This window comes from Neomonachus schauinslandi, chromosome 9, assembly GCF_002201575.2.
Source record: "Neomonachus schauinslandi chromosome 9, ASM220157v2, whole genome shotgun sequence".
Taxonomy (NCBI): domain Eukaryota; kingdom Metazoa; phylum Chordata; class Mammalia; order Carnivora; family Phocidae; genus Neomonachus; species Neomonachus schauinslandi.
Window position 1 is genome coordinate 139,835,826 of NC_058411.1, and position 133,835 is coordinate 139,969,660.

At 44.8% G+C, this 133,835-nt stretch overlaps 4 protein-coding genes and 1 long non-coding RNA gene across 9 annotated transcripts in view; 2 read left to right on the forward strand and 3 right to left on the reverse strand.

The window, feature by feature from the left end:
* Positions 1 to 11,420: 11,420 nt before the first annotated feature.
* Positions 11,421 to 12,111, reverse strand: LOC110572321. Its single transcript, XR_002479845.1, has 3 exons — positions 12,021 to 12,111; positions 11,769 to 11,930; positions 11,421 to 11,463 (listed from the first exon to the last, which is right to left on the reverse strand). It is a non-coding gene; the product is annotated as an uncharacterized LOC110572321 (long non-coding RNA).
* A 17,275-nt stretch (positions 12,112 to 29,386) lies between these two features.
* On the forward strand, positions 29,387 to 34,552 carry RAMAC (RNA guanine-7 methyltransferase activating subunit). 3 transcript variants are annotated; one of them, XM_021680687.1, is made up of 4 exons: positions 29,387 to 29,472; positions 30,017 to 30,065; positions 32,441 to 32,619; positions 33,345 to 34,552. In XM_021680687.1, exons 3-4 carry the CDS (start codon positions 32,450 to 32,452, stop codon positions 33,529 to 33,531), a joined length of 357 nt encoding a protein of 118 aa, XP_021536362.1. In that variant the 5' UTR covers positions 29,387 to 29,472; positions 30,017 to 30,065; positions 32,441 to 32,449; the 3' UTR covers positions 33,532 to 34,552. The 3 variants fall into 3 exon arrangements, with proteins under 3 accessions (XP_021536362.1, XP_021536364.1, XP_021536363.1); XM_021680689.1 differs by having other exon boundaries at positions 29,393 to 29,472; positions 32,419 to 32,619; XM_021680688.1 differs by having other exon boundaries at positions 29,393 to 29,472; positions 32,449 to 32,619.
* A 6,595-nt stretch (positions 34,553 to 41,147) lies between these two features.
* On the reverse strand, positions 41,148 to 46,535 carry C9H15orf40 (chromosome 9 C15orf40 homolog). Its single transcript, XM_021680686.1, has 4 exons — positions 46,411 to 46,535; positions 45,574 to 45,700; positions 43,564 to 43,691; positions 41,148 to 42,040 (listed from the first exon to the last, which is right to left on the reverse strand). The coding sequence occupies exons 1-4, from the start codon at positions 46,522 to 46,524 to the stop codon at positions 41,945 to 41,947; spliced, it is 465 nt and encodes a 154-aa protein (XP_021536361.1). The 5' UTR covers positions 46,525 to 46,535; the 3' UTR covers positions 41,148 to 41,944.
* Positions 46,536 to 47,690: 1,155 nt separating this feature from the next.
* Positions 47,691 to 90,450, reverse strand: BTBD1 (BTB domain containing 1). 2 transcript variants are annotated; one of them, XM_021680585.1, is made up of 8 exons: positions 89,939 to 90,450; positions 77,632 to 77,788; positions 70,798 to 70,903; positions 65,512 to 65,709; positions 59,425 to 59,617; positions 53,451 to 53,538; positions 50,013 to 50,159; positions 47,691 to 49,538 (listed from the first exon to the last, which is right to left on the reverse strand). In XM_021680585.1, the coding sequence occupies exons 1-8, from the start codon at positions 90,352 to 90,354 to the stop codon at positions 49,380 to 49,382; spliced, it is 1,464 nt and encodes a 487-aa protein (XP_021536260.1). In that variant the 5' UTR covers positions 90,355 to 90,450; the 3' UTR covers positions 47,691 to 49,379. The 2 variants fall into 2 exon arrangements, with proteins under 2 accessions (XP_021536260.1, XP_021536261.1); XM_021680586.1 differs by lacking the exon at positions 65,512 to 65,709.
* Positions 90,451 to 130,483: 40,033 nt separating this feature from the next.
* TM6SF1 (transmembrane 6 superfamily member 1) overlaps positions 130,484 to 133,835 on the forward strand; it is a 26,613-nt gene continuing 23,261 nt past the window's right edge. For both annotated transcript variants that reach the window (XM_021680587.2, XM_021680588.2), the window contains exon 1: positions 130,484 to 130,606. In XM_021680587.2, coding sequence (XP_021536262.1) covers positions 130,515 to 130,606 — 92 coding nt within the window. In that variant the 5' untranslated portion in view covers positions 130,484 to 130,514. The remainder of the gene's footprint in view (positions 130,607 to 133,835) is intronic.

Sequence of the window (133,835 nt, forward strand, 5' to 3'; positions counted from 1 at the left end):
GCTGGACCGAGAGTCGCGCTCGCAGCTGGAGGGACTTTGGGGCCACCCTACGATTGCGGAGGAGGGAACTGAGGCCCCCGCGGGGGAAGTGAGTTGCCCAAGGTCACATTTTCAGCCCGGAGCTCAGGTCTCCAGACTCTGAGATGGGCACGGTCATGCCCCTCCTTGAAGCCCACCTTCAGTTCTTGCCCATTGCCGGGCTTGGTGGCTCAGGGTAGCCGCCGCCATGAAATTCCGGGAAGCCAATGTGGCAGGAAGGATCCTGCACCTGCAGCAGGTGTTCTGGGCTCTTCCCCCGGTAAAGATGGGGCTGGGCTCCCAATTAGCGTAATAGCTTTTAAGGAGGCTTAATTAAGCTTGCTTTTATTCTTAGAGCAAGGGAAATTGAGATGGCAAAAAGAGGAACTTAAAGAAGAGCAGTCCCTGAATCCCCTGTCCACACATCATGTTGATTCCCTACCAAAGGCTGGCACTAAGACTAAGCTAACCTTCTGCCCCTGAGGGCCTCCCACCAGATCATCTTCTGCTGAGAACACACTGCCCACATAAACCTGCCATTTCAGGACAGTTAAAAAAAAAAAAAAAGTAAAGGAACAAGCGTATGAAGTAGGGCCACCATCTCAAACCTACCCTCATCTCTTCTGGGACCACAAGTTTACCGGCTAACCACCAAGGTCTTCTCAGGGGGCACCCATCCCCTGTACTTCACACTGTGGTCAGTAATTTTCTCAGTTACAAATCTGATCATGTCAGTCTTCTTAAAATCCTTCAGTGGCTTCCTTCTCACTGTCCTTAGGATAAAGACCAAGATACTAAACATGCCTCAAGCCCCTACCCCATGGCGCCTCCACTGCCCTCTCCAGCTTTTTCTTTCTCCTTCTCCTCTTCCTGCCCTTAGCTAACTGACCATCCCCCTTTCAGCCCCAGGACCTTTGCACATGCTACTCTCCCCCTCTGGGAAGATTTTCTCCTCTCCTGTCTCTGTCACCCCTAGTCAATTCCTACTCATTCTTCATATCTCAGTTAAACTGTCACTTCCTTGTGGAACCTTTATTAATGCCCTAGACAAACTGCGAACTCCCATACTCCCATATTGCACTTATTATTTGCAGTATAAATTTGTGAAATTACTAGTTTAATATCTGTCTCCCAGGCACATTTGGAAACTCCGTGAAGCCATGTCTTTTTGTTCATCATTGTATCTCCAGTGCCTAAAGCTGTGCCTGAAAGTCCTCCATAAATACCTGTTGAATGAATGAATTAGCATAGGCCAGGCCACACACACACAAAATTCGCCAGGGTCTGTAAGCACAAGTGAGTCTGTTCAGAGCCAGGACTGGTATTTGGTCCTGGAGGAGACATAACTATCACCAGCTGGGTTCCAAAGACCAGGGGTGGGGGTGAGGGCTCTCCTCAGCAGTGTCGAAGGCAGAAGTCAGCGTTGGGGAATAATGACAGAGGCCAGCTCAGCTGGAGTGGGGGTATCAGAACACAGATTTCATGATGCAGCAGGCTGAGCCGTCTCCCAAATTGTGAACAAGAATATCTTTTTGTTCCACTGATGGGAAGGGCACACCCACTTACCTTGGGAGGATGCAGTGAGGGGAAACAGGAGGAGCTCGTGAATCACCGAATGTGGGAAGCAGGGCGGTGCTGGAGGTGTGAGCCCACGGAAGGCTCGACGTTCCAGGGGTAAAGTGGCTGTCCCCCTGGACAAAGGCCCTCCCTACAGGGTGAGGGTAAAAAGGAAAAGCATGGACCAGACAAGGTTTGGAAACAGATGCCCCTCGTTTGCACCAACTTTGGAGGACCTGTGGGGAGTGGCTTCCCTCCTCTCCTTCAACCCCAACTCCAGGCCCAGATGGGGTGCTGCGTCTCGGGAGCCTTCCCAGACAAGCCAGAGCCTGCGGCAGCCTTCATCACAATGGGATCTGCCTGCGAGTGGGGCCACTCAACGTCCCTCTCCGTGCCTCCCACTGCATCAAAACCAGTCGTCACCTCTTTTGTGTGAAAGATCTCCCAGCGACTTGCTCTGTGGCCCAGTTGTCAAGGAAAAGGATGGGCCGAGTGTCCTCTTTCAAGAGGCCTGAGGGAAGGGGAGAGAGATGCTGTGCTGGCCGGAGGCTGGCGCAGGGACAGGAGACTCGAGGATCCTTGTAGGCTGAGCAACAGGGGCCAGTGGGGGGCACCAGACCAAAGACGGGGGTGGGGAGAGCACAGGGTTCAGCCCCAGGCAGAGGCGTGAGCCTCGGGGAGGAGAAACCTGACAGAGAGGGTGGGGTTACATCCTTCTCCAGGAAGCAAGGGCACCTACTGGACGTGCTCCAGCGAGAGCAGGTGCGGGGAAAGCCAACTCTGAAACATCAGCCTTGGGAAGATCAAAGGGGATGTTTGGCTAGATCCAGAGTTGGAAGCGGGTGGGGCAGAGATACCCCCAGAATTCTGGGAAGTCAGACCTTGACTGGCACAAACTCAGGCACTTGGAATTCCTGCCATTCTGTGTGGGTAGGAGAGCCTTCCAGAATTGGATCGCCAGGAACGGACAATCAGCCGAGGAACGTTTTGCACTCTGACCAGGGCAGATCAGTCAACGGTGGGGGGCTCACCAGAGAGCTGCAGGTGCAGAGAGCTGAGGAACCGAGGAAACAGGGAGCAGCTTCCCGTGAACCCCCTCCACTGCATGGCCTGCGAACCCCGCACCCCCGCAGCTGCCTTGGCTAAGGAAAGTGCTAGAAAAAAACACAAGGATGGGGACACAGGAGCCACTGAAAGAGCTCCCAATGGCCAAAGCTGGAACACTTTGAGCATTAAGAGAAATGACACTGATTAGTAGGATTATGATGCAAAATAAGAAACAAATATACATCAGCCCATACTTAAATAAATTATTAAGGGGGCACCAGGGTGGCTCAGTCAGGTAAGCGTCTGCCTTCAGCTCAGGTCATGATTCCGGGGTCCTGGGATCGAGCCCCAAGTCAGGCTCCCTGCTCAGCGAGGAGTCTGCTTCTCCCTCTCCCTCTCCTTCTGTGCTCTCTCTCTTTCAAATAAATAAATAAAATCTTTTAAAAAATAAGTAAGTGGAGAAGAGGCAAATCTTCCCTACAGAAGATTTCCAAATGAGATGTGTAGATACTCTGCACTCCAGGAGGTAGAGTGTGACATGCCCCACCCCCCCCTCTCTTGAGAGTAGGTCTTAGTGTCTTAGTGATTTGCCTCGAAAGAACAGAGTACAGACAGGGAAAAATGGTAACTTCACAGAGGAGGAACCCAGCAGACCCTATCTTGACCAAGTGATCAAGTTTGACATCACCAGTGATGAGCCATGTTGGTATCTCGTGCCCTCTGATGGGGTGTGACAAGACGTGCACTTCACCTGCGTGACGTTTTTTTCCCCCTAAACCCATAACCCCCGTCGAATCATGAGAAACACACGAGACAAATCCACATTCAGGAACATTCTACAAAATACCTAACTAGGACTCCTCCGTCAAGGTCACGAAAAAGAAGGAAAGACCAAGAAACCGTCACAGACCGGAGGAGACCCAGGAGACGTGATGACTGAATGCATCCAAGATCCTGGACTCGGTCCTGGAAGAGAAAGAAGGAAACCTGGTGAGATCCGAAGAAAGTCTGGAGTTCAGTGACTAGCAACGCACTAGCGAGGGTTCCCTGGGCCGCACGTCCTGTGATGGTGGGGGGAGCCCGGCGAGGGGTGTGCAAGAGCTCTAGGTGTTATCTTTACCACTTCTCTGTAAATTGAAAATTGGTCCGAAATAAAAAGTTAATTGAAAAAGAAAGCAGCCCTGGGGGTCTCCTGTATGCCAAATCCTGCACGCCCTCTCGCCATTGGCCACGGCGGGAAGGTGAGTGTGCGGGGCTCTGAGCTGGTACTCCATCTGGTGATACCGGGGGCTTGACGTGGGCGCAAGACTTCCAAAGCCAGCCACCTGTCTCCATGCTTTTCCATGCAACTCGCAGTGAGAAATACATCTGACACCGCAACCCAGGCCCGCTTCAACATTCTCCACAGATACCCATCTTATAAAATGGAAACAAAAGTTTTATATATATATATATATGAAAGTTATACAGAACAATTCTTGTGCTCTCACCCGCAAAGCATTTAACATTGCCCCTTCTGTTCTATTTTTAAAAGCAGTACTGCCCAAAACCCACTCCATTGATTTTGAAACCTGTAATCTATATATATTTTTCTCTCAACAGCAAGATTAGGCTTACCGTGTACATGGATGATGTTATTATTAGTGTGTTCAGATTTCTGATACTGCTGATCCAGGGACTTTAAACATTTTTTCTTCTGACCCTACAAGGTCAGTTCTTGACAAAGGCAACAAATGTTTCATGAAAGCCCTTAATTAAATGGAGAACTACCAGGTGCTATGCAGCTACTAGATGATATCTGTGAAGACCATATAGTAACATAGAAGAATACTTATTCTTTCAGCAAATACTGATCACCTACTGGGTGTCTGATGCTATGCTGGCCATGAGGGATAAAGTGCTCAGCCGAAGAGACACAATCCTTCCATCCCAGAATTATAAAATTGGGTGAAAAATATGAGTCAAATAATCATACAATATATAAACTGTGATCTGTGTGAATAGAAGAGTTCTCATTTGAGAAGGGTGGGCAGGAACGGCTTCTGAAGAGGGGCCGGCTGGGGATGGTGTGGAGCCAGAGGTCCCTCCCGGGCGGAGGGGACGACGAGGCCTGAGCTGGGGCAGAGGTGGGAAGTTCGGAGGAGATGGAAAGTCAGGGTGGTTCGAATGTGGTTAAGTTTCATGAGGCACAAAACGAGGTGGGAGAGGGATCCAGGGGCCTGAGGCCTGGCTCAGGATCTGGGATTTGTCCAATGCACTGGTGGGGTGGGGTGGGGGGGAGATCATTTACCTTTTTCAAAGATCAGTCTGGTTACCGGGAAGAGAGGTTAAGAAGGGGGCAGGAGTAAAGACATGGAGACTGGTTAAGAAGCTCCGCTGAAGCCCAGACAAAAGATAAGGGCGGAGCTGAAGGAAGGTGGATTACTGATCAGACATGTATCTGGGGGTAGACTCCACAGGACCAGGTAAGGGACCGAGGGTGTGTTTTGATATGAAGTTTAGTCCGGACAGCAATCTAGGTTTCCATTCTCACTGTGTCGGGACTCTGGTTAGGTAAGAACTATTAGTGTGTGTGGCCAAGGCCTGGACGTACAGAACATGAAAAGTCTGGCTCACGGGACAGCAGAAGGAATATGGGGGAAAAGCACCAACACCAGAGTCAGACAGAGCTGGGCCTCGCGCTGGCTGTGCCGTGGACCATCTCGGTGACAGTGAGCAAGTTTCCAACCTCTCTGTTCACTCACCTGCAAGGCAGGAAGACCTCACTGGACCATTAGCTTGCTCCCTGTGGTCTTCCCAAGAAAGTCTTTCGAAAGCTTAAATGAGATAATACATGGAAAATGCTTAGCTCAGTCCCTGGAGCAGTACCTTCTTAATACATTATAAGTACCGTTATTATTACTGGCTTTCATGGTGGAACCAGGGTGAAATTTTCATTCTTTATTGTAACTGAATGAATACTGACCTAATGCTATTTATATAGCCAACATATTACAATTTAGTAGAGTCGGCTTGAGGATTCTGAGAATGTACGAAACAGCTCACACACTTCCCGCCTGGGAACGCTTTGCAAACTCTCCGTGGTGTCAAGATTCCTCTGCAGGACACCCGAGGGTCCGAGAAGATGAGGGACCGGCTCCTTAAGATGACACCAGAGGGCTACAGGACCGCCAGCACCAGTTCCTTCTGTTTCCAATCTAGCCGAGGACCTGCTCTTAGGAAGGCCCTCTGTCACACCCAGGGTTCTCCTAAGTCTGTCTGTCCTCTGCTCCTGCGGCAATTCTGAAAGCATTCATTAATTCATTTAACCTTAACTGAGCACCTTTTCCAAACAACCTAATACGCAAAGTGTAACTGCGGTACGAACAAAGTTCCATGAGATACTGACTTTGCCTGGCTGAGGCTTCAAAAGGGGGACATCCCAGCTGGATCGTGAAGGATGTATGGGCGAGAAAGCTGATTCCTGCAAATAGACCGGCACCAGGGCGTGACTCACACGGGGAACGATAGCAACGTGCACGTGGTTGGCTCAGTAATGTGTGGTAGGAAGTGGCCAGGCATGAGAGGTAAGGTGGGGCTGCACCGAACCATCTCGGGGACACATGAAGGAGTTTGGGCTTGATTCTGAGGGCCACAGGGAGTGAGTACAAGTTTTGAAGCATGATCAGATTCGCATCTTAGATCCTCTGGCAGCCAGAGGGAGAATGGCCTAGAGAGGGCAGAATTTTGTTAGGACAGGTTTCAGCCAAGGCTGGGAAGGGAGAAGAGGCGTCTTGATCAGCCTCCAGTAAGGGATGGGAGCCTGAAATAAGAGGGGGGACCAGGGAGTTCTGTGGCACTGGAAAGCTACAGCTTCTGAGCGGAGGAGTCAGTCATCCAGCAGTCCAACAAGCTTGAGGAGAGGCCAGACCTCCCTGGCTGTCTCCCAGCAGAGGTCAGCTATGACAGGCAAAACTGGAAATGAGCAGATGAGCAGCCCAGCCAACTGCGGGCACCCCGGGGCTGTCTGGGTTCTGCTGTTGAGCTGCCCTGAGCTAGCACCCTATCACCTTTACTGTGCCTTTGGGATGATTCAGCAGGTGAGTCTCCCCGTAAGACAGTGATCTTTGAGGGCAGGGTCCCTCCCTTGGTCTTCCTTGCTGGGCTCTGTTCTTAGATAGGCTTTCTTCCCAGGACTGGTCCCACATTCACATGTAGCAAGAAAAGAGTAAATTCCCTAATGATTCAAACCGTAGTCCTACAATTGAGCTGCACAGTGTCTGACTGGCGTGCCTGGGGGCTTGGGCCCATCCCTGAGCCCATCCCTGATGGGCTTAGTCGGGGTCACAGGCAGCCCCGAGTGAGGTGCGGAGGCAGCTTCTCACAGAGGACCGTGGAGTGGGATCAGGACTGGAGCAGACACCCAGAGGAAAATCAAGGGTTGGGACAATCAAAGTAAACAGATGTGGGGGATCAGCCAAAGATAATAGATGCCCCCCATGAACACACAGCTATATTTGTTTCCCAGTGCCACGCACAGAGTAGATGGATGAATTGATAGATGAAAGTCAAAGATATGATAGAATCATTCCAAGTTAAGCTATTCCTGGAGAAGAACTTGAAAGACCCAGTCTGGGGAGCTGGAGAATGCACAATTCTGAGACCCCCCCAAGACAGAAAGAGTGGAAAGACATGCTGTAAACCAGTGGTTCTCAACCTTGGCTGAAGATTGAAATCACCTAGAGAGCCTTGACAAAATGCCAACGCCGGCGCCCTACCTCCAGAGAGGATGACTTAATTGGCCTAGGTGGTGCCCAGGCCTCCGTCATCCCATAAACTCCCCAAGCAATCCCACTGTGCAGCCAGGGGTGTGAACCACTGTCTAAGCCTCGTGATGCCCAAAGAGCGGTACACGCAGAGACCCAGGAGTTCTGGAACTGGGAAGGAGGAAAAGGACATATCCTAGCTCATTGGCTCGGCTTTCCTGAGACTTAGGGCTCCGGAGGGGAACTAAGAAACCCAAGAAAAACTGTGGGGCCAAGGAAGTGCAGGGCCTCCTCTGAGCACAGGGCAGAAGGAATTAATCCTAAAGCCTGCTCGCTGTCTCTGAGGGCAGCAGTCCCGGAACAGAGAGGCGCCTGTTTGTGCATCTAGAACAGCTCGGATGGGGCAGATTCACACAGGTTGAGGTGGGACTCCAGAGCCATGTCTGAGGCGGGCTCAACAGGACTGAGGATGAGTTAAGAAGGTTTCTAGCTGGAGACACCCTGTAGATGGTGATGCCTCTCCGGGGTACAGGGAAGCCCGGAGGGAGGCGGGCAGCCACAGAACAGAGAGGAGAGGTGGTGGGTGCAATTTTGGACCTGCTGAGATGCAGGATACCGAGGGACGAGCAAGAGGAGATGTTCAGTGGGCAGTCAGAGACGGCAGGTATGAAGTGTGGAAGGGGGACTCAGGGCCATCCCCAAGACAGGACTCTAAGAGGAGCACACATAGGCTGATGGAGCAGAGGTGGGGCTGGGGAAGGCATAGGCTGAATCACCAAGGGAGGGAGGGGAGCCTGGAGGATGGAAGAGTGGCCCTCAGCACCCAGGGGGCCCCTGTTCTAGATGCGAATCAACCCCCTTCAGCTTAATTTAGCTGCATCAAATCCCTTAAATTTAAAAAAACCAGAAGCAACTCTTTACTAGAAAAAGGAAGAACTAAACGAAAACAAACAAAAAGCAAATCCTACAAAATAGAAACGAGTGGGTCTTCAATTCATTTCAATGTAGCAAACAGTCACCGAACACCTACTACGTGCCAGACCAGCCACAGATGGCTCGGCTGGCCTGGGGAGCCTGTCAGACACACAGCCCCGCTGCTCGTCCCTTCCCCAGCGCCATCTGCGAGGCCACAGTGACTCTAGTTCCTAGCGTCTCCGCGTCCCATAAAGCTTAGCTCATCCACCAGTCGTCCTCAGTGAGGCCCCCCCTGCAAATCTGGGGTCCTCGTGGTAAGTAACACCTTTCCTGAAAGCCTCCTGTTTCCCATGGCTGCCCAGTGGGTTTGGGCTCTGAGTTCCACAAAGCCCTTGCCTGTGCTGGGCTCCAGTACGAGTTGGCTTCCGCTCCGAGACCCACCTCCAGCTCTTTCCCACGCTGCGCAGGGCAGAGATGCACGATCCCGCAGTTGGTCCAGAAAGGAGTACTGCTTTTCTGGAAATCTCTAACCATCTCTCCAACAGCTGGCCCCCAGATATAAGAAAATCCCTTCAAATCAAGACAGTACCTCTCTACTCCGTTGAAGCAAGAGGCCACCCGGCCAAGGAGACTTCCCCATCATCGTTCCCTTTCATTGCCCAGCAAACACTTCCCGGACCCAGGCTGGTGGGTGGTATGCGGGCTGCCTCCACGACAGAGCCTCCCCTTTAGAAATTCCATTTCTATTCTGCGCGAACTCTTTCACTTGCAACTGTTTCCCAGTCTCCTTCAAAACCAACACAAAAGCTGCCTGAGTGGTTTTCTTTACTGAAGTATCCCTTTAAATTCACGTGCTTCTTTGCTGGTTTATCACTTTGGAAACGTCCTCTCCGGTTGTTTCTTGGGTATATCGTCTCCTGAGCAAGTTGGTTTTTTTTTTTTTCCTAATTGTGGCAAAATATATGTCACATAAAATTTACCATTTTAATCATTTCTAAGTGTACAGTTTCAGTGAAATTAAGCACATTCACAGTGTCACGAGAAACTATCACCACTATCCGTCTCCAGAACTTTTTCATTATTCGAAATCCAAACAGTTTTTCAATGCCCAGAGGGTAGGGACATGCTTAATTTAATTTTTATTCCCTGTTCTACACATAATATGTGCTCTATAAATACTCTTGGCTAACTAACGCAGACAAGAGGTTTAATATAAAAGACAGCAAACAGGCACCAAGAGCTCATCAAACCACATCTTCCAAAATTACTTCTTACTAAAGCAAGCGGGGGAAGACTGACCCCCAGAGAGGGAGAAAATCTAGAAACTTATTCTAGATGGGGCCTGACATCAGGCTATGCGCTGGCCCTGGCCGGAGGGGCTGGGTGTCCAAGACCCCCGAAGAAGATGAGGATGAGGAGGACGAGGAGGCCCTTGTTCTCTCTTCTGAGAGAATGTGAGACCCTTGTGGCCAAAGATAAACCGACGGCAAACAAAATCACTTGGAGTCATGGACCAAGCCCATTACTCCTGAGTAGGATCCGTTGAACAACTAGAGAAATATTTCCCCAAACTTGCCTCATCACACAGATCTCTCAGAACATTCATTAAACAGATCGAATCAGTACATCCTGGGGGTGGGGTATGGGAATCTGCATATTTAATAAGTACCTGCAGTGATTCTTATGAAAGACAAATTTGGGAAATAATGAACTAGAATGTTCCACCAGCAAGGTGGGGCCAACCTAGCCACCTGGGGCTGTGAAGATAAAGGCTCCCAGCCAGACTCACTTTATGCTCCCAAGAGCTACTCAGACCAGTGAGCTGCTTTCCCAAGTCCTCCCCGGCCTCCTGGGCCCCAAGACTCCCTTGGGCCTGCTGCCTCTGCACACTTGGCCCTTCCTCTTCCAACACCCTGAATGCAGGGCCCATATATTGCCTCTCATTTCTTCCTCTGTGCCGAAGGCCTTGGATGATCCCAAGTTCTGGCAGCCCATCCCCCTGGCTTGGTTCCCCATAGTTGAGGGATGACAATGAGATATAGTCCTAATTTAGAACAAAAGAGCCAGGTAGTCATGGCCAGGTATTAATTAGGGAATGACTACAGATAACGGGTGACATCATGCTCTACCTTTAGAGCCAGCTGGGTCATTACATGGAAATAAGTCTGGAAGCTTATATCTACCAAATCCTGAGGTCAGTGTTTACAGAGAGAGACACTGGACACCAACCATATCATCACAGCTGAAATTTCACCTGGGGGCCCTTCTGATGCAAGCCAGCCGAAGGAAGCCCGAAGCCCGGGAGGGGGGCTGACTCACGTTCAGGTTGCTCTAGCAGGGGCCCCCGGGGCCTACGAGCGCTGCAGAGACGGGACCCCCCCTCCCCAACAAGCACTCCAGGGTACAATGGGTCAGAGTGGGTTATGGCAAAACAGGTTAGAAATTCAGAAGTGTCTTCCTTTTAATAAAGCCACGAAGGGCTTTGTTTTCATGAAAACACATTAGAGAAAGGACAACAAAACTTCTGAAACAGCTCCGTGTTGATCTTCACTCCAGAGAGTTTACATAAAGCAGTGTTTCCGTGGGATGTCAGTAGGTGTTATGCAGCTGGGAAAGTTTCCATCCTCCATAGGTCTGGACGAAACTGAAATAGGTTTCTTTATTGGTCTCTCTCTCTCTCTTTAGAACCTGTGTCTGTATAGAAAGAAAACTCCAAGAAGTGAAAGCAATATACTATCTTTTCTAAATTAAATCAACTTATTGACAACAAAACCTTAAGTTTTCCAGAGGGGACATGTTTTGGGAAATGCTGAAACAAAGGATACTATCACCCAGAGCCAACCTGACTTATAAGAAATAAGCAGTTGCTACTGTGTTTGCTCTCGGGTGAAAACCAACTCCCTCTCATGTGCCCTCCTCTGTAACCACAAAAATCACTCCTTAGGGTTAAGCAACAGAGCACGGTAGTTAGGTGAGCAGGCTGTCTGGATTCTGACCTGGCCCCCCCCCCGCCCCCCCCCCCCCCATTATTAGGCTCAGGTGTGTTCTCTAACCTCCGTAGGCCTCAAGTTTGTCATCTGTAGAATGGGCAGCATTGGCATCTGAGCTAGTTCTGTCCCGCCACAGAGGCATGGTCTCCTGAAGGAGGGGGTCCTCTCACCCACTTCTGGGCTTGACGATCCTGCAGATAAGCCAGTGGTCACTCTGCAAGGCACAGCACATTGGGAGGAGAGTACAATTGAGGGGTGAAGGAAGGGGATAAGAATTAACCGGAGACGGCCGTCATGCTAAAACTCAGAGCATCTGGGCGGCAATGCGGAGGTGTGGGATGAACGGAAATGTCACTAAAACGTGCAGAAAGAGGAACAGAAAAGAATCAAGTCAGATGAGTCACACAGAAATATGTACTTACGTGGGCCCACCAATGCGTTATAAACACAAAAAAGAAGGAGGGAGAGTAGAGGTGAGAAGAGGAAAGAGTCAAACCTCCAAATTTCTTTTTAGACGGCCTCAGCTGTAACTTGCGATGCCTCGAGTGCCCATCGCCCCTGTCTTAGGTGGCTGACGACCGATGAGGGCAGTCTGGGCGATGTGGGGAGGTGAGTGCTGCAGAGGAGTCCCCAGAGGGAGGAAGACGGTCATCCAGAACTGCATTCAGCAAAGATGGGGAGAAGTTAAGATACAGTAGCCCCCCCCACACACACACACCCACTATTCACTTTCTGGGGGTTTGCTTACCTGCAGTCAAGCCGAGGTCTGCAAGCAGATGATCCTGGTCCTGACGCATCCCCAGGTCACCAGCAGCCGAATGCGACGTCGCAGACACATGCCCTCGTCCCCCACCTCATGTCCTCTCCTCCTGTAGGCGCTTTCTCATCATCTCACATCCTCACGGGAAGAAGAAGAAATATCACAATAAGGTATTTTGACAGAGAGGCCACATTGACATAACTTTTGTTACAGTGCATTGTTATAATTGTTCTATTTTAGGACGAGTTATCATGTTTTCACCTCCTGCTGTGTTTAACTTATACATAGGTGTGCATGATCCTAGGTGTGCATGTGCAGGAAAACACATCGTCTGCATGGGGTGGGTACTCTCTGTGGATCCAGGCAACCGCTGGGGGGCTTGGAACGCGCCCCCCTCGGACAAGGAAGCATGGCTGCTATTCCAATAACCAAGAGGGAGAACGGAGACGCTCTTGTTGGTGAGTTCCAGCGCTGAAGTGGAGCCTCTCAAATTAGGATTTCAGTCAGCTCACTGGCATTTCAGGCCTGACATTCATCACCACACAGCGACGGGGGTCACAGAAGGCAAGGGGGTTCCTCAGAAACCCTCCAGAAAATATCTGAGCAGGAATGGAACTTTAAGAGCAATCTGCCCGATTTCAGTCATTCTCAGATGAAGAAACTTTAACTTCTTTAAGATCTCATTGTAGCTGAGAATGAACTTACCAGGTCAGTTCTGGGGAAGGCCGTTTGGTCTCTTTAAAACCACAAAGCAATGAATCAACTCTAAAAAGGATATTTGCGAGGCAAATTTAATTTTGAAATTTAAACACTGCCCTTTGATGATATTAAGGAACAACCTAGTTTTTTAGAGATGATAATGCATTGTAAATAAATTTTTTAAAAAGAGTCCTTATCAGAGATCCACACTGCAATAGCTATAATTTGCTTCAAAATAATCTAGGAGGTGTAGAGAAGACGACGGTCAGTGTATCAATGGAGTTGGATTGGCCACAAATTGCTAATTGTTGAAACTGGGGAGGCGGGTAAGTAAGTGGGGCCCACTATACTGTCCTACTTTTGTGTGTGCTTGGAATCTCCCATTAAAACCTCTACAAAGCAGGGGCGCCTGGCTGGCTCAGTTGGTAGAGCTTGAGACTCCTGATCTTGGGGTCATAAGTTTGAGCCCTACAATGGGTGATTAGTTAAAAAAAAATTTTTAATAAAAAAAAAAAACAAACTACAAAGCAGGGACATCTCATTACATAAAGAGGCCATCTAATGTAAGTCTGTAATTTTATTCATTCATTCACTCATTCAAAAATATAATTACATATAATATGTAAAATTATATATGTATAATTATGGCAGAATTCACATAACATGAAATTCACCGTCTTAACCATTTTCAAGTGAGCATTATGTCAATTACACCTCAATAAAAGACAAAGTGCACAACTCAGTGGCATTTTGTACATTCACAATGTCGTGCGACCATCACCACCATCTGGCTTCAGGATATTTCTCTCATCCCAAAAGGACACCCCGTACCCCGTTAAGCAGTCACTCCCCATTCCCTCTTACTCTTAGCCCCTGGCTACCACTAATCTGCTTTCTGTTTCTACAGATTTACCTATTCTGCATATTTTAAATAAATTTGGTGTGTATTTTTAAATTTAAATTTTATTTCTTTTTTATTACTAAAACATTCAACAGGGTTTAAAATTGAAAAAGTAGTGAAGGGTTTGCAGTGCAAAGCTTCCCTCCGACCTCTCTGCCCCCAGCACACAGTTCCCTTTCCAGAGGCATCCTGTTTCTTAACCACCCTTCCAGAGATTAAAACTTCCCTTCCCCCTGGCTTGCGCGAATGGTACCATCCTATACACACTGCTTTGCAGTTGGCCTTTTCCCCCTTAACTTACCCTGGGGTTCATTCAATGACAGAACAAAAAGAACTGCTTTTCCCACCTGCCTAGTATTCCGTGATGCCAGGCTGGAATTCATACCCTGTGATAAGTGTTTTCGGTTACGGAAATTAATAAAATGAGGTCCTTTCCCGAGCAGCTCCAAGTCTAAAAAGTACTTTCTTTTGAGAAAAGGGAAATAGAGACAAACTAGAGGCTCTTGCTTCAAGGCCACTCATCATCTCATCTATCTTCACAGCCAGGCACTTGGAAGGGAGAAGACAGCTAATCTGGAGGGTTCTGGAGAATCTCCAGGGACCTGCCAGGGGTTGCACCTTCCACCTTCTCCTCTACAACATAAGCGATCATGTCACCTGTGTCCTCCCTTCTTTCCTGATTAGGAAAGAAAGGAATTCTCGGGGAAATTTACAAGGGCATAGAGAGGATTTACCCAAAGTTGTTTGTAAGCATTTTTAATAGCTGCTTAAAACTACATTGCATTGAGGGGCGCCTGGGTGGCTCAGTCAATTAAGTGGTCGACTCTTGATTTCGGCTCAGGTCATGATCTCAGGGTCATGGGATCGAGCCCGTCAGGCATGGAGGCTGCTTGAGATTCTCCCTCTCCATCCCCCCCAGCCTGCTCTCATGCACACACACTCTCTCTCTCTCAAATAATAAATGACTTAAGTCTTTTTAAAAAACTGCATTACATGGATACACTGTAACCTACTAAATTATCTCTGTGTTCACTCCTGCATCTTAGAGATCCAGGAACCGAAGCCACAACAGATGTTTATTTTAAGGAGATAGAGAAACATCTAAATTCATACACCAAATAAGACAGGTAAGACAGTTGGAACCAAATATGTATCTATGAACATTATCTCTGTGAAACAGAAACCGTATTAATGAATAATCTCAGGGAGGATGCAGGGCTAGGAAGAGGAGAAGAGTAGCAGATGGCTAAGACTTCAGGGATTCCAACAATTACTGGATAGTAAAATTATAAGAAAAGTCCTGCAAATTAAACAGAGGAGCATTTATTTCAATAGACTAGGACCCTGCGACACGTGTTTGTCGGGCTGGAAGGAGCAGGCCGCGGGACGGAGGGAAGAGCATTCGTGGACAGCACATGGGTCGGCCCAACACCGTGGCTGAACCGCAGAAGCTCCAGCATCTGGGGGTGGTGGAAGCCACAGGAACAGACGCAGTTCCTGTGAAGCGCGTGGAGGATGAGAAGAGGTCAGGGGTAGAGCCCCGGGCATGGAGACCCCAGGGAGAGTAAGTGTCGAAGCTGCCGAGAGCTCTGAGCAAGACCTCCTCAACAACCCCACCCCAGAAACCCTTCCTGCCTGACCTTGGGGGTGGCCAGAGTTTGTCAGGGGGGTTTGGGCACCTTTACAGGTGTCTGGGTCAGCAGGGGATTGGAGAGGGAAGAAGAGGGTAGAAGGGGAAGACTGTTTGAGGGCCTGAAAAAGAGCTCCCTACCACCAGGGACTTCATCACCAGGGCTCTGACAAAGGGACAGGACTCTTCCTTCCCTAACAATACAGTTTTTCCTGAAACTGGACCTAATAATAGGCCTCACACTACTACCAAGGCTAAATTGGACTCCACTGACTCATAAGTCTTTTTATGTCTTCAGTTCCGATCCCTGCTTGCCATACAACTAATCTAGTTCAGGGATGGGCAGCGGACGGCCCATAGCTGTGTGTGCTATTATTACCTGTATCTTTTACAGCATTCATTTCAAACATAAAGGATGAGAGAGAACACAGAGTGAAGTAGACTTCTCTCTTGCTAGGTAAATCCTCTGGGAGGAGTTTGCTTTATAATGAAGTCAGCCGTGTCGGGGGAGAAAACCCAGACCAATGGCCAACTTGGTAAATCTTGCCATACAGTGTTTGCATGGATCCTTGTGGGTTAGAAACAGCGTTTAACTCAGAAAACACATTGAGTAAAACATCTCTAGCTCCTGTTTGACCAAAAATGGCGAAAGATAAACAACTCTTATCTCTGGCAAAATTTCAGCTCAGTTTGGCCAATATTTACCAAGCACCGTCTGTGTTCCAAGGACGCAGAGGTGGAAAGCCATGGTCCGTGGCCCCTAGCAGCTGCCAGATGCTCGGACGCCAGGAAAGAGGCACTCTAAGTCATCGACGGGAAGGCAGTAGTCCATCAGAAAGAAGGTGTATTTCTCATTGTAAATTAATAAACTGACATCTGGTTTACGGAGACACCGATATGCTAGCGTGGTTACACAAGCCAAGAGCAAGCAACTCTGATTTCTGGATGTTTTCAGTGGAGGCCTGGGCTCTGGATCGCACCACAGGTGCGGGTAATTAAGATCATCTGGGGGGGTTAGAGGAGGTTCACGTGCCCCTTCCTGCCGCCCAGCTCCCCGGCGTGCGCTAGTGCACGGTGCTTCTTCCTAACCCTGGGGACTCTGGTTCTTCTCTCAGATGGGCACCAGGTGGGGGAACAGGTGGTGGTCAAAAGCAGGGGATGGAGGGGTGGGTGGACGTGGAGAGAGACAGACACACACACACATACAGGGAGATGGACAGATGCTGATGCGGAGGAAGAGCCACTAAGGGTATAATTTTTTTTTTTTTTTTTTTTTTTTTGCTTTGACACCCTTTTCAAATTTTAGTGATTGTGGCACTGAGAATGTCTCACCCTGACATTTCTCTTCAGATGCAACAACTCTTACCATGGAGAATTCATTTAAAAACTCAAACGGATTTTAAAGGATTCCTGGAAGCAAGAAACTATGCCTTCTGTCAGAGGCATTATTAATACTATGATGGTTGGGGCGCCTGGGCGGCTCAGTCAGTTAAGCCTCCGACTCTTGTCTTGGCTCAGGTCATGATCTCAGGGTTGTGGGATTGAGCCCCAAGGTGGGCTCTGCGCCCAGCGGGGAGCCTGCTTGAGACTCTCCCTCTTCCTTTCCCTCCCCTACTCGCACACTCTCCCGCTCTCTCTCTAAAATAAATAAATCTTTTTTAAAAAAGATTTTATTTAGGAGCGCCTGGGTGGCTCAGTCATTAAGCATCTGCCTTCAGCTCAGGTCATGATCCCGGGGTCCTGGGATCGAGCCCCGCATCAGGCTCCCTGCTCTGTGGGGAGCTTGCTTCTCCCTCTCCCACTCCCCCTGCTTGTGTTCCCTCTCTCGCTGTGTCTCTCTCTGTCAAATAAATAAATAAAATCTTTAAAAAAATAAAATAAATAAAATATTTTATTTATTCGACAGAGAGAGAGAGAGAACACACAAGCAGGGGGAGCGGCAGGCAGAGGGAGAAGCAGGCTCCCCGCTGAGCAGGGAGCCCGATGTGGGACTCGATCCCAGGACCCCGGGATCATGACCTGAGCCGAAGACAGATGCTCAACCCACTGAGCCACCCAGGCGTCCCCCTAAAATAAATAAATCTTTAAAAAAATACATTACAAGTGTCATCTTTCCAAGGAGGCAGACTACTCAAGGTTGGATGCTGGACACTAAGATTCTAATGATTTGCTCCTGCTCTTAACACTTAACCAAAGTGCTTCCATCTATTCAAGCAGATCCAGTGCTGCTCTTCTCTCTCCCTCCCTCCCTCCCTCTCTCTCTCTCTCTCTCGTATAATTTACACAGCACAAAATGCACCGTTGTCCACGTACGGTTCGAGATTTATAGCAAAGTTACGGAGTCGTGCAGCCATCACCACCACTATCCGGCTTCGGGACGTTTCCGCGACCCCCGGCCCCCAAAAGGTCCCGCACTGTCATTTGTAGTCTGTCCTTCTCTCCCACCCAAACCCGGGCAATCACTGATTAGTTCTCTGTCTCTGTCAGAGCCTCTTTTTTGGACACAATTTTGGCTGCAGCCGTCCATAAACTCTTGCCCCTCTGCCTGAGGATGGGGTGGCCCTCTGGGTAAGGATACAAACTGCATTCTTCAGTTTCTAGAGCAGAACGCGACTCCATGCTTGGGCGTCTGCAGCAGGCCGTGGCCAGGCCCGCCCACGGAAAGCACCCCGGTGGACACAAGTGGACACAAATGGAAAATTGTTAGGCCTGGCCGTGTACGTGCAGGGAAAGGGAGGCTGCTGCGCCTTCTAGCACACACGACAGGAAGGTCAAGGCCTAGGATGTGGCTCTCAGGCCCAGGTGACGTGGCCTTCTGAGCGGCCGACTGATGGCTCTCCGTGGAGGTCCACGTCGTTACGCGTGACAAGCGGCACACACGGTTCCATACACTTCGGACCTGGCGGGCATCTCACTTCGCGTGGGCTCGCTAGACACGCTAGAGTGTGCGCACACCTGCCTGAGATCCAGAAGCAGCAGGCGTCAGAGAGACCCCCCGCGCTCCTTGTCCCATTCACGTCCCTGGTGTCGCTTTTCCCCTGCTTCAGAGACAACCAAAGTCAAAGTAACCATGAACTGAGTCGCAGCTGCCTTGAAACCTGACAGACTCCACGTCCCGGCTCGTCTACCTCACCGACGCCACGAACATCCGGGTTCTCACTTCTCAGCCACAGAGGGCAACCCTGACTAGCCTAGTTCTCAAACCTCCAGCTCAGATGTGTTGTTCTTTAGGTTCTCTGGTGAGAGTAGATTCAGATCTCACTTCTGCTTGCCTGTGTAACCCTGGGCAAGTTACCCCTCATCTGCAAGCCCTGTTTGTCCAAGACAGACACGTACCGAGGTGGTTGTTACGAGCGCAAAGGAGAGAATGCGGCTGTAAAGCATTGCCCAGCCTGGCGTACAGTCAGCGCTCAGCAGACAGCGCTGGTGGTGTTTGGACGTGACTGTTTTCACAGGGCTACTGCAAAAGGTTTGCATCAGAACCTCCCCCTGCTCAGACCAGCCAAGTCAGAGTGTTGTGCGTTGGTTTGGAAAACGGTGAGCAAGGAGACAGGGGTGACCAACCAACATTTCGTAAGCCTTATAATCCTTATCTCGGCAGTGGAAAATAGTAATCATGATCATCTCATTTTAGAAATAAGGAAACCGAGCCTCATTCTTGGCTAAAGTTGCCCAGGCTGGCCTGCACCACCTAAAAATGCTAAGGATCCCTTGGCAGCAAAAGCTCTCCACCCACCTGTGGGAGGGGGCAGGCTCTCACCTGCCCGGAGGGAGGCAGAGTCAACCCTCGACAACGTCTAACCGGAACATGCCAAAGTCAAGGAGAGACATGCACTGCCCCGTGTCAGCGGAGGTCACAGCTCACATTCCAAAGATGACAGGGGGCATGTTACGCAGCAGGTCGGGGTGGGGGGTGTCTGGGGAGAGAGAGCAGTAGGGAGCTCGCTGAGTCGGCCTGAAGCGCAGCAGTCTTGGAATCTTTCTCTGAAGAGTATTCCACAAAGAGTGGCCAGTGTCCGTCCGCCACACCCCAAACCCAGATCCCTCACAGGGGCTTACTTCTGGCAATCTGTACTTGGGGTGTGCACACGCGTGTATGTGTGTGAATGCACCACCTGCCCTAAATTCCTTCTGCTTAAGCTCACTTTGCTCTGAGTTTTTCCTCAGCCTCGAGTCTGTCTACATTTAGGTACCTCGCTGGAATCACCTTTCCCTGCACTCAATGGGGTCACCTTGTGCCGTTCTATGTAATGCATGCGCTACATCATGACGATCATCTGCTTGACTCTTCGCTTAGATCCTAAGATTTGTGTTCCACATTTTCTCACTCCTGTCCATTCCCCCCAACATTCAGCCTAGAAATATGCTGGATATGGATACATGCTTATGGAGGGGGAAAAAATAAGCAAGGTCACAAGCCCCCAAAAGTCTTTAGATTAGGGTTTTCTCTGAGTTCTATCTGAACAGAAATGAAATATTAAATAAATTACTAAACTTTGTGTTGGAGTTTACAAAAATGAGCAAATTAAAGCAAAATGCTAAAGGAAAAGAAAAAGTAATTTCTGCTGCAGAGAAATAATGTGCTTTCAGCTCATTCCTAGCCAGTGGGGTTTAGTCAGAGGGAAGCTGTCAAACACCTTTCTGAGAAGCTCTCGAGGCCCACGGATCACCGGAGGGAACATATGGAACCCACCACCAGGTGCAAAGGGCCGCCTGTGACCACGTGGAGACATGTTTTGCCAGTGCTCTCCATCCCGTTGGAGGATTCACCTTCGTTCTGACTCACTGTCTTCACTGTTTACCTTTGTAGCTGCCAACTGTTTGGATCGGTGTTTCAACTGTTTTGACCATCTGCTGGGAGAAAACTTGCAGATTATGACACAGTTTTCAGAACCTTGAATCATAGTTTTGGAGTTGGAGGACTCAGAAATCAGCAAGCCTAACTCCTTCATCTGTAGGCTCACAAACGCTTCCCTGCCTGGAGTGTTGGCCCCGGTGCTCAGGTGCCTAGGGGGGCACAGTCAGCACACGGGGTCCCGGGGCTCCAGCAGGGACCACAGAGAGAGAGCTGCCACAAGGCGACGTGGGTGCCCAGGTAAAGGGGCGTCCAGGGGACACATATGCTGTGCACAGGAGGGGGGCAGAGTCTTTCTACATGGTTGGGGAGAAAGTACATGGGGAAAGATTACTCAAATATAAAATAGGAGAGGAAGGTAGGTGCCGGATCAGTGAACATTTCCTGAGCACCAGCTATGTATCAGGTCACCAGACTCTATGCTAACTGCCAAAGATGTGAGAGATACAGCTTTGCCCTCAAGGAATCTGTAATTTAGGCAGATGTGGCTATATATGTTAAAGATATAAAGGAAGGAATCATCGGTTCTCCTTGGAGAGGAGGACAGAGGACAGAGAGGGGCTATCACTGAAGGCCACCCGAAGGTGACATAATAGGCTAAGGTTTACCAAGTAGACCAGAGTGGGAAGGGCATCGCAAACAGAAGGAACAGCATGTATACAACACAACACACAGTCTTCTTTTTTTTTTTTTTTAAGATTTTATTTATTTGACAGAAAGAGATACCGCGAGAGAGGGAACACAAGCAGGGGGAGTGGGAGAGGGAGAAGCAGGCTTCCCACCGAGCAGGGAGCCCGATGCGGGGCTCGATCCCAGGATCCTGGGACCATGACCTGAGCCGAAGGCAGACGCTTAACGACTGAGCCACGCAGGCGCCCCCACAACACAGAGTCTTGCAGGAACTTGGAATAGTTTGCGATGGCTGTGCATTTAGTTCACTTGGGGAGAGTGACAGATGAAGCTGGATAGGACAGGGGCACCTATTAGCAGGGTGGAGAAGTGTCTGGAGGGGAGCAAAGTGAGGTACAGGGACCAGTTAGAGGCCGTCACCTGGTCTGCATGAGAAGGGATGAGGGTCAGAACTGTGGCAGCAGGAAAGAGTAGGCTCTCTGTTTGAAGAGATGGTCAGGAGTTGAGGTCCACAGGACACGGGGAGGGACCGGGTGTGTGGGATAAGAGAGGGGGAGAGGTCCAGGATGAGTGCCAGCTTCTGGTGTGGGTAACTGGGAGGACACATTCCCTGAAAACGAAGACAGAACGGGTCCAGAAAGGAAGATGAACTCACCTGTGGACATGTGCTGGAGATGTCGGCCAGACCTGCAGAGAGAAATTTCTAGTGGGCAGTATTTATGAGTCTAGAGCTCAGATATGAAGGCTGCTAGAGATATCCACTGCTGAGTCGTCAGCACAGGGCTGGAAGCTGGAGCCACAGGAGAAACTGAGAGCACAGAGGTAACATTAGGAGAGTACAGATGGGGTCATGGGACACCAACACTTAGGGACGAGCAGGGGACTGAGGAGTCGGCCAAGGCGATCGAGGTAGAGACGTGACAGTGACCTGGGGCCAAGGAGGATCACGAGAAACTTGGAAACTGGGGGACAGCAAGGTGTAAGGGAGCAAGGAGAGGACAGTGTCAAATGCTGCACAGATAAAAAAGAAGCTGAAGGCCTTAGACACCCAGTCATTGCATCCGGCCCCAGGTCAACGCTGTCCTGGCGAAGTCTGCTGGAGTGATTTCGGCGGCCTGTCTGGGGGCAGAAGAGGGGTCAGTGCAGTGCTGCAGGTGTGCATGGCTCTTTGTGAGGGGCTCACTGTGTGGGGAAAGCAGACCCGAGGTGTTCAGAGGAGGACACAGGACTGAGGGCAGGGTATCAGTCTTGTCTGAGACTGAGAAACTTGAGCCAGTTTGCGTGGTGGGGGTGTGGGGGTGGGAGGAGCTGAAAACAGAGGAGACAGAAGGAATGACTGCAGGAGCACAGACCAGAAGAGCAGGGTGCGCACTGACCCAAGACACAGCGGCCCCAAGACCCTGGAAGACAAATGGGGGGAAGGGGCGGGACGCGGGCACACTGTAGGTCTGGGATTGGGAAGTCAAGGGAATTGAACCCGAAGCCTCAACTCTATCTGTGAAACAGGGAGCAAGGTGAGGAAGGTAAGGCCCAGGGATGCGGTGACTTGCAGGACGACTGCTGGTTCGCAAACTGCCCCCCGACACTGAAGACAGGGAGAGATGTACGAAAGGGGCGGGCCACTCCAGATCGGTGGGTGGCGGCCTTAATAAACAAGGGAACTTACATTTGAGGCTTGTCTTGGGCAGCCACAAGACAAGTAGATTTCCACACTGCCTGCCAGACTCTTAGACGTTTACTAGAGGCCTCCACTGGGTTAGGTCTCAACACCTTCTCTCTCAAGGCTGCATCCTTGAAAACAACTCTGGCTGTGGGAATGGTGGGCAGGACGAACACTACAAGGCTGAGGGAGAGGTGAGGAGCCTGATTGCTCCGGTCCACCTCAAGCGTCAACTGGTGGTCTCCCCTCTCTATGACCTCCTGCAACAATAAGGCACAGGGAGCAAGATTTTAACTCAAGGGTCTTGACTCCTCACCTGGTCCTCTATTTCCTATGTTACACTCACTTAGGTTGAAGACACTTGATCACATAAAGCCCCCCTGTTAAGAGGGGGCTTTCCGTACCTTTCTTTTGAAAGATCGGTAGATAAGGCACTTCACACAAGGGCAGAACAGACCACTTTGTCATCAAAGACAGGAAGCTTGCCAAGAGCCTGGATTGAGACCTTCTTAAAATGGGGCAGTTAGCAGAAGTTCACCCTCAGATAAGGATCCTGACTTACTCATGCCACTTCCAAGTGCTTATAAAATGCTTATAACACTTAAACTGTGATGATGACCTCAGTGAAAGAGATTCTGGAAAATTACCTGGAGGACAGAATATGGTGGCATGGAGGAAGGAGTGGTTGAGAGTAAATTCTGGACAAGTCTCTTGGCCTCTCTGCACGTTTCCAAGGTCCCCTCTAAGAGAAACAGGCATATTTAATGAAGAGGGGGATGGGAGCAAGAGATTGGAAGTAGATTACGAGAGCTGGCCATCGGAGCATGCAGAGAAAGCAGCCACGAAAAGCGAAGGAAGGACACTAAAGACAAGAGCCATCACGGTGCCTTGAGTGGGCCCTGCCAAATGGAGCAGAATCAGGCAGATACGGCACAACTTGAATCCAAATCACCTCCACTTAGAAAACATAGACTTGGGCGCCTGGGTGGCTCAGTTGGTTGAGCCTCTCACTTTGGCTCAGGTCACGATCTCAGGGTCTAGAGATCAAGCCCCACACTGGGCTCCCTGCTCAGCAGGGAGTATGCTTGAGATTCTCTCTCCCTTTGCCCCTCCCCTCAGTGGTGCATGCACACGCATGCTCTCTCTTTCTCCAAAATAAATACATAAATAAATCTTTAAAAAAGAAAATTCTCTAAACCGATGCCTCATATAACCTGACGTGTTTTCACGCCACTTAAATATTTAACATATAATAACTAATTATCATTAGCATCTGCATAACATCTTTCCTCACTTGAGCATAAAGCACTTTATATACGCAATAATTAATTCTCACAATAACCTTATGAGGCAGAGAAGTAGCGAGGATTATTATTCCCATTTTGCAGAAGATAAAATTAGGGCAGGGAAACATGTTGACATTTGCCCAGGTCAGAAAAAGTGAGTGGAAGGCTGCTGTATTTTTTTAATTGTTATGTTAATCACCATATATTACACCATACATTACATCATTAGGTTTAGATGTAGTGTTCCATGATTCATTGTTTGTGCATAACACCCAGTGCTCCATGCAGAACGTGCCCTCCTCAATACCCATCACCAGGCTAACCCATCCTCCCACCCCCCCTCCCCTCCAGAACCCTCAGTTTGTTTTTCAGAGTCCATTGTCTCTCATGGTTCGTCTACCCCTCCAATTTCCCCCCCTTCATTCTTCCCCTTCTGCTATCTTCTTTTTTTTCTTAACATATATTGCATTATTTGTTTCAGAGGTACAGATCTGAGATTCAACAGTCTTGCACAATTCACAGCGCTTACCAGAGCACATACCCTCCCCAGTGTCTATCACCCAGTCACCCCATCCCTCCCACCCACCCCCTACCCAGCAACCCTCAGTTTGTTTCCTGAGATTAAGAATTCCTCATATCAGTGAGGTCATATGATACATGTCTTTCTCTGTTTGACTTATTTTGCTCAGCATAATACCCTCCAGTTCCATCCACGTCGTTGCAAATGGCAAGATCTCATTCCTTTTGATGGCTGCATACTATTCCATTGTATATATATACCACCTCTTCTTTATCCATTCATCTGTCGATGGATATTTTGGCTCTTTCCACAGTTTGGCTATTGTGGACATTGCTGCTATAAACATCGGGGTGCACATACCCTTTCGGATCCCTACATTTGTATCTTTGGGGTAAATACCCAGTACTGCAATTGCTGGATCGTATGATAGCTCTATTTTCAACTTTTTGAGGAACCTCCATACTGTTTTCCAGAGTGGCTGCACCAGCTTGCATTCCCACCAACAGTGTAGGAGGGTTCCCCTTTCTCTGCATCCCCGCCAACATCTGTCGTTTCCTGGCTTGTTAATTTTAGGCTGCTGTATTTTAATTCTTGTCTGGGCTCTGTGGAAAATGGTCAGTATGTTATGGAAGGGGCGGGGAGATGGGGGTGGGGGATGTGGTTTAAATAACACAATATAAAGACAGAAAAACAATTTGTGAGCCCGTAATTCCAACTGAAGCTACAGGCACAGAAGTTCAATCTTGCCACGGCGCACAGTCTAAGACCAACAAAGTAAGCCACGTCTGCTTGTCCCAGAAATGGAAGAGCTATTCCTCTACTCACTTTGAAGGGGACGGATGTTAAAGATACACACGGTATTCCATTTTTATATTCCTGATAGAGGAAAGTGTGAGGAACTCCGCCTTACGAGGAAAAGGGCTGAGATGAAAACCACGCACTCCCACACTCCCTGAGGATAAACTCCAAAGTGGCAGCGCATTACCCTGGGTCCCCTTGCCCTGCGGAATCATTCTTCATAGTCACTTTTTCAACCGACCATCTTCCCCACTAGAATGGAAGCTCCTCGAGGGCAGGGCTTTTTATCCTTATTCACGGATGTTTTTGGGGCCTAGAACAGTACCTGGCATCTAACAGGTATTCAAGACATCTGTTAAATCGTGAAGTGTGCCTGAAGGTTCCGGTTCCAGGGTGCCACTGACCAATTCTGTGACCTTGGAAAAGTCACTTCATCTCCTGCGGCATTAGTTTAAAAAAAAAGTAGGGACTCCTGGGTGGCTCAGTTGGTTAAGCATCTGCCTCGGGCTCAGGTCCTGATCCCGGGGTCCTGGGATCAGCCCCTGCATGGGGCTCCCTGCTCAGCAGAGAGCCTGCTTCTCCCTCTCCCTCCGTCCCTCCCTCCGCCCTGCTTGTGCGTTCTCTCTCTCTCTCTTGCAAATAAATAAATAAAATCTTTAAAAAACAATAAAAATAAATGAAAAATAAAGTGTTCAATCAGATAATCCTTTTCAGTGCTTCAATATTGTGATTTTATGTATGCTAGGAACCATAACCCTAACACAAGGCAAAATGGGGTAAGTCATAAACCAGAGCGCAGTGGGTAACTCACATTTCCTGTCTGCCAGCATCTTTGAATATCCTTCTTCTGTTTAGAAGATTTGCCACCTTATGAGTCCTGCCTCTCCCAAGAGGAAACTAAAAGCTCACTTGCCCAGCCTTCCTTCAGTTGCAGATCAGCCCTCTGACTTGGGTCCTGCCTATGAGATACACCTTCGAGAAATTCTTTCAAAGGTGGGGAATGTGAGGCAACAGGTAGACTGTCCTGGCTGCACATTTTGGTGGGGAGACTGAAGGGGAGGAGTTCCTGCCTTCTGGGTTCCACATCAGCCCCGGGTCGGGGGAGTCTGGGCTGTGTGGCTCGCTCAGGATGTGTGGAGTATGGAAGGAAAAGGAGGAAACACTGTTTCACTGTGGAAAGAGCAAGGCTTTGTGGAAGTATCACAGACTTGATCCAAATCCTGCTGCCACTTACCAGCTGGGCCCTTGAAACAACTGCATAACCTCTTGAACCTCAGTTTCACCATCTTTAAAGTGGTCATTGTCCAAGGTCACTCACAGCCTCTCAAAGTAGGAGTCTTTAGCTGCCAGGATTCCCCAGGGATGTCTGCTGGTATGTTTTGCCTCTAGATCACTGGGTTGACGTGAGGCTTGAAATTATGGGTAAAATTAGGTTAATTTACAGAGTTGCTTGAAGATAAACACTGAGATATAATATTAGTAACAGAGACAAGAAAGTCAACTAACGTAAGGCAATCTTTTCCATATGTATCCACAGGCCCAAGGACATGACTATCTAGCCGACTCTTGGTTTCAGCACAGGTCATGATGTGCTGGTGGTGGGATCTAGCCCTGTATTGGGCTCTGCGCTCAGTGGGGAGTCTGCTTGAGATTCTCTCCCTCTGTCCTCCTTCCCCAACCTCCCTCATCACCACCCCTCAACCTGCTCTCTCTCTCTTTCTCTAGGATGGGTAAATAAATACTTTATTTTTTTAAAGACTATTTATTTATTTGAGAGAGAGAGAGATAGCAAGAGAAAGCATGACTGGGGGGTAGTGAGAGGGAAAAGCAGGCTCCCCGCTGAGCAGGGAGCCCGAAACGGGGCTTGATCCCAGGACCCGGGGATCATGACCTGAGCCAAAGGCAGACGCTTAACTGACTGAGCCACCCAGGTGCCCCAATAAATCTTTACTAAAAAAAACTAATGGGCAGAAACAGTTTCATTTGAAAATTGGTTTGAATACCTAGAGTTCTTCACAGAAAACTCTCAGAAGCCTACGAGCTCCTAAATACTTATGAAATTAAAGAAATATGCCCTTTACTGTGCACGTCCTCATCTCCTGGAAATAATGCCACAATGAAGTCACAAGGAAGCCAGCAAACTGGTCTTCAACCACTCTCCTCTTTCCAACTATCCTCCCGGACTCCTGACACCAGGGAGGGAAGCATTTTTCTGAGTTTTTCAACTGTTACACTGCTGCCATGTATTTATTCTAATCTCTTCAAGTTTGTATTTCCTATTCCTGCCTCCTAAATATGGGTATTTCCTGAGGCGTAGGCCTTGGCCTTCTGCTCTTCTCTATAAATACGTTCTCCTTTGGAAAGATCATATACGCTGATGATTTCAACTGTTGTTTCTTCACAGATGACTCACACATTTACATATTTAGGCATAACCTTTCTTCAGCTTTAGTCCTGTATTCCTAACATGCCATCTAAGATTCTACAAATCTTTTTGAGCGCTGAGCTCATTTCCGCTTTAAATTAACTCACCCTAGGGGGTGCCTGGGTGCCTGCCTGGGTGGCTCAGTCGGTTAAGCCTCCAACTCTTGGTTTCAACTCAGGTCATGATCTCAGGGTTGTAGGATCGAGCCCCGTGTCGGGCTCTGTGCTTGCATAGAGTTGGCTTGGGTTGGAATTCTCTCTCCCTCCCTCCCTCTGCCCCTCCCCTGCTCTCTCTCTCTCTCAAATAAATCTTAAATAAAAAATAAAGCCAACTCACCCTATGGCTATCCCCTCTCAGTCCCAATTTCCCAGGCTTACGGGGGTGGAGTCTTCCCTGATTCCTCCTAATCCTTTCCTCCCACCATCCACTCTGTTACTAAGGAGTTACTCAAATTATTGTAACCTTGCTCTTTCCCCGCTTACCTCTACTATCCAACCCGGAGACTACCAGAGCTCCTCATTCATACTGTCCTGTTCACTTTTGCTGGCTTGGTGTTTCTAAACATGGCTTGGAATGTTCACAGTTCCACATTTATTCCACATTTATTGAGTGCAAAGCCCAACACTACACATTCCAGGATGCAGAAATGACAAAGGTCTACTTACAGTCTAGTAAGGGAAAGAGTTGTACACAATTTTAGTTCAAAATTAGAAAGTGGTACTACCTGAATGAATGCATGAAGAATGGTCCAGAAAGTAGGATGGACATTCAGTAGGAAAGAAAATTTATTTCTAGATGGAGAAGTCACTCTACCTGGCTTTAAAGAATGGACAGAATCTCAACATCCTAAGAAGATGGGGAGGGAAGGGTATTCCAAAGAGAAAGAGACAGGAGCAGTCTTTAGAAAGGTAAGGGGTAATTCATGCAGGAGGTGCTTCACACGGTCTGGTTTGCCACGGGCAAGGGAGAACAAAAAGGGAACAGCAGAAAATAAAGTTAGGGTTTTGAATTCAAGTTAATAAATTTGGCCTTTAAGCTACTGGCAACAGGGAGCCAGTGAAGGTTTTTGATCACAGCCGCGTTTAAAGATGACTGTAGCAGCTCTGTCAGCTGGGCTGGCAGGCGAGTGCTGCTAAAGGAAGGGTATCTAAGAGAAAAGCAGTGCATTTACCCTGTTCAGGGGATGGTAATGAGAACTTCGAGTGGACGCAGTGCGTAAGGAGGGTGGATGGATGCCGGAATTTCTGCAGAGGTAGAATCGACAGAACTTGTCAATTGACGGAAGTCAGTGAAGGGAGAAAAAAAAAATGGCATCAATTGTGGACATCCAAGTTTCTAAGTGGAAACCGGTGGTCATGCTAACAAAAGGGGGTGCACCGTCTGGAAAGCCGTTTGGGAGGGCGGGGGCCGAGTTACGTTTGGAAACCCCGCGCTGGTACAACCGCAGAACCCCCGAGAAGGACCGGGCAAGACGCTTGGAGGCAGCAGGGCGCTGACGACTTCGGCGGGTGCAGAGGGGGGTGTTTCGGCAAAAGCGGGTAAGGAACGGACTACGGACACCCAGCTACCGCGGCCCGCCCGGGCAGGGGTGAGAGGTGTGGCACCGCTGAGGCCCTCCGCTCGTGCCCACTGCCCACGGCAGCCCTCGCCTCGCCGGAAGTGGCCTTCCACGGCCCCCGCCCCGCCCCGCACATTTCCTGAACGCCCGTTCCCACCCGTCACCGGCGCGCAGCCAGGGGGGCACTTCACACACACAGCGACATTGTGTCCTGCCCGGGGAGCGCGGGCTGAGAGCGCAAGCAGGGCATCGCCCCCTCCGGCGCGCCGCTCGCCCCGGTCCGGGGGTCGCCCCGCCGCTCGAGCGACCCGCAAGAACCCGCACGGCGGGCCCGCGATCTCGCGATCCCTGGCAGGCCCGCCCCCGCGCCTGCCCGCCGGAAGCGGAAGTCAGGGAACGTCCGCTTGCCGCTCCAGTGGCTCGGTTACCTTGGAGAGCTGGGTAGTGGGAGATCCTTTAGCCGCGGTGTGGGCCGGAGGTGGGTGTTCCTGCGTGTGCGGCGGGCGGGGTGCGGCCCGAGCCGGGTGGCCGCAGCCCTCGGCGGGCCTGTCGCCCTGTGGGGGGGCCACGCGGAGCAGGGAGCCGGGCGGGCGGAGCGAGGGGCCGCACGGAGCGGGCACCCCACTCGGCCTCCACCGGCAGTCGCGTCTGGGGCGTTGAGGTGCCCCGGCAGGGAGCCGACCTGTCAGAGCCGTGGTGGGCAAGCCCCGCCGGGCCCTGGTGGCGGCCTCGGTCCGTCTCCCGGGCAGCGAAGGCCCGGTGCGGGCAGTCGTGTCCGGCGCCAGTCGCCTGCACCGGGGTCGCGTGTGATGTTACTTATAAAGAAACTAGTGGTGCTGGAGGACGAGTCGGAAGGGCTGACCCCTTCCTTCCACGAAGAGAACGTGGCTTGTTCTCATTCGTGCTCGGACTAGCGTCCTGGTTCCGGAGGCCCAGCGGGGCGCTTGTGACCAGCCCCTCCCCCCAACCCCTTTTGAGGGTTTCCTTCGAGGGAATCAAGCGGTTGTTTTTCCCTCCCACAGATCGAAACAACATAAACATTAAACATTGCAGCTGCCTCAGACTGCTGGGGTAAGTGAAGCTCGGATCCATCAGAATGCTATTTAAATCCCATTCTCATGAGTGCGGATAAAGATACTTGTTCACTTGTGGGAGGGGGTCGTGGGAGTAGCATTTTTACCTTGCCTTATGACTTTTACTTCCCGTCTGGTGGGATATGGGTCGTTCTTCTGGAGATTTCTGTGATTCCTCTAGAAATCCAGGCACGATTTTCCTTAGCTGAACTTACTACAAATCATCCCTTGGATTTGAGAGTCTGACATCAGTTTGCCAATCCCAGACACATTGAAAGTCTATGAGAGCAGCAGCCTGACAGAGAAAACGTCTGGGTATTGCTTCTCGCATCCACACAATAGTCTTGGTTTCATTTTGTTGGGATAAGGGCAGTAGTATAAAATACGGGCGGAAGTTTTGAGGGATTTGGAGGAAAAGCAAACTAATGAAGAAGCTCTCTTCCACCATGACGTGTCTTTGTCAAAGGCTTTTATTGCAAGGTGAAGTAATACAGGAAGAAAAATAATTTTAGGATGTCAGGCAAGAGGGAGAGACTCGGTTTTAAAGTTTTAGCATGATGTCACATACATCCCAAATCACAGAACAGGTTTTAGGAGTCTTGAGGCAAAGAGTAGAAAGATGAAGTTTGGGTTAGGGAAGGCAAGAGACGGTAGTACTGACCACTGCTTGGCCAAGGAAGACTGGGAAGTGGGGGCTGCCTACAGAATACTGATTGGGCTTCCAGGTCTTGGATAAAGATTAAAGGAAGTGAACTCTTGGTCCCCTGGCTTCCAAAGATGAGGCCTCTTGTAGCCTAAGCCAAATCTTTTCCCAGAGGTAGAGGGCTCTCTGAAAATGTGGGTGCAGAAATATTACTTGAATTAATCCATACTTGGCCCGGGGAACCCAGCTGATAAAAAGTTTCAGGTTTTTTTTTTAGCTGTTAGATAGTACCTATCGTATTTTTCATTTTGTCACAGAATACGCCTTTATAAAGTACCCTAGACTTGAGTAGCTGTTCATTTAAATGCTTATTTGCCTTTCCATTTTCATGTCTCTCCTGTATTTTCAATTTCTCTTTTTTATTGGTTTTCTTTTCCTATAAACAGCCTCAGGGACACTGTCCTGGGAAAAACTGGAGGTAATCTTCCAGTAACCCCTTCGCTACTGCCCTTTTTTCTCTTGTGTTCAGTGAAGTTTCTTGAAAGCTTGGTCTGTAATCCGTGTTGATTTCTAGTTCCTTAGCTTCCAATTCTCAATATATTAACAGCAGTCCTGCTTCAATCCCTCGTACTCTAACATAATCACCTCCTAATGGCTAAATCCAATTAATTTTCTCTACTTGGTTCTGTCATTGTGCCATTCAACACTGAGAACCATTCACTCTATTCTTGCCTTCTGTGAGAAGCTGTTCTGGTTCTTATCTGTGTGTGTCCCCCTCTGATCCCTTCTTTATCTCCAACTTCCTTATAGGTCAGTGTTCTCCAGGATTCTGTTCCTTGATACTCTTCTTATTCCACAGTCTTCCTGAGGAATCTCATCCACTCTCACAGCATTAACCACCAACAAAATTGCTGATGTCTCCCGTATTTATCATCACCCTAGTTCTCAGTCCCACGTAGATAACTGGGAGCTGACTCTCCATGTGGATGTACATACCATAACTAACTTCAAACTCTGTATCCTCACCCACCCTTTTTCCTGTAGTTCCTGTGGCACCACAGCCCATCCAGTCATTTGGCTAGAAGCCTGGAAGTTATCCTTTATTCCCCTCTCTTCTCCCAACATCTAGTTAGTGGTTAATTTCTCCTGGAATTCTTAACAAACTGCGCTCACAGTTGCTGCCTCAGATTGAGCCCTCCAGGCTTGCAGTAATCTGCCTTTGGTCTGTCCTCACTAATCTCTTCTCTACCCTGTTAGCAAAGTGGTCCTTCTAAATAGTCAGTTTGCCCCAGAGGCTTCCCTGCTTAAACCACTTAGGTTCCTAAGACTCCCCCTTTCCTACCAGAATGAGTGCAAAGTTGTTTGTCTTGAACACAGTTTTTCACAGTTTGGTCCCTGCCCATTTTTCCAGCTTTGTTTCTTGACATTCACTGTTCCTCTCTTTGTATTTACACCATGTCTGTCTCTTACACTAGACTGAGAGCTCTTTCAGGGTAGAGACCATGATATATTATTCATCTTTGTATCCCAGGCGCCAGTTAACACAATGCCTATGGTACAGAAATCAAGAAATACTGAATTGAATGTCTAAAACCATCTTAAGTTTAAAAGTATACAAAGACTTTTACAAGTACCTTGCCTAAAATTGTTCATTTCTTGGGTTTTCACTGTCTGGTGAGACAGTATTTTTTTTTTAAAATTCTCATAGAAACCTATTAAAAACTGTACAGAATTTCAGGATGACAGACACTTCTGAAGCTGTTCCCAATTTTGAAGAGATGTTTGCCAGTAGATTCACAGAAGATGACAAGGAGTACCAGGAATACCTGAAACGCCCTCCTGAGTCCCCTCCAATCGTTGAGGAATGGAATAGCAGAGCCGGTGGGAACCAGAGAAATAGAGGCAGTCGGTATGTATTGCTTCAGGAGACATGCATGTGGCTGATGTGGGAGAGGACAGCTTTACTCCGTGCGCCCATAAGGCCAGAGAGGGCAGGGACCAGTGTCCCTGTTCAGTATGGCATACCTCGTGCCTGGTCACTGCCTGCACACAGTGAGTGGCTGGTAAATATTTGCTTTAATATTTTGTCAGCACCATGTATTTTTTTCCTTGCTGTTCAATTGTGTATGTGTTTTAATGTTCTTTTTAAAAATGTTTTTCCTGTGGACTAACATTTTATTTTCTCTGCAAATATACTTTACAAACCTAGAGTCTTCTATAAAACTTTGTGCTAGATTCCATAAAGAAGGCATTGTCTTTGGTTTTACTTTAGAAAGTTATACAATGGAAATTTCATCTATTTAATAATTCAAAATAGATAAAAGGAGTAAATGACCATACTGCTCTTGTACAATCGAATAGATTTCAGTTTGATTCAGAACTATCCCATCGTGGGTTTTGTGTCGTGGTCTGCCTATTTCTCTGCAAAGTGTATCCAGTATAATACTGGAAGAATGATTTAAATCTTAGGAGAGTTTTGAATAACTGGTACTATATATAACATTCTGCAGAGAAAAATGTTTTTTACTCTCGTTTACGGAGTATTAGATTGAGAAATAAAATGCACCAGGATAGATTTGTCATTTGTGTTTTTTAAAAGGGAAGTATAAAAATCTTTTTGTTTTGTTGTTGTAGGTTGCAAGATAACAGACAGTTTAGAGGTAGGGATAGCAGACGGGGGTGGCCAAGTGACAATCGATCCAATCAGTGGCATGGACGATCCTGGGGTAACAATTACCCGCAGCACAGACAAGAACCTTACTACCCCCATCAGTACGGACACTATGGTTACAACCAGCGGCCTCCCTATGGTTACTACTGATGGAAACGTCAGCAGCTTTTAGTAAAACCATTTCCTCTGTTAACATGATAAAAGTTTGTGTGTATCTTCTGTTGGTCATAGTTTTACATCTGATTTCAGAGAGTGGATTATTAACTTTTTGGAACTTGTGACTTTTTTAAAAAAATGAGCTCTTACTAGAGATGTGATGGTTCAGTGTGCCCCTAAAAAGGTTGTGGATTATATTGCCTGACTTCTACCTCAGATTCTTCTTTGTTTCATGACTTAATAGTGCTTTGAACTTGGCGTCTGTTTTCCTTGTTTGACCTACATGGGGTTCTGTCTTTGTTTTACACAGAAATAAAAATTTTACAGTAGAAAATGCTTGATTTGACTTTGTAAGGTAAGGAAGTATCCATATACTCAGATGTGCTCATTCCTAAATTTTTACAGAGGTTAGTACAGCCAACTCCTGAATGCACAACTATGCTTACTTGTAACGTATTGTACATGACATCAGCAGTTAAAGGTAAAACAATTGTAGATGCTTCTTTTGGCTTTTGTTGTCATGTCTGTGGTACCTTATCATTAGTCCAGGTATGAGTCAGTTCCACAATCGCTTTGGTCTCTTTTTAGAGGGATGTCAAGAATAAAGCCATAAACTGGGGAAGGGACCTTCTCAGTTTCAGTGGTGGTCAGATTGGGGCACACAGTCGTTTCATTACAAACTGTGAGGCTTTTTGCTAACTTAAACAAAGCTGATCAAAATTCACGTTATAAAAATGTTTAACTGTGTAAATGTTCCCCTTTCCTTTTCAATAGTTATGTATATAATGCTGCATTCCGACTACTTACTTTTATGGTATTTAATGTGAATTGATTGTACAATGTTACATTCACTTCTGAATGTGCACCTTTGCTGCTTCCTCTTGTAAATACAGTGATGCTGTAACTTCCTGATTAGTTTATTCCAGATCATTTTAATGGCCATTTCAGTGGTTTTATTCAAATAAACTCCTTACAAGATTAAGCAATTTCTCTCTCAAGTTTTGGCAGTTAGTCCATTCTTTAATGTGATGAACCTTTTGGTTTTTTTATTGTTCTTTCCTTTATATCTGTTGAAAAGGCTTATTTGGCTTAAGAGTAGAAGTTTCATCATAGGGAAAAGGAATATAAAGGCAACTCCCTAAATGTGCCTTCTGCTGCCTTCTCTCTTAGCACTCCACTCTAGGCCCTTGAGGTTGACTTCTCCAGGCACTGCTTCTCCATGCTCTGGATCCAACTCTCCCTTCCACTCCCCTTCCTGAAGAGCCATCCTTTCAGGTAACTTTTTGACTGGAAAGGATCTAATAAATTGGGTCTTCACACTCAGATGTAAATCAGATTTTAACAATAAGATAAGGGTTTTCCCTGTACCCCTCTAATTGCATCAACAGGCACAGTGCTGTTACATCTTTATCTTGGTACTACAGATATGTAGCCTAGAGAATGCAGAACGGCCTCACTGCACCCAGGATGTTCTCTAAAGGCAGATGGGTTATGAAAAACATCTGTCAACTGACAAAGCACAGGCACTGACTCACTGGGTCACTAAAGCCACAGCTTTAGAACAGGATCCTGAAGGCCCTCTGCTGTGCCCGCCACTGGCACTAATTAGGGAGGCCTATGGGTCCATGGCGCAGGGTCGGAATGAGGGATGGGGTTCAGGAACCTCAAAGGAGAGGTTATTTTCCAGTAGTACTTAAATATTCACAGATGGCCTGAGTATCAGCCCTGCTTGAAAATATGGTAAGAGTCCTTTTAACATGAATTATTTCTGCATTCTGCATGAGGAGCCTATGTGGCGGTGGTTTTTCTTTTCTTTTTTTAAACAGCAGTCACCACTAGACTCCCCTATATGCTTAAAACAGGAAATAAAAGTCACGGTTTCTGCTTCATGTGGGAGAGACAGAAAATAACATGAAAAAAATTAAGGATAATTCAGAGAATTATCTGAAGAAAATTAAAATAGTGTCAAATGGAATTAATCTCAAATAGTCTGTTGCAATAGCCAAAGCATTAAGCGTAAGGAGTCCTGGCTTCCAGTCCTGTCCTTACAAGGTGTATGATCTTGAGAAAAATCAGTTAAACCTGGAGCTTATGTGCTCACCTGTAAAAATGAGGATAATACCCTGCCACTCTTCACAGGGTCATCATAAAATAAGTGACCAAACATACAAGAGCTTGAGATAGAAACTAGAGCTTATGACCATTAAACCCCCCACTGGCACATAACTGATGCTGTGTAAACGTTTGCTGAATCAATGGGAGGGAAGTATTTGGTAAATGGTAAAGCACAGTGTTGACCTAAAGGATATAGAGTAACTGATAGAAGATAAGGTAGAGCAGGAGACTTATTGAGAGTAAAGATTTGTGATTCTTACGTGAATTAGTATATGAATTAGCAAAAGAAGAAATTCTGTCCTTCAGAATATAACAAATTTCAAATATCAAAGAAAATTTATGTAAATATTGAGCTAAAAATTAGTAGCATTTGCTGTTTGAAATTGACGCTGATTTTAAAATGTCAAATGCTGATTATGGAAACATACCAGATTAATATCCTTTTGAGACCAGCTTGCTGGAGACTTGAGATAGAGGGTTTTTTGGTTTTTTTTTTTCCTTTCTTGAGTGCCAGAAGGATTTGAGGTTATCCAGAGTCATAACCATGGGTCACAGCTCTGAGAATAGTTTGAACTCTTGAAACCAGATAGGAAAAAGACATCTGGTGAGATTTCTAGCATGGTTTTGGTTTTCAAAGTTGCATTACTTATAATGCTCAACAGACAGGATGTACTTTTCCCTTTGTAATTTATTCGCCTAAAGGAAAATCTAGAATTTTATGATAGAATTAAGAGTAATGAAATGTCAGTTTTAAGTTTAAAATACTAAAAAGGAAGGAAATGATCTCTTGCCCTGAAGATTACTGATAACACTAATTCTGAACTCTAATAAAAGCACCACACCTTGTTTCTAAAGACATTTTAACACCTTAAAATTTTTCCTAGACCTATTCCCTTTGATTCATTCAACCCAAACACAGATTTGGCTGTGTATGGAAACCTATGCCCCTGGCCTTTGACTTCTTTTATTTAGTGCTATTGCTTACAGTGAAAGGCAATTTTTTTTTTCATTAGAAAATGTAGGAAATATACTCCCCACTCATGGCAACTTGTAATACCATTTAATAACTTCAGTTAGCTTGAAAGATGACTTGTGAAAGTGCTTACTTTGGTAATGTTAGACAAATTGAGGTATTACAAACCATTCACTGAGAAGTTTATTTGGGATTTGTCTTTCAGTATCTTGTATTTTGACCACAGGAGCATATTTGAGATATAAATGAGGATTTTGAAGTACTAAATAGACTTTAGCTAATTCTGTGTGAAAAACCCAATTATATAGTTCACTCTGTGTCATTCCTGTGTTTATAAATTTAGAAATATGTGCTTTTACAATCCTCTGGCTTTTAATTTAGAATGAATTAAAGCCAACAGGAGTAAATACTCTTGACATCAGTAGGAGTTATGTTAATTTTTAGATTTCTGCTTCAGAATTCAGATATATTCTTTGTGCTAGGTTCTGTACTATCTGAACAAAGATTTCGCTTGGCTTCTGGTAAATTATTATGGAGCCAAATCAATAACTAGATTCAAATAGATTATACCATTGGACTCCAAGGTAGCCTTGAGCAAGTATCTCCTCCTTTCCAGAAGTCTAGACCTCTACTAGGACCAGCTTTTGAGGAAGATAGGGACAGTAGCAGAGATCCCGTAACCCATGGGCATTCTGGGAGAGAACAGCATGGAACAAGCCGGCTGCATGGGGCTCATCAGTAGGGCTACACGCTATCAGGACGTGCCACAGTTGAAGTAGCTTCAGCTCCTTGCCACTGCCGAGGCTGCTAGGTGCCCAAGAAACGCTCTTATCTGAGGAGTTGGTTACCAATGCCCTCAGGCTGGGAAAGTAGAGATAAGCTGTGGATAATAACCCCCAGATTTTAAGATTTACAGGATGGTATGGGAGAAGCAAGTTAAGAGGACAGGCCTTCCATCAAAACTGCTAACATGTACTCTGACTGCCCCCTTGTAGGATTAAGTGAAAGCATTTACACAAAGTATGCATCACGGGGCTGGGCACACAATAGGTTGCAGGTCCGTGTCAGCTGTGTGCATCCAGAGGTAGAGTGGGATGTGGGGTACCTCTGGGCTGACCTGGGTGCAAGGAAGGCAGCTTACAAGTCTTTACCAAAGTCTCCACGGGCTGATGGGCTAATTCAGTTGGTGTTTTCATTCCTGTCCCTAAGGGACACACAGAGCCCATGTATTAATTACCAGTTAGATTTTCCCTGGGTTTCAGTGACTTGTCCTGAGACAGCTGTAGGGGAGGATGTGATGATGATCTCATGGTTTTTTTCCACTGCCAGTGCCTTTAACTCCCTAACGGATCTCCAGCCTTTGTCTGAATTACATAAATAAAGCTTCTCTAATTGCTAAAGGCCAGAGCTTTTTCATTTGAGTGTTTTCTCATTTTAAAATTTCCTTCACTATATATGTTTGGTGTGTATACAAAATAATAAAACATTATAAAAAAGTGAACCACCACCAATCGCTGCACTCATCCAGCGATTATGGCCTGTTGTGTATGTTCTCTTTTACCAAGCCCACACAAATAATGTGTAAATTTGATATACGTATATATTTTTTTGTTTACTAAAGTGAGATTGTACATATAAATATACACACACACACGTATTACTCTTTGTTCATGCAACATAATAGACATGACTCCAGTAACTAGAGATTAAAAATTAACAGTCTAATACTCTATAGTATGGATTTTCTGTTGATATGATTATTCTCCTATAGGTAGACACTTAGATTGTTTCCTCTTTTTTGCCTATATTCTCTGGCATTTTTATGTCTTCTATGAGGTATTCTCCAAAGTGGGATTATTAGGTTAAAACACCTGTATTTTTAGTAAGCGCCACATTTTCTAAAACACTGTAGCACTTCACATTCCCATTAGCAACTTATGAATGTACATATATATGTCTCCCCTCTCCCTTCCTAGGACTTCAACTTTTTGTCTAGATGGCCACCAGCATTTTTGTTTTTGAAATCAGAGAACTTTACTAGGTTTTATCTCCCTGTCAACCATTCTTCGTCAGTGTTTCCCCTGGGATGCTGCACCTTTTATTCCTTAAAATCATTTTTTTTTTCAATATTTTCTTGATTATATCTTGAAATCTTTGTCTGTTCCACTTTTTGGCTTCTTTTTCAGGACCCCAGTTATGTCTGTGTTGACTTCCCTTTGCCGGACTTCTAGATCTGTCATTTTCCTTTCTTTGCTCACCTTTCTCTATCCTGCCTTCCAAACTCTGTGCCCTATTCTCTGTTGCCTCTTCTCTGTTGTTTCCAACATGGCCTTTTCTTTCATGATGCTTTTATTTTTTTAAAAAAATCTGATTAGCCACCTTTCAAGTGCTCAGTAACCACATGCGCATAGCAGCTACCATACTGACAGCATAGTTTTGGAAGAGGACTAAAGGCTTAGAGTTCTGTTGACTTGACTCACTCCCTTAAGTCTCCAGTTCTCCAACCCCCCAAGGAATCCCTAGGGAAACATAAGGCTCTGACACAATTTGAAAGCCAATGTGATAATAAAACCATCTTATGGAGGAGCTTCATGTAGAAATGACCACGGAGTCTCTTAAGTTTGGGGGTACCCCCTGCCCAGACTCTAGTATCAAGGGGACTAGATGGACCCAGTGGCACACAGCCAGAAAAGGATTACAAAATGCTGAGAACCTTATCAACTGAATTATAAGGACTGTCATAGGAAAGCCTATCTGGGCAGAAGTAGGTGGTCTTCTCAGAGCCTAGAAAAGGGGAGCTCCTATGCCAGGAAGCTTCAGTGTGCAGTGTTGTCCCAGGAGACGGGCTAAGATATAATGGGTCTCTCTCAGATGGTCAGAGCTCCCCTGCCCATCCCCTAATTCCCTTGGTTCTGATCCCAAGCTCTCCAAGCAGTCTTCAAATGATGACTGGCTTCTTGAAGGGATTTCCCAAAGTAATAGAATATACTCACTAGAGGATCCCACTATCCCATCTATTTGGCAGGTGTGTTCTTCACTCAAATTAATAAACTGGCATCGTGTTTAGAAATGAATTCCTTGCCAATTTCCCAGCCCAGTTCCATTTTCAAAAACACCAACTAAATTGGGATTTCTGAAAGCTGCAGAATGAACGGAGACACTCGGGGCCATGCTGACTCCACTGAGGTACTGAGCTAGGACTTCTGAGTACCCAGCCAAGGAAGTTAACACCACACTCTGACCCGAACTGATCTCAAGGAATGTGGGGATAAGCCTAAGAAATGTCTCCAAGACCAGACAAGATCAGTGTGTGACACTGGTAGGCACTACAGAAGACATTTCCTACTAGTACTGCTCACTTCAAGGAATTACCAGTCCCTTCAAATTCTGTGTGGCTTTCTGCTGTTGAATTATGGTGCCACCTCTTGGATGTAAATTGAAAATCTAGCTTCTTAAAATTTTTAGTTTCTAGTCACATGCATTTTAGAAAATTTATGGGGGGGGTCACAGTGTGTTTTTAAATTTATATTTTGCATTACAGTTAAGGAACTACTTAACCAAATCCCTTACTACAAATCCCTGGCTGGGGCGGGGGGGAGCAGGGATACTTGGCAGCCCATAGCCCAGAGAAAACCTGCCTCCCGAAGTCTGAGTTTTTAGTTGTTTGGAACTTTAAACATTACAAAGGTGCCACCTACATCCTCTGGTTCTCTCCCCCCATTCCCTAGACACAAAAGAGTGGGGAGAAGCTAACAGAGCTTTTGGAAAATACCAGAGCTCTTCTGAGTGGCCTCTTTTCCTGCTGCAGGGAGTGGTTATGGGGATGTGAAGCCTAGAGCTGTTGCCTTTTTGCCTCCATGAAGGAAGTGGGCCTAAGGATGAAGCTGACACTGCTAGCTAGCGTGAGGCAGGGGAAGGAAAGAAAGTGGGTCCTTTATGACATCGCTGAGCTGCTGCATCAGACTAACCCCTAAGTAAACCCTGCCTCTGGACTTTCCAGGTATTGGACTAACAAATCCCTTTATTGTGTAAGCCAGATAGAGTTCGGTTTCTGTTACTTGTCAAGGAAGGCATCCTAACAGTGATCCATGTAAAAAACCGTAAGTAAAATGCCTTCAGAGCACACACTGAAATGTATGGGAAAAGAGTAGGAAAAGTTCTGAAGCCAAGACCAGGTACAGCAGAAGCACTTCTGGAGGCAGTATGGCTTCAAGAAGAAGGCAGCTGAGCGTAACTCGTGTTCTGCCGTTAGTATTAGCTGTGATCTTGGGTAATCAAGTGACTCTTCTTGTCCTTGGTTCCTATCAACAGAATAGGAGTTGTACTAGATGGCAATTTCTCAGCTCTTTCATCATCAGTAATTTTTATTATTGGTCCTTCTTGGGGATTTTGTATTTTTAAACATTTCGTCTACCAATATATTTTCTCAGGTACTTAGACAAAAGCACACAACTGCTTTGATTCTGATCAGCAAAGGTAATGAACTTATTTACCTGACCAAATCACTATAACTTGCATTGGATATTTAAAAACAAGATATTTATTATTAGCTTTTGAAGCTTTAATGTAGATATGATTTCTGATAGGCTTTCACAAATACTGAAAGTAGCTTCCAGGCCTTCTTCTTTTAAGGATCTTTGGAGATTCATAGAACTACCACATTTGAAGACTGCACCATCCAATGAGGACAAAAATTCAGTGACTTCCCCAAAATAATTAACAGTAAATTACAAGTCCTGATTACTCTTACTTTTTCACAAAATGCTCCACAGAGTTTTCAAAAGACACAAAAAGCATTTTTGTATTTAGATAAGCCTTTTAAAATATAAAGTAAGACCACAAAGCAGTGTGACAGGTTTTCTTCTGTCACTTGTAAACTCTAGAGAAGGCAATTCTCAGAACCCTAGAGTGCTGTGGAAACATCTTCATTTACAATCAGGATAAACTGCATCCAACCAGGAGCCCTGGGTTCTAGCTGCCATCCCGCATGGTGTGATCCTGAACAAGACTCTCAACTTCTGGATAGCAGAAGCCCCGTCACAGGATGAAAGGGGCCGACTGAGGTCGTCTTGAAGATCTCTTCCAGTTCTGTTATTTTGTAATGCAATGAAATCGGACTAACATGTTCCAAACTGTTTGGATGTCAGAACCTACATCGAACATACAATACTTTTAAAATTCCTACTTCTCTTTTGAGTCCTGTTCTTAAATTTTTTTTTCATGTTCTTCAGTGCACTGAAATACATTTTCCTACTTAACAGCCTCTTCATGAATAGCAATTAAAAAGCTTCTCAAGGATGTACTTCTCATAACTTGCTTTTATTTTTTTTCAACTTGCTGCTTTAATTTCTCCAAGATCTCTTCTGCAGTTGTGGACACTAATAGCTTCACCACTTTTTCACGAGATTTACCACCCTGGACCAAAAGGAAAAAATGGTGTGAGGATGACTCACTGAGCATTCTAGTGCTATTAGAGAGAGCAGAGCTCAGCTGCGGCCATCAAAGCTGAGTCCTCGGGGCTGCCGCTGGTGGGCTGCAGCTTTCCCGACAGCCGAGCTAGCGCTTTCTCCCGCTCATCTCTGGGTTTCTGGTCTAACCAGCAGCTGTATCCCTAGATTCCGCCATACTACAAATGTTTACAACTCTCCGGGGTTTTTACCTTCATACATCAATTTCTGTAATAATAAAAACTGGCATTAAAATTTCAAAATGAATGGAGTCCAGACGTAGAATATCGTGTTTTTAAGTAACTTCCTTGTTTAAATTAAAAGTGAAAATTATTTTTTAAATTACCAAATTTGCAATTTTATATAAACTTTGTATAAAAATAATTCCAAATATAGAACTGCTGTTCTGTTACACATTTCTGAAAATTCAAAAAAAAAAAAAAAAAAAAAAAGCAAATGCTCTAATTCCACAACCAACTGAGCCAAGGGTTTCATTTTGAAACATCCTTTAAAGAAGGTAAAATCTGCGCCATGGTCATCTATCGGGGTAGAAGAGCAGGAAGTGCCTTTCACGCCAATATCAGAGCGTGCACACCGACAGAATCCGAAATGACCTGCCACAGGTGGAAGATACATCAAGGGAAGTGGTCTGATGGGAGAGATTTTTAGATGCAGCCTATTAACCAAAGACTCTGAATGCCAGCTAGAACCTGGATCTAGAGAGTATATCATTAGAAGCATGGTTGGGTCTCACTCCTGCAAATTCCATTTCAATAAGTCTTGAGGGACGCCTGGGTGGCTCAGTCGTCAAGCATCTGCCTTCAGCTCAGGTCATGATCCCAGGGTCCTGGGATCGAGCCCCGCATCGGGCTCCCTGCTCCACGGGAAGCCTGCTTCTCCCTCTCCCACTCCCCCTGCTTGTGTTCCCTCTCTCGCTGTGTCTCTCTCTGTCAAATAAATAAATAAAATCTTAAAAAAAAAAGTCTTGAGTGATGCCCAGGAATGTGTATTTTAGACATCATTCCCAGGTGATTTTGATACCCACCTCCAGAGCAAACCCATGATATTAATGACTTCACCTGGCCCTCTCTCTTCTTAATGAGCTTCTCCCGGGAATCAGGATAACGTGGGGGACCAGAAACACGTTGATGGACTCACTAAGGGACCCCTTTCAGATTTGTTAGTATGGTGACAATTTGAAGGAAAAGACAGATAAAATCAGTCTGACAGCAGGTACAAGAATACATGTAGAAAGGAGAAAATGCTCGAAATGGTGGCAACTAAGGAATACATGTACAGAGCACGGTCAGAGTAAGGATCAAGGCAGTAGGAATGAAGGAGACTACATAGAATTCACATATTTTAGTGAATAAATGGATGAGAGTTTAAAAAGAAAACCTAGCTTTTCAATTACTTGGAAAAGAAAGAACCCATATTTATAAAATAATGACTGTGTAATCATCAAAGCTGTTTCCAGGGAGAGAGACCTACCTTATCCAAAACCACGTCACTCTTCCTGAGCTCCAAGACCTTGGAGAGGTACCGACAGAGCTCGGCATTAGCCTCTCCTTCCGACGGGGGGGCTGCTATGGCCACGCTCACAGCTTCCACTGTCACGTCTGCAATGAAATCAGCGCGGACTATATCCTTAGGAGCGAGGATACTCTGTAAAAGGGTTTGCATTTCCCTGGCACAGAGTGGGTTTTCCATCAATAACTACTGCATGAAGAAATGAGCGAGTAAACTACTCACACTTGAGGGAACATAAACATGATAAATACGCCTCTGCCATTTCAGGAAAGAAATCCAGAGAAAACTGACATTTCCCCCATCCTGTGGACCAAGATGGGCCCAGAGTCCTGGGCAGTGTCCTGGGCCTCAAGCAACTGGAAACTGGATCAGGAGCTGGGTGTCAACGAGCCAGCTCACGGTTCCGTCATTGGGAAAATGAGATTCAGCTCGTGTGAAATGCCTCTTTTGGTTTTTAAAATGCAGCATTTAAACATTTACACAGCACTTGTATACACTAATTCGATGGCACACAAACATGTTTCAGGGACTTCACAAATATTAATGTGTTCAATCCTCACTACAGCTTTATGAAGAAGATATTAATGCCATTATGATCTCCAGTTGACAAATCCAGATGTGCCCAAGGGCACATGGCTATAAAGCTATGTTGTAAGTCAAAGTTAATTTGAATGCATGCTTTGACATCCTGGGACAAAGAACATTGCTTTTGAAGAGTGCTCCTGCCTCCCTGGTCAATACAGCCTTTATAAAGTGCACCTGCCCCTAGTCCTCCACAGTTATTCGGAGTGAGAAATACTTACTTAAAGGAGTTTGCAAGTGAGCTTAAGCTGGTCCCCACCTGGGGTTACGCAGGCATTTTCACACACTTACACCTTGCCCATGTGAACGACGTGGCCACAGAATCCACAAGCACAAAGTAGCACAACAACCCACCTCCTGTCCTGTCACCGACTGGGATTCTAAGGTGTGCCTTTGTCCTTTCAAATCCAGAGGCATCTCACAATAGGGGGCAAAGAAAGTATTCACATGGATTTTGTCTTGCTGGTACACAGAATACTTGTGTACCTTCTAGTGGATGGCATCTCAGATTTGATGACACGTGGTGTGCCGAGAGCGGGCTGTCCACAGCGACTACTCAGAAAATGCTGGCCATGGTGGGTGCGGCCCACACACAGCCAAGCTAACTCGGCCACTAGCACAAACCACGTCCAGCACCCCAGTTCTGAGGTCTTGTTTTCAAAGTGTAAAAAGAAAAGGAATAAACAGCTTTGGAGGTGAAAAAGACCTTCACAGTATTTCAGATGAATGGTTCTCAAACTTTTTTCCCCACCAAGAATACCACCCCCCCCACCTGCCCCCATACAAGTTCCCCTGGACTCCCAACATTCACAATAAATGAAAACAGTTACTCAGGAGCCCTGCCTGCTGCCCCCCACCCCGCCGTGTCCACCTAAGGGATCCCTGAGGCACCTTTTGGGCTCCAGGGAACCGCCTGAAAGCCTTAGTCCAATATTCCATCCCACAGAGAAAAAGAACTGGGCCCAGAAAAGTTTTGTATTGTTTTAACTTAAAACAAGTTTGCACAGGAGCTGAAGACCAGAGCTCTCAGATTCCAGGTTTTCTCTTCCTCCTTGGGTCATTAAACTCAACCAAAATGTCTCCTTTCTTTCTCTGACCAACGTCTCCACTTCTGAAATAAGGACAAACTAGTAATTCTAGGCTACATACACGTGTCCTTTCTAAAATACCGTATTTTTAAGGGAGAAAATATACAATGGCTTCTTCATCGAACTTGGTATGCTTTAAATATCGTATATTCACTTCGACACTGGATTTACACCTTTACATTATTAGAATCTAGTAAACGGGGAAGGCTCTCATGGCAGATTCGAGAACTACACCGACTGTACAGGATCAACTGTCAGCTAACCCCCGCCCCATGACTCCCAGCTCAGTGTCCACATATACCTGTCACAGCGTTTTGTTTGGACCCGGGTTTGGCACGGATGGCTATGGTGACGCAACCCTTAGGATCAACCGCCACAGGACCTGGGGGAGGAAGTGGTCTCTCTGGCTCCTTGCTCTGGTTCTTACCCTAAAACGACAACAACACCCACACGACAACTTTACAGGCTGTAAGGCACGTCCCCACACGTCTGAGCCTTCCACTACTCCCTTTCACCTTTAACTAAGACGAGCTCGTCGCGCTCAGGAATCTCTGGCCACCCGGAAAGGTTTTCCAAGTATTCCGCATCAATTCTTGCACGAGGCCCTCCGATCAGCCCAACCGAGTGTTAGTCTCCTGCGCCGGGAATTCGGGACCAGCCACCTGAGTGCCGGGCCCTAGCCCAGGCGCAGGGGCCACCTCTTACTCATCCCTGCACCTCCGGCAGCACGAGCTGACAAACGTGTGCGCGCAACCAGGCTGGAAGTGTGTGTACTGGGGGAGAGGAAGGCACGGCGGCGGCACTCAAGGCCTGCTCCCGTGACGGAAGCTGCCGCCCAGCTCCGCGTCCAGGACCCGGGCAGCGCGGCGGCAGGTGCGCAGAGGTTGCGCACAGAGCGGCGAGGACGCGCGGCGCGCACCGGCGGCCCAGCGCGGGAGGGCGCCGCCCCGAGCCTCCGACGCCGGGGGGCGCTGGCCCTACGGGAACCCTGCCGTCCGGACGGAGGCGGGGGCGGCAGAAGGCCGCGGGAGCCCCGGGTCTCGGGGGCCGCCAGCCGCCGGCTGCGCTTCCCCGCCTGCGGGCCCCGCCTCTCCCGCGCGCCGCCCACCCTCCCCCTGCCACGGGGCTTGCCACTGGCCTTGTTCGTCGCACCAGCTTTCCTGGGCATCTCGGCGCCTGAGGAGAGCCGGGCAGAGGCTCCGGCCCCGCGTCTCGACAGGAGCCGCCTCAGCCTGCCGCTCAGCCGCAGCATCCCCGCTGGGGAGCGGGGCGGAGGCGAACCGGCGCCGGAAGAGCGCTCCGCGCCTGCGCACGCGGGCGGGCGCGGCCCCGCTGGCCCGCGTATCCGCTGCGGCCCCAGGGCGACCCCTCCCGGCCGGCGGGAGCACGACCCCCCCATCCTGGAAAGTAGCCCGGGAGACTGGGATGGAGAGCTGGGCTTGAATCCTGTAGTGACGGCCCCCAACCACAGCCCCCCACACCCCAGGGAGGAAGGCTGTGTTACGCTGGTCTTCTTTCCTCCTGGGAACAAAGGACTGCAGCGAGCGGCAAGGCGGGCACAGGGCCAGGTGTCGGCCGGCTTCTGCTGCCCACCAGCGGGTGCGGACGCTGCTCCCCATGGCCCATAGGTGGATGTGGAGCGTCGTGCAGCCTCAGCCCTCGGGCACATTCCACCTGTTGTGCCAGGCGCTGAGGATTCCACAATGTAAAAGGAGAGGAGATGGTATTCTGATGTGCGATGTGGCAAGAGGTGAAACTGGAGGTGGGCAGAAGCAAGGGACTGGCGCTTGGAGAAGAGATCACTGGCTGCAGCGTGGCCAGCAGAGCAGAGGCGGGGAGACCTGCCGCTCAGATGGAAGATGGTGGCCTGAGCCAGGATGATGGCAGTGGGGCAGAGAGCGGAGAGTGCATCATCTCAGGGATATTCAGGAGCTGCAGCTTGGGAGGCAGACCTGGGTTTACATTCCGCCTCCCCCTGACGGACCTTTAGAAACATGAAATCTCTGCGTGTGAAGTGGGTTTTAGAACAGTACTTAACTCACACTGATGTGAGGCACAGATGAGAATGTGTCAGCTACTTAGTGCAGAGCCCGCAACACAGCGATCGTTCTGGTAGCGATTATTAACACCAAACAACCCTAACAGAGTAAATAACGAGAAGAGTCTTCATTCTCCCACCTCCTGAGATTAGAACAAGGGAGAAAAACCGGAGGCCACAAAAAAGGACGAAGCAGCAGATAGACAGCAGGAGTGATTACTGCTAAGGCAGCAGCGAGGCACTCTTATTTTGTGTTGCATTACTTCCATAAATTAAAAATAAGGTTAAACCTCAATTAACTAGAATCCTTGTCCCAAAACAGTGTCTTATACTCAACTTCCAGGGGGGAAAAAAAAGACAAATAACAAAAAAATAAAAGGATAATATTTATTTTTTTAAAAATTCCAGGGGATGTCCCGGATCAGTGAACAGTTCCGTTTCTTAGCCCTTCTATAGCTACCTTCAGTTACAATCATTGTTCAGTGCAACATACTTGAAAAGCATTTGAAATGCCTCAAATGTCAAAAAAACATTAACTTACTTACCCAGGGCATACTATACTTTGCAAGGTAGAAGTACTTTCCATAACAGTTACTACAGGGTATTTGCTGGTTAATCTTTAGTTAACCAGAACCACACACATTTCATAGATATTCCAGTTAACTGAGGTTTACATCCATAAGATACCAGAGATAGAAAAATGTCCCTTCTTCAGCAATTTTGAGACCTCCGCCACCAACACACCTCACTACCTTCTTAAAAATATAAAATGAAGTGCTATTTTAGATGAAAAATGTTTGTCCTAATTACTATTATTTAGAAAACCTCAATTCTTTTAAGTTGTTACTTAAAAGAATTGTGATTTTTAACCATCTTCCAAAACTATTTGATATATCTTAAACTTAATTACACATAGGTTTTCTTTAACAAGATAATCACTTTTGAGGGAAAGAGAATTTATATAAAAATTTTGCTTTATAAAAAAGTATACAAATGTTACTCTACCAGGTATACTTCCTATTCCCTCCTAATACAGCTGTACCTGTGACATGAGTGAGGTCATAAATATGAAACATATCTTACTTCTTGGGTAGAACTGTGTCGGTGACAGAAAGTATACTTTTCAGGAGTGATTCTGTTGGTTCTCTTTAAAATTTCAAAGTAGTTGTTAGAAAGGTCAGTATTTTATTCAGTTTCTAGTTATGTAAGATTATCGCCCCAATGTGGAACCGACGCTGGTTGGCCGGTCGCCACCAGCAGCGCCATCTCAATCTCGGGCATTCTCAGGAGCATCCCCCACACAGACACACGAGGACAATGGTGCAGTTCAGTGATAAAGAATCCAGTCTTAGACTCTACCTTTAGATCCTCTGTTTATGTCACATTATTGTGAATCTGTACAAACTCCATTTATAGTTTAAAACTGTACTACGTAACATGACTATATGCTATTATAAAATATCCTTTTTTGTAAATACAATGAGAATGTTCTTGGGCATTTATTAGGCCTACTTCTAGCACTATTCTGAATGCTAACAACCAGATACTTCAAAACTCCAAATATAAGGTCAGTTTTCTTAATTTTCTGAAATTAGTTATGTGAATTAATGGGAATTCTTTAGGAATACTGACCCATCTCATCTCATGTAACCTTCAGAATAGATAAGCCTGTAAGTCCAACTCATCTAACCTTCACAACAGTTAAAACAACATCAACAACAAAACCAGCTGTCTGAAACAAGAATCTTTCTATAAAACTGTGGAAAGACCATGAGTCAGCTGATCTATGAAATTATACAAGATAAAGCTGAAAGACCTGAGCTTTGTTTTGTTTTTTTAAATAGTTACGCCCAGTTCTCTTTTCCCCTAAGGTTATAAGAAAATGGAAAATCTGCTTTTAAACCATGCAGAGATTTAAATGAACATTCTTCATCTCCTCTAAGAAACTAAAATGTTTCTTAAAATTTTAAATATTCATGACACTCAAACTATTTTTTGTGGCCAGTTTTTTATGCCTTTGAGACTAGATGGTATGGTACTATTTAGCCAAGATGTATCAGAATGTTGAATTATGTATAAAATATTATTTCTGGTATTTGTCCATCTTCTATTGAAGTGCCATTATTATTGCCAGGGGAACTGAAAAAGAAAAAAACAGTCTTGCTAGCAGTAGGTGTCTCATGCACGACTTTCTTCAATCCTTTTGTGCCATAGTGGGAATCTGGACCCTAAATGAGAACAAAAGGTTCATTAGTAATTCTCATTTAATAAGCACTCAATTTAATGTGGTGTTTTAATTAGATTAACAATCTGTTATATTTCATTATAGTTCTTATATGAAACTTTATGTTAAACCATTTCATGAAAAATGAAGTTTTTGCTACAAAGCCAGTTAATGATTAAAAATACTGAAAGTAGAAGTCCGCTTTTAGACAACAGTGAAATGGTTTTAAGAAAATAATTATTTTATCTTCTGTCAAACATTCAAACTCCTACTCAAGCAAAGGGCTACTTCTTGCGAGCTGTGCTGAGAAGCACTTCTTTGTCAAACCAGTGGAGAGTACTTTAACTCCCAGCTTCCTTCTTTCCCCTCTTCCTAAAGGCTTTATCGTCAGGGACTCTCAGCTTCTATGGAAAACCACTCTGTAACATGCAAGAGGAAACCCCCCAGTTCACCCTGTGGAACATTCTGGAAGACTTACTTTGAGTGTCGCACATGCTGTGTAGCACACGTTGGGCAGGATCTCTATAGGCTCTTTGAACATGACCCTGAATGTGTTAGCAGTCCCATCACAACTGAATCCAGTATCATTTTGTCCCAGGGTTTGCTTTTTTTCGTATTCAATGATCTGTAATTTTTCAAAGAGAAGTTACACTTGAGTTACATCAACTGAAGCCAGGTTCACAGAAAGGAGTAGGGAGCCCTGAGGAATAGCGACTGCGTCTCTTGTGTAATTCTTCTGTACTTACCTCTAACCCCCAGAGATGTCTCTAACAGGCCGTCAGGGGCAGGGAGGATGGCAGCTAACTGGGGCGCGCAGCAGGACAGAGGGGCTTCCACAGAAGACACACGGCTCGGGTTACTGGTTTTTAGAGCCCCTGGATTTTAGATGCTGAGGAAAATGGGCCTTTACTCCTTGCTAGCCTGTGTCTTGCCACGAGAAAATTCTCAAAGCATTTCCTACGTCGAAATGTTATTTACTGAAATTAAAACGACCTGAAATGCAATATTCAGGTACACAGATATGGAAAATGTGAAAATCCTGGGTTTTCAATTTAGTTCCATAATCTGTGCCAGGCACAGAAGGACACACTCTCAAGGAGCTTCTAGTCACTAGACCTGTGTGCAGTGACAATTCAGTATGGCGCTTGCAGTAAGAGCGACACGTAAGGTGAAGCTGCTCAGTGGAGGAGAATTTTATTTTGTCAGCAAGGGGTGAGGCTGCACAGAGGAGAATTTTAAAAGCTCCAGAGCTTACCAGGTTACAAAGGTCCATGCGAGGGAACAGCACGTGCAGAGGCTGAGGCTCAAAGACCTGCCTTTTCATTTACATCTGATAAAAACAGGAGAGTGGTCATCTCTGCAGGGATAGTGACTGGAAAGATCACAAGGGGACTCCCGGGGCACTCTAATGCCCTGTTTCTTGATCTGGCCACTGGCTGCACAAGTGTGTTCAGTGTATGAAAAGCGAGCCACATGTACCATTAGAAAATATGTGTACTTTTCTAAATGTTTATCACAGTTCCATAAAAAACTTAAAACCGGGGCGCCTGGGTGGCTCAGTCGTTAAGTGTCTGCCTTCGGCTCAGGTCACAATCCCAGGGTCCTGGGATCGAGCCCCGCATCGGGCTCCCTGCTCAGCAGGAAGCCTGCTTTTCCCTCTGCCTCTCTCCCTGCTTGTGCTCTCTCTGTCAAGTAAATAAATGAAATCTTTAAAACAAAACAAAACAAAACAACAACACTTAAAACTGTGGCATGCTGGTGTCCCGGGGCCAAGCAGTGAGCCCCAGGATCCGGTGGTAGCAGTAGAATCCACAACAGACCGCGGCACTTCTCTGAGCCCGTTTTATTGTTTCACTTGAGGGAAAACTTGCTTTGCCTTCTTCCTAAGGCTGCTGTGCGAATCCCATTAACAATTCCAGCAACACCCGCGACAGAGCACGTGGCAAATACTTCACACGCATCCCCTCTCACAAAGCTGTATGGTGGGCGCCACGGCTGACACCGCAGACAAGGAAACTGAGGCCGGGGGACACTATATAACTTGCCCACCATCACACCTCGAGGGGGTGGAGCTGAGACTCAGACCCAGGACGGTCTATCTGGCGGTGGATCTGGAGGGTGTGTGACGCTAGCCACTGGGGGAAGAAAGTAAAGACAAGTCCTATTTCTCATTTTACTCAGAGTTTTTATATTTTTCCATTTCAATGTAATACCTACATCCCTGATGCCCTCTCTCAGGCCTGAAGATTATACAGCCTGTTTAAGTGGGTTCACGGATCCTACTGGGATAGGATCTTAATACTCCTTATAAAGTGAAATGGGGAGTTATCATGAAAAGCTTTTATACCCCTCAGAGGTTTGCTGTGGTTTTACTGCATTTAACACAATAAAAATAAAATTTTCTAACCTTTAAAATCTTTCAAACAATTTCAATGCATTTGGAACCTATTTGTTAAAAATATTAAAAATATCACTTTCTGGGGCTCCTGGGTGGCAAAGTCGGTTAAGTGCCTGCCTTCAGCTCAGGTCATAGTCCCAGGGTCCTGGGATCGAGCCCCATGTCAGGCTCCCTGTTCAACAGAGTCTGCTTCTCCCTCTGCCCCTCCCCCTGCTCATGCTCTCTCTCTCTCAAATAAATAAAATCTTAAAAAAAAAAAAAAGTCACTTTCTAATTGGTTTGTAAGAGTGACAAATTGACATGACTGATGTAAATTCATCAGCTGATTTCGTTTTTTTAAGTATTTATTTATTCTCTACACCTGAGGGGCTCAAACACATAGCTCCAAGATCAAGAGGTGCATACTCTTCTGAGTGAGCCAGCCAGGGGTCCATCAGCTAAATTATTTTTAATACTTATTTGTTTATTCGAGAGAGAGAGAATGAGCGGGAAGGACAGAGAGAGAGGGAGAATCCCTAGCAGACTCCACACTGAGCGCAGAGCCCAACACGGGGCTCCATCTCACGACCCAAGCCAAAACCAAGAGTCGGGGGCCTAACTGACTGCACCACCCAGGCGCCCCAGCTGAATTACAATGTAACTTTAGCAGACAGGATTAGACAATGAGCATAATGTCATGAGCAGAGACAATAAAGCAATTCTTCCATTTGAAGCAAGGGATCTTTGTGAGGTAGTGAGGAATCTCTTTCAACGGTCATCAAATCAGACCTTTGAATTGCTCCGTATTTTGAAAACTCATGATGTATTTTGAACATAAAGTTCACCAAGGTTTTTACTATTAACACTAATATATTAATAACATTTTAGAGAAAGTTATTTTCTACAGATAAAAGTTTTCACTCTTTACTTCCTTTTCTCAATTCTGTATTTTGTGTTTTAACTTATGCATAATATCAAAGTACAGTATCACATGTGCATAGTTTGTAAATACAAATCCAGCGTAGATGTGTTTCGAAAACAATTTTACTAACTGGGGTGTGTAATCACAATAGTGGGAGAACACTGGTTTACTGGAAGGGAATGTGAGAGGTATTTAACTTTCTTCCGGATTAAGAACTGAGGTGGAGCAGATCTAAAGCATGAGGCAGGGTCTAGTCAGACAATCAGGAATCAGAAGGTGTTCATAGTTTTGAGAAATTGAACAGTTTCAAGCCCTGGAGTTCGAAGTGCCATGGAAAAAACGGGTGGATGTTTTAAGACAGCCAATGCACAGCAGGAATGACCGATAGAAGTGTTCCCTGGAGAAAGGAGAGCTCCTTCTATGCTAATGCTTCTGTGAAGGACCCCAGGACCCCAATTCTCTGAAACCACTCTTGATTGGTTGTAAAACAGAACTCTCTAGGCTTTCTGATACCTTTGATAATTATATTGAAATCTGGATTTTGTCAAAATGAGATCTTATTGTAAAATTACGTTTGTTATATTTCAAGATTACATACAGTGAGGAAGAAAGTGTACCTGTATATTCACTTGATAATCCGTGGGACCATGAATAGATCCATATAAACCAAATCCGACTATAGAGATTCTTCTATTAACTGTGAACCTGAGAATGAAATCAAATACAAAATAATACACATAATTAAATAAGTATTCATATTCTGAAGGCTTATAAAACTTTTAAGTGTTACCTGGAATAACTAATTTTGCTCATAAAAAGGAAAACTGTCATAAATTTGATATCCTTGGAGGTGTTATCTGTTTACCAAAAAACTCCTTCTAGAGTAAATTTTAACTTAATGCTAACTTAAGTAGAATTTGTTTTCTGTACTATACATTTTTGAGAGTCAAAGGAAATTATTTAACCTAAACACCCACTTTTGTTGTAATGATAATTTTAATGATGTATTAGTCCAAATATGTTTGCCCATCTCCTTCATGAACACAAATTTGTCAGCCATTAGGACCGAAACCCAGCAGCCCAAACTAGAACAATTTCTCAGCCTGATGAATACTTACAGCCTGTCAGATTTAGATCTTGGGCCCGGCACCAGGGAAATAATGGTCAACAAGCTAGTCTACCCACACTGCACCTGTAGCCAAATGGAGGTCGCTAGTAACAGGCAAGTAAGCAAAGGAATCAATCAGTAATTCCAGGCTGTGATCAGAGCTGTGAAGGAAGCGGCTGCCATAACAGAACACAGTGTGCAGCGCAGGGTCAGGACCTGATTTACGCAGGTGGATCAGAATGAGATCTCATACGGCAACAATTAGCAAGTCCAGTTTGGTCGTAACAGTTAAGAAACAGACCCACCTTACTCCATTTTATGAATGTACAAAAACTGACAGTAAGCACAAGTAGCACTGAGAGACCGTATGATCAGCGAGCACCTGTGACATAAAGCAGGGGCCCTCAGCCTCCTCAGTAGCAACGTCAATGCTCACTACTCCAGCACAGAGCACCACTACGCCGAGTCCTTCCTGGGCCGGGTGCTGGGCTTCAAGATTTTACATCAATTATTTCCTTTAATCATCGTAACAGCTCTATAAACTCAACAACGCAGTACTGTTTTTATTATCCTCCGTGTTGACAGTTGAAGAAACTGAGGTTTAGAGAAATTAACTTGCCTGGGTCACAAAGTGTGGCATGGCTGGGACACGACTGCAGGTCTGCTTGGGCCAAAACGCCCATGCTCTTACCCACTACAGTCCAGTGCCAGGACTGCCTTAAGACTTTTAAATATATCGTTCATAATACGGGTTTTTTCTTATTTTAAAAAAGTAATACATTCTCTGTAAAAAAAAAAAATTAGAAAATGCAGCTAAACAAACAAGGACAATTTTAAAGCATCTCTAAATCTACTATCCAGAGATAGCCCCCATTTATCCTTTGGTGCATTCTCTTTTCAGACTTTAAGTTCTATTTTTTAACAATGGGAAAATAAGACTTGTTTTCTATGAACACATTACTTTAAAAATCATCTCAGAATACATACACACACACACACACACACACATATTTTTTGCAACTTCTTTCTCATTTAAAAAGGTAAATGATTCCTACTGGTCCACTATATTTAACTAATTTCTCATTGTTGGATAATCTAGGTTACTTGTGATTTTGTTATCATACAACAGTGCCGTGATGAATAATCTTGTAGGGCCTTAATTATGTCCTTAGAATAAATTCCTAGAAGTAGAACTGCTGAGGAAAATGAAAGGCATGTTCTTAAGGCTTTAGATAAACATTATCAAATTACTTTCTGGGAAGACTAGCACACTTTCCACCCCACAGGGAACAAAAATTGATTCTATCTCATGCTCAGCAATCCTGAGTATTTTCATGTCTTTGTGCCACTGAGAAACTGATGACTGACAAATTCTATTTATATTTCTTTGATTACTAATGAGTTAAAACATTTGCTCATATGCTTACCATCTACTGGATTGTCTCTTTAATGAAATACTCATGTTCTTTTCCCATTTTTCTCTGCTGATGAATGTCTTTTTCATGTGGATTTGAAAGGCCATGTTATATAGCTGTGCTTTGTCAGTAAATATCCATTACGGAAAGTATCCTGTTTGTCATTTACTTATTAACTTTATGTTGGCTTTGGAAGTAAAAATGTTGGATTATCTGTAGTCAAATTATGATCTCTGCCAAGCTTAAAGAGGCCTCTCTCACCCCATCATAACATTCACCTCCTCTAGCACTCTCATGATTTCATTTTTTTAATGTTAAAATTTAACTTTATACCAATAGTTGTAGATGGGATCAGAAAGGATCTAACTTTATTTTCCCAGTGGTTAATCCTTTCTTCCCCTTCTAAATGCTCATCTATGTTAGGTTCCATATAACACTTACTTTAACTTTACAATACTTTTCACTTTCGATCCATGCTGCTCTTTTAAAAAGAGAAACATCTAGTCTTCCAGATTAAATTCAGAATAACTTTGCCAAGCCACTCCTCCGTACCAAACACATGTGACTTCTGAAAGGAACTGCGTAACATACAGGGCTTAGTTTGGAAAGACACTGACTCCAGTCGAAGCTCTCTAGTTCTTCATAAAGGTACTAGACCGTGTGTTTCTTAATGGATTTATTCCTGCTCCTTTATGTTGTCACTATGATAAGTGGGATATTTCTTAATATTTTAACTGAAAATCTAAATATTTTTAAATTTCATCTTTTTATTGTGCCAGAATATACAACAAAATGTACCATCTTAGCCATTTTTAAGTGTGCAGTTCAGTGGCACTGAGCACATTCAACCCTTGCCACCATCCATCTCTGTAACTGAATTCTGATGACACACAGGAACACCACTGGTTTTTGCATATACATTTCACAAGTGGCCACTATTCTCTTCCATTGGTTCTAACAGATTTTTACTGATCCTGAGGTTATCCAGATGGATCCATTGTTCTCAAAAGGAGTTCTGTCCTCAAGAAGGCCAAGCTCTGTTTTCACAAAGGATTAGGGGCACTACTGGAAGGAGCCAGCAATGATTAGGACAGTCTCCCAAAACAAAGAATCCCAATCAACTTTCAAGTGTCCTATCAGAATTCATGTAGGTGACAAATTCATTTATAACTACAAGAGTTCAACCTAATTCTACTTGATGTACAAACCAAAGATTTTTGCTTGTTGTTGTTATAAAGCAAGACCACTTCTGCAGAGAGGATGTGTCTTATGTCTGTGCAAAGGAAGGAATTAGGGGATTATATCCAACCCTCTGTTCTCTTTGCAGAGTGGGGTCTCCAAGTCCCCAGCATCACACAGTGTTTCAAAGATTTTTTTTATGACAATTTTAATATTCACTGACCTTTACAAGAGATGATTTATAGTGGAAATATTATATAGTCAATTCTTGTTATTTGCACTAATCATATTCTATAAAGTTGCCACAAATACTAAACCACTGCTCCTGGGGGGAACATGTGTACACACACACACACACACACACACACACACACAAACACTGACACACCTCACATGGGTTATAATCCTAAAAACCGCTCATCCTAATAGATTCCATTTTCTTTATTTTACAAAAGAGAAAACAAAGGTTCAGAAGTGTTAAGTGACTTGCCAGAGGCCACCCACCAACAGGTGCAGAGTTAGGATTCACATGCCCACAGGGCCCAGCGCCTGCCCTGCACTGCCCTCTACTGTCTCCATTCCCACAGGAGAGCAGAAATAAGAAGGCAAAGAGCATCTCCTCATGTGACCTCAAATAGGAACACACTTCCCTGGCAACGAAAATCTTTCCTATGACTTAAGAAAGCATTGCGAGTATTGATTTTGGGAGTACGAATAAATTTTAGTGAGTAAGAGAGCTGCAAATCTGGAAACTAAATAAATAGGATTGACTGTTCTTTGTTTTATTTAAAACCTTTAAGAAAATGACATGATTGGCAGCAACACTGCTCCTGGTTTTTGACACCTTAGTATGCTACACCCGTCCCCTGCAAGCGTAGCTGTCTCAGCACGCTGGTGTGCATGGACAGACTGCTTCCGTCTGTCTTCTAGTGTGTCCTGCTCCAGAGCCTACATACTGAAGTACGTATTTTATTTGATCTCAGTTACATTTACTGCTCCATTACAACTAGGTCATTATGGTAATTAAAAACAATGTGTGAAGTATACAGTCTATGAACTTCTTCAGGTTATTAAAGAGGGAATATAAAATATTTTATTATAAAAAAGGGAGAACTGGTACTAATGTAGATAATGTCATTTGCAAATAATGAAAAAGACTTCTTCCTTTCCGGTACTCAAGGCTCTAATTTCCTTACCCTTTATGATAATCATAAATAAATCACATCACCCAGAATTAGAAGAATACTGCTGAAACACAGCAAGGCTGGCCAGCATTGCTATCTTGAGGTTTTGATAGTCTATCACGTTAAAGAATTTTTCTAGACCAAGTCTATTAACAGTTATATCTGGAATGAAGGTGAAATTTTATCAAGTCTTTCTGACACCTACTGAAACAATCAAATTCCTTTTCTTCTTTGATCTGCTACTGTGGGGAATGGATGTTTAATATATTTCCTAATACTGAGCCATTTTTTCAGTCTTCAAACAAACCCTGTTTGCTCATACAGTACTATCTTTCTGAGGTATTGCTAGATTCAAGACACTGATATCGTACGTAGAAGTTCTTCTGTATCAATGAGACTGATCTAGAAATGTTTTTGTCTCATCAGACTACTGTATAAGGGTTATGCTTCTTTCAATAATTAACCAAGAAGTATTTTCTTCTTTTAATGCTCAAGGAAATGACCTGTTCCTTGAAGGTTTGATAAAACTCACCTGTAAAAACCACCTTGTGAAGGGACAGTTCTTTGATAACTTTTAATTCCTTCCACTGGTAATTGGTCTATTCAGGCTTTCTTCTTCAGTCAATTTTGATAATTTATATTTGCCTATAAAATGATCCATTCCATCAAGATGTTCAATTTATTAGCACAGAGTAAACTCAGAATTAAAATAAAAATTGCCTTAGTATATGATTATATCCCCATTATTATTTCTAAACGTATGTTTTCTTCTTTTACTATTTTTGAGGCTTATTTATTTTGTTGATTTTTTTTAAGGAACCAGCTTACGGATTTCTTAATTCTAGTTTTAAATTCATTAATTTCTACATTTATCTATTTCCCTTCTCTTTTCTATTGTTCTTTTGCTATTCACTTTCTCGCTACTTGAGTTGAATGCTTAAATCATTGATTTCTACTCTATTTATTAAAAGTAGATTATTACTGTCCTTTTGTGTGACACTTTGGCCTCATCTCATAAATTTTCATATATAATATCCTCACTGTGAATGATTATTAAATAGTCCACCAATGCATTTATTTCCATTTTCACCCAATATTTATGAGTCCTCCCCCTCAGAATTCTGTTTTTTAACAAACGTATTATTAGTTCCTAGTTTGATACTAAAGTGCCATTAAAGAAGTAAAAATCCGAAAGGTCTGTTTTATGAAAACTGGTACTTAGTCTATTTTGATATTTAACCTAAAGAAAACAGAATACAGCAAGATCAATTCCAACAGGATTATATCCGTGCGTCTTTCAAGACTCTTGACCGTTCTCCCCATTCAAGCTTTTGTAACTGGACACGGAGCTGTGTCCCGTGCAAAGAGGAAGCGCACACGGAACGCTGAAGAGCAAGTGTTTGCTGAGTTAAGGTGCAGAGCCTGCCGGCCCGCCACGCCAGTCCCAACAGAACCCGGGCCGCAGGAAGCCCCTCAAGCCTTTCTACCTTCTCTCGGTTCCCGAGAGGTCCTCTCACTCACGGTCCCGCGAGGAGATGGCTGTACCTCCCTGACTCCCGGCTGCTGTCCTAACTCTGAAATGCATCAGACAAAGACGGAAAGAAAACCCGGTCAGTGCTCTCCCGCGACGCGAGGAGAGGCGAGGCGAGGCGAGGCGAGGCAAGGCGAGGAGAGGGGAGCCCGCGCTGGCGGCGAGGCAGCCCACCTGATGCGGTCACTCGTGCCGCTGTAGCCCCAGCGGCTCTCCACCTGCTGGAACCTGTTGATGCAGCACTCCTTCCCCCGCAGGCAACACCGGGGCCGGTCCACGTAGTCCACTCGGGGCTTAGGATTGACCGTAAAATGAAGAAACAGATTGACCACTTCACGGTCGGACAAAATTCCAGACTGAGCAGGACCTGCAGAAATAAACACACACCCTCAGGAAAAGCACCTGGACTTCAATTCCTAACTTTGTAATACTTCACATAATAATGTGAATTCAAATCCAGAAGATGTAAAATAACAGTGAGGTAGAAAAATTTTAGTATGCATTTAATTTTACAGATTTCTAAATCCATTTGAGTTTAACAGAACGTAAGTGTTAATAGTGCTCTCAAATAAATAAATAAATCTTTAAAACAACAACAAACAAGCAAAATCTTCCACAAAGAAAACTCTAGATCCAGATAACCTCACTGGTGAATTTTCCTAAACATTTAAGGAAAAAACAACACCAATCTTACACAAACTCCTGACCACTGAAAAAAGAAACATTAACTTTTGTATGCGACCAGCATAAACCTGGTAATCAAAATCTCACAATTTCATTCCAAGAAAGGAAAATTATAGACTAATTCCTCTCATGAAGTGGTCATAAAAATATTTTTAAAAGTTTAGCAAACTGGATTTGGTAACATAGGATAAAGAATGACAACTAAGTCTGCCTTATATAAGGAATCCAAAGTAGGTGGGGTTTTTTTTTTTCTTTGTTTTAGATTTATTTACTTATTTGAGAGAGAAAGAGAATGAGAGAGAGAGAGTGCATGAAAGGGGAGAGGTCAGAGGGAGAAGAAGACTCCCCACTGAGCAGGGAGCCTGACGCAGGGCTCGATCCCGGGACTCCAGGATCATGACCTGAGCCGAAGGCAGATACTTAACCAACTGAGCCACCCAGGTGCCCCCCAAAGTAGGTTTAATTTGGAAAATCAGTGTAGTTCACCATATTAAGAAAATATAGCAAAGAGCATCTCTCTACTTGCTAGATGGGATGCTGCCCAATTCATGCATTGCTTAATAAAGTCAATTACATATTTGAAAAAATAAAGGGGAAAACTACTGTATCACTATCTGAAAAGAGAAGCAGTTGATAAAGTTAATGATAAAACTCTCAGCAGACTAGTAATATTATAAAAATATTATAAATATTAGTGACTAGTAATACTATAAAAATGTCAATTATCTCCACACCAATCTACAGATTCAATGCAATTCCAATCAAAATCCCATGATTTTTGGGGGGTAGAAATTGACAAGCTGAGTAAAAAAATTTATTTATGTGAAAATGCAAAAAAGACCAAAAATAGCCAACATAATCTTGAAGAAGAACAAAGCTGGAGAATTTTCACTACCAGGTTTCAAGATGTGGAGTAAAACTATGCAGAACTGGTGCAAGAATAAACAAATGTAACAGTGGGACAGAACACACACTCCAGAAACAGATTTAATTAAAACAAAATACCTGATTTACAACAAAGTTGGCCCTGCAATGTATGGGGCAAGGATAATTTTTTAATATGTAGCTACACGGGGAAAAAAATGAACCCTAACTTCTACCTCACACCATATACATGTGTGAGAAAACAATAGAAAAAAACAAAAATCCAATTGGTTTAAAGATCTAAATGTTAAATGTAAAATATTGAAACTCCTTGAAGAGAACTTCAGAGAATATCTTAATAACCTTGAGACTGGCAAATTCCTTAAAGAACACACAGAAAGACTTCACCTTACTAAAGAAAAAGATGGATAAATTAACTTCATTAAAATTAAGATTTTCTAGGGCGCCTGGGTGGCTCAGATGGTTAAGCATCTGCCTTCAGCTCAGGTCATGATCCCAGGGTCCTGGGATCGAGCCCCACATCAGGCTCCTGGCTCAGCGGGGAGCCTGCTTCTCCTTCTCTGTCTGCCTCTGCTCATGCTCTCTCTTTCTTTCTGTATCTCTGTGTCTCAAATGAATAAATAAAATTAAAAAAAAAAATTAAGATTTTCTATTTATCAAAAGCCAAGATACAGAAGCAACCCAAGTATCCACTGATAGACAAAAAGATAAGAAGATGTGGTATATATTATGATCAGAGAATATTACTCAGCCATTAAAAAAAAAAAAGAATGAGATCTTGCCATTTGCAACAACATGGATGGACCTAAAGGGTATTCTGCTAAGTAAAATAAGTCAAACAAAGACAAATACCATATGATTTCACTTATGTGGACTCTAAAAAACTCATGAACAGACACAAAAGTAAACAGGCTCTTTTTTCTTTTTTCAAAGATTTTATTTATTTATTTGAGAGAAAGAGAATGAGCAAGACAGAGAGCACAAGCCAGGGGAAGAGGAAGAGGGAGAAGCAGACTCCCCGCTGAGCAGGGAGCCCAATGCAGGGCTCGATCCCAGACCTCGAGATCCTGACCTGAGCCGAAGGCAGACGCTTAACTGACTGAGCCACCCAGGCACCCCTAAAAAGGCTCTTAAATACAGAAAACAAACCTGTTGTTGCCAGAGGGGAGATGGTCGGCGGAGGGGGGGGGGATGAGCAAAACAGGTGGAGAAGATTAAGATGTACAAACTTCCAGTTATAAAATAAGTCACAGTGACGAGAAGAACAGCATAGAGAATATAGTCAATAATATTATAACAACATTGCATGGTGACAGATGGTGACTATAGTTATCAGGATGAGCACTCAGTAATGTAGAGAATTGTTGAATCACTATGTTGTACACCTGAAACTAATATAGCACTGTACGTCTACTATACTTCAAATAATAAATTTTTAAAAAGACAGCATTAATGAAAAGGCAATCCACATGAGCAATACAAATATCTGACAGAAAACTTGTATCCAGAATATATAAAACTCTTAAAAATCAACAAAGAAACTAAGGACCTGAATAAGGATATCCAGTTATTGGCACATTCAACATTAACTGTCAGAGACACAAAATTAAAACCACAATAAAGTATGTCCTCATCCCACCAAATGACTAAAACTACAAAAACAGACAATACCAAATTCTGGAGAGGATGTGGGGCAACTAGAATAACTCTCTTAACTCGGCAGTTGAGCATGAACCTTTACAATCACTTTGGGCAACATCTGGCCAGATCTACTAATGCTGAACATATGCACACTCTATGACATAACAATTCCACTTGTTTAATACTCAACAGAAATGTTTACATGTGTACCCTAAGTGACATGTACAAGAATGTTCTTAATGGACTCCAAAAAGAAACAACCCAGATGTTCAATAGTAAAATGCATAAATAAATCATGACACATTCATACAATAGATTATACAGCAATGAAAAAGAATGAGCAACTACCACACACAACCACAGGGATGAATTTACATGTTAAGAGAAAAAGCCATACACCAAAGAACACATACTGTATGTATCATTTCCTTTATGTTAAGTTCAAAAACAGAAGACATGAACAGACATTTCTCCAAAGACAACATACAGATGCCCAACAGACACGTGAAAAGATGCTCAACATCACTCTTCATCAGGGAAATGCAAATCAAACCTACAGTGAGACTCCTACCTGTCAGAATGGGGCTAAAATCAACAACACAAGAAATAACAGGTGTTTGTGAGTATGTGGAGAAAGGGGAACCCTCCTGCATTGTTGGTGGGAACACAAACTGGTGCAGCCACTCTGGAAAACAGTGTGGAGGTTCCTCAAAAAGTTAAAAATACAACTACGCTACAATCCAGCAAATCACACTACTGGGTATTTACCCAAAGAATACAAAAACACTAATGCAAAGGGAAAGATGCACTCCTATGTATATAGGAGCGTCATCTACAATAGCCAAGATATGGAAACAGCCCAAGTGTCTGTTAACTGATGAACGGATAAAGACCACGTGCTACACACACACACACAATGAATATTACTTAGCCATAAAAAAGAATGAAATCTTACCATTTGCAATGACCTCGATGGAACTAGAGAGTATGAGGCTAAGTGATGTAAGTCAGTCAGAGAAAGACAATTACCATATGATTTCACTCATATGTGGAATTTAAGAAACAAAATAAATGATCATGGGGGAAAAAAAGGAGAGAGGCAAACCAAGAAACAGACTCTTAACTATAGAGAACTGATGGTTACCAGAGGGGAGGTGGGTGAAATAGGTGATGGGGATTAAGGAGTGCATTTGTAGTGATAAGCACCAGGTGACTAAAATAAAAACTTAAGAAAAGTTCAAAAACAGACAAAACTAATTTATAGAGGCCAGAAAACAGTCACCTTTGGGAGGGAGATCAGGGACTTGGAGGAGCCTGATGAAGGCTTCTAGGGTACTGATAATATATCATAAACTGGTATCAAGTGTGGTTCTATAGGTGTGTTCACCTTATTATATGGCTGTTATACGTCAATAAAAAAGTTTGAAGAAAAAAAATTGATTCCAACAAAAACAAATTGGGAGAAAATAAGAACATTTATGATAAATCAATAAGAAAAATTTGAATACCCAGTAGAAAAAACAAAAGTCATAAATGTTAAGAAAAAAATACAAATGGCCAGTAAATATAGTTTTAAATAGTAATGAGATTTCCTTTTTCCTTTAAATCAACCTGGCCATAACCTAAAAGCAGGTAATACTCAATGTCAATATGGATAAGGAGAATGGGTCACAGAACGAAGATTCAAAACCAGGTATGTCTGATTTTATTTATTTATTTATTTATTTATTTATTTATTTTTAAGATTTTTATTTATTTGAGAGAGAGAGCATAAGCAGCTGGGAGAGGCAGAGGAAGAGAGAGAGAGAGAGAGAGAGAGAAGCAGACTCCCCGCTAAGCAGGAAGCCCTACTCATCAGGGCTTGATCTCAGGATCCGGGATCATGACCTGAGCCAAAGGCAGATACTTAACCAACTGAGCCACCAGGTGTCCCTGGGTCTCTCTGCTTTTACATCAGAAGTGTTGATTGGGGGCACCTGGGTTTGAGTCCCGAGTGGGGGCTCCCTGCTCGGTGGGGAGCCTGCCTCTCCCTCTCCCCTCTGCCCTTCCTGCCTCCCAACCCCTCCCCCATTCGTGCTTGCTCGTTTTCTCTCTCTCTCGCTCTTTCTCCCTCTAATAAATAAAATCTTTTTTTAAAAAAAGGCATCGATCTTAAGAATCAGAAAGATCTATCATTATAACCTTGAGCAAGGCACTTAATACCTCTCAGGTTCAGTTCTCTAATCTATAGAAATACAATTTTTATATACATAGTATTTTAAAAATATAACCTAGGGGGGCCTGGGTGGCTTAGTCGTTAAGCGTCTGCCTTCGGCTCAGGTCATGATCCCAGGGTCCTGGGATCAAGCCCCGCATCGGGCTCCCCGCTCGGCGGGAAGCCTGCTTCTCCGTCTCCCACTCCCCCTGCTTGTGTCCCTGCTCTCACTATCTCTCTCTGTCAAATAAATACATAAAATCTTTAAAATATATATATATAACCTATATTCACTCATATGTGTGGAATCTAAAAAAACAAAATAAAAGCAAATGAATAAACAAAAAAGGCAGGATCAGACCCATAAATACAGAGAACAAACTGGTGGTTGTCAGAGGGGAGGTTGGGGAGGGGGGATGGGCAAAATGCGTGAAGGGGAGTGGGAGGTCCAGGCTTCCAGTTACGGGATGAACTAGTCATGGGGATGAAAGGCTCAGCGCAGGGAATACAGTCAGTGATTCTGTAATGGCGCTGCGTGGTGACAAGACGGCTACACTGGTGGGGAGCACATAACCGTGTCAAACAGAATCTTGTTGCACACCTGAAACTAATGGAACCTGTGTTCAACTATACTCCAAAAAAAAAAAAAAAGAAGCTAATGCACAGATCAAAATAAATAACCTACAATGTTATCTTGGAGGGCTTCCAGGAGAAGTAAATGAACTTACACACACACACACACACTCACACTCCTGTATCATGTGACTAGAACTCACTAACTATCAGGGGCTCCTCTCACACAGGGAGGCTGGCTGACTGCTGGTTTCACCCAGACTTTGGTCAAGTTATAGCCCTACCTGCTGCAAACTCCTCAATGGTCATCAGTGGAAACCGGATCAAGGACAGTGCTTTTCCTAGAACTTTCTGTTTGTTTCCAAAAGTCACAGGCAACTGCTGTCTTTGACATTCCGCTTCTGCCCATCGCACAACAGCTCCAAAAAGTCGACTTTCTCTGATACTAAGTGTGTCTCTTTCCAGAACTGCACAGAGTGTGTCTACAAGTAAAATACAAAAATAAATCAAATTAGGAATATTTTGCTCTTTACCAAAACAATACCGACAAACAGGCTTATGTTAAGTTTTCACATTTCAATAAAAAACAGGTCAGATACTTAAAACTATAGACTCTACACTTAAAAATATTAAAGAATGAAAGGAATTAAACAGCAAAGTTTTCTTTGCTAAGAAAACTTCTTTAATTGCTAAGGTTAACATTCAACTTACTCCTTATCATACATGGAAGCTTAGGCAGAGTATCTCCTTGTATATCCGTGCCATTTATCAAGCAAACTCAAATATGCAGAGTAAGATTACTAGTAAGTCCGTCAGAGAAAATGGCTTCAAATTAGTAACAGACATAAATTCATAAAGTCTACAGATAACCATGTACCCATTCCCCAAATATTCCTTATTAGGCACTCTTTATGTGTCAGGCACGATTCCAGATGCTGAGGATACATCACTGAACAAAAACGTTAAACATCCGCCTTCATGGAGCTTATGTTCTAACGGGGTAAACATTACTATGTTAGATGACAAGTGTAGGACGAAGAACAGAGCAAGGGGAACCACTAAGGGGTTTAAAATAGGATGGCGTGGGCGGCTCACCTGAGCTAAGACCGGACTGGAGGCGGGGGGAGTCAGCCAAACCGAGGCCTAACCAGAAGGACTGTTCCAGGCCTGCCAGTGTGAGGGCCCTCACATGAAGGTGTGCCTGGCAAGTCTGAGGACCGGCCAGGAGGCCAGGGTGGCTGCAGTGCCGTGAGCAGGAGGGAAAAGTGGTAGGTGGTGAGGCCAGAAAGAGGGGGAAATGGGGGTGTCATCCTACAGTACCCTGTAGATCATCTGGGTTTTGGAAAGGGGAACAAACCCCTGGCGGATCTGGGGCTGTGACACTGTATGTTGTGAAAGGATCATGCTGGCAGCCATGTTGAGAAGAGACTCTAGTGGAGGTAAGAGTGGAAATGAGATCAGTTAGCTCCTGCTCTGATCCCAGGCAGATGTGATAATGGCCAGGACTATAAAGAAGAAGTGAAGGACAATCAGCTTCAGGATACATTCTGAAGGATGACTCCATGTGATGTCCTCACAGACTGAATATAGAGGGTGACAGAGAGGGGTCAAGGATAATTCCCAGGTCTATAGTCTAAGCAACAGACAGATGACAGGGACAGTGACTCGAGATGGGAAAGCCTACGAAGGAGGTTTTGGGGGATGGTGAGAGGCGAGATCTGGAGTTTAATTTGGGACATCTTAAGTTTGAACTCCCTATCTGACCTCCAAGTATAAATGTCATGCCCAGAACTCAGGCCCTCACTCGGAATCCTTCTCCTTTTATCAGACGCAAAATTGTAAAAAATTAGCTCAGATTCTCTACAGTAGATCAAAAGCAGAAGTCAGAGAGGGGGCCTGAGAGGCCAACAGACTAGATAAAACAATAGGCTGCACACAAACAGGGGCAGAGAAGAGAGGAGATCTGAAAAGTAGAAGTAGGTGCCTGAAAAGCACTACAGTCAAGAGTCTTTATACAAAGAGGAAGATTAAAAAACAAACACACAGGGGGCACCTGGGTGGCTCAGTCGGCTGAGCATCCAACCCTTAGTTTCAGCTCAGGTCATGATCTCAGGGTCATGGAACTGAGCCATGAGTCAGGCTCTGTGCTCAGTGGGGATTGAGGACTCTCTCCCTCTGCCCCTCCCCTCTGCACATGCCACCTCCTCCTCTAAAATAAATAAATAAATATTTAAAGACAAAACAAAAGCACACAAACAAAAAAACCACTTCAGAGGCCTGAAGGCTTCACTATACAATAACTGATATTCATAATAATGAGCACTAATAACCACAAGATTCAAATAAAAATGAGGATGCCATATATAGCAGAAATCAATGAAGACATTAAATATGCTTAAATTACCCAGTATTACACATCTAAGAAAATTTTATTTTAAAAAAATTACATTCGGGGCACCTGGGCGGCTCAGTCGTTAAGCATCTGCCTTCGACTCAGGTCATGATCCCAGGGTCCTGGGATGGAGCTCCACATCGGGCTCCCTGCTCCTCGGGAAGCCTGCTTCTCCCTCTCCCACTCCCCCTGCTTGTGTTCCCTCTCTCATTCTCTCTCTCTCTCTGTCAAATAAATAAATAAAATCTTAAAAAAAAAAAAAAATTTACATTCTATAACGGTCTACACATTCATACCACATCCAAATATTTGGTCAATATCAAACCACAGCTATCATTCCAGCAAAGATGTCTCAGTCCCCAGAACACAATAGGGGCACAATGATATGTTAAAAATGAATAGGTTATAATTTTTTTTTTTTTAATCATGTTTTTCCTTCTCTTGTAGCTGAGCAGATGAATACAAACTAAGGCTCCATAAAACTTTTTCACAGGTAAATGAATGTAAACCTATATGCCTCAAAACTTAAAAGGATTAGGAATATACACTGACCATAACTGATCATTCAGTGGGAAAACACAACCTTGGATCTATAAATCTCTACTCCATATGCTAGTAAACTTCAGTAAAGATAAACACAAAAACTTAAAATATCAGCAAGGGGGGAAAAATAAAGCACATTATACTGCCTTTAGCATAATGTAAATTTGCTTTTTTTCCTATCAGTGTGACATATTATCTTCTTCCCTTAGCAAAAAGCTCTAAGAGAGAAACGGTCTCTCTCTACTTGGAGAATAGTAAGCACATTCCCTCCAGAACATATATTCAAATCCCAGAGGAGAAAAAGCTTCCCCAGAATCTGAAACTATCAACTGTGCGAAGAGCTCCCGAAGCCTGGCCCAGCTTTCTCTCAGCTCCTAGACTTCTCTTTCAATAGCAAGTTTTAACAAGTGCATTTGAGGCAAACTAGACCATGGTGTGGAAACACACAGGTCTTTTATTGGCAGCCAAGAGCCTAATAAAGCCCATAAAAACATCTAAGGTTTTGTTTTATAAACACAACGCAAGGCTAGATTTTAATATAAGCAGCTGTGAGTCAAATCAAATCAACAAATATTTAGAGAGTATTCACCGTGTACAAGGCACCTTCTTCAAGAATTCCAGGTTCCAATGGCATGCCTAACATGGCGGTTATTTACAAAAGAACTTCCAGGAGGAAGTCATCCAGATGCAAACAGTATTATTTCAAATACAGACTGAAGTACAAATGGAGTACTTGAGTACTCCATTTCTTCCCCTTAAGGGGAAGAAAATTAGGATGAAGCAATGTTTCCTTAGCAATGTGGGCAGTGCTTGGGGCTCTCAAACATCCAGTCAATGGCCTATTACGTATACTGGGGAGGAATCTAGCCCCTGCCCTTCAGTATAATTAATGCAAAATGAGTATAAATCCTTCCCAAGGTACTGTGCAACAGAGAGGCACGCTATCAATGGGATGTTGTTATAAGAGAATACACTAAATGTCATGGAAGAGGGTGGGACGTCAGCTCTCTAGAAAGGAGTCACTGCAGAAGTAGAATTTGAGCCAAGACATTAAGACTGAGTGAGAACTAGCCAAGGTGGGAAGGAAAGGCAACATTCTAGACAGTGCAGTTGGTGAGCAAATATTAACTGAACAGGTACTATGTTCTACTGTCTTCAGTGCTAGAAATACAGTGGTAAACAAGACAAAGTCCCTGACTTTAAAGAGTTTACAATAGGAGTGCCTGGCTGGCTCAGTCGGTAAGCACATGACTCTTGATCTCGGGGTTGTAAGGTCAAGCCCCAAGTTGGTTGTAAGGATTATTGAGAAATAAAGTCTTAAGAAAAAAAAAAAGTTTACAATCTAGGTGGGGAAGCTAGACAATTATCATAAACATACACAGACAAATATCTACTTAAGAATTTCAAATAGTAAAATATATCATGAGGAAAATCAACCAGAGTAACAGCACAGGGATTGTTCAGGGGAACGTGGTATCTACTTTGACTAAGGTCTGAGGTGGTCTGTCTTAGGTCTCATTTAACTTGGTATCAGAATAATATAGAGGAGGAGGCCACATACAGACTTGGGGGAAAAGGATTCTAATCAATGGAATAGTAAATACAAAGGCTTAAAAGAGAAATAACCCTGGCCAGTGTATATGAAAGGCAGGGAGTGACGGGGAGAACGGCAGGAGACTAGGTCAGGTGCAGAAAGAGGAGGCGGCCAGTGCCATTCTCTCTTCTTCCTGACCTTCCGCTGAAGTCACGTGGGATCAGGAGACTGAATTTGAGACAATGAAGAGTGAAAACGCAGGTGCCACTTCAAGGCCAAAGCTTTCAAGATGGGCGTGTTCTCCCTTCCCATACTTTTTCCTGTCTGCCGGCAAGATGGATAATAACAGACAATCATAGATATCTAATATACATTTTGTGTTCATCATGGTGAAGACAGTATTTCAGGTCACAAGGCTGGGTCAGCTCTCTCTGATCTCCTACAACAAAAGTCAAACTCCTTAGCCTTAGCCGGTCCTGCGCAGCCAGGCTCTAACTTGCCGCACACCCCCTCCCCCTCCTCCATCCACTTCTTCCTGTGGTTCCACCTGCCTTAAGTGCCCTCCCCTCTGCATTATCCAAATACTACCCATTCTTTACAGCCCAGATCAGAATCTCCCCTGTCAAGACTTTCCTAACGCTACTCAATTTGAGGTAATCTTCCCATGTTTTGGATTTGCACAGTGGTTATTTTCTATAACATTTAGCTCAGAAAAGGCAAAATCACATTTTGCTGTATGCTATCCAGAATTTTCTGTTAGTGTCTTATTTTCACATATTTTCACATATGTGTTCCTTGATTCTCCAATTAGATCATATTTTCCTTAAGAAACATCACATCTTACTCTTTGTATTTCCTCAATGACCTTCTGTAATGCCATGCACATGGTGTACATTCAATGAATTTGACATTTCTTTAAAACGTGATAAAGTAGTTAGGACTTTTAGGAATATATCACCAAAATAAAGCAAAACTCTTAAGAGGTAGACTTACCGAATCTGGAAAAACGACTACTTTACAGTAACGGCCTGTCCAGCAGACAGGCTGACCGGTAAGGCGTTGCTGCACGTAGGCGGCATGTCTCGCAGCTGCCGGACTTACCTATATCGATGTCGGTGAAGCCCTCTGCGCTTATCGCATCCATTGTGCTCTTGTCTATCGTGTCTAGACAAAGACTAGCAAGCTGAGGTTCATCAAACAATCGAGCCTGAACGTACAAAAAGAGAGTTATTTTGTTTTCATTGTTATTCTACCTTCAGTCTGTACATATTCAAAGTTAACACTGTCAACAGTTACAACTGCTAATCATGTAAAAACACCTACCTTAAATACCATTATCATGTGTATATATTCTTAAAACTTTCCATTCTGTAACCAGAAATGAAAAGCTAAAAGCACAAATGCCTTGCTTAGATAACAACAAATTCACATCACCACTGACAACCTTGTTATTTTTCTTTTCATATGCTCATATATATACACTGCCTGGTTTCTTACACTTATTTTGATCCTTAACAAACACTCTAGGTTAGATGAGGCAGACATTATTTTCCCATTTTCAAGATGTGGAAACAGGCTCAGAAAGGTGTACTGATCTTTAAAAAAAAAAGGGCGCCTGGGTGGCTCAGTTGGTTAAGCGGCTGCCTTCGGCTCAGGTCATGATCCTGGAGTCCTGGGATCGAGTCCCGCATCGGGCTCCCTGCTCGGCGGGGAGTCTGCTTCTCCCTCTGACCCTCCCCCCTCTCATGTACTCTCTCTCATTCTCGCCCTCTCAAATAAATAAATAAATCTTTAAAAAAAAAAAAAGAAAGGTGTACTGATTTGCCTAATATGATCTAACTAGTTATGTTGTAAAGCCATTACTTAAATCCAAGTTTTAGGATATTTTTACTAAACGGTATCAATTGTCAAGCATACCAGTACAAACAGATTTTTTTTTTTTTTCCATTTTCTGTCTTGACTGTGGGGAGAGAATGAAGTACCAGAATTTTAGAGCATGAAAGTTCTGGATACTTAAGCAAAAACTAGGCTCAACAACAGAAAAGCAAATAGTCACAGGACCGAATATTATATAAGAGTGATCTACAACTACACATAATAATATGAATGAATCCCACAAACATAATGATAAGCAAAAGAAGCCACAGCATAAACTGAGCAAAAGTATACTATAGGGCCTCTCTGGGCTCAGACCTAGTTTGTGGCAACATGGCTAAACGCCCCAAGGAGGTCGGAATCGTGGGTAAATATGGGGCCCGTTAGGGTGCCTCCCTCAGGAAAACGGTGAAGAAGATTGAAATGAGCCAGCACACCAAGTACACTTGCTCCTTCTGTGGCAAAACCACAATGAGAAGATGAGCTGTGGGGATCTGGCACTGTTGTTCCTGCCTGAAAACCGTCGCTGGTGGCATCTGGACCTACCACACCACCTGCCGTCCCGGTAAAGTCCGCCATCGGACGACTGAAGGAGTTGAAAGGCCAGCAGAAGCTCCGCCATTTGAAACATTGCTAGCCTATAATAAATGGGTTACTTTATGTAACAACAACAACAACAACAAAAGTATACTGTAGGATTCCAATAAAGCTAATCTAGGCTTTAAGAAGTCAGAAGTCAAGGGACACCTGGGTGGCTCAGTCAGTTAAGCGTCTGCCTTGGACTCAGGTCATGATCCCAGGGTCCTGGGATTGAGCCCCGCACTGGGCTCCTTGCTCAGCAGGGAGCCTGCTTCTCCCTTTGCCTGCCGCTCCCCCTGCTTGTGCGCTCTCTCTCTCTCTCTCTCTCTCTCTGTCTCAAATAAAAATAAAATCTTAAAAAAAAAAAAGTCAGAGGTTCAAGCTTATAATATGTGGTTAATCAGGATGCATATTATAATTTCAAAAAAAAAGGTTAGGGGCACCTGGGTGGCTCAGTTAAGTGTCTGACTCTTGATTTCAGCTCAGGTCATGATCTCAGGGTTGTGAGATCGAGCCCCACAGTGGGCTCTGTGCTAAGCACAGAGCCTGCTTAAGATTCTCTCTCCTCTCCCCCCTATCCTGGGTCACTCTCTCTTTTAAAAATAAGATAAAATAGGGGCGCCTGAGTGGCTCAGTCGTTAAGCGTCTGCCTTCGGCTCAGGTCATGATCTCAGGGTCCTGGGATCAAGCCCCGCATCGCATCGGGCTCCCTGCTCAGCGGGAAGCCTGCTGCTCCCTCTCCCACTCCCCCTTCTTGTGTTCCTGCTCTCGCTGTGTCTCTCTCTGTCAAGTAAATAAATACAATCTTAAAAAAAAAAAAAATAAGATAAAATAAAAACACAAACACAAAAACAAGTTTAAAAGCCAGTCGTGGAGGAAAGGGATGGAAAATCCAAACTCACGATTTAGAAAACCATAACACTGGGGCGGCCTGGGTGGCTCAGGTTAAATGTCTGCCTTGGGCTTAGGTCATGATCCTGGAGTCCCGGGATCAAGCCCCTTATTGGGTTCCCTGCCTAGCAAGGACCCTGCTTCTCCCTCTGCCCCTCACCCCGCTTATGCTCTCTCTCTTAAATAAATAAAACCTTAAAAAAAATAATAATAACGCTAAAAAAAAGATGTGATGATAGTTATGCCAATGACCAAGCTTTCACCCTGGCCTCAGGTCAGGTCTATTTACATTTAACAGTATGGACAAATAGAAAATGCACAGAAGTATTCCATGCTGGGTCATGCAGAAACCTGCTGAGAATACTGCCAATTAATTGACCATTATCTGGCATGGCTGATGACTCTTCATTTATTTGTAAAATAAAATTCATTTTCAAGGGATTCAGTAACTCAGATGCTACTGAACAAATAATAAACGTCCCTAAACTAAACAGGTATCTTGTGTTTTATGAGAGAAGAGAGCTATAAACACACTGGATTAAATTTAAAATAGATATATATAGGGGCACCCAAGTGGCTCAGTCAGTTAAGAGCCCAACTCTTGATTTCAGCTCAGGTCACAATCTCAGGGTCCTGAGATTGAGCCCCACATCAGGCTCTGCACTTGGTGGGGAGTCTGCCTGAGATTCTCTCTCTCCATCTCCTTCTGCCACCCCCCTCCTGCTCACTCTCTCTCTCTAAAATAAAATCTCTATTTAAAAAAAGAGATATATAATACATGATATATATTTACATATATAAAACATGTATGTATTTTAAGTCAGTAGAATATTTCTTAAAATTATAGAACACTCAAACATGTTTGAAAATGCTCTTAGATCATATATTGGCCTTATATTAATTTGCTCAAATTTTTCCACAAAAAATATAAAATCTGATTTAGTAGCATAAAATTAACTCTAGTCCTTGTAATTTTCTCTTGAATTTTTTAAATTTAGAAACACTTGGGGCACCTGGGTGGCTCAGTCGTTAAGCGTCTGCCTTCGGCTCAGGTCATGATCCCAGGGTCCTGGGATCGAGCCCACATCGGGCTCCCTGCTCCACGGGAAGCCTGCTTCTCCCTCTCCCACTCCCCCTGCTTGTGCTCTCTCTCTCTCTCTCTCAAATAAATAAATTTTAAAAAATAAATTTAGAAATACTTTAAAAAAAATAATTTCAAATTTACAGAAAAGCTGCAAGTGAAAAGAACACCCATAACACCCTTTACCCAGATTTACCCATCTAAATATTACTTAACATTTCACCCGTTTTATCATTTGCACTCTCTCTCTATACACACACAAGCATATATACAGGTTTTACACACACACACACACACACAAATGGGATAATAATGTATAAGAAAATAGGTAATGTATAGTGTCTGCCTGTGTATTTGAGGTGAACTATTCAGGAATAAATTACACACATCGTTGCCCTTACTCTTAAATACTTCAGTATGTATTTCCTAAGAATAAGAATATTCTCTTATATAACCCATGGTGATTAACTTTGGTAAATAACCTTATAATATTTTTATCTAATCTACTGTATTTCAGTTTTGCCAACTGACCCAATTTTTTTTTTTTTTTTTTTTTTAAGAGAGCGAGCGAGCGGGGCGCCTGGGTGGCTCAGTCGTTGAGCGTCTGCCTTCAGCTCAGGTCATGATCCCGGAGTCCTGGGATCGAGCCCCGCATCGGGCTCCCTGCTCGGCGGGAGGCCTGCTTCTCCCTCTCTCACTCCCCCTGCTTGTGTTCCCTCTCTCGCTGTGTCTCTCTCTGTCAAATAAATAAAATCTTTAAAAAAAAAGAGAGCGAGCGAGCATGCATGCATGTGCGCGGGAACAGGGCCGGTGGGCAGAGGGAGAGGGAGAAAGAAACTTAAGCAGACTCTGCGCTGAGCACGGAGCTGGCCCAGGGCTCACTCTCATGACCCTGAGATCACGACCTGAGCCGAAACCAAGAGCCAGTCGGTTGCTTAACTAACTGCACCACCCAGGTGCCCTGAACCAATGTTTTTTATAACACTTTTCCTTCTGGAACAGGATCCATTCTAGGATCATAGTTCATGCATTTTTAAAATATGAAAAGCAGTACATTTTTATCAAGTGAAATTCTAATAGTAAGTGTTTTAACGGGCCAACTCAACTATATTTTTAGTTAGTGTTTATGCAAAAATTTGTGTTTCAATTTTTTGTAAAAATTGTTTTATTCAGAAGAGCAATATTTCAGTTACTCCTCAGGTTACACAGGCAATATCAAGTTTCCTATGGGCTCTATTGTTGCTAGTTAGAGTAAAATACATTTTCCCAAAATTCAGTTTGAGTCTGGCATTATCTCTGAAAAACTATCACTATGATTGTGTTAGTTCATAAAAAGTGTTTTTTCCCTGTGTAACCCAAGCTGGTACAGCATACTGGCCTTCTGTGTTAGCATGAAGCTGGCAAACGTCCTCTCAAATAAATGAACATGTTCAGTTCAAATGACTCACTTGGCAGGAATAAAAAGTTCACATGACAATTTGTGGGCTAATTCACATGACCCCACCAATGAAAGATGTGGAATAATATTGGGTTCTCAGACCAACAGGGCACTGAAAAGTTCCTTTTTGTTCTCATAGTGACCTGTGTTAACCCTTACTACTCAAAGTTGGTACAGAAGCGCAGGGGTCATCTGAAAGCCCGTGAGAAATAGATTCTCAGGTCCCACCTTGAACCTGAACTAGAAACCATACTTTGTCACAGTTTAATTTACTGGTTTCTGAATTTTTCACTAAACTTTAAAAATAAAAGTAATTAAGTGATCCTTTCCACATACCTTAAAACCCTTGGACAATAAAGAATCTTAGAATATCAATTCCCATATTAGATTTTCATCACAAATTCAAACGAGGAAAAAATGCAGGGTGACATTGCCTAATAGTTCTATGACCTTGGTTAAGTTATTTCACGTCTCTCTGCCTCTATCTCCTTAACTATAAAATGGGGAACATAAGAAAACTTTCACCTAGAACACCTACGCCTCCCAAAGTTACTGTAGAAGACTGCACACAAAGTGCTGGTGCACAGTCATCACTCAGTATGGTCTGCTGTTATCACGCCATCAATACCACACACCTTAACCATAACCGGTTGAAGGCTGGGATCTTAGTTTTACCACTCGCTGTCTAATGTTAAATAAGATACGTCCCTGAGTTTTCAAATTTCTTCATCTTTAAAATGGGGATAACAGTAAATAACATCACAGAGTTGTAATGCGTGTAATTGTGATAATTATTATCACTTACTGTGATAAGTAAATGTGATAATACGTTCAAAGCGACTAGCTTAGTGTCAGTGATACTACAGACAGACATGGGTTCTGTGATTATGTCCACAGGTCAGCAGTTTCTTTCTTCCATAATTGCAAATATTTGATGATAGAAGATGGAAAAAAAACCCAACAAGAAAAGGTGCCATCAGACGTTCTCCATATGACAGAGTAGATGCAGGGCTGGAAAATCTGAGCTCGAGGCTCTGGCCCCAGCTAGCCTGTTGTGAGCCTTTGGGCAGGTAGTTCATCAGCCCAGGCTTTAGTTTTTCCATTTGGAAAATGAAAAATGAAAGGGGACATTTGTGAGTGGGTCCAGTACTAATACTCAATAGGATTATATATTACCAGCTTAGAATTTTTTTTGTCCTCATTTTAACTTGCTTACCTCTGTAAAGACCCTATCTCCAAATAAGATCACATTCTGAGGTACTAGGAATTAGGATTTCAACACATATATTTTGGAGACATAATTCAATCCTTAACAAATGTCTATAGGCTAGCTCAGAATTTTTAAAACAATTCATATACGGGTATTATAACTTTGCCTAAAAGGAAAAACAGTGATTTATTTATATCTAAAGTACAAAGCTCAGATTCCAGGCATCTAATAAATGGCCAAATAATATGGTAAAGACTGGTTAATGGTTCCATAGATGTGTTCAGTTTGTAAAAATCCATCAGACTGTGTACTTACAATAATGTGTACTTTTCTGTACATATACTGTATTTAGTGAAAACATTTAAATATCAGAGAAAGAATATTTCATATAAACCTTAAATTCTAACTCCTCCAAACTTTCAGATTAGGTCCAAAGAGAGTAAATCTTAGAACTTTTCTGGACTTGAAACTTCAATCTTTATTCCAGATCCAACAAAAATTGAGACCAAAGATGTCCAGAAAACCTCATGCTATTATCATACTCTCAAATCATACCAGGAACAACAATGGATGCTAATTCCAACTCCAGTCATAAAGAACTGTATCTCTGAGTCGTAACAGCCTACTTAAATAAGGCTTCAGTTTCTTCACCTATATGATGTTGTATGTACTCTGATTTGCTTTTCTATTCTAAAAGCATATGAATCTGATATATTTCCCTGAATGGTACTATAAAAATAATTACATATACTTTAAGTTAATGATCTAGAACTAATTCTCCAGGAAATGTGTAATACTCACATGTAGTTATACTCAATTTTTAAAACTACGACGATACACACCTTAGCTACATTTACTTACCTGAGTAAGTAACATAAAGGCATTATCTGCCCGAAGATGTTTGGTGAGAAATTCCACACAATGTGCTTCCAGGGCTGGGACTGCATATTTCTTAGCAGTATAAAGAGTGGTCATAACTGTCTCTGGGCCAATTTGAACTTCATCTGAATACAGAAATCTGGAAAGCAATTGGGAAATTACAGAGATGGCCGTTAATATTTTAGATAAGCAATCCATCAGAGCGAAACCTCTGAGGAATATTTTAAAAGGTAGCAAGCAAACTGAAAAACAACCTGAAATTGGTATCAGACTTTGCAGGACGACAGGGCATTTGCACATACGTCATCTCATTTATTCTTACTTGGTCCTGAGAGGTGCGTAGTGTCTCCATTTTACCAAGGTAACTGAAGTTACGTGAAGATCACAAGACAGACCCATCTCTCTTAAGCCAAATTTTCAGGAGTCTTTTAATACCCCACCGCAGCTCAGGACAGCAGTGGTTCACTTACGTCTCCTTCATCAAAGGATGTTCATTTAAACAAATCTACAGGTAGCTTAAGTTCACATCTCTAGATGTCAAAACATTCATTTATTTGCTGATAATGGTGTCTTGTTATTCTGGGCATCTTTTAACTTTTCTTTGTTACTCTCAAACTAGCATAATGCCCAAAGACTAGCGTACTGGGTCTTTGGAGGAATAAATCTTAAATGACCCATGTCGTTTTGTACTTTTAGGTATTTAGGTCTAATTTTCTCTCAAAATACTATCAGTCCAATACTGCCTCCTCCCAGTTCGCTGCTTCTAACTGCTAGATTGCTAGATAGATCAGCTTCACGGAACTGCAAATAAGACATAAGATTCTCAGTGAAAGCCTGGGCAGTTCTTATTGAACTATCTTTTGCATATCAACTTTAGGCCTCTTTTGTGGCTCCTCAGAGACCCTGTGTACATGTACTGCCCAGTTCTCAACTATATACAGGAAAGCCAAGGAGGGTAGGAAAGGATGGTATGAAGAACAAGAACTGCATTTTAGTGGGGTGCCTGGGTGGCTCAGCTGGTTGAGCATCTGACTCTTGATTCTGGCTCAGGTCATGATCTCAGGGTCATGGGATTGAGCTGCGCATTGGGCTCTGTGCTCAGCAGGGAGTCTGCTTAAGATTCTCTCTCTCTCGGGGCGCCTGGGTGGCTCAGTCATTAAACGTCTGCCTTCGGCTCGGGTCATAATCTCAGGGTCCTGGGATCGAGCCCCACATTGGGCTCCTTGCTCAGCGGGAGGCCTGCTTCTCCCTCTCCCACTCCCCCCTGCTTGTGTTCCCTCTCTCGCTATGTCTCTGTCAAATAAATAAATAAAATCTTAAAAAAAAATTCTCTCTCTAAAAGAAATAAATCTTTAAAAAATTGCATTTTAGTGATACTAAAGACATTAGAATAATTATATGTATATTCCTAGGGCCCAAGTCATAGAATAAGAAAACCCATTAACGGGTGCCTGGGTGGCTCAGTCGTTAAGCGTCTGCCTTCGGCTCAGGTCATCATCCCAGGGTCCTGGGATCGAGCCCCGCGTCGGGCTCCCTGCTCTGCGGGAAGCCTGCTTCTCCCTCTCCCACTCCCGCTGCTTGTGTTCCTGCTCTCGCTATCTCTGTCTCTGTCAAATAAATAAATAAAATCTTTAAAAAAAAAAAAAAAAAGAAAACCCATTAACATCTCTCAGAACCCTCTATTACACTGGAGTGAGTGAAGAGAGGAAGTTCTACTTCACGTCCCTTCCCTCTACTGGTCCACTTCCTCTTCTTTCATTCCTGTGTCCATTATCACCACCCAAGACAAAACCCTAGCCCATGACCTCCTCCAACCTGTTGCCCTAACCAAATAATATCACTGTGCTTAAAACTATCTCTAGTGGAGAATGCTCATTCTCATTCTCCTCCTCTACAGCTCAGACTTCAAATCAAAGTGAGGGTTCCTGATTTTCAGGATCACACCATTTTAAAATATTTTTTTCCCCCAAAACCTCTTTTCAGAGAGTCAAGTCAACCATCTGTATTACCCTCATAATATTTTACCTTAAAGTTATGTGTCACTTGGGTGCCTGGGTGGCTCAGTTGGTTAAGCAACTGCCTTCGGCTCAGGTCATGATCCTGGAGTCCCGGGATCGAGTCCCGCATCGGGCTCCCTGCTCAGCGAGGAGCCTGCTTCTCCCTCTGACCCTCCCCCCTCTCATGTACTCTCTCTCATTCTCGCTCTCTCAAATAAATAATCTTTTAAAAAAAAATAAAATAAATAAAAAAAAAAAAGTTATGTGTCACACTTTGTGATAAGTACAGGGAATTAAAAACCAAGTAAGGTGCCATCACTTTTAGTCAGGGGGAGGGGGACGAGCAAAGAGCAAATCAACACTTGTTGAGTGCACACCATGTGACCAATGCCAGTTCACGGAACCCTCCCACAAGGAAGGCAGGTGCTATTACCCAGCATGGAGAAGGTGGGGAAACACACAGCTGTCTACCATAGAACACACCATTTCCGCACCTGGGCTGCTTCCAGGGCTAGACTGGCAAGCCAACCAGGTGAGGGCTGTTCTCATGTGTGTGGTCTCAGGAAGACATGGCTTGGGTTGGACCATCACTGCCAGCTCTGGGACTTTAAACAAGCTATCATCGTTGTATTCCTTTCTGAAAAGAGAGTAACAGCATCTCTTTCATCACGCTCTCCTGAGGATTGGGATAAATGAAATACACGAAGTGTTTTGAATAGCGCCTGACAAGTACTTAGCCTCCGCAAATGTTGGCTGTTTGTTTTTGTATTGCTTCATTTCTTTCTCTCTGCTGTTTTCCTCTGTTTTAGAAGATGTCTGTGCCCTTGTCTACTGGCCTTCTATTTTTCTCCCCAGCAACACATGCTTACATTTCTAAGAATTCTTCCTTCTTTCTTAGTCATTCCTTTTCTCCTCCACAGCACCATGTCTCAGTTTTATGGGTACAAAAATGTACTCAAGTCTCCAAGATGATATTAACTGAAGTTTTAAAGGTTCCTTTCTGTTCCCTGAATTATCTATTTCCTTGAGGATCAGCTACTCTTGCTCTTTGTCATTCATGCTCTCACTCCTTAACCAGCTCTTGCAATCTATAAGCAAGCTTTGGCCACCCGGGTGGCTCAGTCAGTTAAGCGTCTGCCTTTGGCTGAGGTCATGATCCCAAAGTCCTGGGACTGCCCCCAGGTGGGGCTCCCCGCTCAGTGGGGAGTCTGCTTCTCACTCTGCCCCTCCCCCTCGGCTCAAGCGCTATCTCTTGCTTTCTCTCTCTTAAATAAATAAATAAAATCTTAATAAAAAATTTAACTCCCACATTTTAGCTCCACCTTCTCATTTCACCCACCTCCCTACCAACCCTGGCCTAGAACCTCTGTTGGGGTGGAGGGGGTGGTTCTGCCAGGGAAGCCGGCTGCAGTTGCCTGAGCTCTGGATTCTGGGCTCCTGTCATCCCCTCCCTTTCATTATCAGCACACTCTCAACTGCTCTGTCCCTTTCCACACTGTTGGCTTCCACCCCATCTCCCTTTTCCCCTTCACTTTATCGGATTTATTCTCTTTTGTATTTTCTTATAGTCACTTGAATTGGAAGAGAGAGAAGGCTTACTACATGCTCAGTTCCCTTCTTGAATTAGAAACCTATGACATTTTGGGGCGCCTGGGTGGCTCAGTCGTTAAGCATCTGCCTTCGGCTCAGGTCATGATCCCAGGGTCCTGGGATCGAGCCCCACATCGGGCTCCCTGCTCGGCGGGAAGCCTGCTTCTCCCTCTCCCACTCCCCCTGCTTGTGTTCCTGCTCTCGCTATCTCTCTGTCGAATAAATAAATAAAATCTTAAAAAAAAAAAAAAAAGTTGCTTGCCAGAAGAGGTATGGATATTTAAAGAAAAAAAAAAAGAAACCTATGACATTTTAATTTAAAGGGCAAGGTAGGAAGAATCTTTACACCTGCCTTTTTTTTTTTCAGGCAAAATACTAGAGTTATAAAATGAAGAGCAGAAATGTGGGGCCTTTATCACTCTTTGCCTTTGTACATGAGGAGACAAGGCGACAAACACCACAGAGCTGGAGGACATGGTCCTACAAGCCTCTAACTGGGGGCTTTGTCTGCAAAAACATCCCACCTGACATAAGACTAAAGGATGACAAGAGGGTGGAAAGAACACGCCAGCAACAAGAGAACACTGTGTTTTTAGGCTCTTCTATTTGAGACACACATACATACCCATTCAAACTGCTTTTATTAAATTACATTTTGGTAATGTACCTTTAGCGTATATCAAGAAATATTTTAAAGAAACATTTACATCTAAAGACAGATTGAGGATACTGCTCATTTCAGTAATGCCTTCTTTATGAGGAAAACTCACCAGGAATTCTTTCATTGATCTGATTATCAGATAGAGTTGGTGCATTCACTAAGCAGGTGGTTTTTGTTTTTAATCTGAGAAACACTATGAATTATAACCTAGAAAGCTAGGTTTCTCTTTCTGCATTAGCTGCTAAAACAATTAAAATTAAATTTGAGGGGTGCCTGGATGACTCAGCTGGTTAGGCATCTGCCTTTGGCTCGGGTCATGACCCCGAAATCCTGGGATCAAGCCTCATATCGGGGTCCCCGCTCAGTGGGGAGCCTGCTTCTCCCTCTCTCTGCTGATCCCCCCACTTGTGTTTGCTCTGTCAAATAAATAAAATCTTTAAAAAAATTAAATATGTGGCTTACTACAGCATGCATATTTATATTAGCTTCATCTTGGCTTTATTTCTTACCATTGTGTTTTTTGTAAGACATTTTAAATTCTTTTTGGAGCAATGCAAGTTATAAATAAATACTGTTCTATGAACAATAAGAAATGGAACTTGTGTTTCCTATACTTTTTGTGTGCATCTTTTCTATAATACCAGGCACGGTGTGGGCACATGGCTAAACATTAATCAATACATGTTAAGTGACTAGACAATTCAGTACAAGTTTCTATGTAACACGACTGAGAAACCATATTCACTTCTAATGAGAAAACAGACTTAAAAATCCAGGAACCAGGGGCACCTGGGTAGTTCAGTCGTTAGGCGTCTGCCTTCGGCTCAGGTCATAATCTCAGGGTCCTGGGATCGAGCCCCACATCGGGCTCCCTGCTCTGCAGGAAGCCTGCTTCTGCCTCTCCCATGCCCCCTGCTTGTGTTCCCTCTCTGTGTCTCTGTCAAATAAATAAATAAAATCTTAAAAAAAAAAAATCCAGGAACCATCTTGGTTCCTATTTTATTTATATGTTTTCTAACCTTCTACTTAATTATTAAAATTGCTACAATAACAAAACCCAAAGTTTATAAAATATAACTAAAATTAATCATATTACCACAGTTCTTTGTATTTTTTTAAAAGATTTATCCATTCATTTCAGAGACAGAGAGCGTGCACATGTGCATGGGGAAGGGCAGAGGGAGATGGAGAGAGAGAGCACCCCAAGCAGACCCCCCACCAAGCACAGAGCCCAGTGCTCGGGCTGATCGCAAGACCCTGAGATCACAACCTGAGCTGATATCAAGAGTCAGATGCTCAGGGGTGCCTGGGTGGCTCAGTCGTTAAGCGTCTGCCTTCGGCTCAGGTCATCATCCCAGGGTCCTGGGATCGAGCCCCACATCGGGCTCCCTGCTCTGCGGGAAGCCTGCTTCTCCCTCTCCCACTCCCCCTGCTTGTGTTCCCTCTCTCGCTGTGTGTCTCTGTCAGATAAATAAATAAAATCTTAAAAAAAAAAAAAAGAGTCAGATGCTCAACCGAGCCACCCGGGCGCCTCAATTCTTTGTATTTTAAAATGAACCTTTCAGCCCTCATTTACTACCTTTAAGGACAAGAGCACAAGAGAAATGATATGTCATTGAACTATTCCTATTCCCCCCCACCCCAAAGATTAATGGTTTTCCAAAAAGATAAAACTTAGGTTATATTTGAGTAAAAATTTTAAAAAACTATGGTGAAAACAAGATCATGCGTAAGAACCTTTGTATCACTACTGACTCATTCATTTTCCTCAAAAACATGTATTGAATGTGTGTGTGTGTGTATCATACACGACACTGTGACAGGTATGAGAAATATCAACATGGGTAAGACAGCTCTGCCCACTGAAAGCTTCTGGTTTGGTAGTGAAATGATTAAGAAGTAATGTCACAATTATACCAGAATTATATATTAGGCACAGTGTGATAACTAATCTCTAAAGATGGCCCCAACCAATCAAGCTTTCTATTATGCATGGCCTTAGATAGATCTGTCCCATAAGTCTGGGCTAGTCCTGTGTGACTCCCTTTAACCAAGAGAATGTGGCAGAAGTGACACCATGCCAGTCTGGGGCCTAATCTCTGAGGATGCCTGGCAGCTTCCCCTTTTGTGCTCTCAGAAGCCATGAGCTGCTATTCGAGGAGAAGTCAAGCGACTCGGCTGGTAAGATCAACTGGAGAAGCCCCACAGAGAGCGGGGGAAGGGCTCAGTCATCCCAGAACCTGATTCAAACCTCCAGATGCCCCAGCCCAACTGCTGACTAGGACTGCAGGTGAGACCTAAGGAAATGCCATACATAGAACCACACAGCTGACCTCAGTCAGCCCACACAACTGTGAAAGGTCACAAAACTATGTTTAAGCCACTAAGTAAGTGTTGTGGTGTTTTGTTCTACAGCAATGGATACAAAACTTGCTATGAGAGACTGGGTGAGACAGTGCACAGTTCTGCCTGCTGGTGGAATTAAGTGAGGTTTTACAGAAGAGGTAAAGCCTGAACTGTATCTGAAGAGTAGGAATTAAGGGTGGAGATGTTCTAGCAGAAAGAGAAGTACAAAGGCAAGGGGGCCTTAGAAGGCAGACATTTGAAATAAGAAAAAGGCCCTGAGTGATTAGAGTTGGGGCACTGAGCAGACAGAGAGGAACGGGAAGATACAGAGACCACATCCCAGAGCTCCTGTATGCCTGCTAAAGTGTTTAGACTCCAACCCATAGGCAAAAAGAAGCCACTAAAAGACTCAGGGCAATCATATGATAATACATATTAGAGAGAGAACTGTGCTAACAATGTGGAAAGCGAGGACAGCTAAGACTAGAGGTGCCGTCTAGTTGAAGCCAAGCAGGAAAACAAATTAAGAGAAGGAAGTAGAACCCTCAGGAATGGTCCTAAAGGATGAGAAACACATGGGAACAGACTGGAACGACACTACAGCTTGGAGCCAAGCCCACTTGAGTCAACTCCCAACGGGTGCACAGAGCAAGAACAGCCATGAGCAAGAATAAATGACTGTTCTTTAAGTCCCCAAATTTTCAGGTGCTTTATAGCATTTCTGTGGCAAAAGCTGACTGATAAAGAGAGTAATAACAGGAGTGCCTGCTCAGGGAGCCCGGATGGCTCAGTCAGTGGAGCATGTGACTTTGATCTCCGGGTTGTGAGTTTGAGCTCTACACCCACTTTGGTGTAGAGATTACTTTAAAAAAAAAAAAAAAACTAAATAAATAAGAGTGCCTGCTCAAAGACTATGGGAATTTAAGTGCACATAACGTACTTAAGGAACAGTAAGTGGCACAGTAAACACTCATTAAATGTTTTAAACATTAAACATTATTTTTCTTATTTACATGTTCACCTCTATGGATACTAGACTTTCATTTGTGAATGTCCAACTGGAAGGGTGTCTGGGTGGCTCAGTCGGTTAAGCATCTGCCTTCAGCTCAGGTCATGATCCCAGGGTCCTGGGATCAAGTCCCTCATTGGGTTCCCTGCTCAGAGGGGAGCCTGCTTCTCCCTCTCCCTGCCCTTCCCCCCCACTCATGTTTGCTCTCTCTCTCTCTCTCTCTCTCTCTGTCTCTTGCTCTCTAATAAATAAATAAATAATCTTTAAAAAAATAAGATAAAACTAAGTGGAAGTCTGGCAATATAGCTAGGGGAGTATATAAGGCCATGAGTTAACAGGAGAAAGGAAAAAGGCAGCTGAGGACAGAATCCCGAGGAATAGTTCATCATGTCTCCCTCCACCACTCCATTTCTGTTCCTTTCTGCAACACAACTGCTGCAGAGAGAACTGTTTTTACTAGCTGTCTCCCTCTCCTCACCTCCTATTTTGTCCCCAAGCTACTCCAATCCATTTGCTAAAATCACGCTTGCCAAGGTTATCAAATAGCTTCATTTTACCCAACTCTCAGCAGCATTTAACACAGCTGACAACTCCCTCTTGGTTGACACGCTTTCTTCAACTTGACTTTCAAGATCCCAGGCTCCTTGCTTTCCAGTCCAACTCCACTGAGAGATGTGTCTCAGTGTCATTTTATTCTGCTCCTTTGCTACATCTCCACAGGGTGGAGGCCCCCAGGGCTCATCCTGGTACCTCTTTTCACAATCCGCACTCCCTCCCTAGGTAATCTCATTTGGTCTCATGGTTTAAAGACCATTCATTCACCCTTAGCTTTCAAATTTATGTTCAGTAAGAAGCTCTGCCCTAAACTCCAGGTTCACATTTCTGGCTGCACTCTATAGCCCTCTTTGAAGGTCTTAGAAATCTTCTTGGTTCTACCTTTACAAAATACAGTTGACCCTTGAACAACGCTGCAGTTAGGGGCATGGCCTCCACTCCCCATCCCCCTCCCTCCACACAGCTGAAAACCTGCATACAACTTTTCACTCCCTAAAATCCTTTAGGGAGTGAAACAGACCAGAAGACATACTGATAACAATCAATTAACACATTATTTTGCATGTTGAATTATTATATACTGTGTTCTTCCAATTGAGTGAGCTAGAGAAAATAAAATATTATCAAGAAAATAATAAGGAAGAAGGGATGCCTGGGTGGCTCAGTCGTTAAGCGTCTGCCTTCGGCTCAGGTCATGATCCCAGGGTCCTGGGATCGAGCCCCGCATCGGGCTCCCTGCTCAGTGAGGAGTCAGCTTCTCCCTTTCCCTCTGTACCTATCCCCGTTTGTGTGCGCTCTCTCTCTCCTCTCTCAAATAAGCAAATAAAATCTTAAAAAAATTTTTTTTTTAAATAAATGCACTGGGGCGCCTGGGTGGCTCAGTAAGTTAAGCGTTCGACTCTTGGTTTCGACTCGGGTCATGAACTCAGCGGCTGTGGGATCGAGCCCCATGTCGGGCTCTGTGCTCACTGCAGAGTCTGCTTCAGCTTCTCTCTCCCTCACCCTCTCCCTCATCCTCTCTCTCTCTCTCAAATAAATAAATAAAATCTTTAAAATCATAAGGAAGAGAAAATACATTTACAGTACTATATTCATTGGAAAAAATCAGTGTATACGTGTGCCCGCGTAGTTCAAACTCATGGTGTTCAAAGGTCAATCATATATCCACAGTCTGACCACTTGTTATCCCATCTATCGCTCCCACACTGGTATATGTAACCCAGGAGCAGATCTCTTGCCTGAACTACTGCAAAAGCCTCTTAATTCAGCTCCCCGCTGCCCATTTTACTTCCTCTCCAGTCTAATCTCCAAACAACTGCCAGAATGAGTTTTTAAAAATGTAAATCAGATCACATCATGCCCCCCTGAAAACTCTCCAAATGCTTCCCACCACACACCAAAGTCCCTCCACAGGCTATCCAGCCCTGCACAACCTCGTCCAGCCAGTCCTTTTGACCTCATTTTCTACCACTTTCCCCCTTATTCATTCTGCTCAAATCACACTGGTTTATTCTTGCAGTTCCTCCAAACAGGAGAAATTTAGGACCTTAGACGTACTTTGCCTAGCTTAGAATGCTCCTTCCCTCCCAGCTTGATCATTTTTCATTAATTTATCCGTACTTGACATTATATCTTTGTTTCTCCTTACTAGATTATACACAACTTTTTCTTGTTCACTGTTGTATCCAACATCTAAGACAGGGACTGGCACAAGGAGGCACACAGTGTTTCTCAAATGAACCACTGAAGAACATCACTTCAAGGTCAGGCAGATCAAAACAAGCAGTTTTTTATAATGTTAACTAATTTGTAAACATAATAAAAATAGGCCGAAGCTAACCTGTTTTCCCCACTCAGCAAGTACTAACTATGAGACATCTGTTTGTCACACAATAGTAAGTAAGGACAGCATCTATGCTTCACGGCCAGCCAATACCTTTCAGTCCAGATATCATGTAACAATCAGTCCAGATATCATTTCAGAATAGAACAATGACTGGAATCTGAAGAAGGACAAATACCATGACCACACTGAACACAGGAAAAATTTAAAATTAATTCACTTATTTTCTATTGACAGGAAAGGATGAGTGATTAACAGCATCAGTGAAAATATCCACTAACCATCTTTCCCTCTACATTCTTATTCTACCAATTTCTAATTTTAAAGGAAAAAACTCGACAATATTTTTAAATCAGTGGCTCTAAGATTTAGCTGGTATTATTAGTATTTACGGAGAGTATTTAAAATGCTCTCAAGGTCCCACCTCCAAACGTTACAATATTTCAAAGAGGAAGGAACCGATCTACAAATTTAACAAGCACTCCAGGAGATTACAATGCAGGGAGACCAACAAATCACTTTAAAATACTTGTAGTCTAGAAAATCTAAATAAGATATAACCAATCCTGTCAACCTCAAACCAAAACCAAAACGACCTACATCCTAGCTTTTGAGCTGGTTTTTTTTTCTGTCTTTATAAATGTAATTTAACTAAATTGCAGAAAATGTGGGAAACAAAGAGAAAAGAAGAAAAAAAAGGCAATATCATCTTACCACTCCAACACAACTTTGGTTAGCATTTTGGTATGCTTCCTTCTATCCATATCTCTAGGTATGTTTGTTCTGTTCCTTTTCACAGTTTTATTCACAGCACACACAGTTTCAAGTTCTATTTATTATACACATTTCCCATGTTAATATTATTACCTAGTCTTCATCAGTATCACGCTCAGTAGCATTACACTGCATCTAATGTACCTATCATTGTTTATCTAACCATTTCCCACAGCTGACTACTTCCTCACTACTATAAATAATTCAGCTGTAAATATTTTTATACAGAACATTTTTCTCAGTACTTCAATACTTGGGGGGGGGAATCTATAGTGCCAAACCGTTTTACCACCATCTTTATCAGAGAGAGCTTTTCCAATATTAACTTTAAAATACTGGGAGGAGGGACGCCTGGGTGGCTCCGTCGTTAAGCGTCTGCCTTCGGCTCAGGTCATGATCCCAGGGTCCTGGGATCGAGCCCCGCGTCGGGCTCCCTGCTCGGCGGGAAGCCTGCTTCTCCCTCTCCCACTCCCCCTGCTTGTGTTCCCTCTCTTGCTGTGTCTCTCTCTGTCAAATAAATAAAATCTTTAAAAAAATAAATAAGCAAAATAAAATACTGGGAGGAAAAATGCTTTGCTTTTAATCTCCACTTCCTTAGTTACTGAGGTTAAACATTCTTTGTTAATTAGCTGTATTTTTTCTTTACCTAAGTTATCTATCTTGCCCTTTATCTATTTATTTATGGGATCTCGGCATTTCTTTTCTACTTGTTTTAACTTTGTATTCAGTTTCCCACTGATCTTCCCGATTGAGCTGTGAGCCTTTGTGGACTATGTATCTGTTCACTGACCTGTTTATTGCCTCTATACCAACCAAGGCTGTGTGCTACTTTGGTAACACACTGTTGTCAGGCAGCTGAAACCCTCTAGATGTAACGAAGCATGGTCTTCCTTAGGAGGTTGCTCTCACCTTGCCCAGTCACTTGACTTTTCTGGGCCCCCATCCCATTTGTAAAAGTGTGGAAAACAATGCCTATAGCTCCCCAACTGGACTTCTGTGATTACAAGCTAATAATGCCAAAGGATTAACTCCCTTCCACTAACTAAAATTAATCAGAAGTCAACGTATTACCCTCAAATAAGCCAAAAGCAAACTCTTAACACCGGCGGCTGGATTCACTTTTAAGCAAATGTGACCTTGTCCGCAGGAACGCCGAGACAGGTAAAGCCACACCTACTTGTTTCGGCCCACCCCTTCCCCGGGTCCCTACAACTAATACCTACACTAACGCAAAAGGAGTCCGAATTGAAAACGCACACAAACAGGCCCTCGGTCCTACGAGACTTCTCCGCTCTCCCCCTCTCGCAGCAAAAACATAAAACCTTGTAAACAGGCCCTCGGGACAAGCCGGTCCACACCGGAGCCCCACCACTTCTCCAATCCCGAAGGCGGGACAATCCCGGACTGGACGCAGACAAGGGACGGTGCCCCCGACCGCCGGCGGCCAGCGAGGAAACTGAGGCCGGGGACGCGCGGCAGAGGCTCGCGCGCAAGGTCAGCGGGGAGCCGCTCACCTCAGCAGCGCCAGGAAGGCGGCGGGCTCCACGTCGGGCAGCTCGATCTCGGCCGACGTGGTGGCCATGCCGCCGTTGAACATGGCGTCGAAGACGGCGCTGCCGGCCGCCAGCACGAAGCGGTGGGCGGGGATGCGCTGCGGGCCCCCGGCGGCCGCGCCGCCGCGGCCCTTGCCCAGCACGAAGCGCACATCGCTCAGCAGCTCCGAGTTGAAGAGGAAGGCGAAGCGCTCCTTCAGCGACGCCTTGGTCGCCTGCCAGTTGTATAGCGGCTCCCGCTGCAGGGGGAGCAGGGGCCCCAGAGAGGACGACGGCGGCGGCGGCGGTGGCGGTGGCGGCGGAGGCCCCGCGGCGCCCGGCTCCGCCTCGGCCCCCGGGACCTGCTCGCCCACAGCGGCCGGCCCAAGCGAGGCCATCCTCCAGCGACACGGCTCCTCTGGCTAGGCAGAGAGCTCCCGCCGCCCAGCCGCCATCGCCGAGGCCGCCCCTGGAGGCCGGCACCGCCCCGGTGCCTTCCGGGAAAGGCGCTTCCGGGCGGCCGCGCCCCTCCCCCGCCCCGGCCCCGCCCCCGGCCCCGCCCCGCCCCGCCCGCGGCTGCCGGCGCGCGCCCCCGCCACGCGGGGATGCGAGAGGGGCCGACGCCGTTCGGAGTCCTTCGCGGCGGGCGGGGCTTCGTCCCCGGCGCCCCGTGCTCCCCTCCCGGGGAGGGCCGACGTACAATCCCCAGCGCCTCCTCCGACCCTCCTCATCTGCTGCAGCTCCTCCTACGTGTCCCAGGGGCAGGTTCCTAAGCTGTCCCAGGGGTTTCCTGCCTGGAAATGGGGGGCACCGAGGACAAGGCCAAGGGAGCACGTGGGAGGGGACAACAAGATTCCCCACGCCCCCCCTTCCCCAGTAACGTCCAAGTCACCGCTCCAGAGAGGAGCGGAGCTTGGACCGCTCTACGTCCAGCAGCCCACATTCTTCCGCTCTATCGTCTCTGTATCACTGTGGACTCATGGAATTACGTTTTAATGTCTATAATCCATTGCTAAAAATTCACAGTATTTTAGGGCAACCCTTTCGGGTCCCCTCCCTCCTTGGGAGCTTTGTACTATCACTTTGCTATGGCTCAATAAACCTTGCTTTGCTGCTCACCAAAAACAAAAAAACAAAAACACAGTATTTTGAATCTAAAAAAAACAAAACAAAAAAAACCCCCACAGCCGCTCAAGTGTACCAGAGCAAAAAATAGTAGAAGCCGCATTATCTGGTACCCAGCACTAATCATAATAGCGAAAATATGAGGACACGGCATATGAAAACTTGTGGAATGCAATCAAAGCTGAGTTAGTTCAAGCTAAAGTATAGCCAAAAACACTCTTTTTGCAAAACTGGAAATAATAAAATTAAATGAAGTAGAGGATTCTGGGAAGGTGGCAAAGGAGGAAGCCCCGGGCGTCTGTCTCCCCTCCTGGGCAGCCGCTGCTGGCGGGGTCTGTCTGATGTGGCTATCTTGGAGCTCTGGAGCCTGTTGAAAGCGGTAAAGTCTAGGGGAAGACTTAGACTGTACAGTGCTGTTAATTTCTGTCAATTTCAGCTCTGTGCACAGAAGCGGCTACCCATCCCTCATCCCCAGTCACATGGAAGGAAGACAGCTAGCTGTACACAGCCTGTGGGAGCCACGGTGGACGAAAGGAACCTGTCCTCCAAATATCTGGGCTCTGGGCGCTGATTCCTGCTTCTAATCTCAGAGTCCAAAGAGGCAGGCAGCATGTTGTTGAACTTCCCCCTTTGTTGCAAGCATTTCCTTCCTGCAGCTGAAGTGACTTCCACTGTATTTAAAGGACCAGCACCCAATTCACTGCCTTCATTTTCTTACCTTTTCCCCTTTGGGGAGCTAGACATTAAAGACTAGTCCAATTAAAAAAAAAAAAAAAAGCAACTGCGTATTGGGCAGATTAGAAAATGACCACCCATACCCAAGGAAAGGCTGAGAGAAGACCTAGGAAGACCTTAAGCTAGCATAGAGACAATAATCCTACAGCAATCAAGAAACAAAACAATAAAAAACAGCAAAGGATTTTGGGGGAAATCCTGGGGAATCTCCTGGGGAAGCAAGAGAATATGATTTCCAGAGTTACCACATTACTAGATTCAAATATCCCATGTTCAACAAAAAGTCACAAGGCATACAAAGAAATAGGAAAGTATGATCTGTTCAAAGGGAAAAAATAAACAGAAACAGTCCTTGAAAAAGACCTAATGGCAGATATACTAGGCAAACTTTAAAATAACTGTCTTAGGGGCGCCTGGGTGGCTCAGTTGGTTAAGCGACTGCCTTTGGCTCGGGTCATGATCCTGGAGTCCCGGGATCGAGTCCCGCATCGGGCTCCCTGCTCGGCAGGGAGTCTGCTTCTCCCTCTGACCCTCCCCCCTCTCATGTGCTCTCCCTCATTCTCTCTCTCTCAAATAAATAAATAAAATCTTTAAAGAAAATAAAAAAATAAAATAACTGTCTTAAAGTTGTTCAGAGAACTTAAGGAAGATGTGGAGTTGAAAAAGTACAATAACTAAGTGCAAAATGCACAAGGGGGCTTCAAAGGCAAATTTAAGCAGACAGAAGAAAGAATCTGCAAATTCGAAGATAAGACAATGGCAATTATTGAGGCAGAGAACAGAATGAAGAAACAGAGGAAAAGCAAACAGAGCCTAAGGGACCTACTGGACACCTTAAGACAGACTAACCTACACATTGTGAGGGTCCTGGAAGACGAGAGAGAAAGGGGCAGAGAGACTATTTGAAGAAATAATAGTTGAAAACTTACAAAGCAAAAACTGATGAAATTGCAGGGAGAAACAGACAGTTCTATAATAACGGTTGAAGATTTCAAACGATAATGGATAGAACAACCAGACAGAAGATAAATAAGGAACTAGAGGACTTAATACAGCAAACCACCAAGGTCCTGCAAACATAACAGCACACTCTACGGAACAACAGCATACACATTCTTGCCAAGGGCACATGGGACATTTTCTAGGATAGACGATATGTTAGAACACAGATTAAGTCCCAGTAGATTTAAATAGGTGTTATACAAAACATCATCTGGGGCCACAACGGGATGAAGTTAGAAATCATTAACAAAAGGAAAACTGGAAAACACAAAATTGTGGAAATTAAACAACGTACTTTTAAACAACCACTGGGTCAAAGAAGAAATCACCAGGGAAATTAGAAAATACTTAGAGACTAATGAAAATGAAAACACAATATACCAAAACTTATGGGACACAGTGAAAGCAGTGCTCAGGGGGAAATTTATAGCCATAAATGTTTATGTTAAAAAAACATGAGAGATCTCAAATCAACAACCTAACTTCACAATTAAAGAAGAAGAAGAAGAAGAAGAAGAAACTAATCCTAAAGCTAGCAGAAGGAAGGAAATACTAAATGTTAGAGCACGGATAAACGAAATAGAGAATAGGAAAACAGTATGGAAAACCAGTAAAACCAAAGGTTGTTCTTTGAAAAGATCAACAAAATTGATAAACCTTTAGCTAGATGGACTGAAAAAGAGAGAGAGAAGATTTAAGTTACTAAAATCAGAAATGAAAGCGGGGATGTTACTACCCATGTTACAGAAGTAAAAAAGGGTTAAGGAGAGTACTATGGACAAACCATAAGAGACACTTCACTATGGGAAACAAACTGAGGGTTGCTGGAGAGGAGGGGGGTGGGAGGATGGGGTAACTGGGTGATGGGCATGTGATGTAATGAGCACTGGGTGTTATATGCAACTGACGAATCACTGAACTCTACCTCTGAAACTAATAATACGCTATATGTTAATTAATTGAATATCAAATTTAAAAAGTAAAAAAAAAATTTGTGTTACATTTAAAAAGAGAGAGAGAGTACTATGAACAATTGTATGCCCCCAAAATTGGATTACCTAGATGAAATGGACAAATTCCTAGAAATACAGAACGAAAACCTTTTTTTTTTTTTTTTAACACTTGTTAAATTGGTCTAAGACTTCATTCAAGTCTGTTGCAATAGGGGAGAGTAATCAGACTCCCCTCTGAGGACGCTAATAACAGCTGGGGATTTGCAGCCAACCAGCAAAGTGCGGGGGGGGGGGGGGGGGCAGTGGATGGAAAATGGCCAAGAGGAGACATCAAGACAGGGGCATTCTTGCTCAGTGAACTCAGGATTCTTGCTGAAGGCAAGCCAAGATGCTCAAATACGGATATGGATATGGAGATATGGAACTTGATCAGATATGGAGAGTAAGAAGATAAAGGGTGAGGGTATTCTCACTAAACTAACTTAGCAGGATTCTTGCTGAGACTGAGTTAGGCAGACCAAAACAGCGCTGGGGCCAAGGTTGAGGCCCAGTTGAGAAGAACAATCAGAAGAAAGCTCTGACTAAAGTTTGGTCAGGGGCAGTCTTGGTCAGCATTAAAGAATAAATAATACAGGCAAGACTTGAGGGACTAGGGTCCTTAAGAGAAGCAAGGGAAACACCTGAGATTGACTCCTGCTTTTTCCCTGAGGACATTTTCTCATTCGTCGCTTGTTTCTCAACCAGAAACAACTCAGGTGACAGTATGAAATTGCCAAAATAGCTGGGCAAAGTCCTGGAAAGAAGGGAACTACAGAGAAGTAGGTGAACCCCCAAATCTTCCTACAAATTAGCTTCATGCTACTGGATAGTTTCTAAGTGGCACATGAGCAAAGAGAAACACCAGCATCAGGAGGCTAGGAGAGATCTAGAGACTTCACACACGCTGCACATCTCTGGGGACACTGAGCTTTTACTTTAGGTCCCACCAAGATGGAGGAGCCTTAGTAAACACAAGGGACTTTTGGTTGAGCTACCAAAGGGTCATGCCTTAGAAGTAGGGTTACACACTGGTAGTAAGAAAAAAATTAGCTATAACCAATCTTTGACAGGTTCAAGGTGCTCTGTACAGCTGCCATAAGGAGACTAAATCATATTCATCAAGATATATCATCCAGAAACGCAACATTTTTTTCTTCTACAATGTTGTCAGGGAAAAAATAAAAACTATGAGGCATGGTAAAAAGGCAGGAGAGACAGAAAAAGACCAAGAATAGACAAGAGAATCAGATCTATGGATGGTTCAGATATTGGATTTATCAGACAAAGACTTTAAAACAACCATGCTTGATATGATGAGGAAAATAGAAGAAAGATGGAGAAATTCACCAGAGACTCAGAATCCATGAAAAGGGGACAAATGGAGGCTCTTAACCTGAAAAAATACTATGAACAAATTAATACCTAAATAATTTGTGGGTTTTTTTTTTCCTTAAGATTTTATTTATTTATTTGAGAGAGAGAATGAGATAGAGAGATCATGAGGGTCAGAGGGAGAAGCAGACTCCCTGCTGAGCAGGGAGCCCGATGCGGGACTCGATCCCGGGACTCCAGGATCATGACCCGAGCCGAAGGCAGTCGCTCAATCAACTGAGCCACCCAGGCGCCCCAATAATTTGTGTTTAATAGCAAATTAGAGCAGAGCAGATGATTACTATAACTAGAACACAAGTCAGTAGATGTCCAAATTGAAACACAGTTAGGAAAAAGGGCAGAAAATACAGAAAAGAATACATGTCTGTTAATCATATGAGAAAGGACTAACAGATGTATAATGCAGTACTAGAAGGGGAACAGAGAATGAGGTCGAACGGCATGTGAATAAACAAGAGCTGGACATTTCCCAGAGCAAGGGTCCCAAGGAAACCAGGTAGAACTGCGTGACCCTTTTGGACGTAGCCTGGAAGTCATGCAAGGTCATATCCACTGCATTCCATTAGTTACAAATGAGTCACTAAGGCCTGTCCAGATTCCAGGGGGGTGGGGAGGACTGTACCCTACCTCCTGATACAGGAGTATCAAAGAATTTGTGGACGGGTTTTAAGACCACCACACTACGAAAGCTCTAGCTGTTGAACTCCTGTTGAACTCCCAACAAAAACTAAGACTTATGCCCACCCGAAGAAAGTATGGGAGTGTGCATAGCAGCTTTACTCATAATAAATGGCCAGGTGATTCTCAATAGTAGAACGGATAAATGGTGGTGGTATATTCATACGATGAGCAAAAAAGAACAAACCTTCATCCTGAAACAATATGGATTAATTTCATAACCTACTGAGCTGAAGAAGCCAGACACAAAAATACATCACGATTCTGTTTATGTGAAACTTCATGATAGGCAAAACTAAGACGTGATGCTAGGGGTCAGAATAGCAATTACTTTCCACTGGGTGGTTGACTGGGAGGGTGCATGAGGGAAACTTCTGGGGTAACAGAAACTTTCTTGATCTAGAACTGGTAGTAGTTCCACAGGTGTTATTCAGGGTATATATTACTGTGTAGGAAAACAGCCCCAAACCCAGCAGTTTGAAACAATTAGTTGTTTTCTCATGAATCTGCAATGTGGGCAGGGCTTGACAGGGAATGCTCATGTCTGCTTCACCCAGAATCATCTGGGGTGGCTTGACTGGGGGCTAGAAGATCCCTTTCCAAGGCTCATGCCTGTAGCTGCCAAATTGGTGCTGGCTGTTGGCTGGGAGCTCAGTTGGAGTTGAGGACCCAGAACCTTGGTTTCTCTCCACATGAGCCTCTCCATGTGCCCAGGCTTCCTCACAGCATGGCAACTCCAAGGGCACATGGTGGCCTGAGAGAGAGCGAGAGCGAGAGCGAGAGCGAGAGAGAGAGCACCAGGAAGAGGTTCTATCTCCTTCTATGAGCTAGCCTTGACGGTCACACAGCATATCACCTCCACACTGAGGTGGTCACAAAGCCCTGCCCAGGTTCAAAAGGAAGGGACATAGATTCTACTCTTGATGGGGGAGTGGCCAGCCACATGGCACTGGAGATCTTGTTAGGTCATCTTTAGCAAATAGGGTGGGCGATAAGTATTCCCATATGCAAACTTATTTTAGCTTTCTACTTGAGACTTGTGTCCTTTATATATGTAAGTTGTACCTCCATAGGAAAGCAAAATGTGAAAAACCTGTAAAAGAATATATAGAGATCAAGGTAAAGACTGACAATTCTTGCCTCTCTTTCTTGTGCAGCCACTCAGCAGGGGTCACTACCCGTCATTATCTGTTTGATATGTACACTTTTAAACTTTTTCTCGTGTGCCAAGAACATTGTCTGTCTGTCTACCGATCTATCTAAACACATATACCTGTAAATACAATAAAAAAAAATAGAAACAGTATCATACTATACATATTGTTTCTGAAACTTGATTTTTTTTTTCACTTAATAGATTGTGGAAATCCTCCCGGGCTAAGCAGTTTGGGAACAGAATGCCTTCAAATGTTCAAAGAGTAGATGCTAAATAAACTATCGAGAGCTTAGATGATGGATTCCAAATTCATATTATGAAGTTAACTCTGACACTAAAACCTGACTAAGAAAGCCCACAGAAAGGAAACGATAAGTAGACAAATAGACATCAACCAAACACACATATGAATATAATATGGAAACCTCAAATACAGTAACAGCAAATCACATTTGGCACTAATGAAGAGCATAATTAACCACAACTAAGTAAAATTTATTCAAATAATTCAAAGCTAGTTCAATAGAAAGAGATGGTACTGGTAATTATTACCTCCAATATGGACATCTTGACCCAAGTATATTCTTTGACACAATAGTTTCCCTCTTGGATATTTATCTGATTTAAATATACTCACATCTTGGTGAAATGCCATAAGTACATGGATATCATGACAGTTTTATTTGTAAAAAAGAAGATTGCAATTTTCATTTTTTTGGGTGACTCAGTCAGTTGAGTGTCCATCTCCTCATTTCAGCTCAGGTCATGATCTCACGGTCGTGAGATCCAGCCCCGCGTTGGGCTCCCTGCTCAGTGGGGAGTCTGCTTCTCCCTCTGCCTGCCACTCCCCCTGCTCATTCTCTCTCTCTCTCTCTCTCTCAAATAGATAAATAAATCTTTAAAAAAAGAGAGAGAGAGGGGCGCCTGGGTGGCTCAGTCGGTTAAGCGACTGCCTTCGGCTCAGGTCACGATCCTGGAGTCCCGGGATCGAGTCCCGCATCAGGCTCCAGTCCCGCATCGGGCTCCCTGCTCGGCAGGGAGTCTGCTTCTCCCTCTGACCCTCCCCCTGTCCTGCTCTCTGTCTCTCATTGTCTCTCTCGCAAATAAATAAAAATCTTAAGAAAAAAAAAAAAAATTTTTAAAAAAAGAGAGAGAGAAAACTGGCTAAATTACAGTACATTCCTATGATGGAGCACTATACAGCCATGAAAAAGAAATGAGGCAGTATGGTATGTACTGATAGGGAAGCACTCCAAGTTACATTGTCCAGTGAAAAACAAAGATTAAAAAAATAAGTTAAAATGAGCTACAGGGGCGCCTGGGTGGCTCAGTCAGTTAAGCGTCTGCCTTCGGTTCAGGTCGTGATCCCAGGGTCCTGGGATCGAGCCCCGCATCGGGCTCCCTGCTCAGCAGGGCGTCTGCTTGTCCCTCTGCCCCTGCTCCTCCCTCTGCTCATACTCTCTCTCTCTCTCTCTCAAATAAATAAAATCTTTAAAATAAATAAAATTAAATAAGCTACACAGCTGAAATAATGCAAAATTTAATAGGGCATTAGAGTGTGTAGCAATACTCCTATGTGATAATGTATTATTCAACTGTTGACATTGACCTCTCTCTGTCCCAGTTTCCTTGTCTGTAAATTTATTATGACATCATAATAAAAGCTCTATCATAATATCATAGACACAGGTTTTATGGGTCTGAAGTTCATACAAGAAAAATAATGCAAAATCAAATAGAAATTTAGAGTATATGGATCTTCATTGCACCAAATCTTTCAAATTTTTGTTTGAAATTACTAGAAAAATTAGAAGAAACTATAACGAGGAGACAATCATAACAAAGCATCCATTTTTAAAAAGCTGAAAAATATCACAAACAGCACAAACCCGGAAAATAACATTATCTTTTTTTTTAATCAGATAACTGCCTGAAACATTTCTATAATACTTTCCCGCCTGCAGTTTTGGCTTCATACTCTTTGATTGTCTCTTCACATGAAAATGATTTTGGTATGTCATTTTCTAGAAACAAAATAGAAAATTTTTTGTGTTTTTCCCCCCATATACATATGGGATTAAAAAAAAAATCTATCATTGGCTGTTTAGCAAACAGAACTTGTTGATGAAAATATGCACATTTTCAGGATTATTGTGAAATCTGGGAAACCATATTAACCCTCTGTGGTGTTTCTTTTCTGTATAAGCTGTAGCCGACCCTTAAACAGGACGGCAACAGAGTTGCACCCCACAAACACAGGCATTCCAATAAGTGTTATTTTGTGTGATTCCTGTTTCAAAAGAGTATGATTATCTATAAGTGCAATAAATGAATTATCAAGACTATCCCTGACAAGAGAGGACTACTGTTTTGACCAGGTGTTCATAACCAAATTTTACACTTTGATGGACTAGAAAAATATTCCACACACCAGCTTCTGTTGCCATATATTTTTAACCTTCTTTTCCTCCACTACCCATATACTTCTAGAGCTGAGTCCCAGAGGGATCCATTTATATTGTAATAGCACTACGCTGGGTGTAGAGATTACTTAAAAATAAAATCTGAAAAAAACAAAACAAAACAGAAAAAGAGTTCTGGCCCTGTATTTTTGTGTCGTGATGCCGGGTAAGTTGGCGTAACAGGCAGGAGGAGTATTCATGGAGGCTATTTCTATAAGGGGCGTTGAGCAAAAGTGATTGGTAACCATACGAGGAAATCCTACTAAACCTAACTGAATGTACTCCTGACTCAGCTTCTCCTTAATGCCAGAGGCCATTCCAGTGCCTCCCAGGGATATAGGGGAATTGTGATGGAAGATTTGTCAGGAACAGCAGTCTTAACCATTGCACTGTCTTACTCTTCAAATTTAAAAAAAATACAACATTGTGTGAATATCTTGCTAGAACCCCTTCCAGGGTCTTGGAGGAGGTTTGTACAATTGAAGCTCCCTGAAGCTTAAGCTTCATTAGTTTCATGATAAATCTGCCTCTGCATAGACTTGATGTGACAGTTAACTGAATTAATATACGGGAAACAGTTAGAACAGCCTGGCAAGAAGGTAAGTGATCAACAAATATTATCTATTATACATTACTGGTACAGAAATAAACAGACAAATACAGCAGACTAAGAAGTCCAGAAACAGGCCCAAATATATATATATATTTCTATATATAATATAGATTATATTTCATTTGTACACGAAAATATATACCTGAAAGAATAAATCTATATATAAAAGATGACAATAACAAAGAAGGAAAAGAACAACAAGACATTAAAGAACCAAAATAAAGTGCAAGTGAAATGATCAGGTTTTGAGGTGGGGAATGCCTTTCTAAACAGAACACCAAAGACTAAATCCATAAAACAAAAATATCGACAGATTTGACTACATAAAAATGTTAAAGTTCTGTTCATCTACAAATAAAGCATAATATTCTTAGAAGTAAAAAAACAAACCAGGAAAAATGATTGTATAATTTATGATTTTATGAAAAGGGACGTATCCTTTACATATAAAGAGCCCTTACAAGTCAATAAGACAAATACCACCCATCTCCTTTTTTTAACAAAGGACATGAACATGAAATGCATAGAACTATAACCTTTTTTTTTTTTAAGATTTTAATTATTTATTTGACAGAGAGAGAGACACAGCAAGAGAGGGAACACAAGCAGGGAGAGTGGGAGAGGAGAAGCAGGCTTCCTGCAGAGCAGGGAACCCAATGTGGGACTCGATCCCAGGACCCCGGGATCATGACCTGGGCCGAAGGCAGCCGCTTAACCGACTGAGCCACCCAGGTACCCCGAACTATAACCTTTCTTAAGAGTGAGTCAGAAGGGGCGCCTGGGTGGCTCAGTCGGTTAAGCGGCTGCCTTCGGCCCAGGTCATGATCCCGGGGTCCTGGGATCGAGTCCCACATCGGGCTCCTTGCTCAGCAGGGAGCCTGCTTCTCCCTCTCTCTCCCTCTGCTTGTGCTCTCTCTGTCAAATAAATAAAATCTTAAAAAAAAAAAGAAAGAAAGAAAGAAGAGCTGGGTACAGAATTTAAAAACAACAACAAAGATATCAAAACATTATATTTTCTAAAAATGGAAACACCCTGGACAGATGATTGGTTAAGTAAATTATTGAACAATCAAACATGTAATAGGGCAATAAATGCCTGTTGAAGAGTGTTTACAGATAGAAGAGGATGTTCTCAACCCATAATGCTGAGTGGAAAAGCAGGCTACAGAACAAGGTGTGCAGCATCCCATTTTGCCCTATGGGCTCAGAGTACACCATCTTGTTTAAGTGTCTGAATTATGTATATAAAAGACTGGAGGCTTATAACCACTGTTATTGATGTGGTATTTTGCAGTGTGATGGGATTGTGAGTGATTTCTCTCCCTACTTTTTTATTTGAGGGTAAGAAAGTGTCATTTTTTGAAGTCAAAATACTGTGATATGTGACTACATACGATTTTTTGAAAAAGATTTTATTTATTTGGCAGAGAGAGAGAGCACAAGCAGGGGGAGCAGCAGAGGGAGAAGCAGGCTCCCCGCCAAGCAGAGAGCCGGATATGGGGCTGGATCCCAGGAGCCCAGATCATGACCTGAGCTGAAGGCAGACACTTAACCAACTGAGCCACCCAGGCGCCCCTACACACGATTTTTGAGTTAGCTAACTGGTAAGCCATGGCAAGGACAGTAGCATGCCCAAGCCATAAGATGATTTATTTCTTTGACTTTCTCTGAGCTGCTATTAGGTTGACTAAATGCAACTAAATTCAGATCAACACTCACAGCATGCCCCTAGGTGCAAGGCACTAGACCTGAGATTGCAAAGATAACTAGAACATATTACTTGCCCCAGAGAAGCTAATAATTTAGTAGGAGGGGGAAACCCACTGGGACCTGCTCAGCTAGAAATAAAACTCTTTTTTGCATTTAAAAAAATGCAGCCGCAAAAGCAATTTGCCATGCCCGAGACTAAATTCAGCTTACTTATGGAGCTCTTCTTTCTTTGCTTGTCATTGCTTTCTGGAATTCAGCCTAGGAAAGTAATATATGTCACCATGTGTGCTAGTTTATAATTAGAACAAATGTGAGGACTTATAAGAAAAAGACCTATTGGCAAAAAAAACATTTAGTAAAACTCTAGACAGGCAGGCAGGAGAAAGGAGGAAGAGATCTATTTTGGAAATTAATTTAATGCCAAAGGAAGAGAAGACATTTAAAAAAATATAAAAGGCAATTATTACGTCCTTAGGATTTTTATATTCCAGGAGAGCACGAAAATGTAGCTGCTATTGGATTACCCTCGATTTGAAAGGATGAGCATTGTAGGTATAAATAGAAGCTAAGGTCAAGAAGCTCAAGGCAGAAAAAGACTCACGTGTCCTGCAGAGGCTGATAAGCATGTGAAATCATACCCTTGGCTCATAAGCCTGCAACTATGCCTATGACCCAAGTTTGAGCTCCGGGGAAGAAGGGGAGGGTAAGAGTTAGAAGGACCCAAGGTTGCCCTTCTTGTAAATCTCAAACCAGTCCCAACCTTCAACGAACTTCACTCTAGCACCAACACAGAGCAGAGAATTAGTTCTAAGATCTCTGACCTGACATAGTAATTTTCTTCCCATGCTTTACCTGTTTCCAATTGAGCATCAACACATTTCAGAAAGGTGAGGTTGACCTAGGCCCTAAAAACCCAGAAGAGGGCCAGTGTTTCCTGGAGGCTTTCCTGAGAAGACTTTTCTGGAAGCATGCCCCCAGGAATTAAAGAGCAGACAGGTAGAAGGTCATCCCTAGTCCGAAGCAGTTGCTTTTCTACCGTCTTTCCACACCTTGGCCCCTCACTATGCTGACCTCCCCTGTCCCAGATTCCCTATGGTTCACTCTCCCTGCTGGGACAGATCAGGGCTGTTCAGCTTTCATCCTTCTCTGTCCTGTCCGCTTTGGGGTCTCCATAGCCTCCAGCAGGACGTTTCCCTGAGCCCCTCCCCTCCACTGCCACCTGGACCATCCCCTCCATCTTGGGCTCCGAGGGGCGGTGGGCTACCTGAATGCTCTGTGGGTTGTCTCTCTCTTCTTTATGTTCTGACCCCCATCACTCGATGTCAGACGGTTCTTTAGGAAGAGGAGAGAGAGGCCACAGGTCTTCCTCAGACACACCTCGTCTCCGAGGTGTGAAAGAACGTTTTCTTCTGACTTTGCCTACGAGTCATTCTTCTAGACCTGAATGAGAATTGAATGACCTATACACACTTTTAATCTGTGTCCCACATGGGAGAGGGGACAGGTCTACTCACCCCAAATTCCTGACACTGAGCTATTTGGCTCCTGGCCGATGACCTCTCCGATCTCCAAGGTCCCCTCAGGCAGTAACATTCCTTTGATCCAGCTTTCTGGGAGAGGCATATGGGAAAGCTGTTGTTTGTAATTTCAAATAGCCCTGGTTTCTTAACTCCCAACATCCGTCACATTGGCTGGCCCCGGGGCGCAACCCACGGTTTATCTTTATTGCTTTCCCACCATTTTTCCTAGGAACCCCAGATCCTACAAAACTCTCATGGACTCCCTGAACCCATCATCTTATGTCAAAACTTCACCCCCTTCCTCTGACCCCATTAGAGCATGCATTATTCTGGGCCAGTAGAACAGAACTAAATGTTAGGTTTTTAGTTGACTAATGCACAGGGGGTTGTTCAATAAAGAGGAGTGTATAGGGAAGCTTGATTTGTTAATCAAGTAGAAATCAAAGATGGGACACTCTGAGGGCAGCTTATGTAGATGCTGCAATAATTGTTCTAATGATAACTTTATATATCTATTATGAACTTTTTATAATAACTTCTTTTTTAAACCTTGGCCTATTGTTCTTAGATACATGTCATTTCTCTCTTTTACAAATGGTGGACCTCACATGATCCCAAAAAATCCATTCCAGATCTAAATGTGAAAGGCCCCCTCCAAAAAATCTTACAGTAAAAAACATAGGAGAACGTATTGGAACAGACAGAAATGTCACAAAAAGGAAATAAAGAGCATTTCACTCTCCAAAGAAAAATGAATACGTTGGATTATAATAAAATTAAGAACGCCTGTTTATCAAAAGATGCCAATAGAGAGAATAAAAAGGCAAGTCATAAATTAGGAAAATATATTTGCAATACGTATATCTGACAAAGGACTATCATCCCAAGTGTATAAATTGATAAGAGAAAGGAAGCTAACTGAATACAAAATGGGCAAGAGATTTGGATAGGCACTTCATTAATGAGGTAATGCAAAAGGTCAAAAGCACATGAAAAGCTTTTCAACCTCACCATCATTAGGGAAATGTAAACTAAAACTACAACAAGATACCACCACCCCAGGACCACAATGGCAAAAAATTAAATGGCTGATAATAACAAGTGTTAGCAAGGATGTGGAACAATCAGAATGCTCATACTATCCTGATGGGGATATAAATCGATGCAATCATTTTGGAAAACTATTTGACATTATTTCCCAAAGATGAACACACCTATAATCTATAACCTAGAGATATGACACCTAGGGATAATTCCAACAGAAATATGTATACATGTTCACCAAAAGACATGCCCAGAAATGTTCGTGGAAGTACTATTTGTAATAAAAACTAGAGGCTAGTGTTCATCTTCAGTAGAACAGAAATATAAATTGTGGCATACTCATACAATGAAAATCTACACAAGGGCACCTGGGTGGCTCAGTCGTTAAGCATCTGCCTTGGCTCAGGTCATGATCCCGGGGTCCTGAGATCGAGTCCTGCATCGGGCTCCCTGCTCAGCGGGGAGCTTGCTTCTCCCTCTCCCACTCCCCCTGCTTGTGTTCCCTCTCTCGCTGTGTCTCTCTCTGTCAAATAAATAAATAAAATCTTAAAAAAAAAAGAAAATCTACACAAAATGAATCCATACATGTAATGGAAGAGATAAATTTCACAAACATAATATTGAATAAAAAGAGCCAGACCCCAAGGAGTACGTGATGTATGATCCTGCATATGTAAAGATCAGAATCAAGAAATTAATCTTTGGGGGCGTCTGGGTGGCTCAGTCTTTAAGCATCTGCCTTCGGCTCAGGTCATGATCCCAGGGTCCTGGGATCAAGCCCCGCATCGGGCTCCCTGCTCAGCAGGAAGCCTGTTTCTCCCTCTCCCACTCCCCCTGCTTGTGTTCTCTCTCTCGCTGTTTCTCTGTCAAATAAATTAAAAAAATAAATAAAATTAAAAAAAAAAAGAAATTAATCTTTGGTGTGAGAAGCCAAGCAATGGAAATGGCATGAGGTGGGCTTCTGGTGCTGTTGACGTTCTGTTTCTAGATCTGGGTGTTACTAAAGGGGTGTAGAACCCATTTTGAAAATTCACTGAACTAGGGGTGCCTGGGTGGCTCAGTTGGTTAAGCGGCTGCCTTCGGCTCAGGTCATGATCCCGGGGTCCTGGGATCGAGCCCCATGTCGGGCTCCCTGCTCCGCAGAGAGCCTGCTTCTCCCTCTCCCTCTGCCTGCCTCTCTGCTTACTTGTGCTATCTCTCTGTCAAATAAAATAAATAAAATCTTTAAAAAAAAAAAAAGAAAAAGAAAATTCACTAACTATACACTTAGGATTTGTGCAGGTTTCAGTGAAGACTAGACTTCCTTAGGGTTTTCCAAAAAAATATTGGAGATTTGTTCTCCAAATGCTTGCATTTCTTTGGGATGGTTTAGTCAAGAAGTTTTCCTTAGGCTCTTCCTGCCTTTTACTGTCATTTTCCTTAGATTAGTTTTTGTGATTAGATTCCTTAGATTAGTTTTTGTTTGCCTGAGAATTGGTGACAATGTTTTGCACACAATAAATAGTTGTGTTTTATTTCCCTCTTACATAATGTTCCCTTGTAGCCTCCTCTCTCCAAAACAGGAAGCTTATCTTCCCAGAGCAGGAAAGGGTGAATGTTTGGCCTCTTTATCAAGGTGAATGGTTTAAAATTAGGGTGGCTAGGGAGAAGATGCGGTGTTCACTCCTGAGCTTCTTTTAGCCCCCAGCAATGCAGGATTGAGAGCTAGCGGCCCTGCCATGGATCTAAAGGGATGAGAGTAAGGTGACCCCACCACCTGGACCTCCTGGTCAGGGGCCAGATGGACAATGTGGCAGTGATTCAGTGGAGCCCATAGGTCAGTGAAAGCCAAGGTGAGGTAGGGCCAGCTGGAGAGCAACCCTCAGGCTCCAACCAAGAGCAACAAAACTGGACTATAGGTGATAGCAACCACAGGGGTCAGCTGTGGACACCAGAAACCAGGGCCCAGGCCAGTTACACATCAGTGGTCATGAGCCCACATATACCCAAGGGCCAGCATGAAGCGGCAATATCTTGAGGTCACATGGGACCCCTTCTCAGAACCCAAATGCTACCAGAGATAAGCTGGAGAGGTGGGTGGGTGATGGACTGAGTCATTTTGCCTCTGAAGTAGCCTGACTTAGAGGGATTGGTCACATTCCTGGCTTGGACTAATTGTACTGGAATAGACTAGAATACATTTGTCTCCTTGTCATCTGATCAGTGGGACCTGGAAAGATCAGATCACTTAAAAATAAATAAAGGAGCTGTATTTCTTTTTTTTTTTTTTTTAAGATTTTATTTATTTATTTGACAGAGAGACACAGCAAGAGAGGAACACAAGCAGGGGGAGTGGGAGAGGGAGGAGGGAGAAGCAGGCTCCCCACGGAGCAGGGAGCCCAATGCAGGGCTCAGTCCTAGGACTCTGGGATCATGACCTGAGCCAAAGGCAGACGCTTAATGACAGAACTACCCAGGTGCCCCAAGGAGCTGTATTTCTGTAGCACTTTTGATTGTAGTATGACAAAATTTGCAGCTCTCTTCTCCTCTTTTGTTCATTTTTCTTTGACTTTTTTTAACTCATAAACTTTGCTGCTGAAAATAGTTTGTTTTAGGAATTTTTGTAGGTATTTGAATAGAATTTGAGAAGAAATCTCCTGGCACTGCAACTCCCCACCATCATCCCTTTATTCATTAGTAAAACAATTAATTGTTTCTCTTACTTTGTCAATTTATTCATCATCTGACCATCTATCTAACCCACCCAAACAATAACCATGTGCCAGGTTTTGATCTAGAAGATGAACGGCAATCTTGGGATGGCTTAGTCGGTTCAGGGTCCAACTCTTGGTTCTGGCTCTGGTCATGATCTCAGGGTCATGAGACTGAGTCCCACGTTGGGTTCCATGCTCAGCGCGGACTCTGCTTAAGACTCTCTCTCCCTCTGCCCTCCCCCACTAAAATAAATAAATAAATCTTAGAAGATGAACGACAGTCCTTGCCATCAAATTTCAAATACAGAAGGTATGCAGACAACCAACACTGTTCCATGGTCACCGTTCCACCTATCCCCACAGGCTTGTTTTCACTTCTGGTGTCTAGGCATTTTCATTGTCAGTCAGTCATTGCTCAAAGCGCTGGGTTTCTGAATCATAGGACATGAGGACAGTAGTCTTGGAGAGCTTCCTTGCTTTGGAGTATCTGCTGCCCCAGACCTGAAATCAGCCTTTTCTCTAAGGAACCTCTGTTCCCTTTAGTGAGAACTATATTTAGAAACCAGAATCTGGCCTCTAAGGAAGCTCACTTATTCTGGGTTGGTTACTATTTCTAGTTCTCTTCAGTGGACAGAGATGAGAAAAAGAAACTCAGGAGAGGAGCAGATTTTGGAAGGGAAAGGAAAAATTATTTTTTCTCAGTGATTTTTAGATTGTATTTTTATTATAATAAGAAATACAACTAAGTGCCTTTATTTGTAGCTTTTTTCCCCTTTGAATTTATTTGCTCAGGATAATTTACTTTTGTAGCTTTATTAGGACAGGGGGTGGGAACACTCAGGTGTCTTCTTAGTTATTTCCTCAGAGACTACATACAGGACCCACTACATAATTTGTGGCCCCCTAAAAAATGAAAATGCAGGCCCTGGTCCAAAAAGCAGTAATAAGTACCACTAAGGTACTCAAATTGAAAGCTTTTTTATTTTTTCCACTGTCTCTCCCTCTTATCCCCTCTTGACTTGTCCTGGTGTTTCCTATTTGCTATTGAATTTAATGAACCTATCCCTAGGCACAAGGATACTGGCAGGCTGAGTGCCCACCTCACAGGTGCCCCCAGGGCCCATCCCCCGGCAGCATGTAAGGACCATACCAGCTGCCAGCATCCCCCCTCCAGCCACCCACCTGAGTGGTGCCAGGGATGTTCCCCTCCCATAGACCTGCTTCCCCAAGCCATCGGGATGGGCACCCAAGGGCACTGCAACCTTCATGCCAGGCATTGGTAGGTACTAGGTCTGGGGATGGGTGAGGGATTTGCCCTGTGAATTGTCTGCTGAATGCACCACAGCATTTCCACTCCTGGGTGAGGTCAGGTGCTGCCAGGCCTTGCCCTGAATCAGCACAGGGTGTATGTGCCCAACTTGGGTCCTTCCCGTTCTAAGCCAAGGCCCCCACCATAGATGAGGGTGACTGTGGTTGCTGGGCAGGAGCAGGGAGGGGAGGCCAGGTAAGGCCCAGGGCACAAGGGGGAGGAACAGGTGACTTGAGTTGGTCCCTGGGAAGCAGGGAGGGAGCAGGAGGGGGGAACAGTGCATGAGCCAAGGCTCCAAGCCTCAGTGCGTGCCCCATTGTCCTGTCGGACTTCACCTACAAAACATAAATTCAAAGATCAAGTTCTCAGGAATTTAAAGAGGGGGACTGCAGAGCATAAAACCCCAAACTTAGGGCTCTCCAAACATAGGGTCCTGAGTGACTGCACTGGTCCTATGCCCATGAAGTTGTCCCTTCCCATACAGTATTCAGCAGCAGGTTTTAAAATACGATCGGGGCCCCTGGGGTTCTTGGGGCTCCAGGGTTCTGTGAGGTCAAAACTACTTTCACAGTAACACAAAGACATAATTTACCTTCTTCACACTCATTGTCTCAGGAGCGCATGCTGAGGTTCTCCTAAAGCTTCCTGACAGTGGGGTATTTTAACAGGTTGAATGCAGAAGAGAGAATCCCGCTGTTTTCTATTAAGCCAGGCATTCAAGAGGTTTTTAAAAATGTAAAGCAACACCACTCTTTTCACTAATCTCTGTTAAGGAAAATATAGCTATTTTCCATAAAAGCATTTTGCTCTTATTTTAAAATTTTACATATTTATTTCTATATATTCGTTTTTGTTCTTATTTTAAAACGAATGCCTAAAGACATTTTACATTTCCCAGGTTTGATTCCTAGCGCAACAAATACTGATAGATATAACCCATGTAAACAAAAGCTCGTGTGCATCCTCAATACTTTCTTAAATGAATTCATTTTAAAAATTGAGGTGAAATTCATGTAACATAAAATTAACCATTTTAAAGTGCACAATTTGGCGGCGGTTAGCACAATCGCTCTATTGTGCGACCATCCTCTCTTTTTAGTTTTGACATTTCATCACCCCAGAAGGAAACTCCATGCGCATTAAGCAGTCACTCCCCATTCCTCCCTCCCCTGAGCCCCTAGTAACCGATGGATCCTCAGCATTCTGTCTCTATGGGTCTGCCCACTCTGTGACTTTTCTTTCACTTAGCGCAATGTTTTTGAGGTTCATCCACATGGTAGCATGTATCAGTACTTCATTCCTTTTTATATTCCATTGTACAATCGATAAAACCATATTTTCTTTATCCATTCATCAGTGGATGGACATTGGGATTGTTTCTACCCTTTAGCTACTGTGAACAGTGATGCTGGGAATATTTGTATGCAAGTATCTGTTAGGATATGTGTTTTGAGTTATTCGAAGTATGATACCTAGGAGAAGGATTATTGGCTCATATGATAATTCTACATTTTTTTGTCTGTTTAGAGAGAGACAAAGAGCGAGTGTGCACATGAGCAGAGAGGAGAGGCAGAGGGTTAGGGAGAGAGAGACTCTTAAGCAGCTTCATGCCCAGGGCAGAGCCCAACATGGGGCTCCAGTTCAGGACCCTGAGATCTTGACCTGAGCCCAAATCAAGAGTTGGTTGCTTAACCAACTGAGCCACCCAGGCGCCCCTCTACGTTTCATTTTTTGGGGAAGTGACAAACTATTTTCCAGAGGAGCTGCATCGTCTTATATTCCCACCAGCAATGTAGGACGGATCCAATTTCTCCACATCCTCCACATTTGTTGCTTCCCATTTTTTTTTTTTATTGTAGTCCCATCCTAGTGGGTGTGAAGTGGCATCTTATTTGTGGTTTTGATTTGCATTTCCCTAATGATTAGTGATGAGCATCTTTTCATGTGCTTACTGGCCATTTGTATGTCTATTCAAATCCTCTGCTCAATTTGAAATTGGGTTGTCTTTTTGATGTAGAGTTGGGTTGTCTTTTTGTTATAGAGTTGTAACAGTTTTCTATATTCCAGATACCAGACCTTTATCAGATATATGATTTACAAATACTTTTCCCAATTTTATAGGTTGTCGTCTTACTTTCTTGGTAGTGTCTTTTTTTTTTTTTTAAAGATTTTATTTATTTACTTGACAGAGAGAGAGAGACAGCTAGAGAGGGAACACAAGCAGGGGGAGTGGGAGAGGAAGAAGTAGGCTTCCCGCCGAGCAGAGAGCCCGATGCGGGGCTTGATCCCAGGACCCTGAGATCATGACCTGGGCCGAAGGCAGACGCTAACCACTGAACCACCCAGGCGCTCCTTGGTAATGTCTTTTGATGCACAAAAGTTTTAATTTTGATTAAGTTCATTGGTTTGGTTTCTCTTTTGTCACTTGTGGTTTTGGTGTCATTTCTTTTTTTTTTTTTAATTTTTTTTTTTTTTAAAGATTTTATTTATTTGCAAGAGAGAGAATGAGAGACAGAGAACATGAGAGGGAGGAGGGTCAGAGGGAGAAGCAGACTCCCTGCCGAGCAGGGAGCCCGATGTGGGACTCAATCCTGGGACTCCAGGATCATGACCTGCGCCGAAGGCAGTCGCCTAACCAACTGAGCCACCCAGGTGCCCAACTTGTGGTTTTGGTGTCATTTCTAAGAATATCTTGCCAGATGCAAACTCATGAAGATTCACTTCTATGTTTTCTTCTGAGAGTTTTTAGTTTTAGCTTTCATCTTTAGGTCTATGATCCACTTTGGGTTACTTTTTTATATTATGTGCGGTGGAGGTCTAACTCCATTCTTTTGCATGTGGATATCCAGTTGTCCCAGCACCATTTATTAAAGAAGCTTCTTTTCTCCATTGAATGGTCTGACACTTTTATTGAAAATCAATTGACCGGAGATTTTTGGACTTATTTCTGGACTCTCAATACTATTCCAATGATTTTTTTTTCTGTTCTTATTCCAGTACCAAGCTGTCTTGATTCCTTTTTTTTTAAGATTTTATTTATTTATTTGGGAGAGAGAGAGAGAATGAGCACAAGCGGCGGTGGGGGGAGGAGGGCGGGGCAGAAGGAGAGAGAGAAGCAGATTCCCTACTGAGCAGGGAGCCCGACGCGGGGCTCGATCCCAGGACCTGGGATTATGACCTGAGCCGAAGGCAGATACTTAACCAACTGAGCCACCCAGGGGCCCTGTCTTGATTCCTATAGCTTTGAAATTGGGAAATGTGAGTCCTCCGGAGAGCTTTGTTTTTCCTTTTCAAGATTATTTTGGTTATTTAGGGCCCCTTGTAATTCCTTATGAATTTTACAATCACCTTGTCAATTTCTGCAAAAAAGAGCATTGGGATCTTTGTAGAACTTTTATTGAATCTGTAGATTACAAAGGGCAGTATTGCCATCTTTTTTTTAAAGATTTTATTTACTTATTTGAGAGAGAGCAAGAGTAAGAGAGCGAGAGAGCAAGCACGAACAGGGGGGAGGGACAGAGGCAGAAGGAGAAGCAAACTCCCTGCTGAGCAGGGAGCCTCATGCTGGACTTGATCCCAGGACTCTGGGATCATGACCTGAGCCAAAGGCAGACGTTTAACCAACTGAGCCACCCAGGCGCCCCCAGTATTGCCATCTTAACAGTATTAAGTCTTGTAATCCATGAACCCAGAATGTCTTTTCCCTGTATTTAGATCTTTATTTTCTTCCAGCAGTGTTTTATGGTGTTCCGTGCACAGGTCTTAATACCAACTTGGCTGAATTGATTCCCGAGTACTTTATTCTTCCTGATGTTATTATAACTGGAATTGTTTTTTATTTTTATTTTTTTATTTTTTTTAAAGATTTTATTTATTTGACAGAGAGAGAGAGAGATAGCAAGAACAGGAACACAAGCAGAGGGATTGGGAGAGGGAGAAGCAGGCTTCCCGCCAAGCCCAGATGCAGGGCTCGATCCCTGAGCTGAAGGCAGACACTTAAGAACTGAGCCATCCAGGCGTCCCTGGAATTGTTGTTTTAAAAAAATTTATTTTCAGATTGTTTATCGCTAGTATATAGAAATACAACCGATTTCTGTGTGTTGATCTTGTATATGATGATTTTGCTGAATCCGTTAATTAGCTCTAATAGGTTTTTTGTGGGTGTCTTCTTTGGGATATTCTATATATGATGCTATCTGTTACTGAAGATAATTTTACTGGGGCGCCTGGGTGGCGCAGTTAAGCGTCTGACTCTTGTTTTGTTTTTTTTCCCAAAGATTTTATTTATTTATTTGACAGAGAGAGAGACAGCGAGGGAGGGAACACAAGCAGGGGGTGTGGGAGAGGGAGAAGCAGGCTCCCTACTGAGCAGGGAGCCCGACGCAGGACTGCATCCCAGGACCCCAGGATCATGACCTGAGCCGAAGGCAGCTGCTTAACGACTGAGCCACCCAGGCGCCCCTGACTCTTGGTTTTAACTCAGGTCGTGATCTCAGGGTGGTGAGATCCAGCCCTGCATCGGGCTCTGTGCTCAGCATGGAGTCTGCTTGAGATTCTCTCTTCCTCTCCCTCTGCACACCACCCCCACTTGCACACACTCTCTGTCTCTCTCTCTAAAATAAATAAATAGATCTTTTAAAAATAATTTTACTTCCTTCTTTCCTTTTATTCCTTTTCTCCCCCTTCCTCCTAATTTGGATGCCTTCATTTCTTTTTCTTGCGTAATTGCTCTGCCTGGGACTTCCCGTACAGTGTTGTTGGTGAAAGTAGGCATCCTTTTCTTGTTCCTGATTTTAGGGGTAAAGTTTTAATCTTTTATTCTTGAGTATATTAGCTTTCAGCTTGTTGAGTGTTTTTATCATGAAAGGCTCGCTAATCTTTAAGAATGTAAAGGAGTCCTGCTGGTATAGAGTATTAGTTAAGAACAAGGGCTTTGAAATCCAGCTGCCTAGTTTCAATCACAGCTTGGTCACTTTCTTGCTTCATGACCTTGGACAATTTGCTGAACTCTTCTGTTTGGAAAAGTTTCCTTATTTGGAAAATCGAGATGACAATGGGGACATAATCTACTTCAGAGAGTTAAGTGAAGATTGGATGAAGACACATCAGAACCATGTCTGATGCGGAGTAAATGCTCAATAAACAGTAGCAATTATTCAAAGAACTGAACCAATTTAAATGTTCCCTGGCACTTTCTGTATTGCTATTTTCCTAAAGTCTACCCTACATAGATTTGATCATTCAACTTTGCTTTTTGATTATTTAATAGACCGTGCCTCATTTTTCAAATCACATTTACATTCCGATAATTACCTTGGAACACTAAACAGTTTTTAAATTTTTGTCACCGTTGCGGCTTTTTTCCCTTTTCAGTCTGTTTCAACTGTCCCGTTGTACCCTCCTTATCAGCTGTCTCACATACTATGCTGATGCAATCAAGAATAAGAGAAAATAAATAACCAAAATTAGTCCAGTGTATACCCCCATTATCAAAGCTGTTGTCATGTTCATAAAAATAGTATCAGGGCTCCAAGGACATTCAGGAACCGGAACGATCTGCCCCACATGTTCTGAGCCTTTGAGAGAAGCAACGGACCTGAGCAGTGGCTGAGACTGCTGCAGGGATCTAAATATGACCTTCCACGACAAAGCAGGTCGTGACCAGAAATGCAATTCAAAACAGCAGGCTGGGTTTCAGAGTCCACATCCCTAGGACATGCCGCCTCTCTGGTTACAGGAAAGTAAATATAGACCAGCCTGATGATGTGAACACATTTCATTTAACATTGCCCATCCTAGCAGCAGAAACGAGATTAACCCAGTTCTAAGTAGGTCTGCTTCTTACTTCCCCATCCGCCTCTGCAACGGACCTTCTTTTACGAGGCTGATTTTTCCGCCTTTGCTCTCGAGGTCATTCCCTTGCTATCTTGCCCTACTATCACTTCTTTCTGGTGACTTCAACGTCTCCCTTCCTACTGGCACTTTCTCGTGGTACCCACAAATATTTACGTATGTCCCCTAACAGAAAAGACGTCCTCAACCCTATGTCAGCCTCGAAGTGGCCCCCTTTCTTCCTCCTTCCTATCACAGAATCTTCACCGCTCGTCTTTATCTCTTGCCATTCCCCAAGCTACGACAGTCTCACTTTGGCCAGCACTCTGCCAAGCGCCCCAAGGCTGTTGACTGGTCATTTTCTAACTGCCAAGTCCAGCGAGTCTTTCCCACCATTTCATCTGACCTCGCTGGGCATGATAGGTGACCACCCCCTTTGCCTGAGTTTTGTGCTGCAGGTTTGTGATTTTTTTTTTTTTCGTACCTCTCTAACCTTTCCTTTTCAGTTTTTTGCATGATGAGCTCCTCGTCTATTCCCGGCCGTAAGCATTGGTACTACTCAGAGCTCCATCCTTAGCTCCCTTCTTTTTTTTCCTCTCCTCCAAACTCACTCTCTGCACAACCTCATCTGTTCCCATGATTTCAGCCAATGCGGGTGATTCCGCCCTCTCTGTCTTCATCCCTGATCATTCTTCTTAGCATAAACCTTGTTTTGGATATCTGAATGTCCACTAGAAATGTACCTACTGGAGTCCCGCAAGCACGTCAGACCGAGCCAATGACATCTCCTTCCCTGGAACCTCCTTCAACACCTTCTAAAGTAAATTGCAGCTACCTGGTTTAAAAAAAAAAAAAAAATCCAGCTGAAATCCTGGTAATCAAGTGGGAAGAACGTCTGGCTGTTTGACTTTAGCCTGTGGCCTCAATAGATCAATTGATGTCTGAATGCAACAGAATTGTGTTCTGTATGTGGTAAAACTGTGTTCAGAGCTGAGGGAAGCCATGTGCTCACACCCCTGTTCCGGGGTCCGCCGCGTGCTCTGGCTGAAGTCCACCAGCCCTGCTTCCTGTCCTAGTCTGCTCATTGCTAGCGAGGTGAGTGTGGGCAAGCTGCCATTTCTTCATCTCTCAAACAAGGATAACAACATAGCAGTTCACCTACCTGAGATAACACAGAAAGTCGGGATTTTTCCACCAGACTCACAAGAAGTCAGAGATCTTGTCCCGTATTGGCCATTTCTAGTAATTCCAAAGATACGGGAGACTTTGAGACTTGAGACACGAAGAAGTCTGGGACGCCCAGTGTGGCTCCAGATCCTTCCTCATCACGCACAGGTGCACCCTGGCGCAGAATGAACATTAGCCCTCATGAGTGCTGCGTGTGGGGCGCTCGGACACCAAGGGGGCGGGAAGGAGTTTCACTTTATACTCCAGTAATGACCCAGCTGATGCTCATGTTTTCCCGTAGGCGAGGCCCCACGAAGTCGTCCCTTCCCGGCATGTTTTCCATAAGGAACTTAAATAGACCAGTTATATCCTGGCAAGTGCCGTGCACAGATAAGGCCTTCTTGTTTTCCCCCGTACGGTAAATGCTATCAAGAGGTGTTTAGGAGGAAGCTGACTTGGGTCATTTCTTTTTGTCTTTTTGTGCCCCCCCTCTGCCTGGGTCTTGAAAGCAGGAAATATGACTTAAGACCACTACCTACCTCTTATCTCGTCTTTCTAGTCTGCAAGACCCGAGTTTATTCGGGCAGCAACCCCTACAAGGAAGGGACCAGGCCTTGGAGAAAAACTGTAATGGGATCAAGTCTCACCATTCCCCTTAGCGATTGGTTCTGAAATGAGCACGCAACCAGCTTGGCCAATGGGATGGAAGAAGTCTGGGAGCAGGCTCTTGGGAAGCATTTTGCAGTCCAGTCAAAAATAGAAGCCAAGAGGGGTGCCTGACTGGCTCAGTCAGTAGAGCCTGGGACTCTTGACCTCGGAGTTGTGAATTCGAGCCCCAGGTTGGGTGTAGAGATGAATTAAAAATAAAAACATAGGGCGCCTGGGTGGCTCAGTCGGTTAAGCAACTGCCTTCGGCGCAGGTCATGATCCTGGAATCCCGGGATCGAGTCCCGCCTCGGGCTCCCTGCTCGGCAGGGAGTCTGCTTCTCCCTCTGACCCTCCTCCCTCTCATGCTCTCTGTCTCTCATTCTCTCTCTCGCAAATAAATAAAATCTTAAAAAAAAAATTTAGAAAATAAATAAAAAAATAGGGCGCCTGGGTGGCTCAGTTGGTTAAGCGACTGCCTTCGGCTCAGGTCATGATCCTGGAGTCCCTGGATCGAGTCCCGCATCGGGCTCCCTGCTCGGCGGGGAGTCTGCTTCTCCCTCTCCCACTCCCCCCTCTCGTGCTCTTTCTCTCTCTCACTCTCTCTCAAATAAATAAATAAAATCTTTAAAAATAAATAAATAAATAAATAAATAAATAAAAACATAAATCTAGGGGCGCCTGGGTGGCTCAATCGGTTAGGCATTTGCCTTCGGCTCGGGTCGTGATCTCAGGGTCCTGGGATCGAGCCCCACATCAGGCTCCATGGTCAGAAGGTAGTCTGCTTCTCTCTCTCCTTCTGCCCCTCCCCCCCGACTCGTGCTTGCTCTCTCTCGCAAATAAATAAATAAAATCTTTAAAAAATAAATCAAAATAAATAAATCTAAAAACATAAAAAATAAAAGCCAAGAGAGGAAAGAGCTGTGTGTTGACCAGCTTAAGGGGGGAAAAGCTACCATGCTGAGGATGGGGATTAGGAAGACACAAAGCGGCTGGGTCCTTGAACCACTGCAGCCAACCGGAAAACTTCTTTCTCCAGGATTCTTATTATGTCAGATTTTCAAATGTCTTCATGGCTTAGGCCCAGTGCGAGTTATATTCTGTTACTTGCAGCTCAAAGTGCTCCTGACAGCACTGCAAGGTGGTCCTAGCTCTTTCTTTCCTGGTTTCTAAAACTTGATTTTATTTGGGCAGCAGCAAGCACCAGGGAGGAGGACCATCTTCGGGCCTTAGAGGAGAACCCCAATAGGTTTCACTATGTCTTAGCCTAAGAGTTCCCTGTCCCTTTGCTTTTCCCCATCCAGCTGCCATTCCTAAATTCTCCTCTGGTCCCTGCCCCTCACATCCAAGTAGCCACAAGCTCTGACGATTCGAGTCCGAATTAGCTTCTCCTTTCTACTGTCACCCTAGCTGCCCTGATTCCAGACCCCTTTGTTTTTTGGCTTCGATTACGTCTCCTCTCCTCCCTTTGCCCCCCGTTTCCTCTCCTCACCTCGACCTCTGCACATCTCTCAGGGTAAACTTCTAAAATAGCCAAACAGGACATGTCCCTCTCCGGCTTAAAATTGTCCCTAATTCTCCTCTTCCCCACCCCCAGGGAGGCTGGTAGTTCCTAGATTGTGCTATGGTGTTTTAGTCTCTGTTCCATATATTCTAGGGAACTTCTTTCTGAGATGCTTTCTCTGCCCTGGTCCTCAGAGATCACTTCCCCTGAGAAGGCTTCTCCGACTTGCCTGCATTCCTGGCTAAATTAATCATTCCCTCCCTTATACGCCTTTGAACCTTATTATTTTTGTCCTTCTCAAGTACAACTTTGTGATCATTGGCTTACAGGGCTGAGTCCCCTGTAGATTGTGAATGGGTTGGTAACCTGTTCAGACTTTCCATTTTTATAACCACAGTGCCCTACTACAGTGTGGAGCACACTGTACTCATTCAATAAATAAACGTGTATCGAATGAATGCGTTTCACATTTAGTCCTTTGCATAGGTATTCATCTAGCTCGCCAGGGCTTGGAGCTGGTTGTAAAATGTAGAGCTTGTGTAGTCCTTATTGATCTTTCCTTTCCGCTTCTCCTTTCTGCTGCCCCTCTGTAGGCCAGCTTCTTCCACTCTGGACGTCAAGCAGGTGGTGACCAAGGAGTGAGCCGTGAACGTGATTGTTAGGACAGTTAGTTTTTTACCACAAACAGAATTCTTATGGAGTATTCATTATTCAAGACCCCACAGTTTGAGTTTACTTAAAGTGGCAAAACTCATCAACCATTCAGCATGTTCACTAATGAACTGGGTCAGTGTGAAAAAATGGTCCCCACTGGATTAGCCTCAAAGTCTATTTCTGCCCATCGAGTCAATGGCTTTTATTCCTAGCAGTCAGTCTGCCTCTCCTGGACTGTTGGGTTGCGGAATTACATAAAGTTGATGAAGGCGATGTTGGAGAAGGGCTTATTCGCAAATGAGAATTTGATCATAAAACCAATTAACAAAATGAAGAACAAAGTGGCAAAGATGAAGACGTGATGCGTGCCTCGAAGATGGTGATCCAAACATCAAAGGATTGAGAGCTGCCTTTGGAAAACTGAGTAATCTCTTGAACACTTACGCAGAGATACCTGTCTTGGATCTTGCTGCAAAACTCAACAATGAAATGAATGTTGTGTCTTATGCTATCATATCCATTCTACTTACTTATTTATTTTTATCAAAGTTATACGCATATTGAATGAAAGTAGACTTACATGGCTTACTTACTTACTTACATGACTTACATGAAGGCAGGAGTCCCTTACCCTACTTTCCCACCCTTGATTTCTGTCTCCAAAGGCAACATCCTCCAATGCTTGCTTTTGCTCGCATATTTCCAAGTAACACATTGACACTGTTATGGGATTTTTTCAGGTTTCGATGTTATTTATTGACTTTCTACTATGGGGAAATGAGACGGTGTGCTTAGTTTCGACTTCCTCTCACTACTTCACCTTCAAACTCTGTTGTTTCTGCCTCTAAGTGCCTTCACACAAAACAATTCCATCATTTTCTAGAGACGGCTCTCCTGGAGTTGTCTTCCTCCTGCCCTAAGCTGAGCTGCTTGTTCTCCAGGCTACAAAGCCGCTACCCCTCATCCCGGGGACCCCTTGGCCCCATTCATGGGCTGGAGCTTCTGTTTCTGAATCCCACGTCCTCCTCTGCGTTGGACACTTCCCTGTATGAGTGGAACACGTTCTCCCGTGGCTTTCTGAGAAAAAGCTTAAAGAAGGTTGATTTTTTGAGAACTTGCATTTCTGAAAACGCCCTTTTTGGGGGGCACCTGTTACTTGATAGTTTAATTTTTTCAAGTTAAAGTCCTGAGCTATCTGGACCAAATTGTCTGCAAACCCTCCCACTAAGAAACACCTGAAAATACTCACATATAACTCGTATAACAGAATCACTTAAGCACATGGCCAGACCCGCACAAATGTAAGTGAAAGCCCCAGAGGCTAAGAGGAAACCAAACTCGGGGGCCTGGAGTCTGTGAGTGATAAGGTGCTTGCAGCTCTAGGGAAGTTGTCATTTCAATAACCTGGAAACTTGGTTTTTATGCCTATACTAGGCTGGGAGGCCTGGCTTTGAATTCACTGGATTCAGAAGGTTGAAACTGACATCCTTGAAGACAGCTGGGACCTTTAAGGAGATATATCTTGTGATAAAAGGGTGAAACAGCAAAACATTTCCCATCATAGAAGAGTTAAAAATGAAGCTTATGTGTTGTGGCTTGAACTCAGAGTAGGGGGGGGGAAACGCTCCCTTATAAAACTATAGCCATTCTATACCGCTGTTTGAGATCTGAATTTCTGCTACCAGCATGTTCTGGGTGAAATGACCGACTTTCTCGTCGGATTCCTCTGATGATCAATCACACCTCTTCCCGATGTCTGATTTAGGTTTGCAGGTATCGTCTGTCTCCAGCCATGGATTAGGACAGTGTTTCTCAGAATGCAGACTGGAGCAACTTGCTTGTTTTCCAGGCTCCACTGTTGTTAATGTTAGATGACAGTTCTGTTTCTCGTCCTTTTGTAGGAAATCCCAAAGATTCTAGGATTTCCTGTTTATATTTGGAATTATGAAATTTTACCAGGATTTGTCTATCTAGATTTTAACTCAATTCAAAACAAATATTTACTCATGCCTACTAGATGGCAGGTGCCAGGCTTCACCGAACAAGGAACAAATCAGGCAAAGATTCTTGTCCCCCTGGAGCTCACAATTTAACGGAGAGAGCCAGGTCGTAGACTATATGCATAATGGATAAGAAAGTTGTATAGCATGCTAGCAGGTGGAAAGTGCTCTGGGAAAAGGGAATGAGTAGATCAGGGTAAGGGAGGTTGGTAAAGCTTAGTGGGGAGAGTTTAGTCTTTTTTCTTTAATTTTGTTTAGTGGGCTTTCTCAGTCTTGAATACTCATGTATTTCTTGAGCTTAAGAAAATATTATTGTTCCTTCTCTGGTTATTTTCTCTCCCTACTTTCTCTATTCTTTCCTAATTAGACTGATGCTGGACCTCTTGGGTTCTTCTCCACACTCTTATACTGTCTGCCTCTTTATTTTTCTTGCTCTACATTCTTTAAGATTCTATGATTCTAGATTAACTGCTTGGCCTTTAGCTGCATCCAAATTATTATTCAGCCCATCAACTGAAATTTTCCTGTTGCAATCCCATTTTTAATTTCCAAGAACTTTCTCTTGTTCTCTGTTCCCTTCTGATGGCCACTCCTTCCCCTTTCTCAGCTAACATACCTCAAGTTTCTCTAAGGATATTAACTGCAATTTTTATAAAGTCCTCTCTTCTTTCCTAAATTGCTTCTGTATCTTCCAAGGTCAGTTTTTCTATTGGTTCAACTTGAGCCTCCTATTCCATGCTACGGATTTTCCTAACATATTTAGCAACCTTGTTTTTTTCTGTTTATAGACATGACTGAAGGGCTATGTGAATTAGCATGCGTAGCTTTCGTGAGTGCCTTTGCAGATTTGTTGGCCCCCGTGCGGCCTCTCCCTTGGCTGACAGAGCCGTCCGAGGTGTCTATGCCCATGGAGTTCCAGAATATAGAAATCTTTTCAGGTACCAGGACAAGAGGCAAGTAGTCAAGCTAGAGACTCTCACAGTTGTCCCAGCAGGTTCTGTTTCATTCCTGGGCCCTACAACCTGCCTCAGACATTCTCGAGGCAGACTGTGCACCTTCTCCAGAGAGCAGGCTCCTGAGTAATGCTGCATGTGAACACCCTTGCTTCTGGCTACTCCATGTTCTTGCCGGGAGACGGAGAAGGACCGACTGACTGAGCCGTCCTCAGTGCTGCCCCTCCCTCCTCCATCTCTGCTTTCTGTTTTCAGTTGTCCGCTGTTGCATGACCAACCACCCCAAACTTCAGTGCTTAAAACCCCAGAAATGTGTTATTTTTTATGATTCTGTGGCCTGACCATGCAGTTGTTTTGCTTCATGGGGTGTTGATGTTGGGAGGGCAAGGGAGTCTGAACCAACCTTTTTCCATGTGGGTGCTGGCTACTGGCTGGGATCTCAGCTCAGGCTGTCAGCCAAGGCCCTTGGTTTTTGTTTTTGTTTTTTTTTTTTAAGATTTTATTTATTTATTTGAGAGAGAGAGAATGAGAGACAGAGCACGAGAGGGAAGAGGGCAGAGGGAGAAGCAGACCCCCTGCCGAGCAGGGAGCCCGATGCGGGACTCGATCCCGGGACTCCAGGATCATGACCTGAGCCGAAGGTAGTCGCTTAACCAACTGAGCCACCCAGGCGCCCAGGGCCCTTGGTTTTTTTCCCATGTCCGCCTCTCCACGTGGCTGCTTGGGCCTCCTCACTGCATGGTGGCTGGGGTCCAAGACAGTATCCCCAGAGGACACGTTCTAACGTGTAAGCTCTGTTTCAATAATGCTCTCTAAGGTCCCATTGGCCAAAGCAAGCCAGCCACATGCCAAGTCCAGAGTCCAGGTGGTAGGGACCCACCATTGGGCATGAACAGTGGCAAGTGTGGCTCATGGGGCCACCAAAGCTAAAGCCACCACAATCTTCTGGGTATCTTTCAAATTTCTGGTCAACCAGGAGTACCCTTTCCTGTTTCAAGCACTGGATTATTTCTTCTTTCTTAAAAAAATATAGTTATTGGGACACATGGGCGGCACAGTCCGTTGAGCCTCCAAGTCTTGGTTTCAGCTGGGGTCCTGATCTCAGGGTCATGAGATGGAGCCCTGTGTCAGACTCTGCAATCGGTACGGCATCTGCTTGGGATTCTCTCTCCCTCTGCCCCTGCCCGTCCCTCTCTCAAATAAATAAATAATAAGAAAGAAAGAAAGAAAGATTTTAAAGATTTTATTTATTTATTTGAGAGAGAGACAGCACGAGTTGGGGAGGAAGGGCAGAGGGAGAAGGAGAAGCAAAGTCCCCATTGTGCAGGGAGCCTGACCCGGGACTGACCTAAGCTGAAGGCAGATGCTTAACTGACGAAGCCACCCAAGTGTCCCCCCCAGATATATATATATATATTTAAATGTATATATATATATATATATATACACACACATATATTCATTTATTGGCCAGTTAATTATGTTAATTATTCTATGTTACTTATTATGTCACCTCTTGGATCAGAGGTTCAAAAGGCATCTAGAGTGGAGGAGTGACCGTCCAGGAAGCCCCTCTCCCTCCTCTCCAATCACTTTTGTCCAACCCAAACCCTAGCATACGAGGTCTTTTTGTTATCCCTCAGAAGCAGTCTGAATACCACAGCAACCTTGGGTTTGGATTTAGGCCTTGTCCAAGTGCTCAGCCCTTTCATGCGGGAATGTCCACTTGCCCCCCGTTTGCCTGTCCAACCATAATGTTCTGTTCTTACTTAACAACGTAGACTATTTCTTCTTTCTTGCCAGCCCCTATGATGTCAAATTCCCTACTGCCTCATTTGATGGAAACATTATCATATGAAATGATATTCCTGGAGCATTGCCTGAAGGGTATTCCTGCATAGCCTTTGATCCGAGCTGGAGATGGATTCAGGTTGGGCAGGTGAGAAGAGCCTGCTGGTGTGTTGAGAAGGTCTGTGAGGTGATGCTCAATCTCTGTGGGAGAGAGGTCCGTGATCACGGGTGATGTCTGCCCTGGGAGCAATGGGGTGCCTGTCAGGAAGGTATTTCGCAACTCTGCCTCCAAATATAAAATGTATCTTGGCACCACGCCAAACCTTCGGAGAGTTGCTTATCTGTGTGAAATTCTTTTTGGCTCCTTGAGTGTACTGAGTGGGTCTTGGCGCCATGCCAATCACCTGCACGGAGGATGTACTGAAGGACAACTGTTCAGAATTTGAGTCTATATTTATTGTAGGGATGTTGCTAAGGACAAAGTATGACACAGTGTTCCCTTTAAGAGGAGCCATTGAAGAGTTCTTCTGAACAACTGATCTGTTTTTATCCTATGGATCCTGTGAATGTTATTATGTTTCCCTTGCTTTGGTTGCTAGGAAACCCAGGGCCATGGAACAGACCTCATCTGGCAACTGCTCTAGACCTTTTGACGAACACTTTATATCCTAACTTCATCTCTTCTTTCATTTTATTTTCTTATCACTTTCCTACAGACTTTTGTCCTTCCCTCTCCCTCTAGCTCTTCACCTCCTTTTTTTTTAAGCCCCACCTTCCCTTCTTCCTCTCCCCTTTTTCTCTTCAGTTAACATTTATTGGGCATCAGCTCTAGGTACTGGACAGACAGCTGTCGTCACCCCAAAATATCCACATCACTAACTGCAGCCCTTGTCAGGGCACTCATGGTTACCAAAGAGAAATCTAGTGTTTAGGGTGACTTAGTGTTTAGAGTAACTTAGTGTTTCTCTGAGGGGCCTCATCACTGTCTGGTGCCTTCTCTGGACAGGATCCTAGTGATCTACCTACTAAGGCACAGCAGACTTACCCTGGTCACTCTCAGGTTATTTGTCCTGTCCCTATCCACCCCACAAATCAGTTTGATTACCCCTTGCACATTCATCTAGAGTGTGCAGTCTTTCATAAAAACATAAACACAACTTTTACGGGAAGGATTACAAAGGGCAAAACTGAAGCATGTAAAGAGCAAGAGCTCTGGGACTGGGGGCCAGCAGACCTATGGGCTGCCTTCTACTTTACTCTTTTAGAAGAGTTATTCTGTGCTACCCTCAGTCCCCGCCCACGACATCCTTTCTTAGTTCCTAGGGACCAAGTTCCCTCATGTTCTGCTTTCACTTCCCCTCCGTGGCAGAAATGGGCATGGTGAGGGCTGCTTCAATTGAATTCCTGATCTGTCAATTATTCCGAATCAATGTGACGCACCAGAGAATGGTACGTATCTCCATGGGTCTATTTTTGCTTGCTTCCAGGAAGCTTTGAGTCAAATTTCATAGCTACAATGTTAGTCTTCATGGCTTGCAAGATTGATGCTCCTAAAAAACATACACATAAACAAACCCACAACAAACTAAAAAAACCAAACTACTTTATTGTCCGAATACCCTTTAAGTCATATCCAACTCTTTTTCAAGATGGGAATTTAATACTTATTGATCGGCATGGAATAGAACTCCAGACCTCAGCTTCCCGAGCGAGGAGTCAACTGGCTAAATCTGTAGTGTGTCCATCCGCCATTTCTAAGGCATCCAACATGGTGCTTGGTTAGCTGTGGCATCATGGGTATAGTGACTTAGACTCAGTCACTGGGTATATATTCATGGGTATAGTGACTGAATTCAGGTTCACCCTCTCTCTTAGCCTTTTGACCTTGGGCAAGTCATGCCGCCTCTTTGAGCCTCAGTTTCTCCATCCATAAAGGGCTCTCTCTATTCTTCAGAGAGCTGCTGTGAAGGTTAAAAGAGATAATATTAATGGAAATAACCCTTGACCCTTGAACAACATGGGTTTGGACTACATGGATCCACTTATACGTGGATTTCTTTTTGGATAAATACAGCCCAGTTCTATAAATGTATTTTCTCTTCCTTATGATTTTCTTAACATTTTCTTTTCCCTAGCTTACTTTATTATAAGAAAACAGTGTAGGGCGCCTGGGTGGCTCAGTTGGTTAGGCGACTGCCTTCGGCTCAGGTCATGATCCTGGACTCCCGGGATCGAGTCCCGCATCAGGCTCCCTGCTCAGCAGGGGGTCTGCTTCTCCCTCTGACCCTCCCCCCTCTCATGCTCTCTCTATCTCATTCTCTCTCTCAAATAAATAAATAAAATCTTAAAAAAAAAAAAAAGAAAGGGGCGCCTGGGTGGCTCAGTCGTTAAGCATCTGCCTTCAGCTCAGGTCGTGATCCCGGGGTCCTGGGATCGAGCCCCGCTTTGGGCTCCCTGCTCAGTGGGAAGCCTGCTTCTCCCTCTCCCACTCCCCTGCTTGTGTTCCCTCTTTCTCTGTGTCTCTCTTTGTCAAATAAATAAATAAAATCTTTAAAAAAAAATGAAAAAGAAAACAGTGTAGAATACATATAACATACAAGATATGCATTAATCAACTGTTTATGTTATTGGTCAACAGTAGGCTATCAGTATTACATTTCCGGGGGGTGAAAAGTTATATGCACAGATTTTTTACTTCATGGGGGGCGGGGCTATCCCACCCCCACCCCCCGCATTGTTCAAGGCTTAACTACACGTTGGAGTCTACACAGTACAGTACTGTTGTGGAATGAGATTATTTTCACTGGGTTTGTGCAGGTTTCTGGGGAGGGTTCCTATCAAACAGGCTCCTCGACTACAAGAGTTCTGACCACTCATATTTTCAGATTAAGAGAAATTGTTATCAACAAAAGTAGGGATCCGAAGGGGTACGTGCACCCCGATGTTTATAGCAGCAATGTCCACAATAGCCAAACTGTGGAAAGAGCCAAGATGTCCATCAACAGATGAATGGATAAAGAAGATCTGGTATATATATACAATGGAATATTATGCAGCCATCAAAAGGAACGAGATCTTGCCATTTGCAACGACGTGGATGGAACTGGAGGGTATTATGTTGAGTGAAATAAGTCAATCAGAGAAAGACAAGTATCATATGATCTCACTGATATGAGGAATTCTTAATCTCAGGAAACAAACGAGGGTTGCTGGAGTGGGGGGTGGGGTGGGAAGGATGGGGTGACTGGGTGATAGACACTGGGGAGGGTATGTGCTCTGGTAAGCGCTGTGAATTTTGCAAGACTGTTGAATCTCAGATCTGTACCTCTGAAACAAATAACGCAATATATGTTAAGAAAAAAAAAAAAAAAGAAGAAGAAGAAGAAGGTAGCGGGAGGGGAAGAATGAAGCGGGGGAAATCGGAGGGGTAGACGAACCATGAGAGACGATGGACTCTGAAAAACAAACAGGGTTCTAGAGGGGAGGGGAGTGGGAGGATGGGTTAGCCTGGTGGTGGGTACTGAGGAGGGCACGTTCTGCATGGAGCACTGGGTGTTATGCACAAACAATGAATCATGGAACACTTCATCTAAAACTAATGATGTAATGTATGGGGATTAACATAAGAATAAAAAAAAATAAACACTGGGAGCTCAGGGTTAAAAAAAAAAAAAAAAAAAAAAAAAAAAAAAAAAAAAAAAAAGAGAAATTGTTATCAAGAAAATCATAAAATTGCCAATATGTATATCACAGCACCCAAAGCTTTGCCTTGGGCCTTTGGTCTCTTGCAGACTCTGAGGGAACAGCTCCTGGGGTTGGGATATTGCATGCTTCTCCCATTGCACTCAGATGCCCTTGGGCTACTCTGCTGGTGTCAGGGCTCACCAACCCCTCTCTGGCGGTGTCTGTTACTATTCTCTTTGTCTCTACCCTCTTCCTGGGACAGGGAATTCATCTCCTTGATATTCAGCCACACCTCCAGGCTCATGACCCCCCAGATCTGTATCTGCAGGCTGTGTCTCTCTTGGTTTCATAGGCTAGTATCCCCAGTTGCCTATGAGACAGTTCCTCCTGGGAACCCCATGGACACTGACAACCCAACATGTCCAAAACCAAACCTGTGCTCAGTCCCTGCCTCCCGACTTCCCCCCATACGATTCCTATCCAGATCTTTCTCACGTGCCCCCTTTCTTCCCTCGCATTGCTTTGGCTCCAGTCCTCATCATCTCTGGCTGGACCATTGTCCTAGCTTCCTAGTTGGCCTTCCTGCCTCCTGTCTCTTCTCTTTCTAAACTGTGGTCCACACCAGCTGCCAGGCAGGGCTCTGAAGATGGTACGCTCTCCCACTCATAAATATTAAATGCTCTTTGCACTTGAGGTCTTCGAGATCGAGGCCCAGGTCACCTGTTCATCTTCACCTCCTGCCAGCCCCTCGGTGCATGACGTCCCAGTATTTTCAACCAGAGCAAATGACTTGAAGTTCACCACGTGACATGCGCCCACCCACTTCTGCCTTTCACAAGTGTTGTTTCCACTGCCTGGAAGCCCCACCCCTTCCTCGTCTGCTCAGCCAGCTTCTACTTGGTCTTCAAGTCTGGGCGTAAGCCTCACCTCCTCTCTGAAGCTTTTCTTGACTCCTCCAGACAGAACTGGTGGTTCCTACAGCAATCTGTACATACATCTTTTACGCCTTTTATGGAAATTGTTTACATATCCCTTTCTCACAGCAGATTGTGGTCTTCTTGGGCAAGATGTGTTTATAATTCATCTTCGTGTGACCACTTCTTAGAACAATGCTAGAAACATGGTAGACTCTCTGAGGACATTTGAAAAAGCTTGTAAGTGACTTACTATCACACCCATTTTTACAGTAGCTAACAGAGAGCACGACTAGAGCCAGGTCAGTGTGAGACGAGGAATAAGTCTAGAACCATGAATCTAGTATAGATGCCACTTGCGATGTGTGGCCGTTGAGTGCTTGAAATGTGACTAGTCTGAAACAGGATATACTGTAAGTGTAAAATACATAAAATTTCCAAGACTTAGTATAAAAAAGTAAAATATCTCAATATCTTTGACACTGATGACTTGTTGAAACAATAATCTTTTAGACGTATGGCTTAAATAGAATATATCATGAAAATTAATTTCACCTGTGTCCTTTTACTTTTTGTAATGTGGCTACTGGAAAATTTAAGATTACAGGGGCACCCGGCTGGCTCAGTCGGTACAGCGTGTGACTCTTGATCTCGGGGTCTTAAGTTCGAGCCCCATGTTGAGTGTAGAGTTTACCTAAAAAAAAAATAATTAAGATTACACATGTGGCTCACATTATATTTCCATTGGACAATGATCTGAGCATTGTTCACTGAACAAAGATTTCTCGAGCACCTCCTCTGCTAATATAAATGATAGGAATAGAATTATAAACAAGATGGGTAAGTTCCTGACCTCGAGGAGCTTACATCATAATGGAGAGAGAGACGCAGAACAGAAAGCAGACATGTAAGCAAGATAGTCTTGGATAGTGTAAGTGCTGTGAAGAAGGCAAGGCCTGATGGAGAGGGTGAGGGAGGCCCAGGAGGGTGGTCAGGTGAGGTCTTCTAGAGTTGGTGGGATCAGAACCAGAGAGACGAGGGAGGGGGTAGGACACGGGAGACGGTACAGACCTGAACAGACAGTGGGGGTGCAGAAGTATTAGGGAAGGAACATAGGGAGCACTACTGTAACCAGAGGAATTGGGGATTGGCCAGAACTGAGGTGGATTCCCAGGTGTCTGGGTTGGACAGTCAGGTGAATGTGGTGCCACCAGATGAGAGAAAGCTGGCGTGGTCTCATGGCAGATGAAGAAGTCCATTTTGGCCACGTTGACTGAGGTGTGTGTGGGACGCCCATGTGGCAGCGCTGAGGGGAGAGGCCAGCGCGAGGGACCGTAATTTGGGATCTCTCAGCATAAGCACAGGCATTAAAAGGGAGCGTGGATGAGAAAGGAGAGAGAGAAGGTGGAATACGGAGAGGAGCCTCTGGCCCAGGGAGCACATTTCTACATCAGAACATAGTCGTGCGTGTGCCTGGGTTGAGGGGAAGGACACAGGGCAGCCAGAGGGGTTCAAGATATGAGAGAGAAGGCAAAACTCATGCAAAACCCGGATTTGGGTGGTGATGGAGGGGCTGGCCTGGCCTCAGGGATGGGCTGGGAGGAGAGAAGGGGGTTCAGAGGAGTATTTGTTGTCTGGAGGAAGAGTTTAAGGAGAGTGATGAAGATGAGGAGTAGTTGTGGAAGAGGGTGACATCCAGGTCAGAGGTTAAGGACATCTCTTGGGAAAACTTTGGCTGTGTCACAATTTGGGCCAAGGTTTTATGTCCTCAGTTAGACATAAGCCTCCCGGAAGCACCCAGATAGGGGATTAGGAGAGCTGGCTTGGGAAAAGTGGAGTGGTCCCAGAGCACGTAGGTCACAGCCTCTGTGTGGCTCATTTTCCTCATCTCTGAAACGAGCCGAATGATGTCGTCAGCTCCCAGGCAGGTGAAGGCTTAGTACATCTCACCTCTCTGGGTTGCTAGGGCCGCTCTGTCTGAACTCACTGTCCTTCCCTTTCTGGGACAGTAGACCAACCCAGGCTCAGCCCCAGGGGGCTTTCTGAGACCTCGCCCCCAGCACGGTCAAGCCCGTCTTCTCTTTAACCGGTGGGCGTCTGTCTGACGGTGGTCTGAGCGCAGAGCGCTTGCCTTCCAGTCCTTGTTCCCTGTGTAGGGCCCCGTGCCTCCTGTCCTGCAGTAACCTGGCCTCCAGGAACGCTACCGGAATAGAAATGAATGGCGCTCCGGTCTCTTAAATCATGGCCTTTCTCCCAGGGTCAGTTTCAATCCCCCAAAATGGGAATTGCAGGAGACAGCAGTGTTCCGAGCAGTGCAGGGTGAGCAATTCATGCACACCAGCTCAGTTAATCGCACCACACACTGCCGTGCGTTATCCCCATTTGACACAAGGGAAAAGACCGAAGAGTTAAGTAACTTGACCAAGGTCAGCAAGCGAGTGAGCGGCCAGGGTTTGAACCGGGTTCTCTGCATCGAGTTGTGCTGGCTGGCTGCCCGCTATTGGCTGCTCGCGGAAAAGATCCAAGGTTTCGGGATCATTTGTCCCTCCCGTCGCCAGGCCTAGGGCTCCCCACGTGGATGATCTCGCGGGGCCCTTCCCGCTCCGCCGCCCCCCCTCCGCTCCCCCCGCCGGCCCGCAGCTCGGCCCCGGAGCCTCTCCAGGTTGTCGATGATCAGCTCCCGGCCGTACCCACCCCCAAGCCGCCGCCGCCTCCCCGCAGAGCGCCCCCCCGCCCCCACGCCCGCGCGCCCCCCCTCCCCCGGCTTCGCCGCTCCTCGGCGGGGGCGCGGCCAGGGCACCCCCGGGACTGCACCGCGGCGCTGCGCTCCGGGGCGGCTGCGGGCCGGCGCGCCGAGGGGGCGCTGCTGAGGGCGCGGCGCGGGACGCCCCGAAGGGCACGGCCGAGGGGCGCGGGCGCTGCCGGAAGCTGGGGCGGGGCGCCGCGCGGGATGCGCTGAAGGGCGAGCGGCGCGGCGGCGGCGATGAGTGCCTCTGCGGCCACCGGGGTCTTCGTGCTGTCCCTCTCGGCCATCCCGGTCACTTATGTCTTCAACCACCTGGCGGCCCAGCACGAGTGAGTGGGCGCGCGCGGCGGGGGGCGGCGGCGGGGGGCGGCCAAGTGGCCTCCGCGCCGCACGAGCCCCCGGCAACTTTTCCGAGGGGGCTCGCGCCGCCAACTGCAGGGCCGGGGCCGGCGGGTCTCCGGGGGCTCCCCGCGCCGGGCCGGGGGAGGGGGGGCGCGCGGGCGTGGGGGCGGGGGGCGCTGGGCTCGGGCGGGCGTCCCGGCCCTTCGGTGCGGTTCTGGAGCCAAGTGTGGGGCGCGCGCGCCGTGCCGACCCCGTGCCCGGTGTCCGGGGTGACGGAGGTCAACGAGGCAATGCCCCTGCCCTTGAGCAGCTCAGGGGCAGGGGTGTGGGGGCGCAGGCACCACCAACGACGAGCGTGGCCGTGTTCTCTCGGGTTGGGCGGTGTTCGTTTCGCATTTCACAGGGACGTTTCCATGTATGGACACACACATACTTCTCATTTCTTATTAATTTTAGAAACTGTTGTGAATGACTAGCAGAAATACCCCGGGCCGACAGGGTTCTCGGCGTGCCTTCGGCACTACCCGTGTGGCCGGGCTCAGTTTTCTGGTCTGTCAAATGGCCTATATTTGTATCCTATTGTGGCGCCGCTGGGGGTAGGACAGCGCAGGGAAGGGAGGCTGAGCAGTTCAAGGCCAAGGAAATGGGTGGGGCCGACAGAGGCCGCAGATGGGTTTGGTTCAAAGCCCCGCCTCCGTCTTGTGCTAGGCCACCCTGCGCCGGGCAGCTGCGCGCCTGCCCGGCCGGTGGGACAGGTGCCAGGCCTCCGTGCCTGCTGGTGTTCCCTGCTGTCCGTGGGGACGAGGAAGTTAACCTATTAGGTTTCCCACAGCAGTTGGTGCTGAGGAAATTGCATCAGTCTGCACACGGCAAACCCCCTCCAGCCCTTCGGGCTGAGGATAAGTGTCGCCTCCAGGGCGGTGACTTCCTTCTCCCTTTCTGGCTCTCTCTCTCTGCTGGGGCCACCACTTGCTGACAGCCGTATCCAGATGGCCCCCATCCATACGGAGCGCTCCCTGGGCACTGGCAGTGAGGCCCCTGGTCTGACCCAGTCTCGGGGTGCATCTCCTGGAAGCAGCAGCTCTGGGCAGCACATGTCACATGTCTGCGAACACAGTGCCCAGGAGACCCTGCATTCCTATAGTGGCATCATGCGCAGTTCAACAAATATTTATTGAGTACATATTCTGTGCTTGACACCGTTCCAACGGTTGGGGATATAGCCATGGACAAGCCAGGAAAGGCTGGGAAGAGTGTTGAGACAGACATCAATAAAGCAAAATGGGATGATATGAGGGAAGGGGACTGGTGGTCAGGGGAAGCTTCTTGGAGGAGGTGACTTGTGCAGGAGGTGGCCACAGGAAGAGGTGGGGACAGAGCCTTCCACGTAGGGGAACGGGGAGCAGTGGGAGCAGAGGGGTGCGGTGGCGGGGCGCAGGGGTATTTGGGAGGGAGAGCAGTGCAGCTTACTGAAGGTCTGCATGTCCTAGAGAGGGTCTGAGGATGACTCTGAGATTTCGGCCTCAGCCCCTGGCAGGATGGTGATGGCATTTACTGAGCACACACTGAATTATGTATTGCCGTGTATTAGTGAGCACAGTGCTAAGCCCTGCAGAGTTTTGAATAATTGGTTCCAGTTATTCTTCCCATCCCCCTGCAGGTTAAAATCCCAGTGGCCTCTGGCTCTGTCTTCTTTCTCCACTCCCCGCTCCCACCGTCCCCTTCCACACTGGCCCCAGGGCTGGGCTAACATCTGTTTCCTCCCTGCAGTTCCCCACCCCGGGCCCTGGCAGAGCCTCCCCCAGGAGCTTCCCTGCCCCAGCCCTTGGATGCTCCTTAACGTCCTGCCTCCTTGCCCTGGCTCACGCAGTATGCGCTGACCAGGAGGACTTCCTCTCTGACTTGACTGTTGAAGCCATACCTGACTTGATGGCCTTCCATCAATGCCGCCTCTTCCTTTTCCAAAACCTCCCTCCAAGCACCCGTAATCTCTCCATCCACCTAGCCCCCTGGGATCACACTTCTGCCACGAGAGTTACTTTCCTGTGGTCAGAACTCACCTTCCCCGGCCACAGCTCCCGTGGCATTGTCTGGCCCAGCACAGGGCCTTGTGCTGGCGGGCCCTCAGTTAGGTTTGAATCAGTTGGATTAGTTGAAGCTTCCTTCCCACCAGGCCTTTTACAAAAGCCTGAAAACCAGAAAAAGCAAGGCATGTTATGGAGTCAGGAAAGAGTTGGGATCTCTCAGTCTCATCCTCTCTCTCTCTCTCACACACACACACACACACACACACACACTTTCTCTACTCATGCTCACCCATACACATCCCCTTTGAGTAGGTGTCCCCTTCATGGAAGGGCATCAGTAACCCCCCCAGTCCAAGACTAGCAACGTTTTCACCCTTGGGTGTGTCTCAGCCCTTACCCCCTCCCCCCCACCCCCCAAGTCCCTGCTGGATCCTTCTCTCCCTGTTCTGAGCAGGTTCTGCACTTGGTGGTCACTGGGATACACACAGGATCTGCTGCCCCAGTTTCTCTCCGTTCTTTGCTCCTCCCCCAGGTGGCGAGTGTGACAGCACACAGGTGAACCAATTTACGCTGCTCTCATACTCCAGAAGAGCACCAGCTGCGTGATGTGCCAGCTGTAAGCATAGGCCCTTGTAGGAGCAGGGATGGGGGTTACTTCCTGGCTACCACCTGCCTCAGAATGTGATTAAAATGCTTGTCAGCTTACCTAGCACACCTAACCTCTTCCCTTTTCATGGATGCTTCAGTCCAGTATCATGTTCCTGACCCACATCAGCTTCCTCTTCCATCCTCTGCTCCTTTAGCTTATCCCTACAGGAGGAGCCACTGATGTGCAACACTAGAAATTTCCTATTTCAGCGTCTTAACTGGACGTTGACACAGTCATCCTCATTCTTATCATAGAAGTGTGTAATCCATCCATCCATCCACCATCTGTCATCCATCCATCATTCACCATCCATCATCCATTCATTCATCCATTCATTTACCATCCATCATCCATCCATCCATCTACCATATATCCATCCATCATCCACCATCCATCATCCTTCCATCCACCATCCATCCATTCATTCACTATCCACCATTCATCATCTATCCATTCATCCATCCATCCATCCATCTATTCATTTGCCATCCACCATCCATCATCTATCCATTCATCCATCCATTCATCCACCATCCATCC

What these genes read in the sequence shown, in the direction of transcription:
- RAMAC (XM_021680687.1), top strand. Translation starts at nt 32,450, where the DNA reads ATGACAGACACTTCTGAAGCTGTTCCCAATTTTGAAGAGATGTTTGCC. An exon ending in CAGAGAAATAGAGGCAGTCG is followed by an intron (nt 32,620 to 33,344) that starts GTATGTATTGCT and finishes TTGTTGTTGTAG; the next exon opens with GTTGCAAGATAACAGACAGT.
- C9H15orf40 (XM_021680686.1), bottom strand. Translation starts at nt 46,524, where the DNA reads ATGCTGCGGCTGAGCGGCAGGCTGAGGCGGCTCCTGTCGAGACGCGGG. An exon ending in CAAACAAAACGCTGTGACAG is followed by an intron (nt 43,692 to 45,573) that starts GTATATGTGGAC and finishes ATTTCATTGCAG; the next exon opens with ACGTGACAGTGGAAGCTGTG. An exon ending in GTGACGTGGTTTTGGATAAG is followed by an intron (nt 42,041 to 43,563) that starts GTAGGTCTCTCT and finishes CTTTTGGTCCAG; the next exon opens with GGTGGTAAATCTCGTGAAAA.
- BTBD1 (XM_021680585.1), bottom strand. Translation starts at nt 90,354, where the DNA reads ATGGCCTCGCTTGGGCCGGCCGCTGTGGGCGAGCAGGTCCCGGGGGCC. An exon ending in CCTTTATGTTACTTACTCAG is followed by an intron (nt 70,904 to 77,631) that starts GTAAGTAAATGT and finishes TTGTACGTTCAG; the next exon opens with GCTCGATTGTTTGATGAACC. An exon ending in CTTCACCGACATCGATATAG is followed by an intron (nt 65,710 to 70,797) that starts GTAAGTCCGGCA and finishes TTTTACTTGTAG; the next exon opens with ACACACTCTGTGCAGTTCTG.